The 121,556-nt window shown below is 33.4% G+C and overlaps 10 protein-coding genes and 2 pseudogenes across 12 annotated transcripts; 6 read left to right on the forward strand and 6 right to left on the reverse strand.

Moving 5' to 3' along the window:
* Positions 1–4,220: 4,220 nt before the first annotated feature.
* On the forward strand, positions 4,221–19,428 carry LOC145581310 (BIIDXI-like protein At5g11420). Its single transcript, XM_081638336.1, has 4 exons — positions 4,221–4,345; positions 16,607–16,662; positions 16,999–17,511; positions 18,905–19,428. The coding sequence occupies exons 1-4, from the start codon at positions 4,221–4,223 to the stop codon at positions 19,426–19,428; spliced, it is 1,218 nt and encodes a 405-aa protein (XP_081494462.1).
* A 7,862-nt stretch (positions 19,429–27,290) lies between these two features.
* On the forward strand, positions 27,291–31,450 carry LOC145581311 (protein TEEBE pseudogene; annotated as a pseudogene).
* A 2,774-nt stretch (positions 31,451–34,224) lies between these two features.
* Positions 34,225–36,926, reverse strand: LOC145581312 (uncharacterized). The gene is made up of 3 exons (XM_081638338.1): positions 35,925–36,926; positions 34,989–35,219; positions 34,225–34,905 (listed from the first exon to the last, which is right to left on the reverse strand). The coding sequence occupies exons 1-3, from the start codon at positions 36,924–36,926 to the stop codon at positions 34,225–34,227; spliced, it is 1,914 nt and encodes a 637-aa protein (XP_081494464.1).
* Positions 36,927–38,748: 1,822 nt separating this feature from the next.
* Positions 38,749–41,365, forward strand: LOC145581313 (protein TEEBE pseudogene; annotated as a pseudogene). The gene is made up of 3 exons (XR_014099619.1): positions 38,749–38,842; positions 39,963–40,460; positions 40,761–41,365. The product of XR_014099619.1 is annotated as a protein TEEBE pseudogene (transcript).
* A 2,519-nt stretch (positions 41,366–43,884) lies between these two features.
* LOC145583231 (protein TEEBE-like) lies at positions 43,885–45,976 on the forward strand. Its single transcript, XM_081640419.1, has 3 exons — positions 43,885–44,002; positions 44,559–45,056; positions 45,455–45,976. Exons 1-3 carry the CDS (start codon positions 43,906–43,908, stop codon positions 45,973–45,975), a joined length of 1,116 nt encoding a protein of 371 aa, XP_081496545.1. The 5' UTR covers positions 43,885–43,905; the 3' UTR covers position 45,976.
* Positions 45,977–47,261: 1,285 nt separating this feature from the next.
* LOC145583230 (insulin-degrading enzyme-like 1, peroxisomal) lies at positions 47,262–63,269 on the forward strand. The gene is made up of 26 exons (XM_081640418.1): positions 47,262–47,505; positions 47,602–47,677; positions 48,388–48,455; positions 49,457–49,548; positions 49,678–49,751; positions 49,889–49,932; positions 50,313–50,364; positions 52,388–52,510; positions 52,602–52,714; positions 52,798–52,960; positions 53,811–53,903; positions 54,994–55,079; positions 55,253–55,339; positions 56,110–56,213; positions 57,395–57,497; positions 57,708–57,803; positions 57,900–58,089; positions 58,343–58,404; positions 60,099–60,203; positions 60,630–60,831; positions 60,911–61,119; positions 61,549–61,673; positions 61,746–61,797; positions 61,887–61,973; positions 62,484–62,606; positions 62,690–63,269. The coding sequence occupies exons 1-26, from the start codon at positions 47,383–47,385 to the stop codon at positions 62,939–62,941; spliced, it is 2,904 nt and encodes a 967-aa protein (XP_081496544.1). The 5' UTR covers positions 47,262–47,382; the 3' UTR covers positions 62,942–63,269.
* Positions 63,270–74,842: 11,573 nt separating this feature from the next.
* Positions 74,843–79,879, forward strand: LOC145583232 (putative glycosyltransferase STELLO1). Its single transcript, XM_081640420.1, has 3 exons — positions 74,843–76,739; positions 78,536–78,662; positions 79,136–79,879. The coding sequence occupies exons 1-3, from the start codon at positions 75,022–75,024 to the stop codon at positions 79,598–79,600; spliced, it is 2,310 nt and encodes a 769-aa protein (XP_081496546.1). The 5' UTR covers positions 74,843–75,021; the 3' UTR covers positions 79,601–79,879.
* Positions 79,880–80,849: 970 nt separating this feature from the next.
* On the reverse strand, positions 80,850–87,381 carry LOC145583233 (magnesium-chelatase subunit ChlH, chloroplastic). The gene is made up of 5 exons (XM_081640421.1): positions 85,725–87,381; positions 85,107–85,189; positions 82,707–84,509; positions 82,077–82,553; positions 80,850–81,417 (listed from the first exon to the last, which is right to left on the reverse strand). Exons 1-5 carry the CDS (start codon positions 87,133–87,135, stop codon positions 81,040–81,042), a joined length of 4,152 nt encoding a protein of 1,383 aa, XP_081496547.1. The 5' UTR covers positions 87,136–87,381; the 3' UTR covers positions 80,850–81,039.
* Positions 87,382–89,269: 1,888 nt separating this feature from the next.
* LOC145583234 (uncharacterized) lies at positions 89,270–95,769 on the reverse strand. Its single transcript, XM_081640422.1, has 9 exons — positions 95,641–95,769; positions 94,912–95,109; positions 94,422–94,471; positions 94,256–94,325; positions 94,046–94,151; positions 91,503–91,569; positions 91,302–91,377; positions 90,379–90,677; positions 89,270–89,616 (listed from the first exon to the last, which is right to left on the reverse strand). Exons 2-9 carry the CDS (start codon positions 95,069–95,071, stop codon positions 89,533–89,535), a joined length of 912 nt encoding a protein of 303 aa, XP_081496548.1. The 5' UTR covers positions 95,072–95,109; positions 95,641–95,769; the 3' UTR covers positions 89,270–89,532.
* A 3,535-nt stretch (positions 95,770–99,304) lies between these two features.
* Positions 99,305–101,218, reverse strand: LOC145581314 (uncharacterized). The gene is made up of 5 exons (XM_081638339.1): positions 101,000–101,218; positions 100,421–100,837; positions 99,852–100,198; positions 99,653–99,789; positions 99,305–99,432 (listed from the first exon to the last, which is right to left on the reverse strand). Exons 1-5 carry the CDS (start codon positions 101,216–101,218, stop codon positions 99,305–99,307), a joined length of 1,248 nt encoding a protein of 415 aa, XP_081494465.1.
* A 438-nt stretch (positions 101,219–101,656) lies between these two features.
* LOC145581315 (uncharacterized) lies at positions 101,657–102,332 on the reverse strand. The gene is made up of 2 exons (XM_081638340.1): positions 102,064–102,332; positions 101,657–101,981 (listed from the first exon to the last, which is right to left on the reverse strand). Exons 1-2 carry the CDS (start codon positions 102,330–102,332, stop codon positions 101,657–101,659), a joined length of 594 nt encoding a protein of 197 aa, XP_081494466.1.
* A 12,469-nt stretch (positions 102,333–114,801) lies between these two features.
* Positions 114,802–119,099, reverse strand: LOC145582378 (uncharacterized). Of its 2 annotated transcripts, none has more exons than XM_081639381.1 (5): positions 118,954–119,099; positions 118,760–118,817; positions 118,582–118,657; positions 118,416–118,498; positions 114,802–116,974 (listed from the first exon to the last, which is right to left on the reverse strand). In XM_081639381.1, the coding sequence occupies exons 1-5, from the start codon at positions 119,034–119,036 to the stop codon at positions 114,953–114,955; spliced, it is 2,322 nt and encodes a 773-aa protein (XP_081495507.1). In that variant the 5' UTR covers positions 119,037–119,099; the 3' UTR covers positions 114,802–114,952. The 2 variants fall into 2 exon arrangements, with proteins under 2 accessions (XP_081495507.1, XP_081495506.1); XM_081639380.1 differs by having other exon boundaries at positions 118,416–118,501.
* Between the last annotated feature and the right edge of the window lie 2,457 nt (positions 119,100–121,556).

Below are 121,556 nucleotides of genomic sequence, written 5' to 3' on the forward strand. Positions count from 1 at the left end.
AACATATCCTTCTTTTAAGTTATCATACGATTATATATATAATTGATTAGTGATCATATATGGCTCCAAACAATATTATAATACCTCTATGCATTCCCCTATCATCTTGAAATAGTTCGATACCAGATCCTAAAACCTTCAAAACTGGTTTGAAAGCATGGATTTATAATCTTCTGTTTTAGACAATTTTTGGACAAAAAAAAAAAAAAATAAATAAATAAATACCAATTATAGGTATTACCCATGGACCTCTCTAGTCTCTACATCTTGGGAGGCAATTTGGGTGATTCGAACCGTCCACTTTTTCTTTAAACTCTCGATTAAATTATTTACGTATACACTTTCTCTCGTTCCCTAAAATACACCACAAGTATTATGTGACTTGATGATGGTCAAATAGTTTTCAAACAACATTACATGTCTCCAAGATACGTCCATTACGATCTTGTGAGTTTTCGACACCGGGTTCTGAAATTTTCAAAATTGGTTCAATTTTGTGTATGTTATAGCCTTCAAATTTTGCCTTTGAACAACATTTTTAGATTTGGAAAAATTACAGATGCTTCATGCTAAAAAAAAAAAAAGCAATTTCGAAGTTAAATTTTGACTTACTAATAAAGGTTTTTAACTAAATATAGACAGCATCAAGTGCATGCATATATGCAATGTTTTACAATATGGTTCATCTACATTAGAACCATTATTTGGTTTAAAAAAAAAAAAAAAAAAAAAAAAAAAAAAAAAAAAAAACATTATTTGGATATGAAGGAATATTTTTCCCCTTTAATTCTTTATTCAATAAACATGAAGATGAGCTAGATATTTATTTTTTACTAGACAAAAGTATAGAATATATTCTAGTTAATTAAACTATATAAAAGGAAATTAGGTGACTAACCCTAATTTAATTTAATTTTATTTTATTAATATAAGAACTATATAAGATCCATCTCTTTTGGCTCGACTGCGGTTAATGATTATAGGAACGTTAAATAAAATCTGTTACTAATGATGTTTCCCATAACACATGACATTGGCAATAATTTGACTCATTAATAACATTTTAAGAGCTACCCAATCTTTGCTTTCTTCATCATTTGATTGACTATTATTTTCCATTGTTCTCTTTTCTGAAACCAATACCCAACCCGACCCCACCAAAATTATTAAAAAATTTAAAAGAAAATAAATTAATAAGAAAGAGGAAAAATGTAAAGGCATGCAACTATATATGCAAGGTAGAAATCTATATAATATACTTTAAAAAATAATCCGTACAAATTATTTTGTATTGTTTAATTAGTAGACAAACTAGAATCACATCGCCTATAACTTTTGACTTTGGTTGAAACAAAATCATGTTATTGTTTGGTTGGTCACACTAGAGGTACAGAATGTCAATATTTATACATAAAAACAACCACATTCCTGTCAAATACATAATGAGATGATCTTGTGAATAGTTTTTAAACATGCATGCCATTTTTATAGACCTTATATAGCTTGCATTGTACATTTGTACGTAGTACTTTTCTTAATAAATTGATATTTTTATGCGAAAAGGATAGGCTAGGTAATTATTATATTACATATTTCAATAATTCAATTCACCTTGTGGCAAGGAAGATTAAGGGCCTCTTCTGATTAACTGAACTGAGCTGAACTGAACTGAACTTATTGGAGCTGAATTGAACTGAACTGAACTGAATATTTTATGAGAGAAGGAAATTAAGAACCGAACTAAAGTGAACTGAACTTATTGGTGCTGAAATGAACTGAACTGAAAATAATTTGAAGATAACAAGCCCTAATGTATGGTTAGATTTTTTTTCAAGAAAAAAGGTAGATTAAGGTAATTTTGAACTAGATAGTTTGGGCCTGTTCTGATTGACTAAACTGAGCTGAACTGAACTAAATTGAACTTATTGGAGCTGAACTGAATATTTTATGAGAGAAGGAAATTAAGAACTGAACTTATTGAAACTGAACTGAATTGAACTGAACTGAACTGAAAATAATCTAAAGAGATCAGGCCCTTTGTTTGCTTGTTTTCTCTTAATAAGACATTACTAATAATTTAATGGAAATGACCTCAATTTACAATAATAATAATAATAATAATAATAATAATAATAATAATAATAATAATAATAATAATAATTCTTATATATAAAACTTTTACCAGCTCTGAACTCTGTACACAATATGCGTAATTATATAAGTTATAGGGTGGCTATCTTATTCCGTGCCCAAAAAATCTTTCATGAATGGAAGTTGCACTCTTGTTTGGATTCTATGGATAATCGGTTAGCTCCTTCTACTTCTTATGCTAATTCTCGGACCATTCAGGTTTCATGGTCTCCTCCTCGTCATGGTGTTGTTAAGATAAATTTTGACGGCTCTGTACATGGTGCCTCAGGGGCTGCAAGTGTAGTTATCAGAGACCACTTGGGTCATCATATTTGTAGTCGGTCTTATAATATTGGCACAAGTATGCCTCTTATTGCTGAGGCTACTGCCCTTTATAATGGCCTTCTACTTGCACGGTCCCGCAGTTTTTCCCATATTTTTATTGAAAAGGATAATTTACTTATTAATATTTTGTAGGGTAAAGCTCAATGTCCGTGGAAAATTAAGTTACTACTGGAAGATATTAGGGAGCCCCTTTGTCTTTTCTCTTCCGTCGAGTCCAGGCACATCTATAGAGAGGGTAATAGAGCAGCAGATTATGTTGCTTCTTTAGGTCATTTCATGCAAACGCACCAGAATATTGATCCTTTTTTAGATAGTAAATTTTTTTTTTATTGCTTCAGATAGGTTGGGTTATAGTCTTGAGAGAACACTAGCCTAACTTCTTGTATCTTTCCTTTATAATATATACATACGTTATAGAGTTTACTCACTAAATTATATCTTTGCTTATACTTCATTTGTTTATTTCAACATTGCGATATTATGAAAGGTTCACAATTTTTACTCCATTCGTTCTTATTATCGTAATAGTTTGGTGGACACAAATGACAAAGTATGAGAAATTAAAGTATAGGGACTATTTGTCAAAAAAAAAAAAAAAAGTATAGGGACTAGGGAGGGACTAAAGGGGGAATTTTATACTTGTAAAGTATAGTTGGCAAGCATATCATGGATATATTAAAATGTTAGTAGAAGAGAGAAAAAATAATACTCCCTCTATTTTTAAATAGTTGCTCCATTTCTTCATGCGTGAAATTTTAGGAGAAATTGGAGAAAGTAATAAAATATGGAGGTAGTGGGGTTGGTGGAAGAATAAAAAATTGCAAAAAACTAAAAGTAGTGGAGAGAATTGAAGGAGAGAGAATATGGAATTAATATTGTTGGGTCCACTTGGTGAGAAAAATTAATAAAATATTATAAATACTTTCTAAATAAGGAAATAGAGCAAGAATTTAACAATAGCCGAAAAAGAAAAGTGGATCAAGTATTTAAAAATGAAGAGAGTAATAAATAAATAAAAAATAGTGTGAGTGGGGTTGATATGAGACAAATAATAAAACACAAACATTCTAAAAAAATCGGATGTATAATGTTACAAAGTTACCTTAAAATGATTATAAGTTTTTTTTTTTTTTTTTTTTTTGAGAAAAGATTATAAGTTACCCTTTAATGAATGAAAGTTACCCATTATATATAAGTTACCTTGATATAAATAAGGAAAAATGGTAAAGAAAGATCCAACCTTTGTACTTTTTTCTCCTAAAAATCCAACCTTCATTTTATTCCTATAAAATCCTACCTTTATACTCCACCTTCTCCAACAGATCCATTACCTATTGATGGCCGGTTTTGTAAGTTACATGCCACGTGTCAGCTATTAATGAGTCATTTTTTTTAATTATTAAAAAACAAAAAAAAATTAAGAAAAAAATTCAGGAAACCCAGCCAGCCCCCCAACTCCTTTTCATTCCCTAACCACCTTATCCATCGCCCACCGGCCACCAGAACCTAGCAACACCATTCCCCTTTCCACCGGAAAACCCACACCACTCCTCTTACCGGCACACACGCTACCCACAATCATCAATTCGCCACCCACAATCACAATCTCCAAACGTCGGTTGACCACCCCTATCCCCTTTCCCCCTATCACCCTGTACGAATTCATCGACGTTATCCGGCCAAATTCAACGGTTAAATACATAATTGACGTGAAATTTTCCGGTGAAATCAAAATCGCAAGAGAAATGGGGCTGCTGCAGTTGGGTAGATTTATTCCGGCGAAGATTGATGAAGATCAACGACCTTACTTTGCCGCTGCGGTGGTTGGGAAGGGGTGGAAATGCAAAACGGTTGGGTGGAATAGGGACTGGTTGGTGCCTTGGCCAGGAAGGGGAGGGGGCGGTTCTGGCGGTGGGGATGGGACCAGAGTGATGCAGTGGTGGTGGGAATGGGTGGAACACTGGTGGTGTTTGGGGGAAGGAGAGAGAAAAGAAAAAAAATAAATATTTTATTGTGGGTGAATCGAACTGTGTGGTGGCGGAATTGGTGTTGCGTGGGCTGTCAGAGGCGCGGTGCTGGAGGGCAGTCGGAGGTGCGGTGCGTTCACAAGGGTTGTTGTGTGGTGGCGGAATTGGTGGCGAGGTAGCTGCTGGTTGTTTCCGTTTTTTAGGAGAGAGGAGAGAGAAAGAGGAGGAGTGAGAAGGGAAAGTGAGAGAATTAAAAAAAAAAAACTTTTTAACCTCTTTAACAGGTCAAAGGTCAAATGGATCTGTTGGAGAAGGTGGGGTATAAATGTTGGATTTTTGAGGAATAAAATAAAGGTTGGATTTTTGAGGAATAAAATAAAGGTTGGATTTTTAGGAGAAAAAAGTACAAAGGTTGGATTTTTCTTTTCCATTTTTCCTATAAATAAAAGTTATTTATACTTTATTGATAAAAGTTACCCAAAAAAGTAAAAGTTACCCCGATGTACAGTAATATTACTGTACATCGGATGTATACAAAAGTTTTTGATAATAAAATAGCAGTGGATCCCTTACAAAATAAGGAAGTATTACAATTATTGCAAAATGGATAAGTATTGTAATTATTGCAAAACAGAGGGAGTATATTATATCGTATAAAATATCCAACATATTTTTTCACACTATAGATACTCAATATACCGCTACAGTATACGAGTTCATTATTTGGGCTGTTACCCATGCATATATGGTTACACCTGATGTACAATAAATTTTAAGGTACCAGACTAGCCTGAGGTAACTCTTAATCAATTTTGGAATAACTTTTAGCTTGAGGTACTATATATATATATATATATATATACTACGGGCTGACAATCCCTTATCCGACCCGAAGTTATTGAGAGAAACCCGAATCCGACACGATCTGAACCCGAACAATCCGAATTAGACTCAATTTGACCCAAATTTCATATTTCTTAATAATATTAAGTGTTACACTATTTTTGATAGTTTTTAAGCACAATTCGAAATTGACCCGAAATCTGACTCGAGTTCGACCTGTTAACCCGAATTGCCACCCATTTACTACCCCCGTTTTTTTTTTTTAAGTTGACACATTTTGGGTTTAGCACTATTCACACACTTCCCTTTGACTATATTTTGTGATTTATACGTAACGAAAAATATAGTCATGTGGGGGTTTTGTTAGATTTTCATGATATACATTTTCAAAATATCAACTTTTTATAATTTTTGCTTTTCAACTAAAGATATTAATGGTTGAATATGTGCATTGACAAACGTGACTAAAGAAACATGTCAACTAAAAAGAAACGGAGGAAGTATATATATATATATATATATATATATATATATATATATATATATATATATATATATATATATATATATATATTACGACAACTTTTCATAATGGCTGACCATACTGTGTGACAGGGGTTACTTATAGAGTTACTTATTCAGGAGTTACTTGTATGGGTTACTTATTTAGGGGTTACTTGTATGGGTTGCTTATTCAGGGATTATTTTTAGAGGTATTCAAGGGGTTACTTACTCAGTCAGTTTGCGTGTTTTCAGTGTGAGACTAACCCTTGACTGACTGAGTAACGCTTGAATAAGTAACTCCTGATTAAGTCTGACTAAACGAGTAACCCTTGACCAAATGAGTATTCCCTGAATAAGTACCTAACTCTAGCATAAGTAACCCCTGACCAAACGAGTAACCTCTGAATAAGTAGCCCCTACAAGAAACCCCTGACCAAACAAGTAACTTCTTACAAGTAATCTCTGTCACACGATGTGACTAGCCACACATAAAAAATTTGTGGTTTTTTTTTTAGGTAATCTTCTAGGGATACCGTGGTCATTTTAAATTTAAGCTTTATGAGTGATTTTTATCAATTATTTATTTATTTATTACTTTTTTTTTCGGTTTGTAAAAAGAGTAACTTTATCCATAAAAAATAGGTAACTTATTTTTATTTTTATTTTTATTTTTAAGACAAGTAACTTTTATATCAAGGAGCCCCGTTCCTGAAAATTTATGGGCCCTAGGCATAATGTAAGAAAAGGCCCCCTTAATACGTAAACAAATTTTTTTATACGCAATAGCTTTAAATATAAGACAATAAATAACTTATATTATTTGAATAGTAAGTCTCCATACACAATACTAGAGTAATAACTTTGCATAATATTTCGGTAATTACATTGAATAAATATGAAACGGTGTAATTGAAAAGATTAATATTTTAGAGCAGATACTCATAGAATCCGGAAGATTAGAAGAAGAAGAAGTGAAGAGGTTATATTGCATTGTTGTCTCCACCTAATTGACATCTAAGTAATTTAATGTTAATTGCTAACTAAATGCAGTAATTATCTTTTTTAAAAGTAGTTTTTTTCTAACGAGTAAAAACCACATAGTAAAATTCTACAACTATATAAACTGATTTTTTTTTTAAAAAAAATATTTTGGGCCCCTTTTTGGCGTGGGCCCTAGGCGGTCGCACTTGAGGCCTACCCCTCCGGGCCGGCCCTATTATCAAGATAACTATGGTCTACTGATCATTTTAGGGCAACTCTAATTTCTATCATTCTATGTACAGATGTACAGTATTATAGTATACCTGATTTTTTAAAACATGTGTTTTAAATTTATTTTGCTGTATAGGTTTAATTTTTTTTTTTTTTTTTTTTTGGGTGTATTTAGTATTAATCCACTTTTTTTTTTCCAGAAAACAATTTATCCAAATTTGACACAACCACATGCTCTTGGGCCTTGTTAGATTCCCACAATCGTGTATCACTTCAGTACTAGGAGTCTAGGAGTAGCAGATTTGAAAAACTGTAGAATGAATACAAATATATACAGCTATTATAACTACAAGTATAAATTTTTCTCTACTTCTTCCCTTTGAAGGTATCTTTTTTTTTCTAATTATCTATTGGCTTGATGGGAATGTTTCGTCTTAACTCTCACGTCCTCTAGTTCTAGTTTTATTATACAAACAATAAATCATTTTGAAAAGAAGAAAAATAAGTAAATACGTATGGTCTATTGTTGGTAAGTTATAATTAAGGCCATTTCATAAATAAAATCGAGATATAGAAGTGAGACTTTGTTCTTTTAAAATAAACTGATTGACTGTAATAAAATAATGAATTGAGCTGAGGTGAACAGAAAATAAGTCTAAAAAAATAAGGTCTGAGTCTGAATATATACATTTTCGATCCCTCATCAAGATAGGTAGAGAACTCAAATAAAATGGCTCCTTAAAAGGATTGAGAGAAAAAGTTTAGATTTGTAAAGTCAAAAAACCGTTGAAAGTATAATTGATTATCTTGATGCTATTATCATTGAGAATTAATCGTCATCCAACATGGCCTATGACATAAGCGAATGGAGATCGATTCCAAACCATGTCTTAGTGCTAGGCGAGCATCCTTTCATTATTCACACTCGATACCATATGAATTGAAAAACATCAACTAAACCAAAAACTTTAATAGATGGTTAAAGTCCAGAATTTGATGGATTTTTATACTCTATCAATATATTACGTATAAGAGTACAATACTCGTATAATTCTTACCATAGTATAATTAAGAAAAAATCATACATGATAGTTTAAATCAACAAAATATGGATTATGTTTATCATTATTGTATTAAAACTAAACTCAATTAATTAAGCAAATAAAGTATGCCCTAACTTAAACAATAAATTATAATCTTTGCAAAGAAACACCTAGTCTTTTTTTTTTTTTTTTTGAAACAAAGAAACACCTAGTCTTAATAGTACGTAGTATATTTAAAAAGGAAAAAAAAAAAACAAAAATCAATTAATGAGGAATAATTTTACGGGTTCTCTACTACATGCCTAGGAATGCTCCTTGCCTAAATGGCTACACTAGGATCAAAACCAAAAATGTCATATTCTTTGTTGGTAGGCCATCTTCTGTCTTTGGCTGTGATTGAGGAACTTTTTTTTTATTTTTTTTATTTTTAAGAAATGAAAATTTGAAAACTAAGCCTAGCTTGTCTCTAACTAACGTAGGACCAACTTAATTAATTAACTAACTCATAATCATGAAATTATAATAAGAACTCCTGAAGTAAAGAAATTAAGCTTGGGGGGAGTGATGACTTTAGCCATAATTAGCTATGAAGTCCGCGATTATGTCTCTTGGTTATAAATATCTAATGGTGGAAAGACATCAAATCGAAAAGAAGAGGATAACTTTAGACATCTGCAAATTAAATCTGCAATATAGAAGTGAAATGACTAGGAATTGTTCTTTTCAGCTTAATTTCAGTTCAGTTCAGTTCAGCTCCAATCATTTCAATTCAGTTCAGTTTCTAATTTTCTTCTCTTATAAACAATTCATTTTAGCTTTATTCAGTTTAATTCAGCTCCAATCAGTTCAGTTCATTTCAGCTCAGTTCAGTAAATCAGAACAAGCTCTAAGAGAACTATTAAATGATGTTTTAGTGTAATATTAAAACACAAATTGTTTCTTTTCTCTATTACTCTGTAGGTGTAAAAGACCAAGCTAGAAAATTAACCCCTTAATGTCTTCACAAAGTGTTAAAATCTCAGCAAGAATGATGCCCGAGTTGAAGCCTATAAATGATAATTTTTGTTACTTTGTAATCAAAATTTTAATCTCTTTGCAAATCGGGGTTCCTGCATAAATAATTTTAAATGTCCAATCAATTGATTGATTTTGGTTGAAATATATGTAATTCTTGTATTACAAATATTATCATATGTCTCGCATAGTATTATTAAGGTGGACACAAACAAAGAAACAAAAACGAGTTTGAAAAACTTTAAATTAATTGATCCTTTGTTAGGTTAGAGAATAAATAGATGCTAAGATTGACCTTCCTAGGCAAAATGTAAACATCTTTAGGCACAAACAAACATATATTACAAAGTATATTTTTCCAATTATCTAGTACGAAGAGCAACATAAAAAAACAGATCCGAATCAAAATCTTTTTCTTTCTTTATTTATTATCTTTTTCTTATTAATAACTTTCTTAGGGATGGACTTGACACCACTTGGAAGTACCCCTCAACCAATGCCATGTGCAAGAGCCATGGTGCAAACAAACCCCACTTTTCAAAAGAGATTGCCACACTCTTCAAACAAATTAATGAAAATTATTAATGGTGATGGTATATTCTCCTTCTTTCCCTTAAAAATTGTTTCATTTGTACTTTTCACAGTCTATAATGCACGCCTTAAATTTACTACCTCCGTGTTTTTTAGTTGACACGTTTTGACTTTAGCACTATTCACACAATTTCCTTTGACCGTGTTTTGAGATTTATACGTAATGAAAAATATAGTCATTGTGGCGTTTTGTTAAATTCGTCAAAATATATATTTTCAAAATATCAACTTTTTATAAATTTTTGCTTTTCAATAACTAAAGATATTAACGGTTAAATATGTGCATTGGCAAACGTGACTAAAAAAACGTGTCAACGAAAAATAAATAGATGGCTAATGCTCGCTATACGCCCTCCTTGACTAGCCATGTTCGGGAAGCTCTTACAATTGGCAACTTAATAAGAAAAAATATGCAAACAAATATTTAGAGGGGTATAAATGTTCACCCACTATTAATCTTTTTTTTTTTTTTTTTGGTGTTTACTATTAATCTTAATAGTTCATTACAAAAAAAAAGTAAATATTGATGAGAGCAAATAAATAAATAAAATTTTAGAATGTACAATTCATAAGAGTTAAACCAATAAAGCTTAGAGACAATTAACATCATATCAATAGGGCATATATATAAACAAACAGTTTAAGGATAGAATAGTCTTCCCACTATTCATACATTTTTTCTCACACTTTTTTGGAAGGCAGAGTTTTTTTTGTACAATTCAACAAGATTTCATGCATATATTTACTACCCCCTCCGTTTCATAATGTTAGTCCCATATACTATTTTGGGCGTTTCAAAAAGATATACTCATATTGAATATATTTCATTTATAACTTGATTTTTTTTGGAATTAATAATTTGTGGATTAATGACATGACTCTAAGTAAGGAAATCTTTACCTTTAATTATGCAATTATGATTTGTGCTTTCCTAATAAAAAATTAAAAAAGTTAAATAAGGTAAACTAATTATGAATTATGTTGTACTTTAATGTTAGATTCTAAATATATTTCTTTTCTTATTTTATGTGATTGATTCCATATGGAACTAACATTATGAAACGGAGGAAGTAATAATTACAAATTAGTAGATTATATACCGTCAAAGACCTTAAACTACCAAAAAATACAACATACAATATAATTTTTTGGAGATGGAGGGAATACTTCCTATATATCTAAAATCATGTTGCTTTATTAATCATTGGACAAATTGTCCATAAGAACCTAAGGAGAAATTACAGAGGGGTAATAATTCTGCCACACTTAGTCCTAATCTCCTAAGTTTATGTTGTTTGAACTTATTATATTCTGCACATAATTTGATTATTTTTTAGAATTATTATATTTGTGGATTGAAATTGTTTAATTCTTGTTTTATCTAATAAAATATAAACAAAAATAAGGTGAAACGAACATAAAACTTAGTTGACTATTATTATAATACCCTTACTCATTGTCCATATTCTTTTTAATAGAATAAGAATAAGATATGATTTTAGTCATTCTACAACACCACTCGTTATAATAAGTGTTTATTAAATTTAAGTATTAACATATTAAGACCAATCATATATCGTAAATTATTCCTACTTTTGACCAATCATAATTTGTAATTAAATTATTCAAGGACAACAATTTTGTGAGTAGTACACATGACCATTGTTATTAAAATCCCGATTTAAATTTTAGAATCTTACGATTTTACGATTCATTTATGCCATACGATTCGATTTACGATTCTATCCGATTTTACATATTTTTCTTAACTAGCGAAGTCCTTACAAGTTTAAAACATGTCTATATAGGTATTTATAAATATATATTGTCAAGTATTGGTTGATTAATGGGTAAATAACTAATTATCTATCAATAATTAGGTTTCAACCTCAAAATTTCAATATATTTAATAAAATTTAGATTTGACATCTTGATTATGCATGTCGGTAGAATTTTACGATTCTACGATTCGATTTTACGATTTGATTCAAATAGCGCCTTTTGATTCAAAGTAGAATCCCGATTTTAATAACTTTACAAGTCACTATTAATTCCGAACAAATGCCGATATATAAAAAGAGGTGGAAAAGGTAAAGGGGTTTGTGGGGGATGGGGAGAAAAGCAGATAGCATTACAGTGTGGGAATCTAATAGAGAATTGATTGAGAAAGAAGCTTTAGCTTTTAGCAGACATGCATCATGAGCTTTGTATCATCATTTGTCTCTCCTATTTGGGGCATCATTTTCTCCATCCCTTTCATTCTTGTTGGATCATGCTCAATTTCATTTTCATCCCTAGTAATTAATTATATGAAATTAAAGCATAAATGTGTTATCATTTGTGAAATCTTCTTCATTTAAATTAGCAATTTTACTGCTCAAAATTTTTATTGGCACAATTTGTATGTAATCTGCATAAGGAAACTTATATTAATGGACAGGAAAACCAAGGGTAACTTATTTTTTGGTGTTTAGAGAGCCACAAGGGTGTGGGTGAGAATCGATTCCAAGATCTCCTGGAATCGGAAGAAAGCTCTAACCATTTGAGCAATCCCTCACTCTCAAACCGAGGGTAACTTGTACTGGTATTAATTTACACGAAACTTTTATTGAGGGTAACGTATATTAATGGACTGATTTTACAATATACTATGTCCATATTTGTAAAATTTATACCCTTAAAAAATTATTAACCTAGAGAGTGCAGACAATAGATTAATAACATTAATATGAGTATATAGTGATACTTTATGTACTTAGTTAGCTCCAACTTATATTCATAAAAAATGTTTGAGTTAAGCCATTTAATATATGCAATTGATTTACATCAACAATAACATTTGAACAAGCAAATCAGACTGATACTCGAAAATTTGAAAAAAAAAATGTTTAAAATGAAAAACTGTATGAAATATCCATTTCTTTGTATTAGTTCTCAAAACTATGACGCGTATTTTTTCATCTTATCTCCATTAATCTCAAGAGAAATAGTTCATATAAGTTATAATAAGGTGTGATAAGTTGAATATAATTCAAGAAAAATAAGTTTAAATAAGGTCTAATAAATATCAATAAGGGATATGGATATCTAAATTCAAGTTACGATTAAAATAGATTCTAATAAAGGTTAATGAATCCAAATAAATTCAGGTAAATTAAAAAAAAATTCAAAATTACCTAGAGTACTCCATCTGTTCTATAATAGAGTGTTTGTTTCTCATTTTCCAAGTAAATTGAGAAAAGTAGAGTATAGGGCTGCAGCAACTTTACTAACTCAACTCTTATCTGTTTCTAAGGAAAATAATTAAAGCAGGTTGAGATTAGTCTGAAATTAATCATGCATGAATGTTGAGATCAAGGGGGAAAAAAGTTGTATTCAATGAGTAACTAATTGATATTTCCTCAAAAAAAAAAAAAAAAAAGTAACTAATTGATATAAGCACATGCTATCAAAAGAAAAATAAAATAATTGATAAAATCTAATATATATAAATAAAGTAGGCATTTTTGGAGAGCATTCAGCGCGCCACATAAGCAAAGGTATATTTTAAACCAATTAAAAATTAGAATTCTTTTTTATTTTAGAATTAAAAAATTCACTTGCCACCTAAATAAAAGCGACGAATGAGATTTAAAAAATTTGCCACGTAGATAAAAACAACGAATAATGATTTATGAAGATTTAATTTATTTAAAAAATTAAAATTTTATCTTTCAAAAAAATCATCTCTAGATATAGGATTTATATACCTAAGATAATCTTTATAGTGTTTATGATAAGAAATAAAAATTATTTTTTAATTGTAATTAAATTAAAATTTGTGATGCCTACCACTATAAATTGACGCAATCAAGTGAATTTTGTGTCCGTTTTAGGTCATTAATGGTTGCTTAATTCTTAGTTTAATTTTTAAATTTCATGTGTTAAATGTATATATTTGTGATTATTGCTTACATTGTGTTTATTTGGAAAACTTAATGATTATATGTTTATGTTTTGTTTATTGAATTTTGTTTTTACATGTAGATTTAATTCAATCAGAGAATTAAATTCAATCAAAAATGATTGGAAAATCAAAGTACGAAGAGGTATTATATCTTTATAAATCGTTTACATTTTTTAAATTTCTTATAAACCTTTTTAGTTTTTATTAATTAATTTTATGATTAAAACAATTTTTTTGTGATTTAGGTAGCATAATCAAGCCATCAAATTAACTTAATTTTTATTTTTATCTACAGGATGATTGCGTTCATGCCTCAATTAAAGCCAACTTTGTAGCTTTTCGTCCAAAATAAATTGAAAGAAAAGTTTACACCATTAGATACTTTTCAATCGTTACAAATAAGAAGCAATATCGCACGCATTGTTAGTGACAACAAAATAATGATTTAATTTTTTAAAATATTATTATTCGGGAAATTGAGGATGATGATAAAATTCCAATGCATAGATCTAGATTTGATTTTGTACAATTAAAATTTTTAGATCAATTTCACAACAATTTTTCACTTCCGGTAAATATATATATTGACTTCTTTTATAAGGCTATAAAGATTAATTTTATATAAATTTTATTTTTGCTAACATGTTTTATTTATCTATTTTGATTAGATGGAAGAGATATGGGTGTGAACGAAGTTGGTGATTCTATCTATATAGAAATAAATAGTATACATAATTTTATTATTTTTTAATATTTTTATCTTTTAAACAACAACGAATAATGATTTAGGATTTAAATTATTAAAAATAAAAAAATATCGTTTCATACAAAAGATTTTATCCTAATATGTAACAGATAAAATATCACATTTACAATTTTTTTTTTTTTTTAAAGATATCATATTTACAATTTATTCATATTTTTAAATTCAGTTTTCATATAATTAACAACCACAATAAAATACAAAACAACAATAAAAAAAGTCGAATTATAAATTACATTTAAAAAAGAAAAACTTTTGTAATAGGCAATAACACTTTAATTAAAATATTATGTGTTTTTTTGTCTGAAACTATTAGATAGTAAAATAAATCAAATAATTAAAAAAAACATAGAATCTATACGAAAATATATTTTCTTGAGATTTATATATAAAAAAAACCGTGCATCGCACGGGCTTTCATCTAGTAATAAATAAAGAGATTATACAACCTAAATAAGAACAATAACAACTTTAAATAAATAAAATATTAAATGTATACAAAATCTATTAACAAATACAAACTTATCCATGAATATCCAAGTGTTACTCGGGCAAAAAACTAATTGTATTCTAATTAGATCATTGGGTTCTTAATGAAAAATGAATCTGAATTGTGTTTCGACATGGGTTTAGAACTTTTAGTTTTATTATGGGTTTGTTCTGGTAATTTTGGGCCTTGTGGGAATTTAAAAATTAATGGGTTACTCAAATTTTGGGCCAATAAATAATTGGGCCAAATTGAAATTAAAAGCAAGGCTCAAAGATCAAGGCCTTTTCAGCCTAGTTAGGCTCAATAATTATGATTTTAGATCCATAAACCTCCCTTACTAAAATTATCGTGATTAAGGGCCTATTCACTTCAGTTTAATTTCAGTTCAGTTCAGTTCAGCTCTAATTAGTTCAGTTCAGTTTAGCTCTAATCCGTTCAGTTCAGTTTAGCTCCTAATTCATTTCTCTTATAAAATATTTATTTCAGCTCTATTCAGTCCAGTTAAGCTCCAATCAGTTCAGTTCAGTTCAGTTTAGCTCCAATCAGTTCAATTAAACCCAATTCAGTAAATGTGAATAGGCCCTAAATAATATTTTGAAAATACATATAGACCGATAGACGATCAATATAGAAGCACGTTAGGGGAATAAATTGATGGTGGATGATAAGAACATGTATATTATTGGATTTTCCGGCATAAGCTATGGCATCTAATAAGGGAGGAAGTCGACTTAAGTCATAGAATGAAAGTGCTATATATATATATATATATATATATATATTTTAGTGCACATGCATGTACTAATAGAGTAATAACAAGTAGTAAATTGGAAATTATATTCGTAGATGATAATGCCTAGCTAATTAATGGTATGTGTCTATATGCAATTATGCATGGACTTTGATTTCATATAATTTGCAAAAGTTGAGTACAAATTCATTCAGTTAATATGTCAATAATACAGTACATCTTCAACGAGACAGTTTTTTTCTTAAAAAAGTAAAATAATTTTATTTTTGATGTAAATTGATTACTACTCGATCTGTATATAAATATATCATATATGTGACCCATGGTGCACACTACTCCTAGATAAATTGTCTGCTACTTCATTTGAGTTATTGGATATGTATTTGACTATTTATTTGGTATTGCAATTTGCAAATGATCAAAGTCATCTCTTAAGAGGAGACTTGATCAATCGGATCACGTGCAAATCAATCTACATTGAATTTGAATCCCTTACACAAAACACGTGAAGGAGAGTTCAAGTGGTTAGAACATTCTTCCGGTTCTAAGATATTATGGGATCAATTCTCATCATCTGTCCTTGTGATATTCTAAACTCCAAGAAAAAAAAGATACGAGTAGTAAATTTTCTTATTTTATTTCTTTAGCTATGTTGGCTTACAATATTAAAAGAAGATTGTCTTATTTTTTACAATGTTATACTACCTCCGATTTTTATTATTTACAACTTTGGAATATTTTATATCTCACAAATAATACCCCAAAGTTGCAAATAATAAAAATCGAAAGTACTATATAACTTTCCTTTTTATAATTTGTAATAGAATATCTTTCTCAAGAGTTAAAATATTATATAATTACAATTAACTTAATGTAATTATTGCATTATATAGTGTTAGTCTCATTATCCAATTTAATTGCACATTTGGTCTCCTCTCTTCCTCTCGAAAAACAATGGCTTCATTTCATTCTCTTTGCTTTGTGTTACTCTTGTTGATGATAAACAGTCGTTTTACTTATATTTCTGCTCAGCTTGCTCCAGTGAGCGTCGCTCCTAGTGACGGTGAGTTTGCCTATCTTACTGTATGAAAATCTATGAACTTTTAAGAAATTCTTAGAAGAGTACGTGTTGTTCTTAATACGTGTTTTCACAAATCAAAGTGCAAAAAGACATTGTTAACTAAATTCAAATCTATGCACCATTCTACGGGTACCAAGAACGTATTTTCTAGTAATTTTTTTTATTTGGTGAAACATGTTCTCTAGTGAATTCATTTATTGCGTTGCTATTATAGACAAATCTTTTCACTAGACTAAACCTTACTTGGTTATATATAACATTCGACATAATTCGTTCAAAAACAAGTTGGAAGTATTACTAAGTGTTCCTTCTTAACAGGTCTTCTACCAAATGGAAATTTTGAAGAAGCACCAAACCCATCAAATCTCAAAAAAACAACAATAGTAGGAAAATACTCCCTCCCCAAATGGGTAAAGAAGGGTGAAGTACGATACGTATCAGGTGGTCCTAAACGAGTCGGGTTTACATTCGACGTTCCACAGGGCGTGCACGCGGTGAGCATAGGGAACGAGGCGTACATACTACAATACCTTAGAGTAAAGCCATGGGCATACTACTCTGTTAGTTTTAGTGCAACAAGGACTTGTCCACTAGACAAGTATTTAAGGGTAACAACTTCTTACAGTGATACAGCAGATTATGCATTTCCTAATAAAGCATTGTATTCAAGGAAAGAAGCAGACACTTTTGCTTGGGGATTTCAGGCCTTTTCTAGTAATACTGCTTTTATTATGTTTTCTAACCCAACTGGTGACCCAAAGTACTACGCTTGTGGACCACTTATACAAGCCGTTGCGGTAAAGGAATTATTGTCATCCCCTCAAACATCAGGTAATTTTTACTGTCTTAATCATTCAATAGTTAGTTGACTTAGTTCAATCAATTATAATTTATGTTATACTATTGTTTGTTAATTGTTGAATATGGTTTACATGAGCGTTACAAGAGGAAGAGGGACCAATGGTGTATTTAGAAATACAGAGTATTTAGTAATATTTAGTGGTGTCAAAGTAATATTGATGATCTAATTAGATGTCTAGGTTCAATTATTTAAAAAAGTTATGAAATGTTCTCAAATTTTTAAGATAATTTCCAAAAAATTTCAATTTTAATTGGGGCCAATTGACCTCAGACTACCCCCACAAACAATTATACTTCATCCGTTCTTAAAAATTCAACTCACTTTGCATTTGCGCGGTCTCCAATAAACATCTTTGATCATGAATAACTTTGGCTATGTATAAATGAAAATAGTACAAAATTGATTATCCTAAGTTGTCATCCCCTCAAACATCAGGTAATTTTACTGTCTTAATCATTCAATAGTTATTAGTTCAATCAATTATAATTTTATGATATACTATTATTTAGAAATAAAAATTAATATTTAGTGGTGTGAAAGTAATTTTGATGATCTATACTGGTTCAATTAGTCAATTTTATACAATAAATAAATAAATAAATAAAATAAAAAGTCTCACACCTATAAGAAAATTTTTCAAAATTTTTAATTATAAGTGGGGTCAATTGATTCCAAATCAACCCCAGATACAACTATGTAGAACTCTTACAGTGAGCAAGCATATATCATGCAATTTTTTTTTTTTTTTTTTTTGATGAAGCATATTATCCTGCACTTGGACATGGATTGGAGAGGACTTATCACCTCACTTCTTACTTTGATTCAAGCAAACTTTTTCATCGAATTTTTGAATTTTACTCATTTTTACCTAATTTTTAATTTCTATTGTGATTGATATAGTGTAAAACATATTCCTAGACTTTAATCATCAGTTTAAACTTTTGATTGAGTTGGTCTTTTAACATGGTATCAGAGCTAGCGCGACATAAAGGTCACGGGTTTAAATCTCATCCACCCCTTATTTCAAAGTGGAATATTAAGCCGCAGGGTATGGAGAAGACCCATGCTACATCCACACTTCAAACCTAACGGGCATGATTTTATACTGTATGAGGGCCTGTTCTCATTGACTGAAATGAGTTGAGCTGAACTGAACTGAACTTATTAGAGGTGAACTGAACTTATTAAAGCTGAAATGAAAATAATCTGATGAGAACTGAGCCTCAGTGACAAAAATCTATTTAAGTTTTGTATGATCTACTTTACCCTGCGGAAACCTAATATTTCTTTAATTTTCTTTATATAAGGATTCAACTTAAATTTTGTGAATTTGGACTTACAATGGTTATACTCCTACTGCAGGCAACCTCATACAAAATGGAAACTTCGAAATTGGTCCTCATATATTACAGAATTTCACAACAGGGGTCTACATTCATCCATACTCTTTGAACCCCATTTCTCCACTCCCAGGTTGGAGGATCGAATCCCGTTATACCATTAGGTATATCGGCTCAAAAGACTTTTTTATACCATCAGGAGCTTCTGCTGTCGAACTCTTAGTCGGAGGCAAAGAAAATGCCATATCTCAAGACATAGATACAACACCAAACAACTTTTATAACCTTACCTTCACTATTGGAGATGCCAAAAATGGTTGCATTGGTTCTATGGCGGTCGAATCAGTAGCCGATAAAGAAACCTTCAAAGTTGAGTATGAGTCTCAAGGCAAAGGTGGTGTTACTTATGCAAATTTTAGGTTCAAAGCTGTCACATTTAGAACTAAGATAGCATTTTGGAGTGTGTTTTATCATAATATTGTTGATGATACTAACCGTTTCTGTGGTCCTGTCTTGGATGATGTTAAGGTTGTACCAGCTCCATAACTACAAGGGATTGTAAAATAAAATTTATCCTTTTATCGGAAATTAATAGTTATCCGAAATAAATAGTTATCCGAAATTAGTAGTCACATGCATGTACAAGTATAATAATACTTAAACTATTAGAGTATATAATCTGTCCTCAATTTGTAAAAATTGTCAATTTCTTTATGATGTAAAATAATTCTGTTTGAATGAACCACTATATGTATTTTTTTTTTTTAAAAAAAAGATGATTATTATGATTTTGTATGTCAATTTCAATCAATTAAAGGTTACATGAAGTTTTTGAATTGTTGTTATTAGACGATTTCAAAATCATGGCATCATGCACTAGTTCGTATATATTATACCATGAATAATCTTCAACGCCAATGCATTTTTTTCGTTGTAAAAAGATATCGTCCTAGTTAAACGATGTATTCTGTATGTATAGAGTAACATTGTTTTTGACATCAGAATAGGATTCATACTCTGTATATGATAATGATCTTGAACAACACAACATATACTTGTGTTTGAAATTAGACAATTTTGACCATCATCCAAATAAAATTCACGTTTTAATTATCCAACTTCAGCCCAAAACAAATTAATTAACTCCCTAACAAAATTATCATCCCATATATCCTATTTCCGGGCCTCCATGCGCACGCAGCATACCCTACTGGTGCACATCAGCACATGTACTATGCTGTATGATAAGATATAACAATAACTTGATACATTTATTTGGATTGAGAGAATTAGAGCGAGGGAAAGGAAGAGAAGAAAAAAGGAGGGATTCATCCTACCTTCTTTGGATACCTTTTGGTAGGAGGGATAGGGATGTTCGTGGTGCGGTTTGTAATTTTTTCAAACCGCACCAAACCATAATTATAACCAAACTGTAATTATAACCATACTGCACCGCAAAATGCGGTTTGGCCATATTTTTAAAAATTATAAATATTTTTTAAAAAAAAGACTTATATTTTATTTTGTGATTATTAAAATATAATTTAAATATTAAACTACTTTTTTTAACTTTTAATTAGCTAATAATAAAAAATTACATCACAATTTTAAGCTATTTTATGTACTTTTTTTTAATACAAATAGTATAAAATTGGTATAACAGTTTGCGGTTTGAGGTTTGACTGCGGTTTGACGGTCTAAACCGCAAACCACATCAAAGCACGGTTTGGTCTAAAATGTTTTGGAAAGTGCACCAAACCGCAGTAGTCATTTTCAAAAACCGAACCGCAATTTTCAAACCGCAAACCGCACCAAACCTCAAAATTGTGGTTTGGTTTGCGGTTTGGTGCGATCCAGACCGCACTTTGAATAACCCTAAGGAGGGAAGTGGAAGGATTCATTTTCCCTCCCTCTTTAATAAATCAATTCTTTTCTTTATATGTTGGAAAGATTTAGAGGGAAAATGTAATCTTACCTTCTCCCTCCCTCAATTAAATCTATATCTATCTATCTATAACTATAATTAAAGAAAAAACCGCTTACATCACCTGTGTACACATGTCATTTTATCATTAAAAAATTTCCCTCCAATTTGCTTATGACATCATCATTTTTTTTTCTTCCTATTTTTGTCTTTCAAAATTCAAAATTGGAAAAAATAATTCTTAAAAATAAATAAAAGTGTGAACATCAATTAATCAAAAACATATTAATGATTTTTCTCTTTTCAAAAACCCTCATTTTGTGATTAATTATTTTACACTCTCTTATTGATTTTTTTTTTATTCTAACTAAATCGTGCATCGCACAAGTACTAATCTAGTTAATAAACATTCTACAGGCTCGACGGGTGCTTCCTATAATACTACCAAGTGTTTCTTTCGATAACAAGTGGCTTCCCTAATTTAATAAGCAATCAAACCTATTCTCATGATATCATATATATTAAAGACATTGAGAACGACATCCTATAACTCCTAACAAGAACATTTAGCTATTCTCATGCATAAAGGCTCTTACATAACTTTAATTAGGGTTCTAAATCAATTAAGAATCAACTTTCATTGTAAACCTAATCACATTCAACACACTATTCCTAGTTATTTATTGATAATAAAACCAACCCTAACAATTAAATTGGGAATTGAGAATCAATTATACATCAATCTATATTAGGGTTCACCCTAAACCTAACCCTAGATTATAAAGCTACTCACACATGAAATTTAAATAAATAAATTTAACAATATAATAAGAAAAAAATATAATAACAATAATAAGAAAGTAAAGGATAAGAAAATACTTGAATTGAATTAAGGGTAATGTTATACATAGCCCTTAGGGCTACATATAAAAATTTAATATCTTTCCTTTTTTGGTATAAGTTTAGAAGTACATGACAAAATCAAGTGCAAATAAATCAGTGTAATCTATATCTATACTTATATACTACAGTAATCCCTGGCGTTATCCCTAAAGTACACATGGCATCATCTCATAAAAAATTTTCCCGCCCAAAAAATTGTTTTTTTTTTAATGAAGTTTTGGCTTTATATTTAGGGATTGATACCTAAAAAATATAGCGCTAAAGAATAAGAAATATTACGTAATATTATAAAATACTACTTAGGAAATTATCAAAAAGTATTATTAATCTTATACTATATCATAATGTTTATTGTACTTTTTTTTTATTTTTTATGTTTTATTACTTCTTATATATGATTTCGTTTTGTACCGTTTCTAATAAACGAATTATAAAATAATATTGTAGAACCGTGCATAGCACTGGTTTTGAACTAGTACTATACTAAAATAGGGTACACTAGCTCCATGGCTGACACGTGTCCTTGTTTTAGTTTAGTTTAGGTTTTTTTTTAATTTTTTTTTTTGGTTAAAAAATATTTCGGTGTATATTTGTCAAAAATCTTATTCATATATATCATCGCATATTATAGACTATTTCTCATAACTATAAAATCCTATAAAATCTTATTTTACTAAAGTACTTTTTTTTTTTTTTTGAAACAATTTTACTAAAGTACTTGGTTTTAAGGAGTTCTATATAATCTTGGTCAACTCTAAACATGTATAAATTTTTTGTCAAATAAATATAGTACTTTTAATAAAAAGTTATAAAGTGAAAAGCATTACTTTGTTTTATAAATAATCTCTATGATCAATTTATATGATCTAATCTATATGAATGATTTAATTTGTACTTCGTATATAATATTGGTTTTTTTTTTTTTTTTTTTCAGTTTTTCTAATAAATATTTGATAATGAGGAATATTTACAAGCTTGAAAAATGAAGGTCTAATATATCATTTGGAAAATAACAAAAAAACCTTTATTATTTCCTCTATTACAAGATTTACCACATTTTTTCCCCAAATATCTCTCAATTTATTGAAACAATACTTTTGAAGATTTTTTTTTTAATTAAAAAAAATACACCACTTGCCGCTTAGCTTTCACGGAAGAATGTCATATCAAATGCTATATATATGTCTCCTAATTTTTATAGAAAATGACATGAAAATAATTTGCTTGCTTATATCATCCTCCTAATCAAAGCATATGCATTATCCCATCCTTTATTTTTGCACAAAAAAATGATGCAAAATATTTTATTACTTGAACTAAGCAATAGTAGCGCAATCTCAAGACATTAATCATGCACTCTACCATCATTAGCTAATCTTACTTTGTTTTAGATGTTATTTTGGTGGTAATTTATTTTCTAATTCCATTGCATGTTCATATTTAAGCAATAATCTAACTTGTACGTACTTTAATTTGGTCTGATCTAATAATAATGATTGTACAAGGTGATATGCTTTAATGCGCGTAGTACTTGAGAAGTTCATATGTTGTTTAACTTTATCAAAGATGTCTTGGCTTAGTGGTTGTACGATATTATCATAGGTTTGAATTCCCTCATTTCCGATTGTAATTTGTGTAGTCATAGTGGCTTATTAAAAAAACGTATATTATTGGATATATTATATCATTTTTTCCCTATCAATCTTTATTTTAAAAAGAAAAAAAAATGTAATAAGCCACAATATGCATACTACATGATTTTTTTAAGCAAATGAGCTCTCCACTTTATATAATATGTTGCATTTTTTAGGAGGTTGGATGAAATAATTTAGTTTTAAGGATTTTTTTTATATTAACAATGAAGTTTGATAAAATATTAAGACGTTCAATAAAATAAATAGAGAAATATTTGGAAAAAAGTGGTAAATCTTGTAATAGAGGAAATAATGAAGACTTTATTATTTTCCATATGATATATTAGACCTTTCTTTGTTTAAATTCGCAAATATTCTTCATTATCAAATATTTATTAGGAATCCATTTTCTAATGTGTGCTCAAGGAAACACATTACAAAAACCGCTTTTTTTTTAAAAAAAAAAGATATAATAATGAGAAAAAGATCTCAAAATTTTTATTAAATTATAATTTCTTTTCTTAGTATTTGACTACCCATAACTGATAGTTTGTAAAGTTGACTAAGATACATATTTGTGATTTGTTTATACAATTTATTTGACAGTACAATATTGAATTTTATTATTTACGTATGACACATTCCCTTTTTGAAAAAAAAAATTACACTTAATTAAATTATGTTGTCAGATAATTTCTGTTATTTCTATTTGTTTAGTGGTAAGGACACGCATGCTTTTACATAGATTGTTTAAGTATGTATTTGATGTAAATGCTAGTTATCAAATATATGAAATTGCATTAAACAATAATCGATCACAAAGTCAATAGATATATTAATATTAAAATTAAAGTCCATAGTTATATTGTAGTATTTTTTTTATTACATTTTTACTATTATGTAATTTTTTGTTGTTTAGATAACCGCAAGGATATGTGATGAAAATTTGATCATAAGATCCCCTGAAAATAAGAGAGAAACTTTAACTAACTGAGCTGTTTTTTTTAAGGGTACTAATAACTATCATTTTGTGTTAATGTATTATTTTTCTATATATAAAAAATTGAAAGGTTTTGAAAAAATATATTTCCAATTCAAAAGTTATCGATCATTTAAGGACTAAGGAGGTGATGAGACATTGCATGTATTATAAGTAGATATAAATATCTTGGAAATAAATTGGAGGGGCAAGGGTTGTACAGGCATAATAGGTGATATGCGGGTGATTGCGTATTAACTGGGTATGGATACCTTAGTGAATGAGGACAAAACTATTGTACTAGATGTTAAGTTAAACACACATTTTCATAGTGGCTTACCACACGAGGTGGTTGGGGTTTTTTGGTCAGGGGCTACTCGGTCAATTAGACGTAGCTTGGTTAGGGATTTTTTAGCCAGTTAGGCGTAACTTGGTCAGGGGCTACTCGGTCATTCAAGGATTACTCGATCGGTCGGTCAGGGGTTACACAGTTGGTCAAGGGCTATTCGATCGGTCAAGGGTTACTCGGTCAGTGTTTTGGTGTGTGTCAGCTTGTTGCACGGTGTGGCTGGCCACACCCAAAAAAACACTGTAAGTTTAAGTTGTTGCATTTAATTTGAATCCTTTAAACATAAGAGTTAAAAATTGTTTTAATAAGTACTAGGCATACATCATTTAATTTTTCCCTTCTGAGAGGTTCATATCTTGATTTATTATGATTAGCATGGAAAATAATTTATGATTCAAGTACTAATTTATACAAATTAATTGTTATTCTAATATTCAATTAATTTAAGGTTTTACGCGAGATAAAAATGAAGATTTTTAGTAAACCGTGCATCGCACGTGCATCGCACGGGTGCTATACTAGTTAATGAATATATTTCATTAATACTTTCCTCTTTTAGCTTCTTATTATACATAGCCCTTAAGGTTACATATACCTTTTTGTTGAACTAATAACAATAATAAGAAAATAAAGAAAAACAAGTGCCTCAAGGCCCCCAACACGACTAAACTAGATACGGAGTATAAGACGAAGAATTAGGAAATTGCAATAACAAGTGCTTTCGTGCATGGTATTATTGGCAGGTCAGTGTACGCAATTGGCTTTCCAGTGGCATAAGTTGCGGCACCAAGTGAGGTATACATTCAATTAAGGAACATGCATGAAAATCTTTGATATTATTGTACTACCATTTCCAGGTGCTGATTGCTGGTTTTTTTTTCCGTACTAGTTTATACAAGTCAAAAACCAATTTTTATCACTAAGTAATACGGCATTTTGCATGAGGGTAGGGATCCATTTACCCTTTGCTCTCACTTTTAAAGTACAAGTGTCTAGCTATGAATTGGTTTCCGATTCTTGTGAGAGATTTTAAAACGTGAGTTCATTAATTTACCGAGAGATCAAAGTAATGTTTTTTTTATTTACTAAACAATATAACAAGTAAGTGGAGATCAGATAGATTCTGTTTAGGTGAAAATTACACAGAAATGGAGGCAACATAAAATTTGTAACAGATTTGCTAATTAATCCTTATATCAGCTTGCAGTTGAACAAGAGGAGAGATTATGATCATCTTACTTAGTCCAGCCTATCAATTGCATGAGGTCACGTGCCTATAAATCTATGACAATACGAGTAACTCATTTGACTTACAAATTAATTTGAGTGTACTTATCACATAATTAACTTATTTACTACTGTAGTTATTTATTCTAATTATAAAGTTACACCCTTTGACTTACAACCTAAGTGAACCGTACCAGGGAATCATGTATAATGTTGAAGTTCAAGTTTATGAGACAGTGAGGTGAATGAGCTAATAACACCTTACAAAATACTACCTCCGTTTCTTTTTAGTAGACATGTATTTCTTTTTAGAAAGTTTTTTTTTAGTTGACACATTTTCCTTTGAGGTAAGTTTTTTACCTTGTATTTACAAGTTATCCCACTTGTTTTATCATTCTCTCTCACTCTCTCTCCTCTCCTTAATATATGTGCCTAAATCAAACGCGTCAATCAAATAGAAACGGAGGAAGTACAAATTAATTAAGTCGGTTTAAGTTCATCAACGAATGCATAATTTGATTGCTTTGACTTTTTTTTAATAAATTGAGTTGTTGACTTTAATTTGGAAGATGCATGGATGCATGGTTCACATGCATCGTTGCATACTTGCATTGTTAGCTATATCCCAACATTGTAGATTTAAATTACTCTTATCTTTTAATTTTGTAGACAAGAACCAGACACTTTCCGACACCAATTTAATTAAATTTAATTTTACTCTTGAATTATACTTGAAATCTACTTTCTATAATCAATTTAAAAAGGTTTCATTATCTTAGTTGAATACTTATTTACTTGTTAATATATTATTACTCGTATCTATTTTCTATGAATATTAACACATATTTATTATCGCACCACTGAACTTATTCATTTATTTAGTCGTTTGAATATATATATAACTATATAAGACATGTCTATTTGACTATTTATGAATCCCCCTTCAAAAAAAAAATTTGACTATTTATGAATACTGTAACATTTTCTAATAATACATTAATACATGCACTAAATTACATACGTGTAAATATAACAAAATTAAATATATTGAATTTCGATCTCAATCTTTTTGATTGTTACTTCTTCGTGTTTGTGTCCTATCCGCTTTCATGTAATGCATACTTTAAATAAAATGAATTGATATAATAGTTGAGTAAAAAAGCTACGGAGTAAGAGAATAAAACCTAGGATGCAAAAAGGAGACAAGTTAACACCTCTCATGGCATATATTTCTCAAGTCATTATTTCACAATCAATGCTAGTATCATGATGGTGAATTAAGTACAGCTTATTTATATGGTTTATTTTTCATCGTTCATTGCAATTGCACAATTTAGGGATCTCTCTCTCCCTCTTTCACTCTCTCTTTCTCTCTTATACAAGAAAACTATGATGGCTTCTTATCAAAATCTTTGCCTTGTTATGCTCATTTTGTTGATAAGCAGCAGCAGTTATTTTGCTTCTCCAGTTAACACCGCCCCTCGCGATGGTGAGTTTGGCAAATATTATTATTTATGTTTTTGTAAATTTTAAACAAGTGCTTATAAATAGCAAATGTAGTCATTGTTTCGATGCAAACTTGACCTATTTTAATGGTGAATTCGTGTCAACATCACAAATTCAAACATTGCAAACAGATAATTAATGTAGTATGATAAATTAGCTTATTTGGTTAAAGTATATATGTACGCATTTACAAATATAATGCGTGTGTATTTTTTTTTTTCTTAGAGTAGTAATGCATAATTTTTCGACAATGCAATGATGTCCCTCCTTACAAGTTCAAGTCCTCCATTAGCTCATGTAAAGTAATTTACGACCTACAAATTAAACTTGCATATAGTTGCATTGAGCTCACTAATAATAACGGTTTGGTCTTATTTATGCCGGATCAAGATAGCTGGTATACATTTTACCAACCCAAAGAACAATTTTGAGAAAACCCAAAGAACAATTGATTGACTAGAATGGGACACCATGCATTTTTTAACTGGATTTCCACTAAGATAGATATGATTCACATGAAAATAGTAAACTTTTTTTTTTTTTTTTTTTTTTTTGAGGAAAATGAAAATAGTAAACTTTATTACTAGAATAAATAGTAAAGTGAAATTAGTAAAGTGAAATTAATGAGTCATATTAAGCAAAAACTTAGCCTAAAGTTCATCAAAATTGAGATGAGGAGAAAAGCCTAAGTCATTATTATTTAAGGAAAAAAATGGAAATTCTTCCCCATCATTATCGTATGTAATTAAATCATATTTATTCCAAATAATAGAAGTTCAAGTTTTGTGTTAATCAATTTTTGTTGATCTAATCATACATCTAAACACTAGGATACTAATCTTTGAGTTTTTTTTTTTTTCCCAAATAAATAGGACTACTTCCCAATGGAAATTTTGAAGAAGGACCAAAACCATCAAACCTCAATAAGAAGGTAATTGTTGGCAAATACTCCCTTCCCAAATGGGTGAAAAAGGGCTTAGTGCAATATATATCAGGTGGACCTCAACCAGGTGGCTTCTACTTTGCTGTTCCACGTGGCGTCCATGCGATAAGGTTAGGGAATCAAGCCTCGATATCCCAATTTTTAAAAGTTAAAAAAGGATCATTCTACTCTCTTACATTTAGCGCGACAAAGACTTGTATAGAAGAGGAGGTTTTAAGGGTATCGGCTTCAAAAGAAACCACGGATCTACCCATTCAAACAATGTATAGTAGTGATGGAGGTGATACTTATGCTTGGGCATTTCAAGCAACTTCTAATATTGTTAAGGTCACTTTCTACAATCCTCATGTTCAAGAAGATCCTACTTGTGGACCACTCTTGGATGCTATTGCTATCAAGGAGATGTTGCCTCTCCCCAAACCAATAGGTACTATAATTTTTTATTCATTTACTCAATACTTCCTCCGTCCCTAAATTTTTTTTCTGTTTTAACTTTTTTGTAAGACAATCACTGTCTAAATAGAAAGAATTGTAGAGACAACGAATATTAAATATATATTACCTATATATTATCTATAATTTTCTTAGCTTCTTCTATTTTACTTCGTAATTATTTACAAATATTTAAAAGTTTTTTTTTAAGAGATTGTAAACTTTGATGTCCTCTTTAACTTTTTTTTTTTTAATTTATATTCCATAAATGTAGTTTAATTTGTTCAAAACACAAATATAATCAATACAAAGGAAGTACATACTTCTATGAAAATATATAGAACTAGTGATCGATCCAATTAGGTGAGATGAATTTAGATTAGCAAAAATTAATACTTCCTCCGTTTTTATTTAGTTACAACACACTCCTTTGGCACGCATGTTAAGGATGATATTAGACTAGGTAAACGGATGAATTAATTTACAAAATTTTAACACCTATAAGAAGAAAGGGATAAGTTACTACGGTTTAAATTTCATTACTTAATTCATTCGTTTACCTAGTTTAATCCCCTCATCGATAAGCGTGATAAAAGGTGTGTTGCAAGTATAAAAAAATAGAGGAAATATGATTTTTCATAAGTGAACATCAATTATTATATTTGAAATGTACGCGTTGATGAGGGGATTGAGCGATATCATAATGTTGAAACATTTACCATCATATACTTGCATCATGACATAATATACTTTCTCTGTTTCTTTTTAGTTGCTATATTTTTCTATTTTGAAAATTTTTAATTAGTTGCAACACTTTCTATTTTTGACGTTCTTTTCTCTATATCTCTCTCCTACTCACATAGGTCTATCTTATTTTTCTCTCTATATCTCTCTTCTTTTTAAAAAACTTTCTAGGAGACCGTGAAAATAAAAGTGTAGCAACTAAAAAAACGGAGGAAGTATATACTACCTCCTTTAACAGTTATTTGCAACAAAGGGGGTAGCACAGACTCCTAGGCAAAACTTTTAAAGTATTATTATTGAAAAATAAGGGCACTTGGTTAAGTATTAATCCTACCTAGAAAAAACAATTAAACAAAACCCATGATCACCTAAACTCAGAACCACTGAACCCAGAAACACCACCGACAACCACCAGAACCACCAAACCCACCGACAACCACCAGAACCACCAAACCCACCGACACCCAGAACCCAAAACCACCATCGAAACCTACCCACAAACCCAACCATCACCAAAACCACCGAAACCCCACCACAAACCCACTCCAAACCACCGAAAGTCCGAAACCCAACCACAAACCCACCCAAAACCACCGAAACCTAACTCACGAACCCAAAACGACCGACCCCCTCCCCACAAACCAAGCCAAAACCACCGAAACCCCACCACGAACCCAATCACCACCAAAACCACCAAAATCCCACCACAAACTAGCCAATACCACCGAAACCCCATCACAAACCCAACCACCACCAAAACCACCGAAATCCCACCACAAACCCAACTAATACCACCGAAACCCCACCACAAACCCAACTACCACCAAAACCACCGAAACCCCACCACGAACCCAGGCAAAACTACCGAAACCCAACCACGAACTCAACCACCACTAAAACCACCGAAATCCAACCAAACCCACCCATAAATGACCCCAATAAACCTGCAAATCCACCCATAAGCCACCAAATCCAACCACAAATCAAGCAAACCACCGACAAATAATCAGATCTGAAACCAACAAGTAAGATAGTTTGGAATTTGAAGAGAGATGAGAGTTGAAGAAGATGAAATGAGAGATGGAGGAGGAGAGAGAAAGATGATACGAGAGATGAAGGAGGAGAGAGAAAGATAATCAATTTAGATTAAGGTTATAATGTTTTGTAAATTAAGTGTAGTATTATATGCTAATAAGTCTTAAATAAGGGTATTTTGGTCATTTAGATAGAAAAAAGTTACTAAAATAGGAAAGAAATAAGTTTGTTGCAAATAATAGATATCGCCCATTTTTGGTAAATGTTGCAATTAACTGTTAACGGAGGTAGTAGATTTTTTTTTTCAAAATTGAACTTATGGAAATTAATCTTTGCATGCAGGAAACATTGTTAAAAACGGAGACTTTGAAATTGGTCCTCATGTATTCAACAATTTCTCAACTGGTGTACTTATATCTCCACATTCGATGGACGTTGTTTCACCACTCCCTGCCTGGATTGTCGAATCTCTTAAACCTGTAAAATACGTCGATTCAGCACACTTCTTTGTACCTTCAGGGTCTGCAGCCATTGAGTTGATAGGAGGAAGAGAAAGCGCGATAGCTCAAATCATAAGAACAACTCCTAACAAGCATTACCTCCTAACCTTCACCATTGGAGACGCGGAGAATGATTGCACCGGACCAATGATGGTGGAAGCATTCGCGGCAATGGAAAATGTTGTAGCTCACCATGAGTCTCATGGAAAGGGTAGTTTTACACATGCAAGTCTCAAGTTTCAGGCTATGTCATTTAGAACTAGGTTAACATTTTGGAGCTCAATGTATCACACTAAAGCTAATGATTTTGGATCCATGTGTGGTCCTGTCTTGGATGATGTTAAGGTGGTACCTCTTTATTGATTATTGTCATAGTAAAACAATTAAAATGATTTTCGTTGCATGATATTTATCAAATTTATTCACAATATCATGAAATATAAGTTAATAATTTAGAATTACTTACCATTATATGTGTACAATCGTACATTACATGTATATTGAGGTTATTGTATTCTTCGTAGTAACTTTATTCTCAATTGCACATTTGTTAAATAAAATGTGTTTGCTTCCTTGACTAATTCCTTCTTTAATTATTTGTTACTTATAGTAATCCAGGTAGATATGCAAATCCTTTTGACAAAAAATATTAGGACTTAATTTGTAATGCCTTTGAGGATGTTGTGGCTCTAATTGGACTAGTTGTTGCCCACTAATGAGACGTTCTCTTGCAAGTTAGTTAGTGTTTATTGGTTGTAATTATTCTCCATTTTTTTAGAATATTAAGGGTCTGTTATGTTTATATTATTTTCACTTATTTCAGATCTAATAAGTTGTGATAAGTTAAGATAAATTTAGTTAACTTCAGATAAGATAAGTTCAGGAAAAATAGGTTGTGATAAGGGTTAACCAAGCTAAGTGCTGATTACAACTAAAATAAGTTTTTCAGTTAATTCAGACAAGCTCGATAAGTTTATATAAATTCAAATAAGTAAAAATCAGCTAAATGAGCATACCCTAAGAAGTAACTCACAATTATTGTACATTATTCATGGAGGCTTTTCATATTAGAGCTGATCGAATTATCTTGATCTGAGGCATTGCTTGGGATCCTAAGAAAGAGATCTCTTTCTTTAGGAATCCATTTTCTATATGATATGGAAACAATGAAGAAGAGGAAAAAAGCCATCAAATTAAACATAAAGAACAATGCAAGTAATGAAAGAGAATTTTTCCCACATTCAATAGGAGAAAAAGGGGAATAATATTTTTCTAAGCGACATAATTTAACCTCTACGTACTATACAATTTTTTGAACATAATGGCTTATATGGATATGAAGACAATAATATGCTGAGAAGAATAAATCACACACTGAAATTTAGATTGGCTCATTCTGCTGATTGTTCATTTCATTCATCATAAGTTGATTACACTATCAGTGTTTACATATATAGGCTGCTTGAACCACTAACAAAGTGACAGCACACCATAGAGAAACTTCCTAAGAAACTTACAAAATAACAGCTATGAAATGACAGCACACAAACTAGGAACAAGACAAAAAACATAAACATCTACATCAGCACCAATAAGAAATGAGCACCATCCTTCAACACTCCCCCTCAAGCTGAGAGGAAGAATTCTGAAATCCCAGCTTGTTGAGTAATTGAGTATATTGTTCTGTGGACACCACCTTAGTGAATAGATCTGCAAGTTGTTTTGAGCTCTTAACATAGGTAGGAAGAACAATCCCATCAATCACCTTTTCTCTAATGAAATGGCAGTCTATCTCCACATGTTTAGTTTTCTCATGCTGAACTAGGTTTGCAGCAATTGCCAAGGCAGCCTGATTATCACAGAATAAGGGAGTATGCTTAAGAGATTTCAGACCCAGGTCCTTTAAGAGTTGCTTAAGCCACATGACTTCACAAACAGTGAGAGCCATTGACTTATATTCAGCCTTAATAGTAGATCGAGCTACAACCTGCTGTTTCTTTGCTTTCCAGGATATAGGAAAGTCCCCTATAAGAATACAAAAACCAGAAGTCGATTTTCTTGTGATAGGGCAGCCTGCCCAATCACTGTCACAATAAGCTTTCAGTTCTACAACAGAATCAGCAGCAAGAAGAATCCCTTGACTCTTAGACCCAGACAAGTACCTTAGAACCCTAATTGCAGCCTGATAATGAGCAGAGGTAGGAGAGTGCATGAACTGGCTAAGAGTATGAACAGTAAAGGCAATATCTGGTCTGGTTATGGTGAGATATATCAATTTTCCAATCAACCTATGATATTTTTCAGGTTGAGTCAAAGGACTACCAGAATTGTGAGTGAGCTTGTGATGGACATCCATGGGTAATATGAGTGGTTTACACCCATTCATGTTGTATTCCTGAAGCATATCTAAAACATACTTCCTCTAAGATAGAAATATCCCAGCATCTGTTCTGTCAGCTTCAATTCCCAAAAAATACTTAAGCTTACCCAAATCCTTCATCTTGAACTGACTATTCAAGTACTTTTTTGCTTCACAAATCATGTCCATGCTACTTCTTGTGATGATCAAATCATCAACATAGATAAGAATAGTACCTGAATCCTTTCCCAAGATATCCCTGTGGAAGCTTCATGTACACTGTCTCTTGAAGATCTCCATGAAGAAAGGCATTCTTCACATCCATTTGATGAACATTCCATCCCTTCATTGCAGCAACAGCCAAAAAAGATCTTACAGTTGACATTTTTGCTACAGGTGCAATTGTCTCTTTGTAATCTATCCCTTCCTTCTATCTATTCCCAAGAACAACAAGTCTTGATTTATGTCTCTCAATCTTTCCTGTCTTAGGATTGTACTTTGTAGTATAGAGACATTTACACCCAATTGTATGCTTTCCTTGGGGAAGATCGGTAATTTCCCAGGTGTTATTGTTCTCTAGAGCTTCCAATTCTTCATTCATTGCTTCCTGCCATTTGCAGTGCTTTACAACATCTTTGAAGTGTATTGGATCAGGTTCCTTAATGGGAGATACCATCATATAGAAATAATTTGCACTTGCATGAGTTTCAGCATTCTTTCTTACAGCATTATCATAGCTCAAAGTAGTAGCACCTACTTTATAGTCTTCATGCCATGTTGGAGATCTAGTTTGTCTAGAAGACCTTCTCATCTCTTTTGTGTTTGGTTCTTCTCTTGCTGAAATTCTATATCAGTTTCTTCTTCATATGCTTCTTCACTTTTTGAATCACTATGAGCACTATCCCCATCATCATCAATCCAGCTCTGATTTTGCTCACTGTTCTGGTTCTCTTCTCTTTCTGTAGAAACAGTGTGAAAGATGTGATATGGAAAAATATTTTCATAGCACTTCACATCCCTTGATACAAAAGCTTGACCATTTATCAAACTAATCAGTTTGTAACCCTTCTGATTACTTGGATATCCCATGAATATGCAGGGAATACCTCTTGCATCAAGCTTATCATGAGAAATGCTTGGATTACTGGCCATAGCAAGGCACCCAAACGTTCTTAATTCTTCACATGTTGGTTTTCTGTCATTAAGAACCTCATATGGAGTTTTGTCACCTAGCACAACATAGGGTAACCTGTTGGTAATATACACAGCAACATGAATGCAATCACCCCAGTATTTCGCAGGAAGCCCTACTTGAAATCTCAGAGCTCTACCCATCTCCCATATGTTCTTATGTTTCCTCTCAGCTCTTCCATTTTGCTGAGGTCTTCCTACACATGAGGTTTGATGAATTATCCCCAATTTTTCATACAAAGGCTTGCACTTCTGATCCTCAAATTCTGGTGCATTGTCAGACCTCAAAATCTTTACCTTTCTTCCATATTGAGTTTCACCATTTTCATAAAGTTCTCAAGAAATTTGAATGCATCAGATTTTTGCACCATGAGATTCACCCAAGTTAATCTTGAGTGATCATCTACAATAGTCATAAAGTACTTATACTTTCCCTTTGTAAACACTCTATGAGGACCCCATGTACCAATGTGCACAAGTTCAAATGGCTCCTTTGCTCTAGACTCACTCACAACATAAGGGAGCTTTGTGAACTTTGCTAGAGGACATGTTAAGCAAACCTCACCCTTTCCTTCTTTCAACCCTTTCAGCCCTTGGATTTTCTCAATCCTCTAGATTGGAGCATGTCCCAATTTATGATGCTATAAAGTTCTATAACTCAACTTTGGGACATTAGTCACAATTGTAGGAACATTTCTATATGAACTGACATTCATAGCATTTCTTCTCTCACTTTCTTCCTTTCCAGATATTTGGGCCTTTAATTAACTTATAACAACTCAATAGGTTTGTTTTCCAGGTAATACAGACCACTCCTCATCCTTCCTATCCCTTTTACAGTGTTAGACTCTAAGTCTTGTATGATGCAATATTTGGGATAGAATAATATCTTACTATGTGAATCATGCATAAGTTTATTCATAGAGATAAGATTATGCTTGAAACTAGGAACATACAACATAACACATTTTTCAAGGACAAGTTGTTTCCTAGATTCACATTGCCAAAGTGAGAGATATTAGCAGTTTGGCCAGTAGGTAGGTTGATTTAAGGATTATTTTTGCTTCTCACAACATCATGCATTGCATTTAAATAGCCAGTCATATGATCAGAAGCACTAGAATCAATTATCCACTCATTTTCAATAGATTCAGCAAAACAACATGACACCATACCTAGCTATGTTCTGTTTCATCATCATTATCACCAAAATACTGCTTTGGAAGCATTTTCAACAGAGCCTCTATCTGCGGAACAGTGAATTGGTTTGCCATACCAATGCTCGATCCACCAAATTCACTTTAAGTGCTGCTTACATTTGCTGCAACTCTGTTGCCCTTGTTCTTGTTTCCCCACTTGTTGTTCCCAGAAGCTATCTTCCCTTTTCCTTTCTGAAATGTTGGAACAGGTTTCTGCTGGTATTTTTCATGCCAACTAGGGTACCCAACAACTATCCAGCAGTCTTCTGCCACGAGTCCTGCTTTCCCACAGGCTGTGCAGCCATAATCTAAGAGGGGAACAGATCCTCTACCAAAACCACCTCCTCCTGGTGGTCCTCCCCCTGAAGGAACTCCCCCTGAAGGTGAGCCTGATCCCTTACTAAACATCACTAAAGATTCATATTCTTCTTTAGTGTTGTTTAAGAGGGATGTCTGAGACTCTTCTTGTTCAAGATAGCAACATGCTGTTTCTACAGATGGTAAGGCAGTCATCATGAGAAGCTGACTCCTTTGAGGTCCATATTCATCATCAAGACCATTTAAGGATTGGAACAACTTGTGTTCCTCCATTTGCTTGTTCAGAGATGTCAGGAAAACACTCACTTCAGAAGTGATATTAGTGATTACAGGAAGAGCATGGAGAGATTCCAGTTCTTCCCATATTGCTTTCATTTTGGTATAGTATTCACTGATCTTCTTTCCTTGCTGCTTGGTCTCATACAAATCTTTGTTAAGTTTGTATTTCCTAGACCCATTTGTGAGAGAAAATCTCCTTTCCAGCTCAGTCCAAATCTGAGATGAGCTGTTAACAAACATAATAGATTGTTTTATTGAGTCTGATACTGACCCTAGTATCCATGAGATGATCATCCTGTTGCAAGTCTCCCATGTCTCAAATTTGACCTCATCATCGTGGTATTTCTTCAGTGTTCCTGTTACAAACCCAAGCTTCCTTTTTCCAGCTAGAACAATCTCCATAGATCTCTTCCATGACCTAAAGTTGGAAGATCCCTGAAGTTTCTCAATTCCAACAAACGCTTGACCATCTGAAGGGTGAAGATAAAGAGGGCTGATAGGTTCAATAGTTGTTGTTGGCATTATAAATAGAAGATTTTAAGCAGAAAAGAGTAAAAAGATTTCAACTTTATATAGAGAACATTAATATCAGAGAATATTTGTGAGTTTGAGAAAAGAAAAGAACAATTTTTAGGCTAGATCTGAGCCTGCGGCTCTGATACCATGAAGACAATAATATGATGAGAAGAATAAATCACACACTGAAATTTAGATTGGCTCATTTTGCTGATTGTTCATTTCATTCATCATAAGCTGATTACACTATCAGTCTTTACATATATAGGCTGCTTGAACCACTAACAAAGTGACAGCACACCATAGAGAAACTTCCTAAGAAACTTACAAAATAACAGCTATGAAATGACAGCATACAAACTAGGAACAGGACAAAAAACATAAACATCTACATCAGCAGCAATAAGAAATGAGCACCATCCTTCAACAGGATAGTTGGACGAGTTGCAAAGAGATGTAAGCAAAGACGTCTCCATCGACTCCATGATATAAGCTACTCCGAGTTTGGCCTTCTATGATCTAAATAGCGTAACATAAATTTTGTATCACTATAACTTGTGTATATCTAGGGGTGTAAATGAGGCAATACGTTCGTGAACTACTCGCGAACAAACTCGGTTAAAGCTTGGTCAAAACTCGTTTGTTAAGCTAATGAACAAGCTTGAACAAAAATCTTAAGCTCGTCAAATAGATGAACAAAGTTCGAACAACATCATGTTTGACTCGGTAATGTTCATGAATAGCTTGTCTAAGTCCATTTATAGGTTTTTTCATACCCAATTAATACTTGGAAAATTTATATATCTTTTATTCATACATATTTGTAAAAAGTACTGATTATTTCATCAAGTAAAGGCATGAAAACTCTGTCATTACTTTTTTTCTATAGTTAGAATATAAACATCTTATATAAAATTAAATGGACGTGTTAAAATTTTGAAAGAAACCATATTTTTAATGATAAATTAGGACTCGTTTATTTAATCAAGCCCTATTTAGACTGGTTCAAGCTCGAACTTAAACTCAAAATGCTAATGAGTACGTTCGTGATCAAAGCTTGAACAAGCCAATTTTTTAACGAGCCGAGCTCGAACAAGATTTTTAAAAGCTCGAGATAGTTCGAACACGAATAATTAGCTTAGTCCGAACAGACTAAAACTCGGCTCGGCCCATATCGTTTGCAGCCCTATGTATATCTCTCAATGTACAATTTTGTTGATAAATATATTTAAATATACAATAATGAAAGTAGCTCAACAATAATTTACTTGATAATATTTACACACTTTTAAGAAATTCGTAATATACCTAGCCAAAATTAGTACATTCAAGAAAAGTATTAGAGGCTTATTATTTGTAGTCTTAATGCCTACATATATTATTACCCTAAATTACATACCAATTACGAGTAGCTTATTTGTTTTCGACCTTCTTGTTACGTTCCATTAATAAATGTTACTTGAGTTAAATAAGAAAGAAAACAATTCTGAATAGAACAATACGTCTAGCTTGAAGCTGAAGGTCATAGTTGACCACAGAGTTACGAGCTCCCCCAGATAAGTGTGTAAAACGAAGCTTACTAACACACCAATTTAGAAAGAAAGAGGAAGGATATTAGAGGCAATCCAACATAACTCACGGCTTATATAGTGGACTAAACCACGAGATTATTTCAATTTCCAATTCATTTTCACTCAAATCCTTACTCTTTTCATGATAACATTCAATAATGCTACAGCATCTCTCGAGTAGTATATATTGCTAATCTCATTGTTTAGATTAAGTGCACATTTTCGAGACCTCGGTCGTTTTCTTTTCCTCTCTCAAAATGGCTTCGTCTTCCCTTTGCCTTGTGTTCGTATTCGTCTTGATAAGCTGCAGTGATTATTTTGCTTCTTCAATCAATGCTACTGTGCTTGATGGTGAGTAATTTAATAATTGACAATATATAATGATATAGACGAGTTTTAATCTGAGATATTGGGGTACCATGCAATCTTCGACTAATACTTATCATACTTTATTAGATAGTACTATATAAATGATTTTGTGTATTTGTTTTAGTAGTGTTTACGAAGTATATTTTAGTTACCACTTGCTCATTGTTTCGTATGTTAATAATCAATGTTTATGCTCCCATTTCGGATAACATGTTACTAGCAAAATTTTGATGGCGAACCTATGTATTTTTTTTTTTGGCAAAGTTCATAATTCAAAATGTTGGGCTTCTAAGAAAGAGCATATTAAAAAGATGGAGGTTACGGAAATGCGCATGTTAAGGTGGATGTGTGGAAACACTTTAAGAGATAGAATCAGAAATGAGGTTATTCGCAAGAAAGTAGGTGTGGCGGGCATTGTAGATAAATTAAGGGAAAATCGTCTGCGTTGGTTTGGACATGTAAGACGGAGACCCGAGGGTGCACCGGTGCGAAGAGTGGAAGAGTGGGACCATGGAGGGATTAAACGAGGAAGAGGGAGACCAAAGATGACTTGGTTGGAAGGAGTGAGGAAGGATATGAAGTGCATGGATTTACGTGAGGATGAAGTTTTGGATCGTAAGGGATGGAGGAGAAAGATTTATGTTGATGACTACACGGAATAATCAAATTTGGTTCATGTTAGCCGACCCCACTTTTGGGATTAAGGCTTTGATTGATTGATTGATTGATTGATTCATAATTCAAAAATATATTTATTGATATATTTGCGCGATTGTATTAGAAAAGGTCTAATCGTTATTATATTGTAAAATTTTATGTACACATCAATTGCTAAGTTTTTCAATTAAACTGTTGAAGTTAATCTGAAAATGAAGCATAAGGCTATATATGGAAAGACAAAAGTAGATATATCACGTTGAATTAAACATTAGTTATTACGTTAATATGCACGTTATTTATATTTTTAATTTGTCATATATTCTCAAATGAATCAATTTAAATAATACTTTTAAATTTTGAAATGAGCTATGTGCTTTTCACATTTACTAGTGAGGCTTCAACAAGCAAATGTTTCAACAATTTTTATGTTACATACATACAGGACTTCTTCCAAATGGAAACTTTGAACAAGGGCCAAAGCCATCAGACTTAAAGGGCACAGTAATCAAAGGAAAATACTCCCTCCCAAAATGGGTTAAGAAGGGCTTGGTAGAGTACATATCAGGTGGACCTCAACCGGGTGGCTTCTTTTTCGCGGTTCCACGAGGTATCCATGCTATAAGGCTAGGGAATGAGGCCTCTATACATCAATATGTGAGAGTTAAGAAAGGGTCATATTACTCTCTTACTTTTAGCGCAACAAGAACTTGTGCCCTAGATGAGGTCTTAGGGGTTTCAGCTTCCAATGACTCCGCGGATTTACCCATCCAAACATTGTATAGTAGCAATGGAGGAGATACTTATGCTTGGGCTTTTGAGGCCACTTCTCAAATTGTTAAGGTTGCGTTTCATAACCCGGGTAAGGAAGAAGACCCTGAATGTGGACCGCTTATGGATGCCATTGCAATCAAAGAGATGGCACCACTTCCTAAACCCATAGGTAAGATCAATTCAATTTGAACATATTATGCAATTTTACATTTTTTGTCCGACTGAGTTACAATTGTTACATGACATTATAAATTAAACTAGGGAGAAAGGGTACAAACCTTTGATTTATTGGTACACAGCCTGTAATAAGAATTTGCCGCTAGGCCCAGACTGGCCTCATTGGTAGAATAACACAAATTAAATACAAACTCAACCAAAAGTTTAAGCTGATGAAGCCTATTAGTTTACAACCTTTAGAGATATGTTTAACAATTTTTTAATTTTTTTTTGTATTTTTTAATTCTTTTAGGAAACATGGTGAAGAATGGAGACTTTGAAATAGGTCCACATGTATTCAAAAATTTCTCAACAGGAGTCCTCCTCCTTCCACATGCCCATGATTATATCACTCCACTTCCTGGTTGGATTATTGAATCACTAAAACCAGTCAAGTACATTGATTCAACACACTTCTCTGTGCCCTCAAAATCCTTTGCTGTCGAATTAGTAGGAGGAAGAGAGAGCGCGATAGCTCAAATCATTAGAACGGTCCAAGATCAATTCTACCTCCTCACCTTCAAAATCGGAGATGCCAAAAATGGATGCAATGGACCTATGTTAGTGGAAGCATTCGCGGCCAAAGATACAGTTAAAGTTAACTATGAATCCAAGGGAAAGGGTCGTTTCACTTCTGCTAGTCTCAAATTTAAGGCTATCTCAGATAGAACTAGGCTAACCTTTTGGAGTTCTTATTATCACAACACCGTTGATTTTAGTCACATGTGTGGTCCTGTTTTGGACGATGTTAGGGTTGTGCCTCTTCACTAATTGCAAGGGACGAAAGGAATATTACGTATGACTAAAGATTATTTTGTAAGTGATTATTACGAATGGAATAATAATATGTTATAGGGATTAAAGCAAGATTATTTTTATGCCACGATTTCTATACAAGGAAATTTAAGACATCATTGTTTTAACAAAGCATGTATTATGAAATGAATTTATGTAAGATATAGTAATGTGAAATGATCTTTTGCACAAGGGTCTTGGAATATTTTGACTGAAATTATTTCTTTTTAATTATTTCAAAATACAGCTGATGTGTAGGCATGTTTTACAAAGTGTAAGTCATAGATTTACCTTATAATTTAGCTTCTATCATCCAATTTGCCTAAACAAATTTAGTTAACCTAAATTTAATACTCTGATTTGTAGCTCAGAAAATTAAACAAGGGGTACCATTTCCATCTTTAACTTACATTAGCTGATTCAAACCAGACCATTTCATCCCCCTTGAGAGATGATCACGAGTTTTTTTGGATGTTTAGTGACGTTTTTAAGGGCATTTTAGGAAACCATGCGTAGCTAAGCTAGTATACGTTTTGACATTTTTTTAGCATCCCATGAAAATGTTTTTTTTTGGTTTTTTTTTTTTTTTTTCTTTGAAAAAAACATAGTAAGATACGGGGGTGCTCCTCCTCCTATCACAAGAGCAGTGGGGTTGAGGATTGAATCCAAGTCACTCCTAGGGAAAATGCATGATCCTCAAATTCTATGATTTTTTTTTTTTTTTTTTTTTTTTTTTTTTTTTTTTTTTTTTTTTGGTTTTTGTTTGGAAAGAAAAGATAGAGCAATATATTAATTAAGGAGGAAGGTCCATCTCCGCCAAGATTACAACCTTACAATAGTTTGAGGAAAAGCACTAAAACGAATAACTTCATCATTCCCCTTGTATCTCCCCTAGCAACTAGGTGAGCTACCGTATTACAACTTCTTTTGACATGAGAAAAAAGACACACATTGAACCACGCTCTATCCAATCTAATATCATCATAAACAACATGAATTGGGGCACGTCCATCAGTTTCAGAAGAGATAGCTTTAATGATATTAACTTGACCAAAAGGCAAAGATAACTTGTTAAATAGCTTTGGAATCTCAACGGAATTCTCTTAAAGCCCCACTTTCTAGGAAGGATATGACCAAATATTTAGCTAGTCTATACTACACTCCATAATAATAACGTATTAACTAGCCAGGCCATATAATACATAGTTTTACAACAAAATAATATCTACAGCAATTAAAGTTGAGGTCTTAAGTTCATGTGATCAAATTATATTATTGTTTGGATAGTTAAATAGTTAAATTAAAATATTAACTCCCAGCAGAAGTAGAGTATTGTTTGTAATGTAGTACGACAGAAACCGAGCAAGAAGGAAGGATACCTTAAATAAGAAGCAATTCTTAGTATAGGACAGTGTGAGCAGTAATTAGTGATTAAGAAGAGACAATGTAACATATCTCACGGCTTATTTGGTGGACTCACGCACTACATGATTCCATTTCGATCCTTCCACTAGTCTTCTGTCTTCTCATTATTTCTCTTCACATTCATTGCTGTGCCAGCCTCGATCTCATTTTGTTGATTGTGATTATGTACTCAGAATTTCGTATCCCTCGTCCATCCTAATTTAGTACGTTATTGCATAATTCCTTCTGTTCACAAATATTCGTCTTTTAGCAATAAAAGTTTTGACCTAGTGCCAGCCTAGTGGTTAACATTAAGAATCTGTGCGCGATAGGTTGATAGCTCATAGTTAGGTTCAAATACCCCATCCCCATTCTAATTTGTTTGCTCTTGTAATTAATTCGGAAAAAAAAAAAAAAAAAAAAAAAAAAAAAAAAAAAAAAAAATTCAATATTAGGATGTCTATAAACAATTTCTCTACATAATTGGAAATTTCACCAACCTATGCGATGTTTACCCTTCACTTACGTTACGCTCTTTCTCTCAAACACTCACTTCATATTCTATATGATGTGAACCTCTTTGTTTTTACCCACGAACTGGCTACATGAGTACATGCTACTCTAGACCTCTAGTATGTGACCGGAGTTTGATAAAATGATACTCCTATCATTCCATTTTAAATTTTCCAATTTGAGATGTTTAAAATTAGTGTCAAGTTTTCAATAAACAACAAAATGCATGGATTTAACATGCCACTTAACTTAATTTTAAGTAGTCAAAATTAATCTAGAAAAGACGGGTAGCACCTCAATAAGTCAATAAATGATGTTCCTTCAATTTTTTCATTCACTAAATATCACAACTCAGGAGTAGCTTAACTGATTAAATTAAAGTCTTGAGTGTAGTAAACAAAACTTAAAATCAAATCCCGTCGTCTACATCACTAATTTTTGTTACTCATGTACAAAAGAAAATACTCATAATAATTAAAATGGAACAAAGAGAGTGCTAAGAAAGGACTGAGAATAGTTTAATTTATATATGTTAATTAACATAAATTATTATTAATTTCAGAGTCAATGTATAATGTCTATGTATATATATTGAGTCTAACTTCTCAGTTTTCATTACACTTTCACGTTCTCGGAAGCGCCATTTTCTCTCTCTTTCTCTACAATCGAGTATTCCTAAGATCAAAATGGGTTTGTCTCCCCTTTGCTTTGTCTTTCTTGTGCTAATGATAAGCAGCAGTGATTATATTGCTTCTTCAATCGTCTATGCAACTACTTCTGATGGTGAGTTTTACTTATCTATACTCTAACTTTATGTCTATTTCCCATCTTATTTTATATTTATTCATACCTCTTCCAAATTAAATACGAGTAGAAAAAAAAAATCATATTCTTGTATTTATATCGAAAATGACTTCAACTAACATGGTTGGGAGGTAGTTAACGGGAAAAAAAGTGGGTCATGCATGAAAACTAGCCCACCTCACATCTAAGGATTGGGCCATATTTCATTGACTCTCGTCTCTTATTATGAGGGTCTAAGTTTTATTGGGTTGAACCGTTGAACCTACTTACGTAAAAGAAAAGTTTAAACATAGATCTACATCTTACTCCTAAAACTTAGGGCCAAAAAAAGTTAGTCACATAATCACATTCCACCTCCTTTCTAATGATTAGCGATGTGACATGTACCAATAACATTATTTAAAGTCTCATATTGCATTCATTGATTTGGTATCTCCATTATCAATAACTATATTATAAATGAGTAAGTTCTAGGCTTATAAGTTTTGTACACAATGAGTTTTACTTATATGGTGAAATCAATCTCTATTTGTAGGATTTCTCCCAAATGGGAACTTTGAAGAGGCACCAAAGCCATCAAACATGAAGAATACAGTAATAATTGGTAAACATTCTCTTCCCAAATGGGAAATCAATGGCTTAGTAGAGTACATATCAGGTGGACCTCAACCAGGTGGCTTCTACTTCAACGTGCCACGTGGTGTACACGCTATTAGGTTAGGGAATGAGGCCTATATCTCCCAAAAAGTAGTACTAAAGAAAAATTCATACTACTCAATCACTTTTAGCACAACAAGAACATGTGCACAAGAGGAGTCTATTAGGGTTGCAGCCTCAGGAACCACAGTAGATCTCCCTATTCAAACATTGTTTAGTGGTGATGGAGGAGATACTTATGCTTGGGCTTTTAAGGCTACTTCTGAGAATGTTAAGATCACTTTGAAGAACCCTGGAATTGAAGAGGATCCAGCTTGTGGCCCACTCTTGGATGCTATTGCAATTAAAGAGATATTGTTACCACACTACATTGGAGGTAAATTTCTAACTTATAAGGTTATGGCATCTACATTGTGGGTCATCTACACCGACGACTACACATATGTTTTCCTATGCTCCATGTTATTTGATTGTTTAACTAATTGTTCATATTATCATGATACTGGTCATTTTGATTATCAACACACTATTACAATATTACAATGGATGACAATTAACTTAGTTAGTTAAATGTTGAGAATGATACCCAAAATCTGGGATCAAATCTCGTTTACATCATAACTCTGAAAGTCAACTAAGCAGTTGACTGTTACATGTTAATTCTGATGGGTTAAAAACCCTTGTGTTGTTATACTAATAAACATTTGCAAGATATTACATTAATTTGAGGGTTATTGATGATTCATTACAATGTTCACCTTAATCTTTTTCCAGGTAACCTAGTTAAAAACGGAGGGTTTGAAACCGGTCCATATGTATTTGAGAAATTCTCAACAGGAGTCCTCATCCCTTCACACCCCCATGACTCCGTCTCCTCACTCCCTGGTTGGATCATTGAATCAGCGAGGCCTGTAAAGTTCATCGACTCGAAACATTTCTACGTACCCTCAGGATCATCTGCTATTGAGCTCGTAGGAGGACGAGAAAGTGCCATTGCTCAAATTATATATACCAAACCTAATGTATCATACCTCCTTACTTTTAAGGTTGGTGACGCCAAAAATAATTGTCCTGGTTCAATGGAAGTTGAAGCATTTGCTGGTAAAGAAAATGTTAAAGTACATTTCAATTCTGAAGCTAAAGGTGGATTTACAACTGCTAGTCTCAAGTTTCAAGCAATTTCTGATAGAACAAGAATTACATTTTGGAGTGCATATTATCACACTAGGCTTGATTATGGCTATATGTGTGGTCCTGTATTAGATGATGTTAAGGTTGTACACGATATGTACTAGTGTGAGTTGATTAAATTAAAGTCATGTTGTTGAATTTTATTTGAGGTTTATTGATGATGATTTGTATGAAGTATACCAATAAATTAAATTGTGTTTAGAAAAGAAATATATTTTACTTTCAACCTGTTTTACAAAAGAATTCCACTTTACTTGTATAAATTTGTGTGATTTTTTTTTTCCTAATGAATTTAGGTTAGTTTATTTTGCTGTCAAAATTGACTCAACTAATTTAATATTGAGCTGGTAAATTTGACCTCTAATGAAAAGTTTTACATCTTACAAATTTCAATCTTTTAGTTGGTAGTTCAACCCCACCAAGAGCACTTTGAGAGAGGACCTTTTAGTCCTTTACCTTACCCTTCATTCACCCTACTCAAAAAGTGTCTAGCTTGTTAACAAGTTTGGGTTGACCATATGGGGTTATGACCTTCTATGGACCATCTTCTTTAAAAAAAAAAAAAAAAAAAAAATCTAATTTGAATATGATTTAAATTGATCTATTTTGTATTCTCTCTCCATATTATAAAGATCTATTTTTTTTTTTACAGGTATAAAGATCTATTGTTAATAATGTCAAAACTTATAAATTTTTACTAACTTATAAATTTTTACTACCTTAGATAATTAATGTACATCCTATATTACAGAGTATTGCAAGGCTTGCGCGTTTCAAAATCCAATTACACGAGATAGTATATATATATATATTTGATTAGTTACGGTTTAAGCATATTAGGATCTGAAATATACATATTCTGTAACTTTAAGTCACAGTCAATAACCATTCATCTACAGTTCTACATTCTAATACTACCTCCGTTAATTGTAATCTGCAACTTTGAGGTATTATTTGTGAGATATAAAATATTCTAAAGTTGCAGATAACAATTAACGGAGATAGTACAACACCAATTTTTGTCTCTTTGAAAGCTAAGAATTTTCTCCCAATTAAAACCTGATTTATATGACCTAATTTAAATCCAAAATTTTCAACAACTAATATGCTTTAGACTACCAGGTTCTCAAAAAAAAAAAAAATGCTTTAGATTACCAAATGAAACATCTCCATTCTCGACCATACACAATCAGCTTATAAAATAGTTAAAAAATGACTTTGTATGTATGAGATCTTCTTTGTATATTCTCCACTTCAAAATTTTCATTATCGTGTCACACTTCACTAAAGCGTTTACTAGACTTAAAATTTGGATATTGGACTTTTTCAAACCCCATGAGCCACGCCTAGGCGCCCAGATAAAAGTCACACCCCCAACTTCACAGCAAAAACTCAAACCATTTAAAAAATACGAAGCAAAAAAAAAATCATAAAAAAAAAAAAAAAAAAAACTAAGTCTCCTTCTTCAGTTCTTCTTCTTCGTTTCTCTCTCCTCTCCAAAGAAATCAAAAATGGCGGTTCATGAAGAAATGGCGGAGATACTGAAGCCTCGGACGGATAAAAGAGATTACAAAAGAATTGTTCTCCCTAATTCTCTTGAAATTCTTCTCATTAGCGATCCTGATACTGATAAGGTCTTTTTCAATTATTTTTTGAATTGAATTTCAATTGATTGATTTTGATTTTGTTTTTTGTTGATGATTTGATGTTTCGATTGTGTTTCTTGACAGTGTGCTGCTTCGATGAATGTTAATGTTGGCTCATTCTGTGATCCTGAAGGTCTTGAAGGACTTGCTCATTTTCTCGGTATTTTCTCTCTCCTCTTTGCTTTCATTTTTCTGTATTTCTTGCGGAATTTGATGATTGATGTTGTGTTTATTGAATGAAGTTGAATTTGTTGTCCAATTTCTTTGATTTCTTGATCAAATTGCGTATCGAGGAGATGTGTTGTGATTATTAAAAATCAGAGTTAGAATCGTTTTTGCTCCGTTTTTGTAGCGGAGCGAAGCGAGTATGATTGCTGTATGTTATCAAGATCGTCTGTTTAGTATTCTAGGTCTTTGAAGTAGGGTATAGTAAGTTAGTAGACTTTAGTCAATAGTCAGTATGACATTGGAGTGAAGTGAATATGATTTTCTGAATGTTATCAAGATCGTCTGTTTTTGCCTAAATATGATTTAATCGAGTTTCTTGAATAAGGATGGATGTTAATCGATTAAAAAAAAGAGGTGGCAAAATCAGTAGGGTGTTTAGTTGTTTGTGAATTGTGACGATTGGCAATTGGCAAGCTCTCTACCACTGCTTATAGTTGGATTGGTTAACTCTGACGCTTGATAATGGAAGAGAAATCGTTCTTATTCTTATTTTGCGTATGCTTATGTTATTCCATGACAACGAACGTCAGGTTTTATTGAGTTTGGTGTCTGTTTTGATTTTGCATGGTTAGTCTGTTAGGATCAAACCAATATTTTTGGTTGTAAAATAACCTATTTCCATTTCAATGCTGTTTTTCGCAGAGCACATGTTGTTTTATGCCAGTGAAAAGTACCCTATCGAAGATAGTTATTCCAAGTACATAACAGAGGTACTCAGCTTTTAATTAAGAAAAATATATTGGACTTTTAAATTTTATTCGGAAAGATCTAGAATCTGAAATTGGTAGTTATCAAGTTAAGAAACTAGTTTAAATGTTTCTTAATTTTGAGCCATATATAGGGCATTGCCTTACTATGATGCTTATAATACACTGCTACTACTTTTATGATTTCATAATATTATCATATATGGGGAGCAGCATTGTAAGGGCCCCTCCTCCGCCATTGTTTTAGTTTTAAACCTTGTCCTGTGTTGACATTGATTATAGTGTTGCCTTGTAAGTAACCAAATCATCATGTAGAGCAAGTGATTCAAGTTTTTTTTTCATTTTTTATTTTTTTATTTTTTTTTTGTGAAGGCGAAGGAATGAAGCATCTGTCACCTTTGACCTTTTCCTTCTTTTGATCACTGTTTAGCTACTAGTCTATAGTGACATGGCTGTCCTAGAAATAACCACCATGTCTTTTTCCTCAAAGTAGGTCTAAGAGCTGGTCTGAAGACAAATTTAGTCAATGAAGCTTTTATCTTTTCAATGACACTTGTTTGACCATGGTCCATCTGCCCCTCTGGTGTAAGGGATCTTCTTCCCTTGGTTCTGCCAGATATTGTGCTATAGGCCTATAGGGATGACTTTTTTTTTTTTTTTTTTTTTTTTTTTGCTATCAGTAATTGGCCTAAATTGCACGCACTAAAATGGTAAAACAACTACGTGGAAATGCTGGTGATTGCATCCTAACTGCTGGTTGTATGGTTGTACCTAATATGTGTTGGTGCATCATTGTTATAAAATTGAAAGTTAATCTTGCAATTAGTATCAGGCTTAGAACTTATCCTTTTTGAACAGACCTGACTTCTGATGACAGGTCATATTATATTATTATGCTTGATTACTTGTTACAGTACAAGCTAGCTTATAATTATTGTTAGTAGATAAGATGAAAGTCTGTTCTATTGCTAATATAAATATATTAATTTTTGTTTGATGCACAGCATGGTGGCTCCACAAATGCTTTCACTGCATCGGAGTATACCAATTATTTCTTTGACGTCAATGCGGACTCGTTTGAGGAAGCTCTAGATAGGTTAATGGCGGTTTCTTTTTCTTATCCCATTAATGAGTTCAATTGCATATGCAACTACCTTTCTGTTTCTTTTTTATATTTGTTCTTTTTGTTTTTTGCGAGTCTCAACCCAGATTCTTTTTTATTCAGGTTTGCACAGTTTTTTATTAAGCCACTCATGTCTCCCGATGCTACCATGAGGGAAATCAAAGCTGTAGATTCAGGTACGTTGGATAGCTGCCACCTTGCTGGTTAAGGCTTGGATTTCTTTTAATTTTGTAAGGTCCTCAACAAGATTATATGTTCAGTTATTCTTGTTTTTGTCGTCCTATTGACAACACTCTTTCTGTATTATCCTTAGAACATCAAAAGAACTTGCTTTCTGATGGTTGGCGCATAAACCAGGTATTTCGTTATATTTTTGTCTCTTGGTATAATACCTTGTCCAGTTGAGATATCTCAAATTCATTTGTGATGTGTGTACTACTTAGGTGCCTTTTTTCTCTCACACTTCTTGATGAATCTAGGAATATATGAATTTCTTTTTGTTAAATCAATCAGTTTTGGGTTTTCTTCAAAAAAAAAAAAAAAAAAAAAACAAAAAAAAAAAAAAAAAAAAATCAGTTTTGGGTCAACATAGATTTTGTATTAATGATCAACTTCCACAAGTTTTGTGTTTTAGTTACATAATTTTTTGTTCATTTTTCTTGTTTGATTAAGTGTAAGATATTTTCTCATTTTAATACTAATTCATATCTAATGCATGATTTCGTCCTTGTTTGCAGCTCAAGAAACATCTTAGCTCACCAACCCATCCCTACCACAAATTTAGTACAGGTAATTTGTATAGATATGGTAGTTTAAACATGTAAACATCCTCAGCTTGTACAATATTGAAGTTAATATTGTATTTTGGTTTTTATAATGAGTTTTGATGGAGTTCATCCATGGCTCCTGTTTCAGTTCACGAAACCTTGCGTCCTTGCTTGCTTTTTAGATCTCTCAAGTTTGAATCCATAGTTTGAGGCTTTGAGCTGCTTTTTTTTTAGAGTAATTTGTTGCCGGCACTTGGAATGTTGGAAGTAATCAAACTCATTGAAAAATTTACTGCATTAAGTTAGAAATATCTTCTATGGTCTGAGTACCCTGCACTAATCAATAGGTTAGCAGATTCTTCGCTACTGAAGGAGAAGTATAACACCAGGAGAAGAGAAGAGATAGAAGCAAAGTAGATGTGTGCTTTTGTTGGTGAAAGAAGTTACATTAAAAAACACTATAGTGAATGTTGTAGAATCAAACACTATAATTAGGGTTGGAGAGTGGTTTTAAAAATAGGTTTTCAAGAAAGTTTCACTGAAGTGAATGGATGGAATATGGATTATTTTATTTAAGGCCTTATAACCTTCATTATGTGTCATTTGAATTCATGTTTGTATTATTTTCCCTTTTTAACCTTTATGCTAGTGTAGCTAAGAGGCAAGAGAGGTCTATGAAGGATTTTTGTGGTTTTTGGTAGGTGAGGAGAAGAGGGATCATCTTATTAATTAAGGTTGTATCAATAGAGCTAAAGAAATGTGTCACCTATCTATTTTGGTAATATGGTCTATTGTACAGATGTGGTTGTAGCGTTTTCTGGACGAGCATGGCTCTCTTTTGACAAAGTGATTTGGAGTCTGTATGGTTGTCAACTGAATGGCTGTGATGTGTTGGCAAGGTCTTAGGTTCCTTATAAAAACACTTGGAAATTTGTTTCACAATCATGGTTTTTTTCCTTTGGATAATGGAGAATGTGTTTTTTGATTGGGAGGATCTCATGGGAGAAGCCTATGTATTGCTTCCTCTTCTGTTTAAAGTTAGTCAATTTCTCATTATATCCCCCACCCCCTCCCTTGTGATGGTTGTTGATAGGTTTCTTGGAACTTTCATTTAACGAGGATTGAGTATGCTTTTTTATCTAAATTCCATGATAAAGTGGTTGGCTAATTCTTTGAGGTCAATTGCTTGGCCTTCCCTTTACATTTACAACCACTGACCATGAAATGCGAATTGCTCAATTTTGTTACGCTTCTGAAACAAGTGTATATGTTGTATTGCTAATTTGTAGAAATCTAATATGTAATAATAATCTAGATCACGCAAGGATTTATCCCCTCACGTGTGTAATTTGGCTTGTGAGGAGTTGAGGAATCGTTAGTTTTGCATTGTTACGCAGCTTTAATTTTCCCTGAAAGAGGTTATTTGGTTTGGTACTTTGGTTAGGTTACAATGGATTGGTCCTTTTACTCGTCAGTATTATTTACATATACAGTGATATGATTCAGTTTGGATTATATTCAAGTTTTATCATCATTTTTTTTCTCTTTTTTTTCTTTTTTCTTTTTTTTTTTTTTTTTTTGAGTAAAAGTTTATCATCATTTAGTTTATCATAATATCATTGAATTTTTAGTTCGGTGTAGTTTAGATCAGGTCAATATTCTTTTAATTCAAATTGGATTTACCTAGTTTTTCATACAGTTCAGGTGAAGGTCATAGTACTTTGTATCAGGTGGTTTTCATGCGTGTAAGTGAAGGCATCAGAATATACAAGGCTAACCAGCAATTGGTTTTGCCAGGCCTTTTGCGATATTGACATTTTACATGCATTGACTATTGTTGACCACATAACAACATCTATTTATCCAATCTTACACTTCAAAAAAATTTTAGATAATGCCTGCCCATTGAATATCTTAAAAGAATTCAAGAGTGGTGGCTGGTGGGATGTAAGCAACCTTCTAATTATTATTAAACTATTCAGTTGGGTGGCTCCTTTTTCCAAATACCAATGTATAGTTATCTTTTGAGTCCATCCTATTTGCAGGAAGCTGGGAGACCTTAGCAGAGCGGCCAAAGGCAAAGGGTATAGATACAAGAGATGAATTGATTAAATTCTACAAGGAATATTATTCAGCAAACCTGATGCGTCTTGTTGTCTATTCTAAAGGTTCTGATTGCTTTGCCTTTGTCTATGTTAAATTGATTGATGCCATAGTCAGCTTACATGCTAAAGAGCCAGTTTAATGTGTAAATTTTAGATAGTCTCGATAAAATTGAACGTGTTGTGGAAAGCAAATTTCAAGATATACCAAATACCAATAGAAACGCTCTCAGCTTCCCTGGTCAGCCTTGCACATCAGACCACCTTCAGGTTAGTTTACACTATGCTCTATCAGCTGTATGTTTATGCCAAAAAGGTTCTGCATCAATGTGTTCTGTTTAACTTGTTTGTAGATCCTTGTCAAAACTGTCCCAATTAAAGACGGCCATAATTTGAGGTTTATGTGGCCTATCACTCCTAGCATTCGTTACTACAAGGAAGGACCTTGCAGGTATCTTGGACACGTTATCGGCCATGAAGCAGAAGGATCATTGTTTTACATCTTGAAGAAATTAGGTGGGTTTGACACATCCGTTACATGCTCCTGAAAACAGGTTTTCTAGGCGTACTTTGTTTGAATTGATTTCATAATACCTTTGATTTGCAAATATATGTTTTGTGTTCAACAGATGTATAGTAATTTATTACTCCATTAGTCCACAATAATATACAAGCGTATAATATATCAACAATTATTTTATTGTAATTTAAAGCAAGTATTGACTTATCTTAAAAGTATATCTTCAGATTGATGTCTGGTCATACAAGAATTGATAGAAATTGTGATGTTTTTTATTCCGTAGGAATAAGCTGCATATGAATGTCTAAGGTAATTAAACATCTTAAATTTGTATCAAGATTGAATTTTATTAAAATTTCAATAGCTGTAAGAATATTTAAAGGATTTAACACTAAATGGATCTTGATCTCATAAATTTTGTAGCTAGTGTCTTGGTGATCTCGTTGAATTTCCAAATTATTTTAGGTTTCTGAATGATATGGTGTGTGTGTGTGTGCGCGCGAGCGCGTGCGCGTGTGCATGCGCGTGTGTGTGTGTGTGTGTGTTTTTGCATTAAGAGGCTTTGATATAATCTTAAATTAGCAGTTCTGGGTGAATCTTAAATTAGCAGTTCTGTAGTCTAAAGGAATTTTGTGAAGGGAAACACTCATGTCTTTTTGCATTAAGAGGCTTTGATATAATCTTGATCCGAATTATCTCATTGTCTTTAAAATTTCAACTTTAGGTTTACACACAGTTGTACCTTATGTAGTCTCTCAACCTGATTGGTTTCAACATGGTTGCTTCTTTGATATTTCCATTGACTGTATTTAGCTCAATAACTTACATTAGAGTGCATGCTTTCAGGTTGGGCCTTCGGATTATCTGCTGGGGAAACAGACTCCTCTAATGATTACTCTTTTTTTAAAGTTGGCATTGAGCTTACAGATGCGGGGCATAGTAAGTGCTTAATTAAGTTGGCTTTATGATGTTGCTTTTGAATGGGGGGAAGTATATGTGTATTTTCTTTATAGACTGATGATAAAGTATTAAAGCTATATCAGGGGAGTTTGAGTAAATGGCATTAACTTATTGTTGTTATAGTTAACACCTTTAACTTGACGGACAAACTTTTTTGCACAATTGTGGCACCTCCCCTGCCTCTTTCCAACCAAAGTTACCACCACCACTCTTAAAATGATTGACAGTTGGGTTCATTTTAAAACACATAATTTCAAATGTCCTCCAAATTTTCCAAGAAAAAGGTTATAGAGCTATGTTACATTGTTTCATTTTAATAGCTTGCTGTTTTTCTTTTGCATTAGTCATTCCCCATAATGCAAATAATGTTCTAAATCAATGCAATGACAGTTGGAATATATAGTTATATTCATTAAGAATTCTGCAACTTGCCAGATGATCAATTAAGGGCTTCTAATTAGAATTTAAAATTAGTGGATTAACTCCTTGGATCTCAGAGTTGCTGAAAAACTTTATATACCTGGTGCACCATGCACCCAAGGGTAATTTCTGCTCATTTAATAGGTTTTTTTTTATTCTCCTTTTAAAATATTAAAATGAGTAAACCAAACATCCTTGGGAGTACCTACCTCTATGGCTCTATGTGCACCCGTGTGTATATAAAAGGTTCTGCAGAGTTGCACCTGATTTTAACGACGTCATTCATTGTAACATGTTTTTGTTAGTTTCCAAATTGCATTTGTGTATGATTCCTTGTTTAGGTTTGGATGACTGAAATGTTCTTTATATAATGTGAATTTGTTGACTTACAATGTTTACGGAGTTGATCACTAGTCAGGAATCGGGACAATCCCCACCAGACATGCAAAACTAAGCAGGTTGACCCCTAGTAGATCTTTCTCCGCGAGCCTACCAATGCATAGAGGAAGATCTCGATTGGATGGGGGATGAGTGAAATAGAAAGTTTTAAATAATTTTGAATTCTAAATCGGTGGATAGTTGGATACCTTCATCTTTTAGCTTTTCTCATGGTGTGGATCATTTTTGGCCTCTTTCTAATCTATTGCAGAGAACATGCAAAATGTTGTGGGCTTGCTTTTCAAATATATCCAGCTTGTACAGAAGTCAGGCGTTTGTGAATGGATTTTCAATGAGGTTTGTTGTGAATTATCTGACCTGCCTAACTCTTTTGTTTATGTTTCAGACATTCATTTGGTTAAGTAATAATATTATTTTATGTATCAATCAGCTTGGAATCTTTGTACTGTGTTCTTTACTTGATATCTTTATTTACACTGGGATTCTAAATTCCTTTCATTTTTGTGTAGCTTTCAGCGATTTGTGAGACCTCATTCCATTTTCAGGACAAAAATCGTCCCTCGGATTATGTGGTTGATATTTCAAGCAATATGCAGGTAAGAACAGATTTTTATTTTGGAAGCTGGTATGCTTACATTTTTTTAACCTTGTCACTTTAGCAAATTTTCCTAGCTTGCCTGGAACTTTTTGGCTAACTTTATTCCCATGGTGTTCATTAATAAAACAACTCATATCACTGTAAATTCCTGTGGAAGCCCTAATATATGGTGTTCTGAAAGAATTCATGCTTATAATTATTTTTTAGCTTAATTACTTAAGTCAAATGCTTGATACTCCAACATACCTGTGGACAGTTGACTGTTCATTTTGGACCAAAATATGCAAACATTTTCGTGAATTGTCTGAGTCTGATACCTAAATATGTACCCATGTTTAACAAAGCAGTCAAATATGAGAACCATAGGCCAAAGTGATGCTTGATACTTCAATATTTTTTTAAAAAAAAATATTTCTGTAGACAGGACAATCAGAGTTGAGCTGCTAAAAGATTTATAAGTTCTTTTATATATATATATATATATATATATATATATATATATATATATATATATATATATATATATATATATATATATATATATATATAAATAATTAAACTCTGAATATTTTCCTTCTTTTCTTTCCCAGCTAGAGAATTTGTGTTTAAGTTCAAAAAGAATAGGCTCAACAAGTCCTTTAAAAAAAGATTTCCGAATTTATGAAATGTGTGTGTGTGTGTGTGTTTTGTGGAGAGGGGGTTGATTAGGTTAATTTTATTTTGCAGCATCTACATGCTTAAGTTTCCATTCTCTGTGTATCATTACAGTTATATCCACCTAGAGATTGGCTGGCGAGATCATCATTGCCGTCTACTTTCAACCCAAGCACTATCCAAATGATACTAGATGAACTTAATCCAGAGAATGTGAGGTAAATCTGAATATTCTGAGAAGAATGTGGCTATTGTAATGGTTTGGTGCTTCATTATATTTCTCTTCGATGTTTGAAAGTTAGATCCTTCTTCCTTTTTTAAGTATTTAAATAATCCCTGTACATTTACCATAGTTGGAGCTTATATCGTCTTATTTTGTCAAAGATGACTCATACTTTGCAAAGGGATGAATGGATGCTGCCAAAAATCACATAATATTAATGGATCGTCATTTTTTTTTTTTTTTTTTTTTTTTTTGGGGGGAGGAGGGGAGGGGAGGTCCATTGGCTTGGTTCTGTAGCTATTTCTCACAGTTTTCTTTCCAATTCACTTTGTTTGAATTGTGAGAGTGAGAGCTATTTTAGGGTATGTAAGACTGGAGAAACCTTGTTGGAGAATTTCTGTAATATATGTACTTATGGAAAGATCAAATGTGCTTATGATATTGATTTTCGTAATGAAAGTCCCTTATTTTTGTGTCAATTAATTTTTTTATTAGAGAACTAGGATCTGATACCTGATTCTTAGCATTTGTTGCATTATTTCTGTTTAACTTAATGTACATTCTGTCTCTAGTGTATTTTATATTGTCATACACAATCATATTTTGCTCTCCATTTTCTTCTCAGCTTTGGTTGTCGTATTAGAAACAGTCATATTGGTTTATCGCAATCACTATTCTGTGGACCTTGGAACATGATGCTCATTGTGCTCCCAGACCACTACTTTGGAACTTGTTAAAACTTATAAACATAAGATAAGAGAGAACATATTTGAATACAGAGGGATAAAAAACTCTTACGTGTAAATTTTTAGAACATTTACATTAAAAGCTGTTTGTTGTTGATGTGGTTCAATGAAACTTCTTCAATGTTCCTAAATGTATTTCTAGAATATTTCCGGTGACGATGTGTGTAAATGAAGTTTCTTCTCTGTATTTAAATGTTTTTGCTGCGTGTTGAATTGTTGATGTTAAGCAGTTTCCTCCTTTTGTTCATAAGTTTCATCTGTATATTCAAAATGTTGTGGTGTGGGATCAAAGTCTCTAATCCATAGAATATTATTAATAGGTATATTAGTAGGGCATTTGGAGTTAAAATATTTGAGTTTATGACATGTCTTTGCTGTATACTAAGTTTACTAATACAGAATGGCTGGTTACGTGTCACGTTCATGGCAGGATATTTTGGGAATCAAAGACTTTTGAAGGGCATACAGACTTGGCTGAGCCGTGGTATGGAACATGTTATTCCCATGAGAAGATTTCCTCATCGACAATTCAGGTGGCTTGAGTTCATCCCTTACATCTGTGTAATATTATTGTTTCGCTTTAGAGTTGGTGCCTCTGAGGCTCTAAATCAATAATGTTGAGTAAATAGATAGAAGAAAGATTATTATGGAACCATTTGTATTATGAGGTGTAATTTCTATTCGTATCAGTAATGTGATTATGTTTGTTTGTTGGCATTTATTTTAACTTGGTTCATTTGCAGCAATGGATGTCTGGTTCTCCTAATGAGAATTTGCATCTACCAGCAGCCAATGTATTCATTCCTACTGACCTATCAATTAAAGATTTCAAGGATAAGGTATAGGAGTTCACACTATAGCTATTAAAGTATTAAGCTATGCATTGATGCTCTTTTTTGTTTTTACCATGATGATTAATCTTAATATTGAAACAGGTCACATACCCCACTTTGTTAAGGACTTCATCGTATTCCAGATTATGGTACAAGCCTGATACGATGTTTTTCATCCCTAAGGCTTATGTGAAAATAGATTTTCACTGCCCACATGCTGGAAACTCCCCCGAATCAGAAGTCCTTACTGACATCTTCACAAGATTGCTAACAGATTACTTAAATGAATATGGTATGCTGTTAAGACATTGTTTTTTGGTAATTTTCCCTGTTGACATCTGTCTTTCCTCCTTTTATTTTCTTTTTTTTTTTTTATCTGTATTTTTTAAATTGCAGAATGTGAGAGTGCTACTGCATGCACGTGAACTGTTTTTATTCAATATTTCTATTCAGTTGGCTTACTACTTTCATAAAGCTTTTGATTTGATGTTGGAACCCTTATTTACAATATGTTATAAACGTGATGTCTGCTGTCTCTTTTTCAGCTTATGACGCTCAGGTTGCTGGTCTTCATTATGGGATTAACCATACTGATTGTGGTTTTGAGGTATTACATTCATTTTTGTAATTAGATAAAAATTCATAGCTAAAGGTGGGTGTACATATAAATTTTTTCCCGTGAAATGTGCATGTGGAAGTGAAAGCATAAAAGAATATCCTGTGATTCCTGTCTCATCTTCAAAACATCAGTTATTGGGTTAATTTGTAGGGTTTAATGCCTGGTTTGTGAGGGATGTTAGTCATTCAATCTTGTCTAATATTGGTGGTTCTGTGCTTAGAATTTTCAAAAATATATACACTTAGATGTTGCTTCTTGGTTTTGGTTTATAAATGAGCTCTAAAATTATGAATTGGAATAAGTTTTAAAAGAAGCTCTTGTTTCCTATGATGAGTGATAGCAGAAATATTCGACAAGGCGAGAAGCATCATTGTTGTATCACAATCTTCATGGAGCTTTAGGCTAAGTTTGGTGGGGCAGAAAATATTTATAATTGTAAACTTTGCATAGAATGTAGTTTTCTAGGGTATTTTAATGAAATTTGACACACAAATTAGGAACCACAACAACTGAACAACGTATATGCTTGTGTGTGCTTTTTGGTATGGGCCAACCATTGTGGTTTTTCTGTTGTCTTATTTCTTTCCATTGTCTAATGTTAATTTCAAATTAGTAAACATAAAATTAATTGGAAATTCCATTTCCTTGTTATCACTTATAGTTCAGAAAAGTATTAACTATTCTTCAGGAGTTTGAACTTATTTATGTGCTTAGTGACACAAGCAAGATAAGTATATTTTATCTCCATTAGGGTCTCATATCCTTGGTGGTCGGGGGGGTACTAAGAGGCTTTTTTTTAGAAACTTTGAGTTAGAAGATTCTCTATGAGTTGGATCGGTGGATGAATGCATTTACCTCTTAACCAGATAGGAGACTCTTTTTAGGACCTGGTTACCTTTCCCTTCTTATTGTGCTTGTCAGGGCTATAAATAAGGATCATCCTTTTGCTTGGAATTTGGTGACTTATCGTATGAGCAGGGTGGGTTAACCCTTCAGTATTGTGGTGCCCAAGAATATCTACCTGGTTGGAAAGTGGTTGTGTAGATTCCCTTTGAAATCTGTTTTTTTTTTTTTTTTTTGGCATAGGGTTATTAATGGTAAACTTCAATCTTAAAGCAAACCACCATTGAAATGCGCTTATTGGCACAGGGTTTCCTATCTTAGCTATGGAAGTTTGTCTCTTAGGTATCTTCTTCTTTTCCTTCACTTGATCTTACTCTAGGTGGGCAATTGGGCAAAATGCGAAGTTTTAGGATTATTCTTGAGCAAGAGATAGCAAACATTCTCAATGATTTGTAGACTTTGGTTTTTTGTATTAAAGTATATGCCGGTGCTTTGTAGACTTTGGTTTTTTGTATTAAAGTATATGCCAGTGCTTTGTAGACTTTGGCTTAGAGTGCTATTATTGAATGAATTGTGTCAAGGATGATGAGGTGAAGTTGTTCCCGTGTTACCTGTGTAACTTGTGGTCAAAGACAAATAATGCTGTCATATTGTAATTCTTTCAAATGTCCATTGTGTTTGGTCCACTGTCAAATTATTCCATGTCCTCTGTTTTTCTTTGCACTAATTGCTGTATTTTTTTCATCTTAGTGTCCTTTTATTTTTATTATAAATCTTAAAAACATGTTAATCAATTACCTTCATAAATGTACTGGTGATTAATTTCTTTGGCTTTGCAGGTGACAGTGACTGGGTATAATCACAAATTGGGGATCTTGTTGGATACAATAGTTGATATGATTGTTAAGTTTGAAGTAAGATCAGACAGATTTGCTGTTATAAAGGTAATCCATAGCTTTCTTAGAGTTCGACATCAATTTTTTGCTTTAAAGTCCTTTGGTATGAAGTAATTTCATTAAGCTCCCTCAAGATGTAACTCAACCAAGAGCAGTAGGCGTGGCAGAATATCATGTATTATTTGATCAGGGTTAAATTGTTGATTGGCCTCACGTTGTGGGATCTGCATTCTAGTAATATGGCAATGTACATCTGAAGTATACTTCTCCATTGTGTAAAACATAGAAGAGAAACATTGATTTTTAATGGTGAGCACCCAATTTATTCTCACTCTACAAAGCCTGGCTTACACCCAAAATATTGATCCTGAGAATCGGCCAGGCTGATCTTTTGGCCTTATTCCTAATCTTCTATGTATATATAATTAACTTACGATGATCGCAATTATCTAAACTAATTCTTCTGCCCCACAGGAGACTGTATTAAAGCAGTATCAAAATTTCAAGTTTCAGCAACCGTATCAGCAAGCAATGTATTACTGCTCATTGATTCTACAAGACAATTCTTGGCCTTGGATGGAACAGCTTGAAATTCTACCCAATCTTGAAGTTGATGCACTATCCAAGTTTGTTCCCTTGATGCTCTCAAAAGCATTTCTGGAGTGTTATTTTGCAGGTTAGTATTCCTAAAATTACTTGAATGTATGCATCTTATATCAATCTTCTATTTACTACTAATACTGGTAAGTTTTCAGGAAACATTGAGCAGGGTGAAGCTGAGTCAACTATTGAGAAAATCGAAAGTGCTTTTTTTAAGGGTTCAAACCCTCTTTGCCAGCCACTTTTTCCTTCACAATATCAGACTAATAGAGTTGTGAAGCTTGGAAAAGGCAAACGTTACTGCTATAGTGCCAAAGGCTTAAATCCAACTGATGAGAATTCATCCCTTATTCACTGTATTCAGGTAATATCCATGTGCAGATTACGTTTTATTGTTTTTAATCTTTTTGCTTTTTTTGAGTCTAAATGATTTCTTTAGTGCTTTATAATCTCTGTCGATGATTCTCCAAATTTGTAGATTTATCTATATCAATATGACTGAATGTGCCAAGGCTTTCGTTAGGTTTAATAGCCATTGTTGCTCCCATGTAATAGGAATATTTTGTTAAGCCAAGTCTATTAGGTTTAAAACACGACTATTTCGTGAAGCTAAGTAAATAGATTTAAAATATGACTATTTCAGTATTTCATTAAGTACAGTACATTCTACTATGAATTTTGAACTTGCCATTCTGCAAAATGTTGTCTCAAAATGTTGAATAATATGTTAATGTGGGATGGAAGGAGTGTATTTTTGGGTTTTTAATATGAACTACTACTTAAATTGTCATAGGCACATCAAGATGAATACTTGGCAAATGTAAAGCTTGAGCTTATTGCTCTTGTTGCCAAACAACCAACGTTCCACCAGCTTCGATCTGTTGAGCAACTTGGATACATAACTGTTCTTATGAAGAGGTGAAGTTTGTGATCCTGATTTTTTGTAATTTAAACTGTTGTGATGTATTTACTGACATTGCTCTCTTGTAGAAATATTTTTGGCATCCATGGATTACAATTTATCATCCAATCTACAGCGAAGGTACACTGAGTGCAATCAATACATGCATATGTTTGCTAGAAAGCTTGTCGATGATGCCATGTTAATCACTTTGCTTTCCTACCATACAGGGTCCAAGTCATATTGATCAAAGAGTTGAGGCATTCCTTAGTAAATTTGAGGGTGAACTTCGCCAGCTTAGTGAAGATGAATTCAAGGCAAGTGAGACATGTTTAAACACTTATCTGTTAGCACTAGCTTGAATTAGTAAGTACATCAAAAGCATTTGTTAATGATGAAAATATGTGAACTTGTTTCATAAATCAATTTTTTAGTATCGATGAAGAAAAATTCTTACAAATTTTCACTTGAGATAAAATGGTTCATGATATTATACGATTTTGAAATAGCGATAACAATGGCAGTAGTGTTAGTAAAAGTAATCTAATATATTTATCATTACTGCTATTCAGCTATTGACATGAGATGATGAGTTCTTGTTGAACACACTAGATATCTCAATCTGGCATTTTAATAGATGAATAAGGGAACTTCATAGATGATAATATCCCATTGTTTTTTCCTGAATTATAAACGAATCATTTAATGAGGCTGCAAGGGGTGATGGGGAAAGATGAGCACGTGCCAGTTTTGTTTGTTCATGATCTGCTATTCTGCTTTCTTGATGTGTAAATCACTTCGACTAATTGTAATTTTATTAGAAACAGAAAAATCTCAATTCGCTAGTTGACAGCAAACTGGAGAAGCACAAGAATCTGAGAGAAGAATCTAGATTCTTCTGGAAAGAGATTACTGATGGGACTTTCAAATTTGACAGGAGAGAATCTGAGGTATGTGTGCCATATTAACACAAAAACCTTAAAAACAGGATTTCCTTTTGGGTTGTACAGCTCATAATGGTATGTCATGACAGGTCTCGGCATTAAAGCAGCTGACCCAGAAAGAGCTAGTAGAATTCTTTGATGAATTCATCAAAGTTGATGCTCCCCGAAAGAAATCGCTGAGCGTAATGGTGTACGGATCCTCACATTTATCAGACTATGAAGCCGATAAAGCTAGCACAGAACAAGCAAAGTATGTTCACATAGATGATATCTTCACTTTTAGAAGAACACAACCACTATATGGCTCATTCAGAGGTGGTCGGACTCCTACTAAACTGTAAGGATTACAAACTGAGGAGTAAGGGACTGCAGTCAAAGGCGAAGAAGACTTATATATCTTGGTCTCTTGGATGAAATTCTGATGTGTGTTGATTGATGTAATACACTAGTACAGAAATAATACAACAGTACTACCTGTACTTTTTTTGACTAGGAGACATTACCCATAGATAATTTTATTTTTTTTTTAAAAAAAAAAAAGTGTTTTTATTTTTTCATATACCGTTATGTTTTTACGAGCTATTGTTTGTATTAATAACATTGCATCTATAAAATCAATGTATGTACTGTAAAAGTGGTTAGCTTGTATGAAAACATAACTGTCTTTAACATATGTGTACGTACTATAACAGGGATTGTGTTGGAGATTACAAAGGTATTTGATTTTCTATTTGTTTCGTAGTTAGAATGGCCATTTACCAATCTAATACGTTGGTAACGTTCTATAACTATGGAATATAATTGTATTAATATACTTCTGTATTAATATAGTACCTTCTGTTTCCTAAACACGCTTCCGAAGGCGCCAAAAGAACCGTGGCATTAATGTTATTAGCCATTTCCTGCATAAACTATATTCTGTTCACCTTCCAAAATTACCTTGTTGTGTAAGGCGAACCAAAATCAATAAATCTGAATCTGGAGCTTTTAGTTAACTATGCTGCTATTACTCTTATCTGCAATCTGATCATAAGACAAAGAATATGCATATGTTAATTTAGAATAATCAGTTAATTATTGATCAGAAGTTTCTGAAAAACCACATCCACATGCTTTCTTTAGGAAGAAGAATCTGTGGGATCCACCTTTCGCATAAAAATAATGTCCACCAATAAATAACAATGCCTCTAATTTAACCTTACGTGATTATTGAACATTAGGAACAGTATTGCTGTCTGTATGAAAAACAATTGACATGACTTATCAAAGGGGATTATTTAAATTTATGCACCCAAAAACCTAATACTCATTAACTGTAGATTAATTGGCCAATATTGGAACATTAAGTAATTTGTGACTATTATACTACCTCCGTTAAATGTTATGTGCAAGTTTGAAATATTTTATATCTTACATATAACACCCCAAAATTACACATAACATTTAACGGAGGTAGTACTAAAATAGCCAAATTAGCAAGGTAACGCTACTGTAGATGCTTGATTGTAATGTCCCACTCCCACATTAACTAGTCATACAATCTAATTATCAATCTATCTTATCTTTTTCTTTTCTTTTTTTAAATGTGAAGTCAACTTATAGTATAGCACAATATAATTCTATTTTCTTTTCTGATTTTCTCAGATAAATTAAACTAGTAGTAGAAGTACTCTCTCTATATTTTATAATACGATACAAGGCACAGAGTATTCAATTTATACCCCCTATCTATAAATTATTTTCACATTATTTAACTTTTAATGCATGTCCTTATCGTTACTCCGCAATATCACCCAAAATCCTTTTGCAATTAATTTTACAGTTTACTGTTGATATAATCTACTTGTATTTTCTCCCAATTAATTAACACAAGAGGTGAAGGGTTAAGGAAAAAGTACCGTGTAAATAAATGGGTCAATCCGGCCTCCTGCCCCACTTCGCTTAACTTCTTCCATCCTCAACAACCTGTAAAAAATTACCATCCAATTAATACACATACACAACCAAGTTAATTGAAAGTATAAAGCCACAAACTAAACACTTCAAACTTAAAAGATGAGTAAAAAAATGTTACTCAAACTCAACACCAAAGCATTAAAAGGAGCCAAAAATTGACTAACATTCTGAGAGCTTTACTGGTGTCAGGGCTATCACCAAGAAGCTGCCTAATGCGGACTTCAGAAGCACACCCCTTTAAAGACAATAACCTTAGAATTGCTTCTGCTCTGCGGCTTATGTATGTTGGTCCTGTACCTCTTCTTCTCTTCTGCTCCACCACCACGGCAGCTGCCGCCGCCTTCCCTCGATTCCTTCCGCTCGATATCTCGCTCGTACCGCCGCTGGACAAGCATGAGCTCTCTGTGGTAGTGGTGGTGGTGCCTTCTGTGATTGCTTGAGAGGTTGATGCCTTATTTGGGGTTTTTGCTTGTGGTTTTGCCCAGTTTTTTGGTGCGGATTTTTGGTCAGTGTATCCCCTGTAAATTACTTTAGTCCTAGCTCTCCGAGCTACCTGTTGAACAAAATTAATTTTTTCAATCCAATAATTTCACTGTTTTATAATCATGAAAAAGAGCATGAATTAACTTCATATACTATGTACCGGAATGATAAACTCATATTTTTGAATGCTAATTTCCTGAATTAATTACCATTTACTCAATTTTTTGGATGGTATGAAAATTGAAGACACGAAATAACATGAGTCATTGAACTTCAAATAAACAAAATCATTTACAGGAAATATGTGATCATAGTTATGCTTTGAAATTGGGAAAAAGTAACAGAAATTAGTTTCATTGATGATTTTGAATTCTTCCTAACGCGAAACTCATGAACTTGAAGAAACGGAGTAAGCAAGTGAATTTGTAAAACAGAGACTCCAAAATTGTTTTTCTAAAAAATCAAATCTGAAGCAAAAAAAGAAGCTTAATTTATTTATTTTTTTTCTTTTTTTGTTGTGTAAAAAAAGAAGCTTAATCAAAATGCTACTTTAATGTTTGAAGTTTCAATTTCTGAACAAAGCTTCAAGTTAGATTGCACAACAATTTTTTACAATGGCACAGTGATTTTTGAACATTATCAATACGTCTCAAAGGTTCCATTCAAATTTGTAAACCTAGAAATCGAATTTTGATGAAAGTGAAATCAATTGGAAAACATTGGGAAAACAGAGCATCAACATTGTTGCTATTTCAAATTACATTACGTAAAATTGTTCGAATTTATGATTCAAATTCAATAGACTCACATCATTCAATTAATACTTCTAAAATCAAATCTAACTACATCAATTCCAACTACTAGTAAATTCCAGATCAAACTCAAAGCAATTAACGCATGCAAATTGAACCGAAATTCAAAATATGAATCAACAAAAACTGATAAACAGATTATAATCAAGAGGAATTCTCAGCAAATTAGCAGAATGTTACTGAAAATGAACTCATTAATTTTCAGATTTTGCTCGACAGTCATAAAATTTGCCATTAATAAAAGATAAAAGTAAACAAAATTACAATAGCAGCTTAATCGCAGAAAATTGTATGAATTTTAAGCTATAAATCTTTTCGTTTCCTCCAATAGCAATTAATCAGAAGATACAACAAATTCGAATGTTCCAGATCAAACGCTAAGCAATTAACGCATGTAGATTAAACCGAAATTAAAATTATGAATCAGTAAATAGTGATAAATAGAATATATCAAAAGCAATAAGCACAAATTGGCAGAAGATTGCAGAAAATGACCTAATTAACTCGTAAATTTTGCTAGAAAATCATAACTATTACGCAATTAACTGTACTTAAACAAAACATCAACTCAATCGCAGAAAAATCAATGACATTTGAGTTAGTAATCCTCCAACACAATAATTAAGCAGTAATCAAAGCATAAAACGAATTCTAATTCGAATTCAAAATGCGATCCAACAAAAACTAGTAAACAGAGTATATCGAAGAACGAATTCACACAAAAATCCAGAAAACAAAAATAGAGAGAGAAAAATGACCTTAAGCTTCATCGAACGGTATCGAGCAACAGCAGAAGCCATGAGCTGCAAACGATGAGTCGAAACAGAGTAATCGTTCGTCAGCGAAGAACGACATGGCGTCGTATCACTACTCTTCTCCAAGCTAATCGCCTCTTCTTCAACTTCAATAGAAACCTCACATAATTTGCTGTCAAAATCTTTCGCAGATTCCTCCTGCAAATTCAACCTGCAAAAATCAAAATCGATCAAAAATTCGAACAAAATTTCGATCAAAAATTTTAAGAAATCAAACAATTTTGATCGAAAAATTCGCATTACAATGAATTTGTTGTTGTTGTTGTTGTTGAAGTTTTTGGGAGAGAGAAATTGGTAGAGAGAAGGAGAAGAGCAGAAGCAGCTGTTAGTTCGAGTTCAGTTGGAAAATCTTCCATTTTCGTTTTTTGTAATTTTCTCTCTCCTCTGAAAATGGCGGGCCTCTGAAATAATTTGAATTTTTTTCAACTTTCTCTCTCTTCAACGGTTTATTATTACGTGCTGGTATGGAAGAGTAGATGAAAATAAATGATCAGACGGCTGAGATTTTATATTTTTTTATTTTGCATGTGATTGAAATGGAAAATTAATATGGGAATTCTATGTTTATTTTGTTAGTTACTAATGAAAAATGTTACAAAATTGATTGATGAGGTTTCTTTTATTACACATTTAATGAACAATTTTTATTTTATTTTGTAGTTTACTAGTTTTGCATTTACCTACTCCATAATGACCATAATATCCTTTAATCCCTTCCAAAAAAAAAAAAGTCCATATCTAGACAAAGATCTTGTTTATTTTGAGAGTCTTTAATTAGCTTCAAAAAAAAAGTATTAGAGTAAACCAAAAAAAAAAAATGAAAAGAATATATATATATATATATATATATATATATATATATATATATATATATATATATATATATATATATATATATATATATATATATATATATATATATATATATATATATATATATATATATATATATATATAAGAAATTTTTTTGCATGAATTTTGAGTTTGAAATCAATTCTTTAATGAAATAAGTATTTTGTGTATTGCATTAGCCATTAGGCCATTAGTGATTTAAAACCAAACAATTTGCTATTATATGTTACTTTTTGTTTTAAAAAGTGAGTAAAAGTTAATATACTATGTATATTCTCTTGGCCTTAATTTTTCAACTTTTCAATTCAGTTTTAATTTTGTTAAATTAGTTGTATATTCTCTTGGCCTACAAAAAAAATTAGTTTTTTTTTTTTTGTAGCAAAAATATTTCATTAATTAAAAGTAATACGACATCTACAATATAGATTTGACGTTAACAAATACATGAAATATTGAATCAAATAAAGTTTTCCTTCATAAAAACTACGATCGTCGAGTAGATTTTGCACTGTGGAACATCTCCCGCTTATATCGCTAGAAAACACAACCTTGTTGGAGAGACAATCTAACGATCCTTTATAGCCGTGATAATGTTTTTCTTTTGATTCATCTGTCTGTATTCGAAAACTTAATAACTTTTCACCAACAAAATAATTTCACAATAATTCATTAGATCTAATATCATGGATACAAAACTAAGAAATTTCTCCCCCGTAAAGAGGAAATAAACCTTGTCTAGGAGTTGAGGTCAAAAAACCCTTGTCTTTCGAAGGAGATCGAAAACCCTTTCTTTTGAGGGAGAAAAGTTCCTCCCAAAAGGAGAAAGCATTATTATAAAACCTAAAAAAAACTTTAAAGAAACAAGGATTGGGGCTTTTCACCGGTTAAAATCGATGGAAGGCCCTTCAGTTTCAACAGAATTTTGGAGGGAGGAGAAAATTAATGTTTTTACTCTTTTGTTAAATTAGTTTCTTCCTTGTAATTTCATTTTTTTTCTTTTTTTCTTTTTTCAATTCATCTTCATTCAATTAAGCTCCTCTTCCAATTCTATGTTTTTAGTTCATTCAAATTCATTTATTAGGCCTAAAACAATAAACCCTTATAATTGCTAATTGTACTATCTTGTCACCATACTTGACAAACTCCAAAACACCTCAATTAATAATTTTCACACTTTGTATAGTAGCAAGGTTTTACGAAGTAATATTCATCTCTTTATCATGATCTAAATGTAGTAACTTTTTTTTTTTTATTTTTATTTTCCTTTTACAACTCCTATAGTTTCGAAGTCGTATGAAGCCTATAAAGCACGAGCTAGCTAGCTACATGAATTTAATTACACAAGTACGATTACACCATTTCATCTTTAGTACGAGCTACATGATTTTAAAAAGTAATTGTTACACTTACACCATTTCATCTTTAGCACGAGCTACATGACTTTAACAAGTAATTGTTACACCATTTCATCTAGTCTTCTTGAATTTACCTGGCTTATACTACGACGGTAGTACGTAGCTTTGACATGCATGGCTTGCAATGCAAAAGATTCGGCCGCCATTAAGTAGTGTATTAACCTTATTAGCTTAAGATGTCGAATGAGGAGATCAGATGACTTCATTATACCTTTACATAGACTTTTATACTTACACTACTTACACATTATATATTTTCCCACTGATTTATTTTATTTATACATTTTTCTTAAAACTATCTGTCAGAAAAAATAATATTAAATCAAAAGAACAATAATAAGAAATAGAGGGAGTCATAACACCTATTTTGTACAAAGTATATTTTTATACCAACCTACCTATCAAATCAAATAAGAGCACATAATAAATATGAATAACAAGTATGAACTTAAAGAAGAATTAATATGGAGTAATATTTTTTTTAAAAAAAAATGTTTCACCAATGACAGCTAACTCTAATATTACCTTCATTTCATATTATTTACTACCTCCGTTTCAAGTTTTTTGCAACTTTTACCAAAAATGTCTGCTACACATTTTTTGCAACTTTCCAAAATTTTCCATTTTTAGTAAAGTTTTTTTAAATAAATTTACTAAAATATCCTTACTAAAATTTTCAAAAATTCAATTAGTTACTTAAAACAAAACTTAATTAATCTAAATATTTCCACCAAATCTAATTAATTCCCCCAACCAAATTAATCTGAATATTTTAGTTCATTGAATAATATTCATAATTCATCTATCATCGAATCTTTCCAGAAAAATCAAACCCAATTCTTGAACTTCTTCTTCTTCAATTCCCCATTTTCTTTCTCTACCCTTCAATCTGACCCCTTCTCTTTCTCCCATGAAGACAAACCACCGCACCATTGTGGTGGTGAAGATTTACCCATGGACAATGATGACCGAAAGTTCGCGGTTATGGTGGTGGTCGAACCACCAAATTCAAACGAATTTAATTAAGGCGATATGGGTTGGTGGGTATTTCGATGAGGGTTGGTGTCGGTGGTGGTTTGAGTAAGTGGTTTGAGTTAGTGTGGTGGTTCTGGGTTTGGTTTTTGGTTTTGTGTGGTATGGTTGCAGCGGGGTTGGTTTCGGGTTTGTGTGGGTGTGTGTGTGGTGGCTACGGGATGAGTTTTAGGTTTTGGGTTTGAGCGCTAGTGGATGTGTGGTGGTTGGGCGGAGTCCGTGAGGCTAGTGTTGGTGGCTGATACTAGGCGGTGCGTCAAGGTGGTGGTGCGTCGAGGTGGTGATGCGTGTGGCTGGTGTTATGGAAGGTGGTAAATTAATTTATCCCCAATTTCTCTCTCCTTCCTTAATCACATGTCCCTCCCTTTTCTTAATCTCCATTTCTCATTTTTTGCCTAGGAGTCCGTGTCGACTCCAAAGTTGCAAAAGACTTGAAACGGAGGTAGTATAAAAATTAGATATTTTTTACTCACATTTATGTCAAATTGTTACAAATAATATAAAACGGAGGTAGTATTTAAAATGGCCGCCCTTGAATCTCTAACTCTTTCAAGTTCACTTATATAAAAAAAACTAAAAACCGCATTGCAACTTTTGTCTTTAGCAAGCAAATTTAATTTCCAAATACTACGTACTTTTATTCAACGTACTGGACTACCAAACAAATGATTATCTTCCATTAAAAATTACTCGTTGTACTGCATCTTGACTTCGAGGTTTAATCTTGACTAACATGCTTAAAACTAGAAGTGGAAAAACTAACAGATCAACTTAATCCGGATCATTTAATACTATAAGACCACCTCGTAGGTGGGTTGAGCTAAGAGCAAGTTTAGTCTCAAGTCTTAAGATTTGGGGTGACATCATTATTTTGAGTCTTAAGACTTATGCTTAAAACTTTTCCCATTTTTCTTTTAAAATCTCAAGCAAGTCTCAAGTTGAGTTTTGAAATTTTAAGACTCAACTTAAGACTTGAGATTGGGACCCACCTCACTTTTATTTTTATTTTTATTATTATTTTTTTACACTTTTCTGCATATAATATGTCATATATTTGAGTCTTAGGGCTAAAGTGATAAATTTGTGCAAGTTTTAGTGAATCTTAACAAGAATTTGATGACATCATTTTCAATGGAAACCACCAAAAATAATGTCACATCCAAATTTTAATGCTAAACTTGCTCAAGGGAAGGAGAAAAAAGGATAAGGTTACATGCTTTCATTTTCGATTTAGATTTGTTCAATTGATTTTGGGTTCGAATTAGTTAGCGTAGGATCAAGTCATTGTCAATCAATATGCTCATTTAAATTATTTTAAAAAAATTATTTTCAAAAACAAACATATTGGGTTAGTTTAGATTGGGTCAAATAATCGATTCAAGTTAATTATCTGATTTTAAAATTCAGGTTGGGAATTTCGAGTAATCAATGAGTATGAGCCAGTTTGCCAAGTCTTGTCAAAAATGGAGTTTCATCTTGATTTGAATTAGCTTGACGATTTCTGTAAGCTGATTTGAACTAATTTTTTTCTATTTTAATTTGATCAAAATTTTTTTTTTTGATCCGTAACACACATGATCTGATATGCATTGGTTTGATTTACTTCGAATATGATATGGTTTGGTCAAGTTTAATCTGATTAAATTTAATAAAAATAACAAGACCCCAATTAAAGTGAGTTGGACATTGTCTAAAATCGGGACAAAAAAACCTGATTAAATTATATTAAAAAAAAAAATAGCAATATAGTTTCAAAATAACATAAAATGAACATAGTCCGTAGTTTATATTATCTATTATTTTAACCCTAAATGCTCAGTTAATGGCTTGTATGTGAAGTGCCTACACCATCAATTAATGGTGTAACTGACCACATATAAAAATATGTGTTTTTTTTTCTAGATCACTGAATAATTATAAATCTTTTAACTATTACTAAAACAGAAGTTGTTGACGTTACTATTGCCCACGTGTCGCTTTGTCAATAAAAAATTTCCCGTCTAAATGCAATGATAATGTCATCGTTTTTTTAGGGCTATATATTTAACATTTTTGAAATTTAATATATTGGAAACTTCTACATTACAACTAAAACCTATCAATTTACCGTAGAAAATTGAAACAATTTTAAATAGCACACTAATAAATGACCTCTTACATTGAACTATAAATTAGACAACGTTAAACAGATACAATATCATAATTTTGATTAAAATAAAAAACTTTAAAATTACAAAATATACGTAATTCTTATTTATAATCATGTATAATAGCGATTTATTTTTAAAATGTACAAATTAAAAATAGGCTTTATATAAACCGTGCATCGCACGAGTTCTAACCTAGTTAATTATTTATAATATTATTAAAACTCAAAGGGACAACATGATGTTGCCATTTGTCACCCTTTTACCTCAAAATGATTTGGCGCCACATGAATTCTACATGTCATCCTATGTGTCAATGTATCATTACTCTTTGCCCACACATATTGTATTAATGTACAATCTCTTATAAAAACTTTTCATAGGTATAACCTCCTTATAGTAATTAAGAGTCTACTTGAAAAACTCTTCGTATGTGTAACATTCCTATTTAATTTTCATCTATAATATCATGTAACTCCTTAGTAAATTATACAATAATCTACCATCTAATTGGTAAGAAACTAATTAATATTATCTAATTATTTAAAGTAATGAATAAAACCTACCACTTTGCTACTTTTTTGTAACATAATATTCACTCATGATGCGTTATAAAAAAATTTGAGTCAAACTTGGTAAATATTCAATGCAAAATTAAATATTTATATATTCATTAAATAATTATTACTATATTTCCTTTCACTTATAAATACAGTTGAGCATTAACCTGCTTAATTTAATGTTGATCAAAATTACAAATTTAAAATGATGCGGCCATGCGGGGCATCGTCCGGACCAGTATCTAGTTTTCACCTACAAAACACAATCCGAAATTATAAGGTTAATATCATCATCCATTTTTTTTTTTTTTTTCCAAATTGGAACACACCATAAAAATCTAAAATACGGAATCACAAATTCACAACCCTTATTTTTATAAATTCCCACTCACACAACACAAGAAAAGGACAGTAAGGCAGTAGGACATTTTAACAAAAATTCTGAAAGAATTAAGAATCAAGCAACTGTAGTTAAAGCGGCAGGAAGGAAGCATTATTAAAACACTCTGCTCTGTACAACTGCCTTTGCCCCTACCATAACTCACCACCACCAATCTCTTCCAGTTTCCACCACAAAAACAAAATTAAAAAATAAAAAATCAAATAAAATGCTTCCATGTTTTCCGTTTCAAATTACTAGTTTTTTTTTTTTTTTTTTTTTCGTTCGTATATGGAGTATGTCTCAAATTATTTGTTCGATGTCTAATACTTTCACTATTCATTTTCACTTGACCCATCTTTAATTATGCACTAATCTAATATATATATATATATATATATATATATATATATAAAGGGGAGTTTTTTCCCGAAATTTTAGAGCGCCACGTAGGATTTTTATTTTAAAAAAATTATTAGAGCGCCACATAGGATTAATATTTTTAAAACGTTACAATAGGATTATGCCACCTATGATTAGTTAGCGTGCCATGTAGGATTATAAATTATAGTTATATTTAATAAATAATTCAAGTGCCACATAAGCATAATTGACCAATGTGATTTTAATGGTTACATTAATTAAATACGAAATATTATCTTTTGAGATTAGAAATTTTATCTAATATTTTAAAATAAATACGGAGAAAATGATATATTACGTACAACTAATAAAATAACAAATGTAATCACATAAATATGAAAAATATTTTTTTAAAAAATAATAGACCGACCCGTGCATCGCACGGGCTTCATTATCTAGTTATATTACATGCACGTCTATGATTCTTTTATGATTAATACATATAGGGAAAAAAATAGACATGTAACATGTTGTTAGATTCATCATAATATTTATTTTTTATATTTTACTTGTTAAAAATTAAAGATGTAGATAATTCATTATGCATTGACAAATATGATAAAAACATGTTAAGTAAAAAAGAAAGTTTTTCGTAGTAGACATTCACCAATTTTTCTTCACCATTATTAAATGTAGTTAATTCGTCATAGAACAAATAAATTAATGCATATAGTGAGATAAACCCTTAAAAAAATGACATTGATCAGATGTGTAATCTAAAGTTGAAAGGCATAATCTTTTTCGCTAATTGAATCTTAACATAGTTATAAAATAACTTCAAATCAAGAGCAAGAGATAGTTCAAGTGGTTATAGCTTCCCTCCTGGTGTCAGATGATCATGAAATCGATTTCCATTACTTACCTTTATAGATTATCTAAAAAAAAACACACACACACAAAAAAAAAAAAAAAAAAAAAAAAAAAAAAAAAAAAAAAACTCTATAACTTTAAATCGATAGTTGTAAATTTGTACACTACTCCGTGATTGATTTGATGCATGATTTTGTCCTAAACTATTTACTTCATTTACCCAAAATTTATTTACTTACTTTGCATCAAAAAAAAAAAAAATTATTACTTGATCCACATGGTGTCATGGTTTCCTTAAAAAAAATACACATGGTTGCTTAAATTACAACCGAGAAAAAAGAGAAAAAAAAAAAAAATGTAAAATCCCAAAATGATTTGATTAATCAAAAGAAAAAAATTTGCAGATCAAAGAAAGAGAAAGCAAGAGCGAAACCACCGCGGATCACGACAGCTTCTCTAACCCACCAACCAAACTATTCATTTTTTTTTCTCTCTCCTTTAACTCCATTTCGAAATCTTGCATTTTAAGCTCAAAATTCTACTGAACTAAAGCAGAATACTCCAATTGTCGGCAAGATAATTTCCTGCTTTTTTTTTTTGTAACCCAGAAAAAAAGTGAGAAAAAAAGGGGTCAATACAGTCTTATAGAGTCAAATTTCAGTGTATAATTTGGAAAAAAATTGATTAGTTTTGATCAAAAATTGAGTGAAAATTAAAGGGAGTTGAAATTTGCTCAAATGTTAGTCCAAGATCGAATACCCACTAAGGGTTCAGCTCAAAATCCCCAAAATTTGACGAAATCCCAGGTGAGAAATCTTCCAAGTTTACATCCTAGTCGATTTTCTGAGTCAAAATCCCTAGATTTTTCAACATGGGTTTCTGATAATTTGTATAAAATATTTGCAATTTTAGTATTACTTGCTACTGTTGCTGCTCTTTTCTTCCTTCGTAATGTTGGTTATAATGCTGCACTAATTTGCTTTGAAAAAGAAGCTCGTGATGTTGAAACCATACATTTTCCTAAAGTCGATTGGAATTCTATTAAACCCAACTTTGATAAGGTCACCCCATATTCGAATTTTCGGGCGGAGAAGTGGATCATTGTGTCTGTTTCGGATTATCCGAGCGATTCGATTAAGGGTTTTGTTAGGATCAAAGGATGGCAGGTCCTTGCAGTAGGAAATGCTAGAACCCCTAATGATTGGAGTCTTAAGGGTGCTATTTTTTTGTCTTTAGATATGCAATTGAAATTGGGTTTTCGGGTCTTGGAACATTTGCCTTATGATTCATATGTTAGGAAGAGTGTTGGGTATTTGTTTGCTATTCAGCATGGTGCTACTAGGATTTTTGATGCTGATAATAGAGGGGAAGTGATTGATGGGGATTTAGGGAAGCATTTTGATGTGGAGTTGGTGGGGGAGCAGGCTAGGCAGGAGATTATATTGCAGTATACTCATGAGGATCCGAACCGAACAGTTGTTAATCCATATGTACATTTCGGGCAACGTTCTGTTTGGCCTAGGGGTTTGCCTCTTGAAAATGTGGGTGAAATTGGGCATGAGGAGTATTACACTGAGGTGTTTGGTGGGAAACAGTTTATTCAGCAGGGGATCTCTAATGGTCTTCCTGATGTAGATTTGGTTTTCTATTTCACTAGGAAATCAGGGTTGGAAGCATATGATATTAGGTTTGATGAGAAGGCTCCAAAGGTTGCCTTACCACAGGGTATGATGGTGCCTCTTAATTCTTTTAATACATTATATCATACTTCGGCATTTTGGGGTTTGATGCTTCCTGTTTCTGTCAGTACTATGGCTTCTGATGTGTTGAGAGGTTACTGGGCTCAGAGGCTTTTGTGGGAGATTGGAGGCTATGTGGTTGTTTACCCTCCAACAGTTCATAGACATGATAGAATTGGATCATACCCTTTCGCGGAGGAAAAAGATCTCCATGTGAATGTTGGTCGTCTGTCTAAGTTTCTGGTTTCGTGGAAATCACACAATAATAGACTGTTCGAAAAAATATTAGAGTTGAGTTTTGCTATGGCGGAAGAAAGATTTTGGACTGAGAAAGATGTGAAATTTACAGCTGATTGGCTTCAGGACTTGCTTTCTGTTGGATACCAGCAGCCAAGGCTAATGTCTTTAGAAATCAATCGGCCACGGGCAGCTATTGGCCATGGAGATCGAAAGGAATTTGTCCCTAGAAAGTTACCCTCTGTGCACCTCGGGGTTGAGGAGACAGGTAGTGTGAACTACGAAATTGGGAACTTGATTCGATGGAGAAAAAACTTTGGAAATATTGTGCTAGTTATGTTTTGCAGTGGCCCTGTTGAACGTACTGCCTTGGAATGGAGATTGCTTTATGGTCGAATCTTCAAAACTGTCATCATTTTATCATCACAAAAGAATGAAGATCTTATCGTTGATCAAGCTCAGTTGGATTATGTGTACAAGTAAGTCAATCTCATCAGTTTGATCATTCATGCATTTTTTTCATGTTTCATCAGTTAGTGATGGCAGTCTGATAGACTGGATCGGAACTTGAATTTCATGATGTGTTGGTTAGTGCTATATCTGCAGGGTTCATGCTATATTATTTTTAAATGCTATTTGTATGTGAAATAATGGCACTGTTAACGTAATTATTGAAAATTTGGAAACTATTCACTATTTGTTTGTAAATCTCATGAGCTGGTTCCAAGTCACTAAGAATTTATTGCTTTGTTCTGTTGGTGACAAAATATGGTCTCTAGAGATTAACTCACTGCTTTAGGTAGACTTGAAGAGTTATTTTTGTCACTCTTTTTATGATGCTTGCATATTTTCTCAGCCTTTTGTTTGAGTCACTGTTTTGAAATACTATTGAACTTATATAGGGAACTACTATCTTCTAGTAGTTTGCTTTTTGGTTGTGTGTACTTCCGGAAATCTATATTGTCAGATAAAACGCTTCTTTCATGCATTAACATAAGTGCTTTTTTTTTTTTTTTTTTTTTTTGCTGAAAATGCCAAGAATTTGTGCTCAGTACCCAAATGTCTCACCTACAATACCCCATGTAAGTTCTGTCACAGATGGGGTTTGGGGAAGTCAAGATTCAAAACGTAAACAACCTTACAATTAATCATTCAGGACTAGCATGTGACAGCTGTTTTTTTTTTTTTTTTTTTTTTTTTTTTTTTTTTTTTTTTTTTTGAGAAAGACAACAATAAAACCACCACCACCCTGTATGCATCTCGTTCAGGCAGATTAGCAAAGACTCAGACTTCTAGGGAAGCTACTTTTCATGAAAAGGTCTTAACCAATAATGAGGGGGAAAAGAAAGAAAGCAATAGGAATTTTTTTATTGGAAATAGTAGGTAATGATTTTGAAGAGTGAAGGGAATCTCCTATGCAGAGGATCCCTTATTTTGAGTTCACGAATTGGGGGGGGGGGGGGGGAAGTTAAAAAACCTTAGTTTACCACAACGTCCTATCAAGTTCATGTCCTTGGTAACTCGGTAATTCCTGGATTAGCTTAGTCCCAATGACCTTCCTGATCCTCCGAATATTTGTAGGTGTTCAGCTAGCTCTCTTGTAACCTCATTGCCCATCGTCTCATGGTCTCAACTCTCCGCAATGAGGCATATGTTACTTAGTCTCTTTTTCTTATAAAGGCATTTTGCGCATTGAAAATTTTCTCATTGTTTATTATGTCTACTATATTGTACAATTGTATCTTTAATGAAACATCCTCATATCAGCCACAACTTGCACATGTGTAATTGCCCAATATTGGCTGTGTAGCACTTAATTCAGTAAATATTTCTTGCAAGAAAAACCAAATTTTAGATTTGACTTTAAAAGACTTCATTTTCTTTATGAAAAATAAACAAAGTGGTTTTATCCCTGTATGTATTCTTCATTGGGTAAAGGATTAGGAGCATATGTACCTAATTCACGAATTGTGTACATGAAATCAGTTTCTAGAGTATGGCATCATAGTCACTTTGGTCTCTGTCACTTTGAAGGTGTTTCAGTCAAGTTTCAACATAGTGATGAAATCATTAGCTGTTGATTTCAGTACCAAGCATATGATGCAAACTTGTGTTCCAGCCAAATTCTTATTATTGTTGGGGTTTTTTTTTTTTTTTTTTTTTTTTTTTTTTTTTTTTTTTTTTTTTTTTTTCCAATGCTTGTAAAAGAAATATAACTGATAGGATAATTATTATAATGAACATTTTGTTGATTACAATTTGATTTGGTTTACAGGCAGCTTCCTACGATAATGAACAGATATTCAAGTGCTGAAGGATTTCTTTTTCTCCAAGATAATACCATCCTTAACTACTGGAATCTAGTACAAGCTGACAAGAATAAGCTTTGGATCACTAACAAGGTAATAAGAACTGTGATCCTCTTGCTATTGTTTTGTCTGCAATGTATTCATCAAGACTATAGACTTGGAAGGCGAATTAAGGGAATTGAAATTCTTTCAACAAAAATTTTAAAATTGCATTGTCTGTACATTTCCTATGTGTTATAATTTTAGGATTGATGAAATCTATTCCTTTGCCCAATAGTAGACTTTATGAGATTTTCAAGATACATCTTTGACATCTGTCAGTTTTTCTAAAATATGGATCGAATTTCCAACTTTATTATTTAAATGCAAAGAGTATATGCTACAAATAGATTTATTGCCCCCCAAGGCATTCCTTTCTTCAGTGTCTTAGTAACTTCAGCATTTTTTTTTTATTTTTTATTTTTTGATAGAAGGAACAAAATCCAAATCAAAAAACCACATTTACTGCTGTTATTCAATTTACTGTCTATTTCTGTTTTATATTCAACAAGCCTAATGGTTTTCAGGTATCAAAGTCATGGACTCCTGTCTCAAACAACAATGGTGATTGGTTCTCCAAACAAGGAGAAATGGTAAAGAAGGTTGTTGAGACAATGCCAGCTCATTTCCAAGTAAATTACAAGGAAGCTGCAAAGAGCAATCAGGGCTTTGTGGTATGCAGTTCAGAGCTATTCTTTGTTCCGAGGAGTAATGTAGAAGACTTCATTGATTTAGTTGCTTTGGTAGGCGACTTGGAAATGCATCACAAGGTTGCAATACCCATGTTCTTTCTGGCAATGGATTCACCTCAGAATTTTGATCCAATATTCAGCACCATGGTTTATAAAAAGAAACCACCATCAGGCAACACAACCTTGTATTCTGCTCAAGCACCGGCCATTCACCCATGGAGTGTATCAAGTGAACAAGAATTTATCAAGCTTATTAGAGTAATGGCTGCTGGTGATCCTCTTTTGATGGAATTGGTTTGACGCGAAGAACATTTTTATTCTTTTGCCATTCAAGTCAGAAACAAGTAAAAAACAGTAAGTAGAAAAGCATATGTAACACTGTCAATGAACACTTCTTCTGTTTTTAGTTCTTTTTCCTGCCCTCGAAGGGGGAGGAGTTTTGTAAATTTTTTTCCTTATATTCAAATTCAGTAAGTGAATATTCCAAAGGAAACAAGAGGAATTCTGTTCATTCTTTCTAACATGCTTCCAATTATAATGTAAATTTCTTGCATTATCTTTGATCGACTTGTTCATCTACAGATCAGATTGCTTTTAGATTGTTGAGATTTGCAGAATGTTGTTAATCTGTCTATTATTATAACTAGTTGCGTTCTAGTATTTCCCTAGTTATATGAATCTGAAATCAAGTGATATCCTACAAGAGGAATTTTTGAATGGAAAATCATAGTCAGAAATTTATTCTAAGCAAATCCTGCAAAATTGTCATAGCACTAAGGCATTAGCAGGTTTTGGATAAAATATTTGGCAAACTTTACAATTTCCTTGGCAACATCCTTTTTTAATGAATTTTGAAATAAAATTAGTGTCTTTACTTACTTCATTGCTACCTAGCGGCATATTTGGATATTACTCCTCCGTTTCAAATTAGTTGACGTGTTACTTTCATCACGTTCGCAAATGAATATATAATTTTTTTTTTTATATCTATTAATCACAAAAGCTAGTCAAAGTAGAGACTGTGAATATTGATAAAAGTCAAAACTCAAAACATGTTAACTAATTTGAAACAAATGAAGTGTTAAATAGCAACATAATCAATGAATAGGGCTTTTGATCCAAGTAGACTTGGCAAAATACCCGAAAAATAAGCAAAATTACAATACATGTAAATCAGTCTTGGACTAAACTCGTCAAACGAGTTGACCCGGGTTGGAGATTTTTGGGTTGGTGCTGTTGGGGTTTGGGTTTAATTTGAACAATGCTTGTTCATGACTCAATTTTTGGGTTTTGGTCGACCAAGTGGTTAAAGGGAATTTTAATGCCAATTTTATTTGCATGATATATATAGTTTTTATCCACATACAAAACATTTGTCAAAAAACAAATCATAAAAAACAATCCAGCCATAAATGATGTGCAAGTCCAACCAAACAACCATGTTAAATCATCATAATCTCATTTATTTACTATGTATAAGATGATTCATGGTCAGCAGGGTAAAACGGGTCTGGTAGGATTTGACCCAAAAAATTTAGGCATGTTTGAGTTCTAGTTATCTTGTCCAATTCAAGTAGAATAGATTGGCAAGTCTCAACATTACATGGTTATATCAAAACTTGATATCAACAGAAGATCAGAAGATTGTGTAAAGTTTTCATTTTCAGAGACAATTTATGGCTCATAATGAATAGAGAACAATGTATGTCTGGAATATTCACAAGCTTATTTTACAAAATTTACCTATCAACTCCTTCAATCTTGTCTTCGACTTCAGAATACAATTGCCTCAATTTCTCAATGTTTTCCTCTGAAGTTTCCCAGTAACCCCTTCCATTGGCCTCTAAGAAAGTCTGTAACAACTTCCTGAAAGAGTTGGGGTTGGTGTTCATCAGCTTTTTCAGCATCTCTTCATCCTTGATGAAAGTTGTGTTAGCCTCTTCGTAAACCCAGTTGTCCACTTGGCCTGAGGTTGCACTCCATCCAACAGTGTTAGTGAGTCTCTTCTCAATCTCACGTACACCCTCGTATCCAGTGGACAGCATTCCTTCGTACCACTTGGGGTTCAGCAGCTTTGTTCGTGCATCTAGACGTACAGTCTCAGAGAGAGTACGTACCTGCAGAAATCCAATTTACAAACATTTCAGTCAACTTTATTATTTCAGGTACCTTGTATCTACTCATAATTCACGAAATACTTGACAACAAAACTTGACCTGCCATACATTCAGCATTCTTAACACTCCATTCTCTGCACCAGAATATTACTTAATACAATTATATATTTTTTTAATACTGATCAAATTGAGTTTACTGTTTAAAACTGATCTAAACACTGAATTCACTTGTATTTCTTTTTTGTATACAGTTAGTGATTATTAGTTGATATTATAGAACATAAATCAGTTGTGGTGTTGTGTCATGAGAATGCCATGTACACCTTTTCCCTTCAATTCATTGTAAAGCAAAACTCAATAGCAGCAAAATGACCTAAGCTATCTTTAGATACCTTTCACCATTCTCAAACACACTACCTATTTTTCTAAGCGTGTGGTATTTTAAATTAAGCGATCTAAGTTAACAAATTCTGACCTTTCGATTAATGTATACAATCAACTAGAACTAGATTATGGTACAACTATTATATCATCTTCATAAGTATTTATCTTTCTATGTTATTTTATCTCAACTTTTCTTAATACTATTATGAACAGATCTTGGTAAAATGTACTCAATTTTAGCATAAATATAGATGGCAGTGTGACAATAATCTCACCTGAGCATTGGCTGTAGTAGTATCAGCAATGTAAGCACTTGGCTTCTTCCCATCTTTCCTGAGTCCCTGCACCAGATTTGTGGGGTCTGAATCAAAGTAGTGACTCACGTCAGTCAGAGAGATCTCTGATGAGTCAAGGTTCTGGAAAGTAGCATCAGCTGTTGAAAGAGCCATCTCGAACACCTTCCGCTTCTCAGTCATTCCAGCACCAGGTGCATCCGAGTCAAAGGCAAATGACTTTCTACTCAAGTACATATCTTGCAGTTGCTTCTCATCATTCCATGAGGAATTCTCAACGGCAAGGTTGATGTTTGACGAGTATGATCCTGAGGCATTAGAAAAGATCCTTGTAGCAGCCTCTCTAATATCAACACCAAGGGTTTCGGCTTGCTCCAGCGCATGCTTTCTCACATAGTTCTGCTCCACTGGCTCATCAAGCTCAGCCACCATCTTAATTGCCCGATCAAGAAGGTTCATCTGATACAAGGTAACAAATTGTGGAAAAATCGGCATCAGAAACTAATTCACATAGGCACATAGCATAATGATGCAGGAAATTTGAGTCCTAATATAATCTTAAGAAGATTCTGCACTATATATTGTTAATGTGGATTCCAAAAAGAACATTACCTGGTTGATGAACAGGTCTCTAAAGACACCTGAGCAGTTAACAACAACATCAATCCTAGGCCTTCCCAGCTCCTCAAGACTGACAGGTTCAACCCGATTGACTCTCCCAAAGGTATCAGCAATTGGTCTCACCCCAATCATCCACAGAACCTGACCAAGTGACTCTCCATAAGTCTTGATGTTATCAGTTCCCCACAATACAAGTGCAACTGTTTCAGGAAATTTTCCTCCATTATCTGCTTTCTGACGCTCAAGCAGCCTATCCACAACAACCATTGCACTCTGCATGGCTGCAGTTGTAGGAATGGCTTGTGGGTCCAAAGCATGAATGTTTTTCCCAGTTGGTAGCACTTTTGGGTTCCTGATTGGGTCGCCACCAGGACCTGGCTCTACAAATTTCCCTTCAAGAGCTTGCTTCAAACTTCCCAGCTCATTATCAGCCACAACCAGCTTCAAGCACTCCCCTAAGAATGCAAAAAGAACCCTAAGTTTCTCCCTATCAGCTTGGTAAAACTTAGTGTTTGACAAGTACTGAATCCATGGTTCATTTATTCCAAACCCGAGAATTGAAGTCAATTTGTCATTGACATTCACAACTTGACCCTTACTATTGGTTGTTTTTTCTACAAACGCCATGACAGCTCCTCTTGATGTCTCAGTAATTTGCCTTAGTAGCTCAACATCTTTCAATACTCCCTTATCATTTCCTCTGTAGACATCTTCTATGCTCCTTCCAACAGTCTCAGCTAGTATAGAAGGGAGGGCGGATATTCCCTCCTCAGGACGATCCAAAGCAGCAATATTAACCAAAGTTGCCACAGCCTCCAAGGCTGATGGAGGCTCACCAATCACATGAAGCCCACAAGGCAAAAGACGAGACTCAATTTCCATGATCTTCGAGTAGACTTTTCCTACCACAGAATCTCTTTCTTTAGCAGAGATCTCTGCTCCTTCATCAGGAAGATCCACATCTTTGTCAAGATTGCATTGTCTTGCAGTGCTGATGATGGAACTCACAATCTGTTGGCCCCGGCCTGTATCTTTGAGTGATTGGTATGAGGATATGAGCTCACTCAGTTGTTTGAGCCCCTTGTAAAGTCCTGCATTTTCAGCTGGAGGGGTCAGATAGCTGATAGTATTCGCATAGCTACGACGCTTAGCTATTGTTGCCTCAGATGGGTTGTTTGCAGCATAGTAATAGACATTAGGAATGTTCCCAATGAGACTGTCAGGGAAACAAGCATCACTCATTCCCACTTGTTTTCCCGGCATGAACTCCAAGGAACCATGAGTTCCAAAATGCAGAACAGCATCCGCTCCAAATATTTTCTCAACAAATGAGTAATATGCAGCAAAACCATGATGTGGGCTGGCCGATTTAGAAAAAAGCAGCCTCATAGGATCTCCCTCATAACCAAAGGTAGGCTGAACACCAATGAAGACATTCCCGTACTGCTTTCCATATACCAAGAGATTCTCTCCATCAGAGTTCAGATTTCCTGGGGCTTTTCCCCAGTTTTCTTCCAAGAGTGTTGCGTAAGGAGTTAGGTTCTGATACTCCCTAACACTCATTTTGTATGCAACATTGAGATTTGGGCTGTTAAATTGGGCCTCTTTGTCATGGATTACATCTTCAATCAAGGCTTCAGCATTCTCTGGGAGGCCTTCAATATTGTAACCATCCTTTTTGAGATCTTTAAGGACAGAAAAAATAGAGGCAAACACGTTAAGGTATGCAGCAGTTCCAACATTTCCCTTGTCTGGAGGGAAGCTGAAGACAGTAATGGCTAGCTTCTTCTCAGCCTGCAAACATTCATGTCATCAGTTATAATTCCCAATTAAGAAACTTAAAATTCTGTGGCAATTAAATATCAAGGTACCTCTAAAAAATTGATTAAGATAACAGGAAAGAACACTAAAGACTGTAATTGGGAGTCTCAGAGAGTACATGACTACACGTAAAAGTAAGCTATGAATTGAAAAAATCAGATGCTGCTAAGGAAGAAGCCGGTATTTTTAACTTCAAGAGGGGTCTACTTTAACTAGCTCAAGAATCTCAACAATGCATGTGACAGCAAAACATAAAAAGGGTGATTATGAAACGAGCCAAAGGATGGTGCTTCTAACTCGCTGAGCCCTCATTGCTGACATGTGACAGCAAGAGCAAGGTCATACACCCATCCAGATATAGCAAAAGAGTAACAAACTCTTCCAGCATTCATACAATCAACAGAAAATCTTTTAGTGCTTTAGCTATGCAATCAGGTTGTTCTTAACAGGATCAGTATATGTATTGAATCACCATAGAATATACAGCTTATTAGAGAAACCAAGAGAACCTAGTGTTTAGCTAATTAGTCAAAATCTTTTGGAAATTGAACAGTTGGTACGAAAGATTACCTTTGGTTTCCTCTTCAACTCAGCCCACTTAATTGCTCTAGTGCAGAGCTGATCCACTCTCTTGTGAAGGGCATGTGATTTTCCTGCATCATACCAACATCATTACTAATCAGCTCCAGAACATGATATTATTATTACATAATTTTCAATGTAATCAACAACAAGAATAAAAAGATAACAGCAAAAAACAGGACATCCAAACGAAAAGAAATGACTTAATTGAAGGCATCTCTCTAAAATATACAAATGAAACTAATCTCACACCCTACTTTGGGTTTGAATCTTCGCAATCCAAATAACATATTACAGTAATGCATCATTAAGCCAATTGTCATATTATCATGATAAAAGAGAAGTTGTGCTACAGAAATAAAATCTTAAATAAAATCTTCTTTTCAACATCAAAAAAGAAGCTAACGTATGATATGATTAACAATCTTTTTCTTTTTACCATATTTTACATTCATATAAAGAATTAATCTATAACATTAATTTGCAGTGACAAAGTCTATATGCCAAAATCAAGAACACATCATATTTCAGGCAAATAAATTAACCTAAAACAGGATATTAACTAAAGTTAGGAAAATGAAAAAACATTGCTATAAAAATAGTTACCTGTTCTGGGATCGCGGCCAGCAAAAACAATAGGCTCCATACCACCATCAAGCTCAGGAAGAGCAACCTGCAAAGCCACCTGAATAGGGTGCAAACCCAAGGTACTATTCAACCACTCTTCAGTAGTCTGAAACACCAAAGGTACAGCAACCATGTAAGGCACATTAAGCTTCATCAAAGCCTCAACTGCCCTCGGGTGATCCTGCCTTGCTGGACCTCCAACAAGAGCAAAACCAGTAAGTGATACCACAGAGTTCACCATAGGCTTCTTGGTGATAGGATCAATAAAGAACTTCTCGACGGGGCCAGAGAAATCGAGCCCACCGGCGAAGATAGGGATCACCTTAGCCCCTCTAGCCTCCAACTCCATAATGACAGCAACATAGTGAGACTCATCACCAGTAACAATGTGACTCCTCTGAAGAACTAGACCAATTACTGGTGCCTTTGAACTCTTAAGCTTAGGACTTGCATCCTTCCTAGTACCATACCAATTCAAATACTCCTTAACATCATCATACATACAAGGAGCTAAAGGATGCCAAACCCCACTATCCAAGAACAAAACCGGGTCCGAATACTCGATTTTCATCCCTTTCAATGCAGGTACATAAGACCCAGATATCATCTTGACAAAATTAACCAAATTATCTGGTGACCCTCCTAGCCAAAACTGCAAACTAAGGATATAAAGCCTAGCATCCTGAGCTTTATCACTAGGCAAATACTTCAACACTTTAGGCAATGTTCTTACTAATTTAAGCATACTATCAGCAAAACCAGCACCTTGTTTTTTCCTCTTAAAAAGCTGGAAAAATGGGCTTTTTGATTGCCCAAGTTGAGACATGCTAAATGAACCCAATTTGTTAAGTCTCATTACCTCAGGCATTGAAGGAAACACAAGAACAGCATCCATTCGATCTCGAACCTTCTCAACAGCATCCCTCACCTTAATTGCAAGCTCCTCCACAAAAATTAATGACCCAATAAAAATGTTGGCATCCTCAAGATCTTTACAGAAGCCTTGGTAAGTCTCTTTATCCCTAAGCTCCTCTACTAAATAGCCAACAACTTCAAAATTCGCGATACCGGAGGTTTTGTTCAGGGTCTGAACTGCAGCTGAAAGGGATGATTGGTATTGAGCTTCTAAGACTACATACACAATTTTTACAGTGGGTAAATTTTTGTTTTTCACTGGGACAATTCGCCGAACTTCTGGTGATATTTGGGTAAATTGACCATTTCCAGCTACAACACACTTGATTGTACCATTTTTGGGTGATCTTGAGGTAAATTGGGTGGATTTTTTAGGGAGAAAAGAGTGGAGAATGTACTTTTTCTGTGAGATTGATGAAATAAGGTCAGTTTTGGTTGATGGTAAGGTGAATGCTGAAGATACCATGGAAGACATTGCTTTAAGCTCTGTTCTTCAGGCTCTAAAAATTTTGAGAATAGTTTTGATTTTCTGTGAGAAAATGCAAAATCTAAATTCTGGGTATTGTTATTCGGAAGTTTAATTGAAATGGGTTTGAATTTTTTTTGCAAATTCTTCTCTCTTTCACTTGAATTTTTAGAGAGAGAGTGCAAAAAACACTAGAACTCAAGGTACTGAAAACAGAGTAGTGGAGTGTTTTATGTTAACAGTTTCTGTTCTGTTTCTGTTAGTGGGTGTAGAAGAGGACACGTGTCATAACAAATTAGAAAAAATGCAATGAAAATGTTTTAGAGGTTGAGCTTTGTTTAGGTGAGGAGGAGAGAGAAAGTTAGAGAGAGAAAGAAAGAGAGTGATAGTGTACTTTGGGTTAGTTTATCTGAATCAAGGGTTTGATGATGAAATTTCTTGGCTTCCTATTGGTTGAGGTGGATTTCCTAAAGAAGCCAAGTGGAGATGTAAAATTGTGACTAGATTTTAAAATGATTTTAAAATGATTTTTTTGTGTATTTTTGAAAGAAAGGTGGTTGATTTTGCATGCTAAGATTTTGTGTGAATGTGTGTAAAAGAGAATATGATATTTTATGAGAGATAGAGATGGGTCCAAGTATACTTGTTCTAGGCCATTTGATGTTGATGCAATACGTAGTCCATTTATCATGAGTAAATATGTACATGTGTCTAGCACAAGAGCTAGATGTTGGCTTGCATAAAAAATTTCTTTAATGAACAAAATGATAGCCAAAATAGATGTTGTAACATTTTAATGGGGCAAATGAAATGATAAGAGTTGTTGATGTATACAAAAGGGTTATGTTAACTTGAATAATTTTAACTTCAAGTAATTAAAATTATTCTCATGTTGGTTGATTTGTAGTTATATAGAGATAGATAAGTAATAATCTACTTAAGAAAAATGTCTACTAAATAGCTAAATAGACGTCTGGACATATTTATCACTACACAAAGCAAACTAATAATGAACTAAAACAACTCACTATAATTAATTAATTAATACAAAGCCTTATCCCTGCACGTATAAATTTTTTAAAAAAATAAAATGAAAGTAGAATCCTGTTCACAAGGGGAACTCCTAATACATCAGAAAAATGGATAACAAAGAAGAGTTATTGCATGGTATAATATTCTTACTATCACTAAATGACCAATATATAAATTATAGCAACATCATCTAAATAATTTTCGGTCATCGGTAAGATGCAAACCTTAAGAGGCATGACAAATAGTATTGTTATTATAAAGACAATTATACACATGCATCTAGAAACGATACAAGTCTTAAATAACTATGCCATATAAAAGCATGACCTTGATTTTTGAAGATGGTTTATGATTAAAGGTGCATTATGTGAAACAAGATTAACTTAATATGTTTTCTGTAAATCAAAGTGTGATAGCTCACATTTATATATGTGGACTGTGGTGATCTTGAGCAGTTACATAAATGGTTTCTTTGTGTTAGGTCTACAAATGTCACTTATGGTTAGAGATTGATGGTTAGCATTAAGAGCACCACATACGATGAAATTAAGACTGTATTCTTTATTATTTTTTCAATATATCATGAGCACCGAATTAAAGTGAACTTTGACGAGGAATGTTCCAAGTTCGAAAGGTAAATAGTTTCACACACACAGCAAAAAATAAAAAAAAAATAAAAAAAAAACGAGAAGTAAAATTCCCAAGAAAATTGAATCTTGTATTCAACTATGACTTAGGAGTTTTTATCTTTCCTTACCATGGGTATACCAAGTAAATAGGATACATTTTAATTCATGTTTAAAAGGGTGCAATATTAAAGCCACCCACAAGGGATTGCAAAATGCAAATTTCTATAATTGTACTTCCTACATACAACCACAGCACCAAAGTATGCAATTCAACAATGTTTAGAATAACTCTATTGCATGATTAGTGCGCATAACCTTACAACCTTAGTCATGATCACATATTAATCTATTATTCAGACAAATTTTGAACTGAAAAAAAAAAAAAAAACAAAAAAACAAAAAAAAAACAAAACACTGTCATTATAATGCTAAACATACAAGCAGCAGGTTTAACATGAAATAGGTTGAATTACACTCACAAACAACAAAATTGCCATTGGAAATCATATTCAAAACTGATAATATCAAGGTACTCTGATATGGAATACAGAATACCAGTCAATCTCTTAGATATGAACAATCAAAATGGGATCACCTGTACTCATAGCTAAATAACCCTGTGGACAACCTTGAAAATATCCTACAAAGCTAGCCAAAAAACCTCGCTGAAAAATAAAAGGTCCTCAAAATAGTACGAAATGTACAATTATCAGCTACGACTACCCACTAAATAACCCATTAGAATCTAATCTACTTCCATATCAGAAATGGCTTCACTTAGAATTTGCTGGAGTTCCTGCACTCTTTGCTTTGTTAATGCAACACAATCCTGCAGTCAAGGTAACATCATTAGCAATCAGCATTATCAAACCCTTTTGCTCTTATAAGTGAACAAGAAAGACAGTAGTAACATGATTTTACAAAATAGTACCCTTCATAAATCATCATAGGTGCATTATTTCTCCTCCTTTATTGCATAATTTAAGCAGAGGCATATAATGAAATCCAATCAATAAACATTACTGTTGCCACAACTACATCTAGTAACCTAAAATGGTTGCAAGTTTTCATCTTAGGGCAGCACATAAAACTTCCCAGCATATTTCTAAAATTATAATACATAATATGGATACTTAAATACGGCAACGATTAAATGATTAATTCAACAACCCCTCCGGCCTCCCCTGTACAGCTAGTCCACTACCAACTGACATAAACAACTCTTCAACAATTGATCACACTCATCACAGTTCTGACTTCTGTTTTGTAACAAAGTCATCTAAACTACAAAAGACTGCTAAATTTCAAATTGCTTTATCAGCTTAAAATATGGTATACACAAACCAGACATCCTCATATATTATGATACATAACCAAAAGTTCATCCGTTACACTACTCAGTACTCACTAAACGTCCATAATTGGCGTCTGGGACATCAAATAAGTTCACATGCAGCTAAATGCTCCACATGTAACTGTCTAGTGGATGTTCCAAATCAGAGGTAGCAAGATGTATTTTGTGTGTGTGTGTGTGTGTGTGTGTGTGTGAGAGAGAGAGAGAGAGAGAGGCTGTTCAGGGTAACAAACTTGCCTGGATGATTGCTGAGTAGGCCAGAACAGGCCCGCCAGGCTTGTATAGAGAAACAAGTTGACCAGATGAATTCAATACAACGGTCACTGAAGTTTCTATACTGGACTCTTCCTCTGCCGTGGGATCAGCTAATATATAATTCTTGTGAAGAACACAAGAAAGTGAGAATGGAATGTTGCTTAAAGTGAGTTTTCTTAGCTCTTTATTAACAGGCTCTCTCTTTGACTTCCCTTCCTCCATCTCCTCTGACATAATAAAGACTCTTCCTTCATCATTCAAGGATACAACTGGGATACGCACTGCAATCAAGAAAAAGTTTTAATCAGAGATGCAAGGTACAAAAAATTCCATTTGATTGAATAAGTAAAAACCTAGCACTTGCACTTAAGCCATAAACTCTGAACCTATATATACATTTCCAAGGTAGTAAAGTGAAGTACAAGCATTAATTCAATAGATAAATTTTGTAAAATCCAAATTATTGTATTTCTCCTTGTGAGACATATTGAGGCATTAGAACCTTCTGCTTACTCTGGAATCTTGTTTCTAGGGGAGTTTGGAAAAGGCATTCTGGTGTATTAATAAGGAGGATGAAGTAAAACATATGGTGTAAACTGTTGGATAGGTGTAAGAAAAACCTCAAGACGGAATGTGAGTTGCAATTTCTCAAACAGGGAGAGTACAAAAAAGTGTAAGGAAATATTTTATTTTTTTTTAAATAAAATAAAATAAAATTGTGAACCACCTGTCTCACCATGGAAATGCATAAAATTTTATCATTTTGTGAAATCTCCAAAATAGAAAAATGTGACCATTAATATGAAACAGAGGGAGTATATCGCTAAAAGTGAGATATAAAGACCCTACAACAGAAAAGTGAGAGGAAATGATAAACAAGAGAAATGGACTGATAAAAAGCTTACAATTAGAAAAGGCAGCAACTGCAGAAAGTAAAGCAGCATCAAAAAGAGCGCCATCAGCGTCCAAACAGCATACATCCTGGACCAGTAAAAATTTAAAAATAATATTGATAATTAAAGTCTGAAAGGATAATATCATTTATATCCTCAAACGAAATTAAATTTATCACAGGATGAAGAATGAGGCAGGAACAAAACAGTTACCAAGTACGCCATCCAAGCAGCTTTTCCACTGACTAAGCACAGCTCCTTCAGATTTATCATCCCAGAGCTGCAGAACCCATAGAAAGTATCTCAAAAATCATATATTTGAAATAAGAGCTATTATTTCAGATACAGTAAAACAGTTGCAATAATAAGCAATCAAAATGACAAAACTCAAAATAGCTAAACTGTGGGGCAGCAAACATTGAGGAAGAACAACATTACCTATTCACAGTTCAAATGAAACTTGTAAGTGAATTACAAGCTAATTAGACGATACTCCTATTACCCCATATAGAAGAGAGGTTATAAAGGTCAATTTCAGCTACCATTAAGAAGCATCTTATAAACATAAAAATCGATAATAAAATTTTGATGCAACACTCTTAGCATCAAGAAAAGTTAAAACCCATATTATTGTCTAATAGATTATGGATCTCCACAACTCTATAAAGTGTGCACATTAGTGTGACTGTTGATCAAATAAATACAGCCTCCTTTTATTTAATGTTCAACTCACTGGACATACGTAGTTTTTAAAAATTTTGAAAAAAGTGAAGAGAGAGCAAGTAAAAAGGGTGTATGATATAGTAAGAGAAAATGTATAAAGATGGGTGGGTGTAAGAAAAAAGAAGAATAAAGCAAGAGATAGTGTTTGAAAAGGTGTAAAGATTGTTGGGTAAGAGGGGTAAGATGGTAAAAGGGGTATGCCAAAAATGAAATAAAGGTGAGTAGAATAAAAGTAACAATTATAAAATGGATAGTGAGTAGAACGGAAATATTATGGTAGTATATCATTGAAAGGGAAGCTAAAAGAAAGGCCAAGGACCCCCTAATCAAAACAATAAACACAAGTTTCCCACCTTACACTTACATTAAATCAGAAGAGATATAACTAAGACTATCTGTGCTCCTAGCCAGATTATAAAGACCCCTATATCTCTCGATTATGGGCTCATACACACTCAAAGCAATAACTCTTTTGCCAAACCTAACATTTGGAAGTCAGGTAAGCTTCCTTTAAAACCACTTCAATTACTTACAAAAAAAATGCGCCTAAAAGGCACTTATTAGTTATTCCACCAATCAAAAACCATCACCTAAGCATCATGAGACACAGTCAGTCAGTCAATATAACGATAACCTACAACAGAACCACAAAGCCCACACTGAGGGCACCACACATCACACCTCCATGCCAAAAATAGCAATCTTCAAAAGAAATGATGAGCATTCTGCATAACCTTTCTCTTACTTGTATTGAGCAAATACCAGCTTCTGGGTCTCAATAATCAACTACTTGTAACTTGTTCTAACATTCAGTAAACGTCTCCAATTTCATGAGCTAAAACAGAACCTAACCTGCCAAAAAAGTATGTTGTATAGAAAACTGTGCCATCAAACAGTCTGAATAGGAGATTTCTTAGTCACCACTCACCAAGCTACCAAAAAACCTGCAAATGGTACTTTGTTCCAGGCTAATTATTTCTTCTAACTAAGAATCACAACTCTTAAGTGGTTGAGTGTTCTTATCCCAATCCATAGATTCAGGCTTCTTAGGCAGAGTGGAAGCTTTCCAAAGAAAATTTGTGCAGGCACAAATAATGTGAATAATGACTCCAGTGGTCATGATGCATTGTACACCATTCATGACTCAGCTACTTTAACAGATTACTACTAAATTACATTCCAATGCTTAACCCTGACAAGAACAGCATGCTTGACAAACCCAATTGCTTCCAGTAGAGTGAACTCGTAGCATGACAAACCCCACACAATAAATTTTGGACTTATATAGATCAACCAAGAGGCCTCACATGGCTAAAACCACTTATCAAAAGTGGTCTACTGGTCTTCAGTATTTCCATAAGTCTACTAGTCAAATTGTACCACCACAAACTAGCCGTTGTAATTGATAATCCTATAGAGACTTTTCAGAATGAAGATACTCATTGGCATATGACACATATTTACCTCAAAACCACACCTTTTTTTTACACGAGAGTACGAAAAAACACGTATTCAAATTGTTAGGATATGCCTTGAATTTGAAAGCCCCTTTCAAGCGACAATCATTTGTAATGTACAAATTCTCTAGTTTAAACTAGCTGCTATACAATAACCTGTAGATTGATTTTGTACCTCGAGATCAACAAAACTCTCCCCTCGTCTGTCCCTGGATGTAGTAAACTCATGAACCACGTAAAATTTGTGTTCTTGTTTGATCTCTCTTTCTTGCGGCTGCCATTAGTGTCGTAACACGAATTTTTTGACAGTTCTTGCGGCTGCCATTAGTGTCGTAACACGAATTTTTTGACAGCCAATGTCATGAACAAAATAAATTGTTCATGTCAATTATGAGTAGTAAAACATTTAAATAGTGATGCCAATTTCTCAGGAAGTACAACTAATAAAATGTGTATCAGTATATATGCCTTAAATGCCAATGATACCAAAGGTGCAACCAAATTATGTCTAAGGTTTACTTAGCATTCAAGTGTTTAGAACTAGCAAGCAAAAACCATTGGCAGCCATTTAATTACCTTAAAATGGTGTCTGCTAATTGCTTTGATATAACTGGTGCTGCATCGGCTGGCCTTCCAGGCCTAACAAGAGGGGAACAAATAGGAGGCATGTGAAACTCAATAGCTGCAATTACATAAATAGCAATGTTACAAAGATGAAATTGGTTATAAGTTGAGCATAAAACACATTTGACACTGAAGACAGGACAAAGATGAACATATGCTAACCTAGGTTACCCTCATCTGGTGACTCCGTTGAAGGAGTCATGATTTCCATCTTGACCGCAGCAAGCATAGTCTGCAGAAGGACATACGAAAATATTTAGAATGCATAGAGGCCTTTCTATTGAAGAGAGTAAACATGATTACAAGGGACAATCAGAAAATAACTTACAGTGCAACCAATTTTTACAAGTGCAGAACCATTTGCAGATGAAACAGCCCCTGCACAGGTACGTTATAGCATGAGGCATGCCAGATGAGGGTATAAGAATATAAACTAAATAGAAATACAAAGTACGGGACCTTTCTCTCATGACTTTATAAACTGTACAAGAGTTTTTTATATTTTGGAAAGTGCAAATACAAAGTTACAGGACCTTTCTCTCAAAGGTTGTGCCTAACGAATCATAAAGAGCTAACATATATCAAAACCCTCACTATCAGCACTATAGTCGTTAGCATAAGTATTTTAATTTTAGATAAAATTAAACAGACAGCAAAAATAAGCTAGTAAAAACTGCATATTAATCCTGTGTTTATCAGAATTAACCGGGAGTTTCTCAAAAGCAAAGCTACAACACGTGAAATCAAAAGTTCTTGACTTTAACATAAACAAAACAAAATCAGTGCTGGGAAATATAAGCATTCAAATCGAAACCAACCAAGTGCCACAGTTGTATCTCTAGCTGCATTAAGAGTCCTCGCATCAGGTCTTAAGGACTTAACAAAATGTCGTTCGTAAAACTGAACAGGAAATAAGCGTCTGAAAGCATCAATCTCCATATCAGCTGAGAAATCACTGGATGCATTTGATGACCCCATCTCAATATTTACTTAAAACGCCCTCGAATCTCCGCACCCTAAGAGAGAAATAATGGAAAAATATAAACTCAATGAAGATAATTGCAGCAGAACACAATTATGAACCTAAATTGCTGATATACAATTCCCAAATACCAAGTCCCATGAAACTATGTCAAAGGGTATCACTAATTGATACAGCCCAAACAAAAAAAAAAACCGTATTTAACTGTGAGTGGCCCTGGCAATGCCTCGAATTTTCAATTCCCAAATCAACATAACCCACCATGCAAATACAGCAAAATATCACAATAAACCGTAAATATGAATCACATTACACATTTCATGCAAAATTTCAATAACTATCCAAAAACTAACAGAATTAGACAATTAAAACTCCTCACAAACCCCAAATTTCAACAGTTATCAGATAATTAATACAAGAATATAGCTAGAAATCAGACATTTTAATCAAGTCTTCTTTCACAAATTTGAAACCTAAACAATGGAATAAAAAAAAAAGCTGATTCTCGAGCTTTACAGTAGCATACAAAACAAATGAGAAGCATAAAGAGAAAAGAAAGAAAGACCTGTTTTGATAGTGGAGTTCGCCGCGATGCTGAAGGGTGGTTCACCGCCGTAATCGCCGGCGAGAAGGAAGAGAGGTCGAGGCGGGAGGGTAGAGTAGGTTTGGCAATGGCGTTTGAGCTACTTTGTTTCTGAACCCAATTCAAAAAAATTAGTAGGGTTGATAACCATTTTTTTTTTTACATCCGGTTCACATGGGTTAATTCGGATTTGGGGTTCACTTACAAGTGGTTAGATTTCAATACCCTCTCAATTGTTGTTGTGGGGATCGAATACAAAATCCTCCTAATAAATGCAGCCTCAATCACCACTACATCAAAAATCACCACTTGATACGGCATATAGAATGAATGCATAAAAGAGATTTTCATTGATATATAATGATAAATTAATGAGCTTATATCGCAGCAAAAACACAAATTAGAATATGATTAAGATTTGATGTTTAATTTATTGTTGCATCATAAAAATGATGTTGTACTTGTCAAAAAAAAATGACGTTGTATAAAAAATTTCCAACTTTATAATGTATTTCGTATGTATTTGGTATAATTAATTAATTAATTAGTTCAAATTATTAAAATTTTAGTGGGAATCAATTTTGGATAATGCTAATAGGGCACATATAAGCATTAAATATACTCTTAAAAATAGTATAAAATTAAGAATTTATGACAAAAATAAAACCAAATCAGTGTAATTAGTGTTTATATTTTTTTTAATTTTCTTTCTATTGTAAATTTAATGCTTATATGTAGCCTTAAGGTCTATATATAGCATTTTCCATCAAGTTTAAGGTAATTTTATCATCATGATTTTATTTGTTTCCTATAAGGTTGGTATCCTAATAAATAAAGATATATGTGAATGAATTACATGAAAATTAGCACAACCTTATTATTATAATCCTAGATTAAAATGTGTACTGTATTTCAATATATAAATGGTATCGTCTAATTATCTACGGAGCTATTATTACTATTGATGCGATGGTAATTCACTTAAGTTTTGGCAATTGTTTGATACACAGTGTCATGAGAAATAAATTGCATCCATTAAAATAAGGCAAAATTGGCCACAACAACACGAACTTTTAACAAGGTACATATAGCAACATGAACTTTGACTAATAGTCGTAATAGCACCAACTTCTTTATCAGGTGCACAAAATATCATAAATGAAACCTAGGACCGAAAGTTTTATCCAATACGATGATTTTATTAACTTTTTTACAAATTTTGATATCATATTTAGTACTCAAGGTTCAAATTGACCCAAGACCTTAATCGAGACATTTTTAGAGCACGCAAATCAATTTTTTTTGTAATTTAATTTGCTAAATTTGATCTCAAAATTGACTAAATTGACCTCCAAAACCTTGTTTGATAATTTTTTTCCGCATACAAATCGAGGCACGCAATACCAGATGATTTTTTATGACAATAAAATATTAGACACCATGTCTTCGGTAAAACTTTTGGTATCGAGATTCATTTATGATATTTAGTGCACCTAATGAAGAAATTTTTGTTGTTATATCTACTGGTCAAAGTTCATACTGCTACTTGCACCTTGTTAAAAATTCGTGATGTTCAGGCTAATTTTGCCTTTAAATAATGAAGCATTAGACCTTGTTTATTCACTTTATGTATAATCTATAATCAATCAATACTATACTAAAGTAATCACTAGCATTATCCCAAAAATACACGTGTCGTGTCCACAACAAAAAAAATTCCGCCAAAAACTTGTTTTTCTTCTATTTTTTTCCTTAAAAAATAATAAGAAAATTATTTTTAAAAAAAATATTATGCAGCCTAAAAATCGAACAATAACAACAACTTTAAATAAATAAAATAATTTTAAATTGTAAATAAATAAAATGTATTATATGATCTTAAGTCGTTAATCTATAAAATGTATTCTACGTTTCCTAAAAAAAATTAAAAAGATTTTAACTCAATTTTAAATTCCTAATTTATAAGCAAACTACAAAATAGAGATACTCTACCTTAACATATTTCATCAATAATAATTAAATATTAAAATGTATATACATTCTTATAATAATTTATAAAAATAGAAAAACTTTTGTATACACCCGGTTTACACTAATATTAGTGTACATCGAGCAGTATAAGGGTAACTTTTAGCTAATTTTAGGGTAACTTTTTGCCTTTTTGGTGTAACTTTAAACATAATACAATTTTATATAAATAAATAACAAGAAAAGTTTTATAAAGGTAATTTAATTACATTCAATCACTAATAATTGATTTTTAGTCATTTAAAATGTGATTATTTACTAATAAAGCGTAGATAATTTTTATTTGTACTGGGTTACTTTTATGCATATTGGGGTAACTTTTATTCATTTCAGGGGTAACTTTTGATCACTTTAGGCTATTTTTATAATAGATGTACAATAATTATTGTACACCCGATTTTTTTAAAAGTTTATGATAAGAATAAAAAAAATTTCCTGTGAATATCCAAACGTTGCCCGAGCAAAGAATTAGTATAATATATACATAATTCATGTAATTGTTTAATTTATAAATAATTATAATATAATTTATTTAATTTTGATTTAATTTAAACCCATTTATATAAAATGTTAGATTCGTCACTGCTCGGGCCTACTATGACCAAGTTAGATACAAGGAATGTCCAGGTGGAACTGAGCCTCTGGTACAAGTAATGCTGAAATGATCTTAAAAATTGTAAATGTGAAATATTAGGATGTACAGGTTGCCTACTTTGCCAATAATACTACATGAATTAGATTGCCCTTACCGTTGCTGTGGATGCCCATTGAAGAATGTTGCAGGACTATTTACTGATAATCATTGGATGATGTTGTGCAATTTTTGTGGGAATGAAATGTTGTGCAACTTTTGAGGGAATGACCAACTGTCAGATTTGTATAACTGTACAGTTTTATTATAATGATTGTGTAAACAATAAAGGCTATGAAAACATAGTTTGATGTAGGTTTTCTAATAATGGGTTAACACTTCTAGCCTTCTAGGACTGTAAGTGGATCATCAAACAACATTCCACATAATGTCATACTTCGTTTTATGAGTAATGATTCTGAACTTCAACTTTGACTCATCTTCATTTTTTCACAATTTAGTGAGCTGAAATATACTGGCTAGTAAGTTTTTTAAGCATTTTTTTTTAAACAACCGGGAGCCGATTATATTAAGATAGGAATAACGAGTCCAACAATACATAAGGGGTAATCTCACAAGGGACATGATTAACTCATACTTGTTCAATACCGAAAGGAATAAGCCTAGCTAGGTGACGGGCGACAAAGTTCCCATCTCTTCTTACATGAGACCAAAAGGCATAATCAAAGCTATGGGATAGAGCAAGAATATCTTCAAGGATGGAATCGAGGTCTGTCAAATGAATGGATGCCTTGGTAAGTCTGGAGACAATGGATGAGTTGTCAGATTCGAAAATTACTTTCCTGTAGCCAAATCTGTTAGCTAATTTAATAGCATGAACCATAGCTTTTCCTTCTGCAATGATTGGCTCTCAATAACCACGAACCCTTCTTGTGACATAAAAGAGAACTTTCCCTGAAAAATCTCTTGCTATGATACCCATTCCAACCTATCCAGCAGCATTAATAGACGCATCACAGTTGATTTTCACAACATCCATCGGTGGTGCCTTCCAAGACTTGGGCTGACAGACTCCTTGGGAGCTCTAGTAGCTCCATGCACCTTCTCGGCATAGAGTTTGATGTTTGCTGCAATTCGCCTTGTCCATTCAGCCACTGTCAATTGCGAGATCTCCACATTATTGAACACTAGCTCGTTCCTCCTACGCTAGATTAGCCACAACAGAATTGCAGCCCACCTCTCTCCATAGATCATTAACAGCAGTACAATCAAACAAGGCATGTCTCACAGTCTCAGTTTCATTCTTGCACCAGGGACAAAAAACGGACTATGACATATGTCGATAATTTAAGTAAGCTCGAACTGAAAGAGTACCTGTGCAAACTCTCCACATGAAATGCCTTATCTTCATAGTGACATTCAACCCCCATATAATAACCCATGCTTTATGGTACACGTCCAGATTGCATGATTTTCCAAGAAAATAGGCTGATTTGACATAGTACTCACCGCTGTTAGAAAAGGCCCAAGTCAGCTTATCTTTAGGAGACTGAGAGGAATAGAGAATATGCACCTTTCATCTCTAGCATTAAAGTTCTCCATAATTAGCTCATGATTCCATTCTCTTGTGCTTGGAACTTTAAGATCCTTCACCTTTTCCAGACCAGTCACCCTGGTAGAAGAAATACGGCTTCCTTGGTCATCCGCAACCCATGCATCATCCCAAATGTTGATGTTAGCACCATCCCCAACTCTCCATATAAGACCCTCCATCACCAAAGACTTGGAAGACCAAATACTTGACCATGAATAGCTGCCCGCAAGCCCCAAGGATGAGTTTAAAAAATCCGAATGCGGGTAGTATTTTGCAGCCATCACTTTACCAAGGAGCAAGTCTAGATTTCTAATTAGGCGCCAGGACTGCTTACCAAGAAGTGCAATATTAAAGACACTCATATCTCTAAAGCCCATCCCCTCGAGACATTTAGGAGTACACAATGCATCCCAGTTGACCTAATGAACTTTCCTCTGCCTATTCGAGTATCCCCACCAAAACCGAGCCGTCATGGACCTGATTTAATCTAACACACTTGTGGGGATTCTGTAAACTCCCATCAAATACGTACGCATTGCTTGAATTACCGACTTGATAAGAATTTCCTTTCCAGCTCTCGACAACAGCTTTTCCTTCCACCCTTGCATCTTCTTCCACAAACGATCCTTCAAAGCATTAAAAATGACTCGTTTGGACCTACCAATGATCGTAGGAATGCCCAAGTATTTTTCATGTTTTCCCACCTTTTCATGTTCAAAATCCCAATCAACTCCTCTTACTTTGACAAACACACGATTTCTCATAGTTAATTTTCTGTCCGGATGCTGCTTCATATAAGTTGAGGATTTCAATGACTTTTGAGCATTCCCGTCGGTTGGCTCTTGCAAAAAGCAAACTGTCATCTTCAAAAAGGAGGTGAGAAAAAATAGGACCACTCCTACTCGCTCTGGCCCCATGAATAACTTGATCAGAAATGGCTTTTCGGAGAAGCCCCGAAAACACATCTGCCACCAGAATAAAAAGATAAGGTGACAACGGGTCACCCTGTCTAAGACCCCTTGAAGGAAGCCCATTACCACATGGAGATCCATTAATGATAAAACAATAAGAGACGGTAAACACACACTCCATAATTAAGTTCACCCCAAGTATTAGCAAAACCAAACCTGATTAGCAAATTTTTTCAAAAAAGACCATTCGACTCTATCATAAGCCTTGATCATATCAATCTTAAGCCCAATAGTCCCCTTTCTCCCCTTACTCCGTTTCTTCATGGTATGAAAAACTTCTAAAGCAACTAATGCATTATCTGTGATTAACCTGCCCGGAACAAAGGCACTCTGGTTCTCCGAGATCAAATTCGGAAGAACATTTTTGAGACGCATGACAATTGCCTTAGAAGCTAATTTATAAATTACATTACATAAGGAGATGGGTCGAAACTCAGAAATAAATTTTGGATTATCTACTTTGGGAATCTAGGCTACATTGGTTTTATTAATACTACTCAGGGAACTCTAACCATGCAAAATACTACACACAAATTCAGAAATATCATCACCAATAATGTGCCAAAATTTTTGATAAAAAATAGCATGCATACCATTCGGGCCTGGAGCTTTACACGAATGCATCTGAGAAAGGGCCTCAAAAATTTCCTTTTTGCAAAAAGGACGGAGAAGTTCACTATTAATGTCGGGCGAGATAACCGGATCAATAGCTTCGAGAAATGTCTCCCTGGCACTAAGAGAGGGGCAATCCGAGGTAAAAAGACCATTATAAAATGCCACCACAATTTCTTCAATCTGATTATCATCTTCCTGTCAAACTCCCTTGCTATCATTAAGGCCACTAATAGTGTTTTTCTTCTTTCTCTGAGAAGCCTTATGATGGAAATATGATGTATTCCTATCACCGTCTTTTTTCTCCGAGACTCTAGAATGAATAAACCAATATGCTTCTTGTTTGTCATGAAGCTCATCTAAAGCTTTCTCAAGCCTCATATATTCTGCTACATTCTCTTCCGTAACCCCTTGTTCTTGAGCCGAGTGAAGCAACCTTTCTGCATCAGTGATCTTCTTGCCAAGATCATCAAATTTACCCCTACCCCAACCCGAGAGTGAGCTCAACATAGCATCGAGTCTCTCACTAAACCAGCCCCAACAGTTTTTTTCCAAGTTTCAAGGACAATCTTCTCACACTCAGGTTCTAACAACAGCTAGTTTCAAACTTCCGCTCTTTTTTCTTCTTTTTTTGATTTTTCTTGCGCAAATATCTAGGCTCCATGAAGATTGGGGAATGGTCGGATTTATATCTAAAGATATGTTCCACACGAGCTGTTGGGAACATAGGCCACCAATCTTGGTCACCAACGAACCGATCAAGACGTTCACGCACTCGGGTCTCTACCGTCAAGCCCCTCTCCCAAGTGTACCAAGAGCCTCCATAACCAAGGTCACGAAGGTTACAATCATTCATGACGTCACGAAATCCGGCCATAGCTCGACGCACACAATCTGAGGGCCCTTCTCTTTCATCATAACTTAGAATTTCGTTGAAATCCCCACCGAATAAGATCGGACCATCAGCTTCCTCACAAAGCCTACGAATAAGATCCCAAGTTTAAGCATTTTTATTTAATTAAACCACATGTGGGAAAAATCATTTAAAAAAGTCAATTTCCGCCAAAGTTAAAAGACTTTGGGGAGACGGACCTAAACAAATAAATTCGTTACAACCTCTAGAGTCCCACCGTGCTACATGGTGAGCCAAAGTATTACCCACACGTTTAACATAAGAAACCAAAAGGACATAAAAAAATTGAGAGAGAACAAATATATCAATCATCATATACATAAAGGGTTAAAAGACTTAAAACCCCCTCCTTTCCTCTTGACACCTTAGACAATAGTAGCGACATCACTCTCCAATTGCACACTAGAGTACCCCAACCTTAGTGCCACTTGTAACCCATACCTACACGCAGCGGCTTTAGCTAGATCAGAAGGCCATCCGGCCTGCTCCTAGCGAACAATAGCAGCCAATAACCTGCCTCCATCATAACCGTGACCGTCTTAAACAATTTAGGGGCCCTGTGCTATTAATAATTATAGCCCCTCAAAACATAAAAAAATCCTCGCAAAATTTAATATTAAATTATGCTATTTGATCTTTTTAACATGCTAAAATATGGAAACTTATACTTGTATTATTAACTTAAGATGTTATAGATTACGAAGTACCATTTTCTTTCAAGGTTAACTTAATTATTAACATGAACTTCATAAAACTATACTCACATTACTCTGTATTGATAGAATATAAGTCATAAGTGTATGAGTTGATAGAATTTAGTTTTTTTAACATTTAAAAAAGAAAAAGAGAAATTCTCTTTGGCGAACTCCAATTTTTTAATTTTCTAAGTGATAAACGTTTTTAAATTTTATTATCAATGATAAACCTAAATTATTGATTACCATTGATAAGTGTTATTTCCTTAACTATAGTTAGTTTTTTATTTTTTTTAATTATATTAAAAAAAAAATACCAATCCCTCCCCCCAACCCATTGCCCAGCCCCCTCCCCCAAACCAGCCCCCTCCCGGCGGCCGGAAACCGGCGACTCTCCCCCTATCCCCCGAAAATGGTCGGCCAGCCACTCCTAACCCCAAAAAACACCCCTAATTGGCCCACTCCAACCCTAAAAACCACCCACTCTCCCTCGAAAATAACCTCCCACCACCGCAAAACCCAAACCCGTCCTCGACACCACCCTCTCCCTGTCGGAATTGGCCCCCCTCCCTTGACCCCCACCTCGATTCGAGCCCTGTCCCCTTCGCCTCCCCGAAAATCGGCCCCCTTCCTCGACGAGTCCCCTTCCCTTTTCGCGTAGCCCAGAAACCTTAAACCCCACCTAAACCACCTTAAAACCCAAACTCGATTTTTGGGTTTGGGTTTTTTGGTGTTTTTGGATTGGGTTTAGGGTTTCTGGGCCGGCGAATAGAGGATGGGGGTCGTCAGGGAAGGGGGCCGGTTTTCGGGGTGGTTAGTGCGGTCGGCGGTGGGTTGTTAGGTGGGGAAATGGGAGGTGTCAAGATGGGGGAAGAGAGAAGGTGGGGCGGGGGAGGCTGTTGCCGGCCGGGGTTGGGGGAGGTCGGTGTTTCCAGGGGTGGGGGAGGACGGCGCACCGGTGAAGGAGGGTTGGGCGGCCGGTGCGCCGGCGTAGGTGGGGGCGGGGGAGGGAAAAGTGGGGGAATAGGTGATTTTTTTTTAAAAAAATATATATTTCTAAGATAAATGTAAAAAAAATATAAAAATAAATACTAACTAACTATAGTTAAATGTTTAGTTAAATTAATCATTAATGTTATAATTGATTTAAAATAAAAAAAAAAGTTAAGTTTACCACTGATAATAAAATTTAAAAACGTTTACCACTTAGAAAATTAAAAAGTTGGAGTTCACCAAAGAGAATTTCCCAAAGAAAAATAAAATAATAACATTTAAAAATAACTAATATACAGTATTAAATGCTCGATCTTCTGACCTTAGTTCTCATATGAAAGTTGAACTAATGTAGCGGCTGACCAATTTGACGAATTCCATTTTTTTTACTTCTTGAAGTATCAAAATCATATATCTTTTCTTAAAGACTAACTTCAATATGAGGCCCCTTAACTTTCGGGGGCCCTGTGCAATAGGGCTGCTTGCACAGGGCCTTAGACGGGCCTGATCTGTGAGTTATATCCCAGGAGCTGAGTCAGCACTCTTCATAAAAAACTTATGCCACGTCATGAAAGTTTGTTATGAGATATTTTGTTTTGTTTCTAGAATTAGTTAGTTAGGCTGTAATAAATGTAAGAGTTATATAAGCTCATCTTTACTGCTTTTTCATTCAATGAATTCAACTACTCTAAACACACTTTCTCTCTCTGAAATTCCTCTTCTTCTTCGTTGAGCTTGTATATCAGACCTTGAATACTTTCACCAATGGAATTCTTCTTTCATACTTCTTTCTTTTGTTTCTGATTTTGATTGATAACATGGTATCAGAGCGGGAGTGTTCCTGAGTTTGAAGTTTCGTGCAGTAGGTTGAGCAATTTGTTGAGCTGATTTCTTGATTTCGATTGTTGTAAGTCCTTCCACAAAATTCTATTTCTGTTTGATTGTTTCAGTTTGATTTGAGCAAAGTTTGTGCATAGTTTGTTCTGGTTGTGTTGAAAATACATTTGGGTGATTCTTGATTTTTTTGGGTATCATTTGAAATTTTCTGGGTTTGTTTCTGAATTCAATTTGAAGATGGGTGGTGCAAATGATAGAATAGTTGATCCAAATCAGGATACAGCAAGTCCTTATTATTACTTGCATCCTTCTGATTTTACTAGTATGAAGTTGGTGTCTAGTGTTTTTTATGGATCTGGGTATGCGAATTGGAAGAGGTCAATGATAATTGGTCTGACTACTAAGAATAAGATGGGATTTGTGGATGGTAGTTTACCAAAACCTTCTGCTAATAATATAGTAACTCTGAGAGCTTGGAACAGATGTAACAGTATGATAATAGATTGGATAATTGCAGTGCTTAATCCTCATATTGCTGGTAGTATTCTCTTTGTGGATACAGCAAGGGATATTTGGCTAGACTTAGAAGAGAGGTTTGGTTTGCTCTACTTGACAGTTGTTGGGGAGGAAGGGTGATTAGATGAATAAGATTGATTGATGTTGAAGCATGTTTGTTTGATTTACCTTGAATCGTTTGAGCTTGATTTTTATATTGGGGTGAGACATGTTTTATATGTTCATTGATGAGCTCTTTGCTTGGGGACAAGCAAAGGTTTGGCTTGGGGGAGTTTGATATGTCTATTTTATATAGTATTTTACCCCCGTCCCTTGGTCATAATTAGTAGTGTTTTTGGCTCTTTAGAGCCACTTTTATTACTAATATGTGTTTTCTAGTGTTTTCGTAGTTTTGGTTGAGTTTTGTAGGGAGTTGCACCTTTGGAGCATTTTCCCGGGATTTTATGGAGCAACTACGAGCATTGGAGGAGCACGACCATCTTTCATAGCCCAAGATCGGTTAGAGTAATCAAGCCGGTGAATAAGGGCTCGACTTGTGTGAAGACGAGGCATTTGGACCGAATGATTTAAGCCCCAAAGAGGATATTTGGTTTGGGCCAAGTTACGAGCCCAAACGAGGAGTCCAAGCGGCCCAAAGGTGTCCGCCCGATGGTCCGCCCGATGATCCGCCCGATAGCGCGCCCGATCGGGCAAAGAAGACTTATATCGCAGCAGCCCTTCGCCCGATCAAAAAGGCGCGCCCGATCGGGCGGTGCCTCGCCCGATCGAGCGCGTGTTTCTGGAGGACGTTTTAAGCGTCGTTTAATTTGTTTTAACTTAGGATTTTCTAGCTTAGTATAAATACGCTTTTGTTAAGAGAATTTAGGGGGGAATTCTTTTCTTCCTTCCCTTACTCTCTCTTTTCTCTCTCTAACTTTTTTCTTTCTCTCTTCTCTTAAACTCTTAGTATTATTTTCTCTCTCTACAACTCTTGTTCCTTTTAACTTTGGTAACGATTTCTTCTCTTTTAATCTCAGTTATTTATTTTATTTCTTTACTCTATCATGACTACTTTTATTGCTTCATTTAGTTTAGATTTAATTATGTCCGAGTAGTTTAATTCTAGGGTTTATGGGGATCCATAATTAATATGAAGGATAATTTGTTATTGTTGATTATTGATATTGTATGATAATTTCTTATTGAATTGTTTTAATTCTTTGCAATTGGATTATGAATCGAGCAGATGTAATTTGATTGTGAATGTTTAGCAATATTGAATTGATGAATCGAGCAGATGTTAATTTGATATTAAAGGCTATTTTCAATAGGAACTTAGATCTAGTAAATTGCGAGAGCCTGTTAGATCTATGTTGGTTAATAAATTGCGAGAGCCTGTTAATCATGTTATTTGTGCAATGTTGATTATTGATTGTTATGTTTTATCCCCGAATATTAATTATTGGTGAACCTGTGACCCTAGGCCTTCTTATTTTTGACTTTCTCCCTAAACTCAATCTCCGTAGTATAGTTTCATATTGAAAACAACAAATTGGTTACCTTAATAATTTAGATTATAATTAATTAATTAGGAATAGAAAGACCAGTTTCCCTGTGGATTCGACCCTAGTTCCCTATCTACTTTAGTTAGAGGACTTAGGTATTACTTTTGATTAGGGGATACGACTTTACCCTGTCACCAGGCTGTCGCCAAACGACAGGCTTGTCGCCACGCGACAGACCCTGTCGCCTGGCGACAAGGTCGGTTTTGCGGCGACAGAGTGGAGTTTTATTCCTTATCAAATTCTACTTATTTCCGGACTGGTTTCTTATAAATAGGGTCCTGAACCTCCGTTTTGATTCATCAATCTACAATTCACAATCATCATCCACATTCATCAATTCTCTATTTCTCTATGCTCTCTCATCTCTCTAGCTTTTCATAAACAAAATTCCGCATACACGAGATCTAGAAACACCTAGCCAAGTTCGAAGTTGCCTTCGCCCTAGACGTGAAAGGTTATAATTTCTGAGGGTTTGGTCCCAAATCTTTCTTTCAATTATTTAATTTGATTGTTTAATTTAATATTTTCCTTGAAGTTACTAACGCGTGTATTTTGTTATTAGAAAGAGATACGAGGCATCAAAGTATGTAATCTTATTGCTCTATTCTTGTAGAAAGCATGTTTAAATTTGTTTAATTCCTAGTATCATGTTAGGATGTTATTATTTCTTTCTAGTATCATGTTTAGGGTGCCTTTTACTCTTTTCTAATATCATGTTAGTATCATGTTAGGTTTAAAGCTTTGATTTTTATTGCTTAGTGACATGCTAGGGTTTGTTATTAATCTTGTTAGTATCATGCCTAGGATCTTGCTAATAATATTATGCTTTAACATGATTATTATTGTTATAATTATTGTTTTTATAATTATTATGATTATGGTTATTATGTTGCTTGATGCTTATTATTGTTATTGCTTGATGACGCCTTTTATGCATGTTTAAAGGGAATTTGTACTTGTAATCACGCTTAATAAGATAATTAATAATCTTGTTTAGGGATAACATGATTATAATTCAAGTGATCGCCAATAATAGTTTTATTTGTGCATTAAAATTCAACCAACATAGATTAAACAGGTTTAGGGTTAACCTATTGGTTGCATGTTAGTCAGAAAGCGCACATGAATACGAGAAGAATGAAGTAGAGGCCTATTATTAGGGCAGGTTCAATCTCTTTTAGGTTGGATTTGTACCTTCATCCCCGAACCCTATTTGGTTCAAGACCTTTTGGAGTTGACGATCTCCTGGATCGTTAAGGGGTGTAATCTTCACCTTGTGAACGGTTTACAAGTTCCTAAAACTTGTTGGCGACTCTTTTGCTCTAGCTTCCTTCCCTTTGGACGCCACCATGCTTAAGTGTATGATCACAGTGGGGTTCAAGTTTGGGGTAATGCTTGAAATATTCCCTACAATATCTGATCAAGATGATACTTCTAAAGATTCTAGTTCTATTATTATTGATGCTTCAAGGGTGATTCAGGTCCCTATTAGAGAGTCTACCAGGCCTAAAAGACCTCCTGCCCACTTGGATAAGTATATGTGTGGTTCTGTTTCTTTAGGAACAGGACACCGGTGTAATCTGGTGTTATATTCTAATTTTTCTTCTGAACGCTAGGCTTTTATTGCTGAAGTTGGGTCTTTGACAGAGCCTAAGTCCTATAAGGAAGCTGCATGTGATAGGAATTGGGTATTAGCTATGGAAAAGGAGATAGAAGCACTTGAGAAGAACAGGACTTGGGATTTAGTTAATCTTCCTGTTGGTAAGAAACCTATAGGTTCAAAATGAGTTTTCAAGATTAAACTCAAGAAGGATGGAACAATTGAGAGATTCAAGGCAAGGTTGGTGGCTAAAGGCTTCAACCAGAAGTATGGGATTGATTTTGAAGAAACATTCTCATCTGTGATCAAAATGGCTTCCGTCAGATGCCTTATTGCTCTTGCTGTTCATATGAAGTGGAGTGTTTTTTAATTGGATGTTAATAATGAATTCTTACATGGAGATTTGCATGAAGAAGTTTATATGAAAATGCTTGATGGGATTCCAAAACCAAGCAATAAGGTCTACAGATTAAGGAAGTCCTTATATAGACTAAAACAAGCTAGTAGACAATGGTTTGAGAAGCTTGTGTCTGAGTTAAAGTTTTTGGGTTATAAACAATCCAAAAATGACTATTCCTTATTCATAAAGTAGTCTACAACTTCACAGGTCACTATTATGGCTGTTTATGTTGATGACATTGTCATCACATGTGATGATTTACAGCAAATTCAGTTTCTGAAGTCTCATCTGCACACAATATTCAGCATCAAGGATTTGGGAATTTTGAGTTATTTTCTAGGAATGGAGATTGGTTATGACAGCAGAGGAGTTACTATGTCTCAAGCAAAGTTCACTAAGGAGCTTCTTGAAGAAAGTAGTATTTCTGTCTTCAAATCTGTGGTTACTCCTTTGCCACTTGCTTTGAAGTTACAATCTGATGAAGGAGAGCTACTTGATGATCCTTCTCATTATAGGTCTATGGTTGGGAAACTGAATTTTCTAATCCACACCAGACTTGATTTGGCCTTTACAGTCCACTCTCTTGGTCAGTTTATGCAGGCTCCTAAATATTCTCATTTCAAAGCTCTGACACAAACTATTCAGTATGTTGCTGCAACTGCTGGTCAGGGTATTTTATTCAAAGGAGGACTGAAACTGAAGCTACAAGCATATTCTGATTCAGATTGGGCTGCCTGTGTTGATTCTAGAAGGTCAATAACAGGTTTTGTGATGATGCTTGGGGATTCTTCAATCAGTTGGGTCTAAGAAGCAGCCTACTACATCTAAATCCTCTTCTGAAGCTGAATATAGGGCTATGGCTTCAGCAGCTTCAAAGGTAACTTGGTTAGTCAGAATCCTTAAAGAAATTGGCATAAAGGATCTGAAACTTGTGACTCTGCATTGTGATAACATGTCAGCTCTTCACATTGCCAGGAACCCAGTCTTTCATGAAATAACCAAGCTTATCGAAATTTACTGTCACTTTGCTAGAGACAAAGTCATGGAAGGGTTATTACAGCTTACTTATTTGCCTTCTACTTCTCAGTTGGCAGACATAATGACCAAGATTTTGCCCTCACCTCAGTTTGAAGCATTGAAGACCAAACTTGGTATGTTTTCACCATCCCAAGTTTGAGGGGGAGGGGGGTGTGAGTTATATCCCAAGAACTGAGTCAGCACTCTTCATAACAAACTTTTGCCACGTCATAAAAGTTTTTTATGCATGAGATATTTTTTTCTGTTTCTAGAAGTAGTTATTTAGGCTGTAATAAATGTAAGAGCTATATAAGCTCATCTTTACAGCCTTTTCATTTAAAGAATTCAATTACTCTAAACACACTTTCTCTCTCTAGAATTCCTCTTCTTCTTCGTTGAGCTTGTATATTAGACCTTGAATACTTTCATCAATGGAATTCTTCTTTCATACTTCTTTCTTTGGTTTCTGATTCTGAATGATAACATGATCATAACACAGCACCACCCTAAGGCCAGTCACCCTCCCCAGAGTCCCCATATAGGCATCACCATTGATTTTAATGACCCCCACATTTGGACATTGCCACGCATTCACAAAAGGCATCACATGCGAATTTTTGCCCCATAAAAACTCTAGCTGTATATTCCCCATACTCGCTCACCGATTTTGCTAAATTGGAAGCAATACTCACAACACACACTTACTTGCTCAAAGACGAATTTATTCCTGCACCACCAAGCCGCCCACATAAGCGTGGCCATTGATCTTATCTCCTCACTCAAAACCTTCGAAGCAAGCAACGACTAATCGATCCCCAAAACTCATAGATGGGGCCTGTGAAACAATTGAGTTATAGGTGCTAGCTGCCCATATCTCAACAGCCGCCTTACACTCAAAAGTAGCATGTATGATTGTTTCATCTCTATTCCCACAAATCGAACAGGTTTTATCCTCGAGCATACGACAATACTGGAGACTTTTACGCATCGCAAAGAATATAATCCCTTACACGCACTTCAAAGTGGGAAAGCTTGAGAGGTCCTCTCATATTCCGTATAATTTTCCATATATCATCATTTGTATGTGCCAAAGACAAACCTTACTTGCCAAGCCAATAAACAGAATGAACATTATACTCCCTATTTCTAAATGGCCACCAATACATAGCGTCTCTAAGGCAGCGATGTGATAGTGGAATAAGAAGGATCAAAGCCTGATAAGTAGCACTAAATTCTCTTGAATTACATCCATACGCCAAGATCGACCCCCATGATCAATTAAATCCGACACTCAAAATGAAATATTGCTATTCGGTAGCAGAGTAGGCACACAAATAGCAAAATTACCCAGCAGCCACGCATTGTCCCAAACCGATGTATCACAACCATTCCCAATCTGCCATTTCAACCCCTCAAGGAGAAGAGATTTGGCACCCCACATACTACTCCATGTGTAACTCGAGTCATAAACCCGGTTTGCCTCCAACACATCACAATTTTAAAAATATATAGCCTTTAAAATAGAGTGTAGGAGCGTACCATGGTTGTGATGAAGTCTCCAACATTGTTTTGCCAATAAAGCTTGATTGAAGACCCGTAAATCACGAAACCCCATCCCACCTCGATTCTTCGGTTTGCACAAGTCCTCCCATTTCTGCCAATGTAATTTCCTAGCCTCCTCCGTAGAACCCACCAAAACAATGTTGGAGACTTCATCACAACCCTTGTTTATTTCACCTTATCTATAATCTATAATCAATTAATCAATACTATATACTAAAGTAATCACCAAGATTATTATCCCTAAAGTACACGTGTCGCGTTCACAATAAAATTTTTATCGCCAAAAAACCTTTTTTTTCCTTAAAAAAATAAGATAACTGATAAAAAAAATAAAAATAAAAAAAAACAGCCTAAACAACCTTAAAAATAGAACAATAACAACAACGTAAATATATACAATATTTTTTTAATTGTTAATCTATAAAATGTATTGTTCGCTTTCTACTACAAAAGGATTTTAACTCGATTTTAAATTAGAGATACGTACTCTATGTTACTATATCTAATCTATAATAATTTGATAACTTTAACAGATATACACAAACTATAAACAAATATGAGTACTTTGTACAAAGTTATAATAATTTATAAATATATTTTTTTTTCTTATGTATATCCGAGCGTTGATCAAACAAAGAATTAGTTGCTACTACTTGCTAGTCATGCCCTAGTGTAAGTTAAACTTTGGTTGACTCGAGTTGAGTCCCTACCAAAACAAATTGAGGCCCTGTGATTTGTATAGGAAGCAAGCTACTTCAAGCCATTGCTAGCTTTGGAGAGTAAGTATTACCCACTACCAGGTATGGGTCCTTCTACCCAATACCACAATATAAAATTATTTTTTTTTCTTCTCCTTTTTTTTTCCTTTCCTCTTCATCTTCTTCCTCCCTTAAACCCTTTCCCCACCTCCACGGATAGCTCCCATTGTCGGCCAATCCTCCGCCCACCACACCTTCACCTCCGACAGCAAGAAACCCATCCCACCCGCTACTACCTTGGTCGAAATCCAAAAACACGCAACTACCTCCGTTAAAAATCACCGGAAACCACCCAGAAAACATAACCCAAAAACGAGAGACACAAACTTATGGCTCTCTGGAAATCGTCTGAGTTCGGTCGAAATTAACAACGGTAATTGTTTGTCGATGCTCAGTTATTATTAATTTTTATACTGTTATTATTGGTTTGTATACTGTTATTCTTGATTTGTATATTGTTATTATAGTGTTGAATATTGTTATTGAGAGGAGAGAGACTAAATTTTTACAACATGGATAATTAGTACGTAAAATTACATTTTTGCCCCTAATATGGGCCCAACGAGCCCATACTTGATAGTGGTCTATCACTACTCAGCTTTGGACACAATTAAGCTAGGAAGGAGGGCATCAAAATTTGATCAAGCCCATAATCAATTTCAGACAAATTTTTGAAACTTATTGGGTGCTGATATTGCCAAGGCAAAAAAAAAACATTTCCAAGGCAACGTATCTACCCGCTGCCCGTAATATTTGAGAATCAAAATATGTCAAACTTATTAATTCAATAATATATTTTGTAATATTTTATTGCCTATAATTTTAGTAACTTAATATTCCAATTAAAATCTTTCCAACTTCAACTACTAATTATTCTCATCAAAATCCAAAAATCTTGTTTCTCATGTTTCGACTTTTGCAATGAACAAGCTCTATGAGCTATATGAAATGGCTAAATTTGGTAAAGCAAACGCCATTTGTACAGTGATTATGCATATGAAATTCATATGATGTAGAACTCCTTAGACTGTTGGACATATGCTAAACTTCTCTCCGGATTAGTTATGTTTACGTCTGCTATTTATAAACATTTGTAATTTAATATTTGCATTTTTTTTATTAATGATCCAATGCATTTTTTTTTATTTAATAAAATTTGGGCCATTTTGTAGCTGTTGGAAGTTTTGGTTTATACCCATTGCAATAATCAATTCGTACTTTTGATTCTTCTTGGAGTATTGATTATTGGAATAATATAATGCATGTGTGTTTATATACAGTGATTTAGTATATGTGGACGATTTGGTATGTGCCATAATAAAGTGATTTAATTGTTATTGGCAATATTATAGGCAATAAAATATTACAAAGTATATTAATGAATTAATATGTTAATTAATAAGTTTGACATATTTTGATTCTCAAATATTACGGGCAGCGGGTAGATACATTGCCTTGGAAATGGTTTTTTTTTGCCTTGGCAATATCAGCACCCAACTTATTTTGGAGATTAATAAAAATCTTATAAATCTATAACTATAACTAAATAAAACCGCTCTATCATCTTGGTACACATGTTAATTTTTCATGAAAAAATTTCCCACCAAAATTGCTTGACATCATCATATTTTCCTTTTCCTTTTTTCCTTTTTTTTTTTTTTTTTTTTTTTGGTCATTCCAAATTCAATCATTGGGAAAATATTTTTTAAAAAAAATAATAATTAAAAGTGTAAATCTACCAAAAATGCATTTATGGACTTTTCTTATTCCAAACCCTATGTTTTGTAAGTTTTCAATTTGTTACAAAATTAATTTTAAAAAAATCTAAATCATGCATCGTACTAGTACTAATCTAAAATTTAACATTGTAAAGCATTTGTTAGGGCAAAATATACAAAATACTAAAAATAAGTTGCTTTTTAATCCGTACTTGGATAGCAGGTGATGGAATTAAGACTTCAGAGATGACTTGGATGAGAAATTGTGGAAATTTTGCACCCTGAAAATTTTGCAGACTCCCGATATCTGTTGATGGTCCACCAAATGAAGACCTATTTTCAGCCGTATTTCAACAAGGACAAGAGAGCCTGAAGTGTAATTTTATTGTCAGCTGTCCATATGATTCAATTATAAAAAGCCAATGTCATAAGCTCGGAAAGCTGAAGTTTCATTACACGCTATAGCTCCTACATTAATAGCATCCAGGATTCGGATTTTGATAGACTAAAATTAAATCAATTCCTGCATCAGGAGAGCACATCTGAAAGAATCATCCACTTGAAATGCAGTACGGAGTCACTGCCGCGTCTTATCAAATGAAATCAAACAACTCAAACTATATTGATCACCAAGACTAACCAGTTAGCACTCTAGAAAGGAGTTGCATATTTCTGAATCCAAAGGAATCAGTAATCTGGAGGTGTTTGTTACCAGCATTCCAGCAGTCGACCATTTGGAAACTAAATTGACCAAAATTAAGCCACCAGCAACATCTTAACCCACATACAAAGTAGTAAGGAAGGCAATGCTTTTACTATAATTACACATAATATTGCCATTACAAATACAAAATTTACATCAGATTGAAGGCTTGAAACAACGAATAAAAGAATTTATAAACAATCCAAGACCTGGTGTTGAATAAACTTAGTTCATGATTCGCTATTCACCTGAATCCCAACTGCTCTTGCTGAAGTAAGCTGTAACTGCCTTTAATTTACCATTCAAGTAATTTTTTTCCACTTCGAGTGACCATGGAGTATCAGAAGATAAAGAAAGTTCTGCTAGTTGGACAATATCAACATTTCTAGGCAAAAACATGATAATCAGTGAGGCAGTTGCCTTGAAAGTGTTAAAAAGAAATTGCCCATCATGTGGCTGAAGCATGCTTAAGTCATAAGACTTCACTTTGAGATAATCAGGCCCTCCCCAAGGAGGTGACAGAAAGACCGTATCAGCCTTTAATGTTGGTGCCACAGAAAAACTATCTCCATTGATAAAATCAATTCTGTCTTCAACCCCATAGATGGATGCATTATGATGAGCATAATCAATTTTCTTCGGATCAATATCAATAGCAATCACATGCTTACTTGTCTTTGCAAATTGTATGGCATTCCCACCAACACCGGTAAAGCAATCAATTACAAAACCACCACCAGAACGGGAAGCATGATGTCTGGCTATAGCTTCTGGAGTGACAGAAAACCACCCTTCTTCATCCATTTGTATACCAACATCAAATTTGGAAAATAAAAGATACCTTTGACACCAATATTTGGTTATATCAACATAATACTCTTCAACTGGTTGAAATTCATGATCATCATTATTGTTGAATGACTTCTTCCTTCTTCTATTTCTTCTTTTTGTCTTTTGTTTGGTAGCAGCGAGTGTATCTTGCAAGTGGAATCCATTGGCCTCTTTCTCTAACTTTCCTATTGGTGCATGATTGATGAGGTCATCATCACATGCTGTTTCAACAATGCTACTCAAACTGCTAGAATTCGACAATTGGGCTATTAAATTGCCATTACAGTCTCCATTAGCATTCTCACAAGGACTGTCAACAGAGTCATAGTTCTTTGACCGAGATACGCTAGTGGACATGTCAGCAGAACCCTCTTTCTCTCTTTCGTTTTCTGGATTCTGATGACTGATGGTAGAAAGTGAACAGCTTGGTGTAATTGCAGTCTGACAATTTCCGTCAAGCACAAGGTGATCATATAATTTTACTGCACAGGATTCATCAGAAAGCATTGCTGAACCAGCTGATAAATCCTGAGTGGTGAGAGCTTGAACACCAAACGCTTTGTCTTCAGTCCGTTCATCAAAGCATGTCTTATCATCCAATTCATGTCTATCTAATTGTTCTTCATTTTGAGAAAAAGCGGGTTCAACAATAGCACCAACCACTTCTGTATTTGATTCATCACATATATTAGAGACATCACCATATACAAAGCTTTCCATCCCAGGGGGTGGATACCATGTGGACTCTTCGGTTTTGCTGTTATAAAAATAATATCTCGTGTAAAAAGAATCCCAGAAGGCACTCCATTCACCAGAAACTGTACTGGAACTGAAGTTGCTATTAGCATCATTTTCAAGAACCACATCAGAGTCTAAAGGCATGCCAGCAACCTGAGTCTGTTCAATACACATACTGGAGCCAAAGTCATCCAATTGCATAGCATTACCCAACTGATCCCCCTTTGCATCAACTTGTTCCATCAAACTTCTATCTATTTCTTTTGGATGCTCCACGATACAATCATCAAATATATTGCGTCCACAACTTGTGTTCCTCTCCAACAAATTTGATGTAGCAGCTATTGAAATCTTGTTTTCCATCTGGAGATCAGTCTCCAACAGGTCTTCAATGAGAGCTTCACAAGACATATTTCTTGGTACATCAGCCACATTAGCAGGCTGCTCCCCATCACTAGAATTAGACAATCTAACAGTGTCATCACAGACATCAAAGCCAGAACAAGAGAGTTCAGCCTCATCTGGCATAGATAAGGAAGATGAATTGCTTGATGTATCTTGAAACTCTGCATAAGTTTGGCTTTCTGCATTCGGATTGGGAGATAGTAGAATTCGATCCTTGAGCCTATTCTGACTATCTTGATCCTTACGCTGCGCTAATTTATGTTTTCCCTTAGACTGCACACTGCTTGGCTGGAAAATTAAAAATATTCAGAATGTGTAAGTAACTATTAATATTACAAAGAAAATCTTTGATACAGTGGTGACAGAATTTTCCATGAACAAGATAAAGAATCAATACAAATTGAATCACAAAAGTTCCCCTAATGAAATAGCATTAGATAATTGTTTGAGTATCACCTCGGACACCATTACCCCCAAAGAAAACCATACAAGAACTTTACCTTTTTTTTTCCCCCTCTCTGTAGATTGTGGAACTGCCCTTATTCACTCATTAGTAACTGAGGAAGAAAGTAACGGTTAAAAAATGAAGGTTCCTAGCAAAGGAAAGTACTTTATAAGTAAAGCAAGTGGTGCCAAAAATACTGCAACTACCACTGATTAACTCCAATTAGCTCCCAAATGCAATCCCCCCCCCCCCCCCCCCTTTCCAAATCCCGTCGAAACCAACAAGACAATTCTCAGCAAATATTTTACATTCCACTGTGCAGCGAGTACAAACCTTCAATGTCTCAATCCCATATAATCTATCTCTTAATTTTAACATGACCTCTTACAGGAGCTACAGCTATGCTCAAGATCATGTTTTCAATGAAAAACGTTTACAGCTGAATAAAAATCAAACTATAACTGTAAAATCATCTCAAAATTTTGTCACCTGGCATTTAATATTCACAATTATCCTACGCTGCCTGGTTTTAGTCTTGCCAAACATATGCCCATATGATATAGAAAAAAATTTCATCCACCAAACCACTCGTTCACTGCAAAGGCAAAAGGTCCCAAGACTCCCAACTTTCTACTTAAATAAAACTCCTTAATCCTTATAGTCCAATTTCAATGTGCTGACAGAACAGTCCATTTTCAAATAACATTAAAGGACATTTTTTAAAGGCAAAATTGGCCACAACACCATGAAGTATGGCTTAGGTGCATTGAGCACCCTGAACTTTGCGTAGCAGCCAAAACACCACCAACTATGGAGTTAGGTGCGACGCGTGCCTTAAATGAAAAATTCCGGCCATTTATTTCATCAAAGGAGGTGAATCCGCGCGTTCCAAGTGGATGGGAACTATTCTGGAGAGTGAAGATTCACCTCCTCCGGTAAAATAAGTGGCTGGAAATTTTCATGTAAGGCACGCATCGCACCTAACCCTATAATTGGTGGTGTTTTGGCTACGATGTAAATTTCAGGGTCCTCAATGCACCTAAGCCCTACTACAGGGTGTTGTGGCCAACTTTGCCTTTTTATAATGGTACTCGTACATAAAAACATTAAAACATAAGGTAATCTAAGTAAGACTATTCTATCAAGATACGAAATGAATAAGATTAGCCAAATATACAAACATGAAAATAAACAAACATTGGACTAAATCCAACAAAGTAAACATAAATCAAATAAAGTTTTAAACTTTGCACCAAATACAAAAATGATTAAACTTCAACTTACTTGTTTGCTAGTTTGGAAAGTGAGAGGAAGCCCAAGTGCAGTCATTTCTAAGGAGATATCAACATCCTCCATTACAACACTTTCTTCTAATCACAAAACAAACCATATAAACTATAATTAACTCACTAACCATAATTCATGCACTTGAAATGATGAAATCACTAACCCAATGTTTCGATGCTCGATTTCGAGCTAATTTTCCCACCATGATCATCATCGTCATCGTCATCATATTTGAATCTCTATACAACAACAATCATAACAATTAAGCAAAAATTAAAATTCAATAATTGCTCATACAAAATCTCAAATTTTGAATACAAAATTGAAAATGAAAATCTTACGATGTGCTTAGGACATGAGGAAACTTGTCGATTATCATCAATTGGAAAACCATCATCCCTATATAAGCATAAATTCCCAGTCAAAATGAATTCTGATAAAAACTTTAAAAAAAAAAATAAAAAAAAATAAAAAAAAAAAAAACAACAACAACAAAAATTTGGAGAAGCAGAAGGAGAAAGAGAGTGAAAATTACAGAAAGAATACTTCGGTAAGCTTGAAGAGAGAACCTAAAGCTTTGATTGCAGGTGAATCGAGATCAAATTCTGAAGCATTCATGGTTGCTTCTTCTAGTTTTTGAGGTTTTAGGGTTTATGTAATTTGCCTAAATGATTTTTTCAATTGGTTTTCAGGAAATTGAATTTTCCCTCTCTATTCGTCTATTTGGTAATGTTAAGCGGGCTGGATTGAAATGTAATTTGATTTTGGCAATTGATTACCAAAAAGAGCCTCATTTGTCTATAAAGGACAAATCCGGCTCACAATTATTTAATTATTAGATTAATCCCGTGCGATGTACGGTTTTAAAATAAGAATTGAATTATAAACTTTTAACACATATTGAAAGAAAATAACTACTTTCTCAGTTTTCCTAACTAATTTCTAATTAAATATGAATATACAATTTTCAGAAGTGCATAATTTTCATATTTAACTAGATTAATCCCGTGCGATGCACGGATTTCTTTAATATATAGTATATTTTATGCATTCTTACCTCGTATCAGAATTTTTATAGAGACATAACCATTAGTTGTAAATACTAATTTTATAAAATTAATTTTGAAGAAGAACAAACTGAATATGAAAATTAGAGCATATACAAAAAAGTTAGATTTGTACTATACGATTTTAATTAAGAAAATATCATTTTTAAACTTGAAATATATAAAGGAAAATAGAAAAAATAAATATATACATCAAAGTATTTTGTTCGATGAAGCAAAAGGGAAAGATGCATTAGATATCAATAGTTGGTGATAAAAGAAAAACAAATAAATTAAAGAATATAGATAAATTGAGAGGAGGAGAAATTAAATTTGAAATTTAAATCCAAATAAAATATAATGACATCAAATTTTATTTAGGCGGAACAATTTTTCTTATAAAACTGCCACGTGGACAATATGATGTCAGCGGTTTCCACTTTAGTAATATTTATAGATTAGGAAATTTCAATTAAATATATTATTAACTATTGTTAACAACTCGTAAATAACTAAATAGCATAATATGTGTAGTGTAATCCCCCGTATTTTTAAATATTTTATAAATGAAATTTTATTTTATTTATAATATTTATTTATATTTTTTCTTGAATTTAATTTCAAAATTTTTAAATTATTTTTGGGTTGATAAACGATTTTATTACGAAGAAATTTTTATGAACCATCATTCTATAATTTATGCCCATATAAACAAAGCTTAATCTATTTCATTTACTTAATTGGCCCATTATTTTATGAGGCCCAATCTTCCTACTTACCCAACAACTCTCTCCCCTATAAATACCCCATGTATCCCCAAAATTTTCCCCACACAAAAGGTTAGTCTTATTTTCTTTTCGCTTTATTTTATTTTATTTATTTTTCCTTTATTTTTTTCTTTTCTTTTTCCTTTTTCTTTTTTTTTTCTTTCTTTCCTTTCCTCCTTCCTACGTGAGTTGTTACTCCCTTATGCCGCCCAGCCACCACTGGCGCGCCTCCCTGCGCCGCTGCCCCTACAGCCGGCGGCCACCTACCCCTTTTCTTTCCCTTGTTTTCATTTTTATTTGCTTATTGTTATGTAATTAATTTTGAGTTTTGGATTTAATTGTTTGAAATTGATTAAATTAGTATGAAAAATTATATTTTGATAGTATAAAGATTATAATTTCAGATTTATAATTGTTGTTAATTTTTCAGATTTTATAAATTATAAACCTAGGGTTTTAATTTATTTAATTTGGAATTTTAGGGTTCTTATGATCAATTAATTTGGGGCTTTTGTTCCTATTCAATTTCTATTGATTAATTAAGCATAAAACATGTTTTAAAGGAGGTTTTAAGGAGTTTTAATCAAATTTATATTGTTGGAAATTTGGTTAAGTATTAATTTACGATTTGTTGGTTGTTTTCTAGGAAGTGATTATTCCCTAGGAGATTTTTAAGTGATTAAAAGTGACACAAAGGATTGTTTATATGAGCTGCGTACATGTCTAACTTAGTTTCATGTTTAGAGAACACTCGGATGGAAATTATTTGGTTATGCATTTAATTAATTCATTAAATTAGTCTCGTGCGGTACACGGTTCTAACAAAAAAACATTGCAGCATAGAACTACAAATACAAATAATCTTTTCAAATTTGTCATAAATTCATTGTTAGAAGTTAAAAATCCTAACACAATATTTTTATACTCGTATTTCATAAATATGTATAAATAAATAGCTTTAATTTCTTGTTAAGTGATCAAACATCTAAAATAAATTGATAGATAAAATCATAAGCCTATGTAGTAATGATATACTTATAATACATTCAATAATGCTTTCTATGTAATTGACCTCTAGTAGCCAACTTTAAATTAATTAACACAACATCCAAATTGATGAATAACCAAAACCCTTTGATGCAGGAGCTTTAAAGACTCTACAAAATCAAAATACTAAGTCAAAATTTCATAACTATCAATCATCCTACTCTTGGAATAAGAAGTAAAAGAGAACATAAATAAACGTTGAAAATAACACTGATATTTTTTATTTTTGATTAGAAAATAATACTGATACTTGCATACTTCATTCAATTATGAAATAC

The sequence above is a fragment of the Chenopodium album genome, chromosome 15, assembly GCF_948465745.1.
Source record: "Chenopodium album chromosome 15, dcCheAlbu1.1, whole genome shotgun sequence".
NCBI classification, from domain to species: Eukaryota; Viridiplantae; Streptophyta; class Magnoliopsida; order Caryophyllales; family Amaranthaceae; genus Chenopodium; species Chenopodium album.

What these genes read in the sequence shown, in the direction of transcription:
- LOC145583234 (XM_081640422.1), bottom strand. Translation starts at nt 95,071, where the DNA reads ATGGGGTCATCAAATGCATCCAGTGATTTCTCAGCTGATATGGAGATT. An exon ending in TTGTAAAAATTGGTTGCACT is followed by an intron (nt 94,326 to 94,421) that starts GTAAGTTATTTT and finishes GTCCTTCTGCAG; the next exon opens with ACTATGCTTGCTGCGGTCAA. An exon ending in ACCAGATGAGGGTAACCTAG is followed by an intron (nt 94,152 to 94,255) that starts GTTAGCATATGT and finishes ATGTAATTGCAG; the next exon opens with CTATTGAGTTTCACATGCCT.
- LOC145582378 (XM_081639380.1), bottom strand. Translation starts at nt 119,036, where the DNA reads ATGAATGCTTCAGAATTTGATCTCGATTCACCTGCAATCAAAGCTTTA. An exon ending in CCTCATGTCCTAAGCACATC is followed by an intron (nt 118,658 to 118,759) that starts GTAAGATTTTCA and finishes GTTGTTGTATAG; the next exon opens with AGATTCAAATATGATGACGA. An exon ending in ATCGAGCATCGAAACATTGG is followed by an intron (nt 118,502 to 118,581) that starts GTTAGTGATTTC and finishes TTTTGTGATTAG; the next exon opens with AAGAAAGTGTTGTAATGGAG.
- LOC145583230 (XM_081640418.1), top strand. Translation starts at nt 47,383, where the DNA reads ATGGCGGTTCATGAAGAAATGGCGGAGATACTGAAGCCTCGGACGGAT. An exon ending in TCTTGTTGTCTATTCTAAAG is followed by an intron (nt 52,511 to 52,601) that starts GTTCTGATTGCT and finishes TGTAAATTTTAG; the next exon opens with ATAGTCTCGATAAAATTGAA. An exon ending in ATAACTGTTCTTATGAAGAG is followed by an intron (nt 61,674 to 61,745) that starts GTGAAGTTTGTG and finishes GCTCTCTTGTAG; the next exon opens with AAATATTTTTGGCATCCATG.
- LOC145583233 (XM_081640421.1), bottom strand. Translation starts at nt 87,135, where the DNA reads ATGTCTTCCATGGTATCTTCAGCATTCACCTTACCATCAACCAAAACT. An exon ending in GAGACCTGTTCATCAACCAG is followed by an intron (nt 82,554 to 82,706) that starts GTAATGTTCTTT and finishes ACCTTGTATCAG; the next exon opens with ATGAACCTTCTTGATCGGGC. An exon ending in CTACTACAGCCAATGCTCAG is followed by an intron (nt 81,418 to 82,076) that starts GTGAGATTATTG and finishes GGATTTCTGCAG; the next exon opens with GTACGTACTCTCTCTGAGAC.
- LOC145581310 (XM_081638336.1), top strand. Translation starts at nt 4,221, where the DNA reads ATGGGGCTGCTGCAGTTGGGTAGATTTATTCCGGCGAAGATTGATGAA. An exon ending in GTTGGGTGGAATAGGGACTG is followed by an intron (nt 4,346 to 16,606) that starts GTTGGTGCCTTG and finishes GATGATAAACAG; the next exon opens with TCGTTTTACTTATATTTCTG. An exon ending in GTCATCCCCTCAAACATCAG is followed by an intron (nt 17,512 to 18,904) that starts GTAATTTTTACT and finishes CTCCTACTGCAG; the next exon opens with GCAACCTCATACAAAATGGA.
- LOC145581315 (XM_081638340.1), bottom strand. Translation starts at nt 102,332, where the DNA reads ATGGCCGGATTTCGTGACGTCATGAATGATTGTAACCTTCGTGACCTT. An exon ending in AAGAAGAAAAAAGAGCGGAA is followed by an intron (nt 101,982 to 102,063) that starts GTTTGAAACTAG and finishes GGGCTGGTTTAG; the next exon opens with TGAGAGACTCGATGCTATGT.
- LOC145583232 (XM_081640420.1), top strand. Translation starts at nt 75,022, where the DNA reads ATGTTAGTCCAAGATCGAATACCCACTAAGGGTTCAGCTCAAAATCCC. An exon ending in CAGTTGGATTATGTGTACAA is followed by an intron (nt 76,740 to 78,535) that starts GTAAGTCAATCT and finishes TTTGGTTTACAG; the next exon opens with GCAGCTTCCTACGATAATGA. An exon ending in AGCTTTGGATCACTAACAAG is followed by an intron (nt 78,663 to 79,135) that starts GTAATAAGAACT and finishes AATGGTTTTCAG; the next exon opens with GTATCAAAGTCATGGACTCC.
- LOC145581314 (XM_081638339.1), bottom strand. Translation starts at nt 101,218, where the DNA reads ATGCGTCTCAAAAATGTTCTTCCGAATTTGATCTCGGAGAACCAGAGT. An exon ending in AGGAAATTCTTATCAAGTCG is followed by an intron (nt 100,199 to 100,420) that starts GTAATTCAAGCA and finishes CTTGGTAAGCAG; the next exon opens with TCCTGGCGCCTAATTAGAAA. An exon ending in TTTAATGCTAGAGATGAAAG is followed by an intron (nt 99,790 to 99,851) that starts GTGCATATTCTC and finishes CTTTTCTAACAG; the next exon opens with CGGTGAGTACTATGTCAAAT.
- LOC145583231 (XM_081640419.1), top strand. Translation starts at nt 43,906, where the DNA reads ATGGGTTTGTCTCCCCTTTGCTTTGTCTTTCTTGTGCTAATGATAAGC. An exon ending in CTATGCAACTACTTCTGATG is followed by an intron (nt 44,003 to 44,558) that starts GTGAGTTTTACT and finishes CTCTATTTGTAG; the next exon opens with GATTTCTCCCAAATGGGAAC. An exon ending in GTTACCACACTACATTGGAG is followed by an intron (nt 45,057 to 45,454) that starts GTAAATTTCTAA and finishes ATCTTTTTCCAG; the next exon opens with GTAACCTAGTTAAAAACGGA.
- LOC145581312 (XM_081638338.1), bottom strand. Translation starts at nt 36,926, where the DNA reads ATGCCAACAACAACTATTGAACCTATCAGCCCTCTTTATCTTCACCCT. An exon ending in GCAACAGAGTTGCAGCAAAT is followed by an intron (nt 35,220 to 35,924) that starts GTAAGCAGCACT and finishes GCTCCAATCTAG; the next exon opens with AGGATTGAGAAAATCCAAGG. An exon ending in ATCACTCAAGATTAACTTGG is followed by an intron (nt 34,906 to 34,988) that starts GTGAATCTCATG and finishes TATGGAAGAAAG; the next exon opens with GTAAAGATTTTGAGGTCTGA.